Source organism: Prunus mume, linkage group LG5 (assembly GCF_029339155.1).
Source record: "Prunus mume cultivar Tortuosa linkage group LG5, ASM2933915v1, whole genome shotgun sequence".
Classification (NCBI taxonomy): Eukaryota; Viridiplantae; Streptophyta; class Magnoliopsida; order Rosales; family Rosaceae; genus Prunus; species Prunus mume.
The window spans coordinates 147,615-271,629 of NC_142702.1; the positions used below are offsets into that span (position 1 = coordinate 147,615).

General features: G+C 37.8%; 3 protein-coding genes, 1 long non-coding RNA gene and 2 pseudogenes across 7 annotated transcripts; 4 read left to right on the forward strand and 2 right to left on the reverse strand.

The window, feature by feature from the left end:
* The first annotated feature begins 5,421 nt into the window (after positions 1 to 5,421).
* Positions 5,422 to 6,914, forward strand: LOC148916545 (uncharacterized). Of its 2 annotated transcripts, none has more exons than XR_016126797.1 (4): positions 5,422 to 5,643; positions 5,731 to 5,799; positions 5,877 to 5,969; positions 6,727 to 6,914. It is a non-coding gene; the product is annotated as an uncharacterized LOC148916545 (long non-coding RNA). The 2 variants fall into 2 exon arrangements; XR_016126796.1 differs by having other exon boundaries at positions 5,427 to 5,643; positions 5,907 to 5,969.
* A 16,645-nt stretch (positions 6,915 to 23,559) lies between these two features.
* LOC103343137 (TMV resistance protein N-like) lies at positions 23,560 to 30,951 on the forward strand. Of its 2 annotated transcripts, XM_089051864.1 has the most exons (5): positions 23,561 to 25,374; positions 26,829 to 27,924; positions 28,067 to 28,345; positions 28,496 to 30,087; positions 30,294 to 30,951. In XM_089051864.1, exons 1-5 carry the CDS (start codon positions 24,887 to 24,889, stop codon positions 30,298 to 30,300), a joined length of 3,462 nt encoding a protein of 1,153 aa, XP_088907990.1. In that variant the 5' UTR covers positions 23,561 to 24,886; the 3' UTR covers positions 30,301 to 30,951. The 2 variants fall into 2 exon arrangements, with proteins under 2 accessions (XP_088907989.1, XP_088907990.1); XM_089051863.1 differs by lacking the exon at positions 30,294 to 30,951 and having other exon boundaries at positions 23,560 to 25,374; positions 28,496 to 30,268.
* A 34,662-nt stretch (positions 30,952 to 65,613) lies between these two features.
* Positions 65,614 to 71,185, forward strand: LOC103330941 (TMV resistance protein N-like; annotated as a pseudogene). Its single transcript, XR_016126693.1, has 5 exons — positions 65,614 to 66,357; positions 67,715 to 68,305; positions 68,494 to 68,930; positions 69,033 to 69,323; positions 69,428 to 71,185. The product of XR_016126693.1 is annotated as a TMV resistance protein N-like (transcript).
* A 6-nt stretch (positions 71,186 to 71,191) lies between these two features.
* On the forward strand, positions 71,192 to 77,687 carry LOC103330944 (TMV resistance protein N-like). Its single transcript, XM_089051678.1, has 8 exons — positions 71,192 to 71,798; positions 72,324 to 73,383; positions 73,524 to 73,796; positions 73,948 to 75,704; positions 75,823 to 75,922; positions 76,020 to 76,096; positions 76,676 to 76,680; positions 77,139 to 77,687. Exons 1-8 carry the CDS (start codon positions 71,209 to 71,211, stop codon positions 77,489 to 77,491), a joined length of 4,215 nt encoding a protein of 1,404 aa, XP_088907804.1. The 5' UTR covers positions 71,192 to 71,208; the 3' UTR covers positions 77,492 to 77,687.
* A 22,200-nt stretch (positions 77,688 to 99,887) lies between these two features.
* Positions 99,888 to 100,743, reverse strand: LOC148916546 (uncharacterized; annotated as a pseudogene).
* Positions 100,744 to 104,761: 4,018 nt separating this feature from the next.
* LOC103330928 (SUN domain-containing protein 1-like) lies at positions 104,762 to 109,544 on the reverse strand. Its single transcript, XM_008233529.2, has 2 exons — positions 108,253 to 109,544; positions 104,762 to 105,350 (listed from the first exon to the last, which is right to left on the reverse strand). Exons 1-2 carry the CDS (start codon positions 109,318 to 109,320, stop codon positions 105,045 to 105,047), a joined length of 1,374 nt encoding a protein of 457 aa, XP_008231751.2. The 5' UTR covers positions 109,321 to 109,544; the 3' UTR covers positions 104,762 to 105,044.
* Between the last annotated feature and the right edge of the window lie 14,471 nt (positions 109,545 to 124,015).

Sequence of the window (124,015 nt, forward strand, 5' to 3'; positions counted from 1 at the left end):
GCACGGTGAGATGAGTCCGTAGACACGTAGTGGGCTCGAATCGGAGTTGTAACGAGAGAGATATGGTCAAATGAAGCTCAGTGGCATAATCGTAAATATTTGGAAAATGGATTTTTGGTTAAAAGACGGAAATGCCCCCGTCTCTCTCTCTCTCTCCGCGCGTCCCTCTCTCCCTCCGCTGGTTCGCGACAAGAATGGAGGCCGACCATGTTTTGGCGGCCGTGCTCTCGCCCGCCACCAAAGTCGACGGGCGGTACAAAATGACCGGCCGTCCTCTTCCTACCCAGTAGGGTCTCACCGCCGTGTTTCGCCGGAAAACGAGGAGAAAGCGCCGGTTTGATGAAACTTCGCGGCTTCATTCTCCGTCGTCCGGCCGCCATTTTTGGCAATCAAGGTATGGAAATTCATCCCTTCTGCATGATCTAGCTGATGGTTGGGTAGGATTTCATAAATTTTGAGGCTAAGTAGCTCGATCTACGGATTGAAATTCGGCCGATTTTGCGATCGCGATTCCGGCCACTTCCGGTCAGTTTTTGGGGTATGTCCAAGAACAAAAGTGACTCCAAATTAGGTGTATTACCTAGGGTAGGAGTCTTGGCTCACGATTTGGAGGATTTCCGCGATGCGATATCGCGACACCCACGCTGCCGGCGCGTGTGGCGGCGCGTGGGCCTGAGGGCATTTTTGTCCCATTGCGATCCTCTCGATGTCACGAGCGCGTAGGTGTGCTCGGATCTCATTTTGGATGCCGTTAGAGTTCCGAACGGATATCGCATATCGCGTAATCTCCGGGTTCGCTAGGATTGGACCGTTGGATGGTCCTGAAATTGCAATATGTGGATCTAGGTATTACCAGGATCGTGTAGGATTCGACGGATCGTAAAATGGAGTCCCGGATACTCCGAAAATGCCAACCCTAGGGTGAGGGTTTTAGCGACCGTCCGATCGTGCGATCGTGAGCGATCCGGCCGTCCGATCTGGACCAAACTTGCAGGACATGTGTCCTAGAGCCTGTAGAACCTATAGGATCTTTCGGATCGGAATTTGGAGGTCGTGGGCCCCGCGGGCCTGTTTAACCAAGTTTGGGTAGTTTGACCCTGGGTTGACCGCTAGACTTCCCTTGTAGTTCTACCATCCCAGGAGGGCTAGAATGACCTTAGTGACAGGTCTTGAGCGTTGTCGAGTGAAACGGAGACCGTGAGCTTAAGATATAAATTAGTGAATTTAAATGGGGGAGTTTATGGAATGCTTTATTTGTTGAGATTTATTTAAGATTAGAAATTATATTTTCTATAATTAATTGTGTGGATGTATAAAGGTAAATAAAACGCTTGAATGTTAGCTTACAGCCCCACCCCATATTGTGATCATGTTGAGGGGTGAGAATGTAGCTGTGCCCGGTGGTGAGGTCGCACGCGTCTTTGGATTAGCCGGCGTGTTGATGCACCCATACGTCGGGTGCGTCCCGACGTATGAAGGAGATATGGTTGTGTGAGGGGTGAGAATGTAGTCGGCCCGCAGGTGGTCGCACGCGCCTTTGGATTAGCCGGCGATGTGCCCCATACGTGGCCGGTGCGTCCGACGTATGAGGAGATATGGTTGTGTGAGGGTGGTGAGAATGTAGCAGCCCAGTGAGGTCGCACGCGCCTTTGGATTAGCCGGCGAGTTGATGCACCTACACGTGGCGGGTGCGTCCGGCGATGAGGGGAGATATGGTTGTGTGAGGTGGTGAGAATGTAGCGTGCCCAGGAGGTCGCACGCGCCTTTGGATTAGCGGCGTGTTGCCCCATACGTGGTTGGGTGCGTCCCGACGTATGAGGAGATATGGTTGTGTGAGGGCTGGTGAGAATGTAGCGAGCCCAGGAGGTCGCACGCGCGTCTTTGGATTAGCCGCGCGTTGATGCGGACTCCCATACGTGGCGGGTGCGTCCGACGTATGAGGAGATATGGTTGTGTGAGGGCTGGTGAGAATGTAGCCAGCCCGGTGGTGAGGTCGCACGCGCCTTTGGATTAGCCGGCGTGTTGATGCGGACTCCCACGTGGCGGTGCCCCGGACGATGAGGAGATATGGTTGTGTGAGGGCTGGTGAGAATGTAGCCAGCCTGGGCAGGAGGTCTCACGCGTCTTTGGATTAGCCGGCGTGTTGCAGGCCCCATACGTGGCGGGTGCGTCCCGACGTATGAGGGGAGATATGGTTGTGTGAGGGCTAGTGAGAATGTAGGCCCATGGTGAGGTCGCACGCGTCTTTGGATTAGCCGTGTTGACAGGCCCCATACGAGGCCGGGTGCGTCCCGTCGTATGAAGGGTGATATTGTGATTGTGTTTGGTGGATTGTGATGGATAAATATTAGAATATATGAAATGGGTATGGCTGTAAAGGTTTATTTGATATTAGGAGCCAGGATAGATACGAAAGAGCTACGTGTGGCTTGATCCCTTAGCAGGTACGTAGGCAGCCTGAAGTTACTAGGTGCAGCCACAGATTAGACCCCACTTAGGTGGTCTTATTGAGATTGGTTTGGACCTCGTTGTTGGTCCCAAAACTTGGTTGAATTGAGGCTTGTCCTGGGGACTAAGTGAGTGAAGGTGCGCGTGAGTAGATTTTGAAATTGTTATATGCATGTTTGATGCATTAAGTTAGTTTAGAACTTTGTGGGCAGTTTTGCTAGAATCATTTGAAGGCCGGAGGCCATTTATTTAAATTGCATGAGATTATATTGTGCATGCTGCCGGTTGGGTTATAAAATGCGTTCTTTGCAGGTGGAAATTTTGGGGAATGTTCAATTTATAGGGAGACTCACAAATTCCGCAGAAAGTCTCGTGCTCTTAATCCTCTCTGTAAACGAGGACGTAGATTTAAGGAGTGAACCCGACATGGGTGTGATGTCGGGTCTCCGCAGGTTCGCCTCTCGGGAAATTCGGGACGGGTCCTGTCATGCTCCCAACCGCTCCCTGCCCATACATGCCAATCGCTCCAGCTGCCTATACTTGCCAACTGCTCCAGCTGCTAAATACATGCTTTGGTATGGTTTCTTTATGTAAAGCTTGACTTTTGTTTATCCTTCTGAGTTCCTGAGCTGATTTGACTCTCATGTGTGGCTGCCCATGCTTAGCACATGGCTCTAGGGATGTAGCAACATTAAATGTGATGGCAGCCAACATGACATTTCTGTGAACTTGGTTCAGTCTTTGACGTACTGAGGGCTCCAGATTTATCCAATTGGGCTGAAATGTGGATATGTTATAATAGACACCCATTGGAACAACTTCTATCAAGGATGTCTCCTTATCCGACTTGCGTAAGTTGCTGAAATGAGGCATGGAAGATGACCTACGAAACTGAACTGACAAGGAGTGTGGCCCAAATTGGGTTTGTCTTTAAGCTCATATTCCTCTTATCCCAATCAGCCCTTAACAAGCATGGATTGCATCAAATGTGATATCTTGCTGTCTTAACCTACAAAACACACAAACATAGGTAAGAGACTAAAAATAAAGAGAAGCTAAACAAAATTACTAAGTAAAGAAGGCATGTAAAATGTGTGAAATTATGACCTTATCATATTCTTCAACATGCCCCAACACATATGGCAAACTTTCATGTCTAACACGTGGACAACACACATTGAGTGACGTGGAAGCACGTGTGACCGTTGGGCCCAACACTTGAAACCTATCTCTAATACCCACCATGTTAAATTCAGAGAGACGGGCCAACAACCCACTACTAACAACATCGATATTTTCTCCAACTTAACCACCTATAAAGCCCAGTAGGTGTGATATTTTGTATTTTATTTAGTCAAGTTTTCGATGTGAGATTCATATTCTTCAACATACCTCTTCAAATAGGACCACCACATAATAGGTCATATGTGAGCACCACATATTGGGTAAGAGTAAACATTTAAGCCCAACATGTGAAAACCACATGTTCGGTAAGGGGTAAGGGTAAAGGCCAAGTAATTTAGGCCTAATCAACCTTGCTCTAATACCATGTTAAATTCAGAGAGACGGCCTAGTGACCCACTACTAACAACACTGAAATTTTCTCCAACTTAATCACCTATAAAGCCTAGCAGGTGTGGGGTTTTATCACAAAAGGTCTCGGTATTTTTAGTAGTTGTTAATGGATCACACCATTATTATGAGCCGAGCCTATTACAGGACCCTAGGTGGCCATAGGTTGGGTCACTCATGTACCGACCCGATCATGTGTGATACCCTAGGTATCGACAAGGAGCTTCCCAGCCAAAACTCGATAGAACAAATGCAGAACAATACCCGACCCGACCACTGGGATGCCGTACACAAACAGAGGCGCATTGATGATATACAAGCGGTATCGACCCCTGTCAAGTTAATCACTCTAGTGGTCTGGTCATACAGCCTGACGATGAGAAGAGATTAGTTAATGTACTTCCTATCCAAAGCCACGTGTCACGTCGTCACCTGATCCCTGTCAAAAAACAAAGTGATCAGGACAGGTCATTAAATGTAACCTAGTTCCCCCAGGGGGGAAGGAAAATAAATATCTCCTCCCTAAATATCTTTGTCTCTCCCTCTCCCCCTATAAATACTCCTCACTTATCTCCAGATAAAAGTAATAAATATTTTCACCTGGTAAACCCTACATCCATTTCGCTACCTCAAAATAGCTTCTGACTTAGCAATCGGAGGGGGCTTAACTGGGATCAACCCTAGTTCAGTCTTACTATGATAAATTATTCTAAGTGTGTGCAGTCTTCTCCGAAGCGACATCACCACGAGATCAGATAGAAGCCTAGGCTTCCATCCAGGTTCGAGTCACGCTACATACAAGAAGGATACGCAATTTACAATAGTAGAACTATTCATTATATTTTTTATTTTATTTAATCAAGTTTCCGATGTGGGGGTGTTGATCTCTTCTTTACCCATGTATGTGTTAGCGGTTCCAAAGAGAAAAAAAATGGGGGAAAACATGGTTTTTAGTAAGGTGGGCATCGGGATTGGAAAACTGGAACACCGAATTGGATCGGATGAAAAAAACTGAAAAAAAAAACGGTTGACCAAAAAGCCAACAAACCGGCACTAAATCGATGGATCGTTTTGATTTCAATTCCACACGCACCAAATCCGATTAGACTGAACTGAACTAATTTTATATAATTTTTTTTTTACAAAATGATTTAAATCCAATGCTACATTTTTAATTTTATAACTAATATTTTTCCAAGTCCAATATCAAAGCATCTCTCTTTGTATGAATTGGATCATTTGTTAATTTTCAAGTCGAAAAAATAAATGGTTTGTAAGAATAAAAAAATAAATAATTCGGTTCAAAACTAGAACCAATGAGAACCGAACCAGCTGGTTAAAAAAATAATAATAAAACCAAACCAGACCAATTAAATAGTACCGATTCTGATTTCAGCTTGAGATGATTACTAAACCGAACCAAACTGTTCCCAACCCTAGTTTTTAGCTAGAAACGTGAGAACCTATTCCTTCACCTCCTACTTCACGAGTTTCTCTTTCCAGAAACCCATTCTATCTTTTCTTCCTCCTTCAAACTTCTTTCTACCATAACTTTCATTCTACAACTCCAATTCTTGCACCGTTTTCGCCATTAGGATCGTAGGAACGAGCTCTACAAGAAAGGTAAACCATTCTTGGAGTTGGTTAAGTTTCGAAAATCTCCTCTTTTTGAGTTAGTGACTGATTAGGCTTTAATATCTTGTTTCCAAGTGTGGTTTGGGAGAATGGGGGTCGCTGGACAGCTCATTGAAGGTTGATGATTACTTTGGAGCTGTTAAGGTAAGATTTGTTTACCACACTTGCTGCTGGAATTCTAAAGTACATTGATTTAAGTGAGATTGTATAAGTGATTTTAGATGTTATTTAATGACATGCAAGTACACTAGGTGAAGAATCTACGTTGGGCTGAACCTACAGAGAACTCAGAGTAATTTTTGGGTTGAAGTTGGGTAAGTTTCTACTTTCAAGTTTGTGGCCTTGGTAGTTGGGTGTGTTGGTTAATTCTGAGTTTTATGAGGATAATAGTCATTTTTTATCTTGAATTTGGGACTGTTCTGGTGTTTAAAGCTGCTTAGAACTGAATGTCAAAGAATGAGATGGATGTTGATGGAATCTGCATTTATACAGAAATCTGAGTATGTGTTCTGTTCTGGACGGAATGACCTAGTTCGCACTTATGTTTTAAACTGGGTTTTCTATATGTGAAAAATAGACATTTCGATGAGTATTTCAAAACTGATTTCATTCAAATTGGAGTTAAATTGGATTTTTGGCAAATTTTTGAAGTTGGCATTATTCTGCAGAAAACAGAAAACTCTGCAGCCTAGTCTATTTTGGATTTAGTCTTTGACTGGCTTCCTTAACTCGGAATTCGATGAACTTTTGAGATGTTGAAGTTTTATATGTCTACGTGTGATCTGGAAATGTTCACACCATTTTGAATCAAAATGGATTTTTAATGATTTTCCAAAGGCAAAGTGTTCCTGCCTAAATTGTTTAACAAAACTGAAGTTTCTGTTTTTAATGGAAGTCTTTGATTTCTTTTATAAGTCCAGAGCAGAATCACATGATCAGAGGCTTTCCTAAGAGATAGAATTGTCCTAAGAAATGGATATATTGGTTTAACAAACCCAACAAGTGGAAGTGGGTTGTAAATCATAGTGTTAATGTGAGTTGGGGTTTGATGTTGATCCTTGTTGTTTATAGGGATTTCTGACTCTCTTGGAGCTCTACTGTGACGTTTGGTTTTACGGTTGTGTGGACACCAGGTAGGGGGTCTTCACGCCTTGGTTAGAGGTTTTCCTGTATATGTATGTGAATATTGATGCGTGAGAACTCTGCATCGTGTTTGGTTGCTAGTATGCATGTTAGGGAAATGGATTTGATTTTTTACAGCATGCCCTTCTTGTGACAATTTATACTTAATTTGTGACCTGAGAGTCGTGTGATTACCTTGGGTTTCGATCCCCTAAACCTCCGGAGGGGCTTGTACGGATGAACTTGTACTGATGTAAAAGGTATGAGTTTATGTAAAAAGGACACTCGCTAACCCTTACTGTTGTGTTGAGTTCTTAATCAGGTCCAACAGACCACGGAGTTTGTGGTTATTGAGGCCTCGTATGCTATCATCTTGCTTGAGCATGAAAGCGAATTTGACTCAGCCAGTTGTTTTTGTTGTGCATGCTTTCCTCTTATAGTGTTAACTATATTTAAGGGCCAACTGGTGATTTGCCCCTAAAATTAAAATAAAATAATAAAATCTCACTTTCAATTGTGTGATTTAGTTCATTGCAATACATGCAAATGCAATAGAGGGTGTTATATGATGAACCCTCTATTGAATTGCAAGAGACTAACCATGAGATCCACATGCCAATAAACTGAAGCTATTAAACTGTACCATTGCAAGTAAAATTGTAGTTTAATTTAATAGATGCCAAAATAGTTCAATTTATTGAATATAGATCATTGACAAATACACTATATAGTCAAGAAGATACTAAAAAAAAAAACTCAAACTAAGTTTTGTTTTTGAAAGAAGTAAAAGTTTCAATCAAGATCCATCTGAAAATTTGTCTGGATGGCATTTCGAGGAGGGAGCGTATGTTTCTATCTTTATCATTTTCAAGTTTAATTTTTTTTCTCTCTTCTTTCTCATCAGTATTTGTTACACATTTAATTGTGACTCATTATTAAAGAAAAGTATCCTTTTGTAAAAATATTAAATTGTAGGGGAGAAGATCCTTTTTTTTAATTTTTTTTATAAATATTTTAAGGCCAAACTTATATATTTTAATAAGCATATAAAATACACTAACAATATATAATTTAAAAAATTTAGAAAAAGTAAAAAGACATCAAGTCTTGTGTGCTTCCGCACGTGGGTGGGTACAGGATTGCCATAGCAACTGCAGAATATTTGAAATAGAGAGTATTGTATGAGTCACTACATGATTAGCTAAAGTAACATTTCCAGAAATATTACTTAAATTTATCTATAAAACATGTTTTGATGAAGATGCCCTCCACTTTTCTCAATAGAGTAATGTAATTATGTAACTCATATATAAAATGATTTCAAAAACTAGAACCAAGTCTGCATCTAAGATGCAGATATTCTATTTTTACATGACTAGCATGATTGGTTCTTGAGGAATATATAGAATATTTGAACAAGACATGATTCAAAGGATAAGAAATGAGATGCAGTACCGTTTCAAAATCAAGTCCTCTCTTTCTCCAGCCAAGAGAGATAGAATATATAGAATATTTGAACAAGACATGATTCAAAGAGAACAACCGTTTCAAAGAGGATAAGAAATGAGATGCAGTACCGTTTCAAAATCAAAGTGATCTCTCGGTGGGATGTTTCAAGAAGAATGAAAGAAATAAGATAAGTTTTATTGTTTTGAAGAGTTTTTGGGACAAGGAGCCGCATGCTTCTTAGAAGTAGAGAAAGCTTATCTACATGCTTTTAATAAAATAAGTCATCAAAGCTGATGAGTTTGGAATCAAGGACCCGCATGCTTTGACGAGATGAAACCAACAAGAGGGATGTAAAGAATTATTAAATTCTTTTGGGGACCAAAACACTATAAAAAGGAGCCGCACATGGTCCAAGTCTGAAAAGTAGACTTAATAAAAAACCCATAACCCATCTCTTCTAAAGGTGGGAGACAATCAGAATTTTTGTGAGGGACATGCTCCCTTCAAGGCAATGAGCCATTTGAGAGTGAAAAAAATACTCTTAAGCATTTGTCAGTTTTTAGGAAAGGGAGAATAAAGAAACATGGATGTTTTTCTTGGAACCAAGGGTAGCCGCAAGTGGCTATTGAAAACAAGAATAAAAGCCAAGGTCCATAATCTGAAAAGAAGAATTAATAACTCATAACCCATCTCTTAGAAAGGTGGGAGACAACAGACTTTGGTTTTGTCAAATCCACATGCACATGTTTTGCACAAAAGTATAGTTGAGATGTGTGCAAAAGACTTTAGAAAGCAATTCTTTTTCAAGAAAGAATATAATAATTCAGAAGTCTTTAGAAAGATGGGGTTTAATATTTTGTAAAGATAGTCATTAATAAAGGATTACTACTTTCATATAAAGTATTAATACAACTGAAAACAGACGAGAAAAGTGTTGCAGCATGCAAGAATGTACGTTGGATCAATCCAATTGAAGTATGGATTAATCCATGTGAACAATGCAAATGATTTTACCTTTTAACCTGCAACGAGGAGACTTGGAAGCCCTTCAACCCACACTGATTCTAACCTAGAATCTAATTAATATTACAAAGGTTTTGTTGGTTTAAGAGAAGAGCCAAAATACAATAAAGGTCCAAATATAAACCTTACAGTTTTCCACTTCCCAAGAAACTGTTGGCATCCTAATCTTAACAAAAATAACTTAATCTTCACAGCCAAAATTGCTTGTTGATTTTGGTTTTTATGGAAGTTTATTCAGATTTTTAAAAAAGGACAAGAATTGTTAAATTCGAATTTGGTTTGATACTCAAAAAACTAAATAATGCAGAGCAATCACCAAAATATAAAAAATAATCAAGCAGTACAGAGTACTAAAAAAAGAAGAAAAAAAAAGTAGCATAGAGGTTACCTATCTTTCACTTGAACAAATGGAGGAAGCCTACAATTGAAGAGCAGTATAACTTTTGGGTGTGGATAAAAGGAGCTAACTAAAGCCAATTGAGATTCAAAGTATTTGGGCGTGTTCTTCAAAGTATTGAAGCCTGTGAATTGAGATTCATTTTAGACATAAGGCCAATTGCCAATTATTTATTTGGGTTATTGTTAATTAATTTAGAAAAGTGGAAAGTTTGCTAGGTTAGAATAAGGGTAAATCAAGAACAATCTTATTAAAGTATTGTTTATCTCTCATAATAATGTCATCAAATAAATAAAAAATAAAGAATTAACTATAATTAAACCCATAGAGATGTGCCAACTTTTGGAACGGGTGGTCAAGGTACACCTAAGATTAAGGTGGTGAGCAAAAATACACCCCAAAAGAAAAAGCAAGGCATCTTGAAAAGTAGAGTAAATATCACTGTTTGATCACTTGCAGTTGCAATGAAATTTCTTCATCACCAAACCTCATGTAAACTATCCAAATGCAAAGCTAATTTTCTGTCATTTTTTAAATCATAAGGGCCCTTGCAAAGAATTCTTTCAACATTTTTCCGTTGTGTGGATTCAGTGTATATATTGTCAGGTGAATTCTCCCATCATTTCTTGGCATGGTGGTTTTTGTTTTCTTTTTTTTCTGAAAAAAAGGGATACATGAAAAGAAAAGCAGTTGAATTGTGTCTTGAAAACGAAGTTATAATATAGAATAATGTACCTACTTGTGTCTTGAAAGCAGTTGACTTGTGTCTCTCTTACAAAGACACTTCCCTATATATATATACTCACAAAGGGTTTTCACAACAGCAACTAAGGCAACTCTCGAATACAAACTCTCAGTGTTTACAAAGATGATTCTTCTAAGATTGTTTAGAGAGAATCTTTAAAAAACTGAAAGTGTAAATTGTATCCTGTCTACAACTCAGGCCGAAGCCAGCTTATATAGAAAAAGGCAACTAAGGTTACATAGAAAGTAACTATGGTAACCGAAAGTAATTCTGATGGTGGAGACAATCATGAGAGCATGGGGACAACCCGATTCAGCTTTCAATTTTGTATTCAGGCGACTTTTGCTTTTACTTGACAACTTTTACTTGTGGTGATATGTCGGGGCAACTTTTGCTTTTACTTTTACTCTGGCAACTTTTGCTTTAACTCTTGGGTGAATTGTCGGGGAATAAAGACTGGAGCGTCACGGGAAAGCAGGGTGGCTGCTTTACAAGATGCTTCAATCAATTCCACCAGGGCAACTATTGTGTCGGCAACTGGATGCTTAGTCAGACCCTAAGTCATAGGCATCATAGGGATCCTGACTGTCTTCATACCAAGACTTCTTGGGCTTATCTAGTTCTTGTAGAGGTTGGCAACTAGATGACGAGGGAGAATCATTGTCCTCATCATCATCCATTTGAGAGGCTTGGTTCAGCAACTGGAGGGCAATTTCTCTAATCTCAGACTTAGACTTTCCATCAACTGAGTAGGTGGCGGATGTAGTAGATCCAGTGGGAGAAACTGGATTGAGCGGGATGTGGGACTGGATCAATGGCAGATCATTGTAGACATATCGCAAGTCAACTTCAAATTTGTCCCACCATTTGACGGAGAATCGGCGGGCAAGAACTCTGGTATCAATGGTGACCCTGTAAGACCATTTGAGAATCCAGGGAACCTTATACCGGGCAAGAAAAAGCATTTGTTTAGGAAAAAATAGATCAACTCTGGCAAATTTGGCTTTTTTGGTAAAGTGGCGGATTAACTCAAGAACGGTAACTGGAAGGATTTCATCAACTGGACCTGCTTTTCCCACCAATGAAGAAACTAGTAGGGAAAAGGGCTTTTAAACTTATTGTCAAAATTAATAAACCAGGAGTGACTAAAATTCTCGGATTGGTGGAGGAAAATAGAATACCAGGCTCCAATATAATCAGAATAATTATATTGTAATTTTGACGACTGGAGGGTTTTCAACTGGTAGGGATGACCAATGATTAAAATATCGGCCGTGCAGATAATATCGGGCCTCCAATTTACAGATATTTCGAGGGATATATCGTTATCGTTTTGGGTATTGGGAAAAAATCAACAACAATGACAGATATAGGCATTGAAACACATAATTTTGGTGTAAAACTAGATATTATGTACATTGTCAATGAATGTATTGAACAAATAAAACTCAAAATTTACTAATAATAAGATATATATATATATATGATGAAATATAAGTGATATGTAATACGCATTAATGAAAAGTTTGAAAATAAAAAGTTGATTAGAACGAATAAACCATGCATAAATCCATAGTTTATTTGAACATTGGATTACAATTTAGATGAGTGTCCAACTACATAAATGAAGAGCTCCTATGAGGTTCAAACAATGTGGAACAACCATCTAGATTCGTACAATAATCATACCAAGTCATGTAACCTGAGTAGTTTGTAAGCCATGTTTGAACATGGTGCACATATGTCTCTCTTGAGCTCCCTACTGTCATCCCATATATGGGATAGTTAGGATTAACTCAACTAGGAGGTCCATAATCTGTTTCATCATCTTGAGCTCCATATCTAGTTCCACTATAATCAGACATGACATAACCATAGCCATCATAAGATTCATTTGAGTTAGTACTAGGTCTATATTCTTTTGATGCATAGTCTATATTCTTTTGATGCATACTCTAAAACATGCATACTCCAAAACATCTTTTGAATTGAATATTGCCAAAAGCCTTCACACATATATCTAATCACTGCACATATACCTCCAAAAAATCTTTTCAGCTTCAATTTGCTTCAAAACTTTTGAATTTTTTTGGGTTTTGTTATGGGTATCGGAAAATATCGGGAATATCGACAAAATATCGGGGATATCGCACTTATCGGGGATATATCGTCGATATCGGGGAAGATATGACCTTACCCCCCAATATCGGTGTCGACAGTTCAAAATATCGATATATCGGTGTATCGGCCGATATTTCAATCCTTGGGGATGACTACTAAAAGACTCTTGGCTTATAACTCTATGAATATAGAGAGAATGATAAAGGATGATTTCAGGATGATCTCGATCCCTTATCGGCTTGATTTCAACTGATTGGGTCTCAAGCAATATATCTCTACAGTACTTGAGGGACTTATATGGACTGGGTGGCATATAATGGAAACCAGGAGGGAAATAGTGCTTAGCAATGGCAACTGGGTCAGAATTGATATCATAATTAGGCTCAATAATGAATAAATGGGAAATACTCTTAGGCAACTAAGGGGATGACTTCTTGAAAGCAACTGAAGGACCTGCAAAAGGGTCATAACTGGAAACTAGTGTCGACTGGTAACTAGGACGAACTTGACCAACTGTTGAACCTAAAGCAGAAAACTTATTGGCAATTGAAATTGGTGAGGCAACTTGGATTGGGGTGCAACCAGGAAAAGGAACTATTTGCTTGGGAGACTCAGGCTTATTTTGACTCATGGAAGGGGGAAGGATTCTGAGCGACTGGGATGACTGGGATGATTTTGGATGGGCAACTGACTGAGACGACTTTTTGGCTGACTCTTTGTGCTTGTCTTTCTTGGGTGCCATTGTGCATCCTGCAAGAATTCTCTAGTAAGAAAATCATGAATGGAATTCTCACTCCCTCTCAAGTGTTCAATATCAAAATCAAATATGCTCAAAATACTTTGCCATCGTGCAAAAATCTGTTTAGATGCAATGTTCTGGACATCTTTTTCTAAAACATGTTTTGCAGATTTACAATCAACTCGTAACAAAAACTTTTGATTAAGCAAATCATCTTGAAATTTACTTATGCATAATACAATAGCTAATATTTCTTTTTTAATAGTACTGTAATTATATTGCGACTGAGTCCAAACACTGAATGGAAACGAACAATCATTGTTCTGGGGAATTTGGACAGGCTCTTTGCTTAAGAATGCCACCATAACCTATGTCAAAGGCATCAGTTTCAACTATTTTGAAGAAATCAACTGAAGGTATACCAAGACAGGGAAGTGTCTTGACATGGGCTTTGATTTGTTTGACAACTTCTGTATGGATGTTTGACCATGGTGGAGGGTTACTCTGCAACCTATCAAACAAGGGCTTACATTGTTTTCTCAAATTCTGATAGAAGTCAGAAACATAGTTGAGAGATCCAAGAAACCTCTGGAGTTGACTCTTATCAAGAATCTGATCAGGAAACTTATCAGCAAATCGGATAACTCGATCAATTGGAGAAATTTGCGACTGATTTTCTTGGCAGAGACAACTAAACCATTTTGTTTGACTATTTGGAGGAACTTATCCAAGTGTTTCCAATGTTGTTCTATAGACTCAGAAAAGATAAGAACATCATCAATATAGACAATTGAAAAATGGCTATAAGGATTGAAGATTTCATTCATGATGTTCTGGAATTCACTAGGAGCATTTTTCAAACCAAACGGCATAACATTCCATTCATAATGACCGAAAGGGGTGACAAATGCAGTCTTATATCTATCTGACTCATCTATTTGGATTTTCCAGAAACCACTTTTCATATCAAACTTAGAATAGACAACTGCTTTTTCTAATCTATTAATCAGGTCTCGTTTATTAGGTATGGGGTACCTAATCCATTCTAAGACCGAATTAAGAGGCTTGTAATTGATGACTAATCTTGGAACTCCTCTTTCTAGTTCAGCGTTCTTCTGGACATAAAAAGCAGGACACGACCAAGGGGACTTGCTCTTACGAATTATTTTCTTTTGAAGCAACTCATGGATTTCTTTTTTACAGAATTCCATTATCTCTTGACTCATTTGGATCGGCCTAGCTTTAGTGGGAATATTTTTCTCACTAAAGGTTTTGATATAGGGGAGGCTAACAACGTGCTATTTCCTATACCAGAAAGCATTAGGCAAATCAGAACAAATTTCATTTTTCAACTTATTTTCGAACTGCTGAATTTGCAACTGTAAAGACTGATCACTAAGTTGTTGTTCAACTCTTTTAAACTTAATTTCTTCTTTTAGAAAGTTCAACTGGTTGGTTTTTCTAATAACCTGGACAGACCTAGATACTGACTGTTTCTGCAAGGCTTTCAGGTTATGCCACTCAGGTTTAGAAAGGAACTCAAACTTAACCTTTTCTCCTAGGTAAGTAGATATGACGCCATCATAATCTACCTGAAAGGGATAAAATAAGGAGATGAAGGGTAAACCTAAGATGACTTCGTCAGTAATGTTCTTGACTAAGACAAATGAGGTTTTAAAACAAATCTTATTCTGGCATACATGGGCTTTTGGTATTTCATAATTCAACTGAAGGGATTTTCCTGAAGTACTTAGGATTCCCTAGACTTGTAGAACTTAGTAGGAATCAGACCTTCCGAATACAGTTAAGATCGGCTCCTGAATCAAATAATGCAACTGTGGTGTACTCAAAATTCTGGACAAAAATGGTTACTTTAGAATACCATTTTCTAAATTTGTCTTGGCGGATTAGATTTACGGCTTTTCTACTGTTAGAAGGTTCCTCATCAGAATTGTGAGGACTTTCTGACTGGCTTTTAGACTCAAAAGATTCCTTTTCTAGGAGACGAATTAAATCCTGTTTGATCGTATAGTTCTCACTTTGCAACTTATGACTTATCTGTTTTAACTCAACTATCTCTTTCTTTATCATTTTTACTTCTATCTGCAGGTCTTGTAAGGTAACTTCTTTCTTTTTGGCAAACTTTTCTAAGGTAGTATTCAAACTAATCGGCTGGGGGGTAGAAGGACTCGGGCTTTCCTGACTGATGACTTTTCTCAATTTTTTCAAATACTCGGACTTTAACTCAGGATTCTCAACCTTGCTTATCAAGTCTATTAATAACTCTTCATGTTCTTCCTGTTTAGTAAGAACAGAAATAGCCTTCAACCTGTTACAACACTTATCTTTGCAACCAAATTGAAAGTGGGTGAACTCAACTGTGAATCTGAAAACTGAGCAGACTCGGCTTAATCGGCTACTAGGGACTCAGTGTTGCTTGCTTCAGAGTCTCGCAACTCTAAAACTTTTATCAACTTTTCTTTTTCCTCATCAGTGATTTTCAACTGTTTAATGGTATCTTTAACTTTACACTCAAAGGCATAATGACCGAACTTTTGACATTTCAAGCATTTAACCTTACTTTTATCATGACTTTTCCTGGAACGACTATTCTTTTGACCTTTTGGATTTTTCGACCAACTTTTCCTAGGAGAAAACTTCTTTCTCCTATAGAATTCACGGGAATCATCATTAGGATGAGAAAATTGTTTTCTACGGTAATAATGACTCTTTTTCCGGAGATGACTAGGCTTATTCTTTCCGGATGGGGGAATGCTGGTAAGACCGTCTGTTCGCAGAAATTTCCTAATTCATACTTAGCGGATTTTCTGTCAGACTGTATCTGTCTTTCAATTTTAAAATCTATACACATTTTCATTCCAACTTGGTTAATTGTGCTTATAATTTTACCATACGTCAAACTATCCCAATCTATGTGACCCTGCTCATTACTGAGGGTCGTTCGGATCTTATGAGCAAATAGGTTTGGGAGGCCATTAACGAACTTTTCTTTCCAGAATGGTTGATTACTATCATCCCTAAGCATGACTCTAGAGATGAAAACATCTTTATACCATCTGAAATCAGACAACTTGGGGTATCTAAGATTACTCAACTGGTCATGGATCCTAGCAGTGGTGTTACTAGGGGTTCCAATGAAGTGCTCAATTATCGTGTAAAACAAAGTGTTGACTCCGTCTTCTATACCTTGACCTATTTATTCGTCAAATATAGGGAGACCGTCTTCATTAAGTTTTACGGCGTGTATGATCAGGTTTTTGGACTCAGGGGTAAGATGCTTATCCCACCAATACCGAGAGTACCAAGTAAATCCGTAACTAATCGGGTACAATTTCAAACTGTCTGAAACTGTGATTGGTGATATAACTATTGGCAACCATGGACATATGTTGCAACTTGTTAAAAATTTCCTGTTCAGACAGACCATCAATATTCCATTCATATAATTTGTCGGAAGAAACTGAAAACTGGGTTTGAAAGTTTCTTTCTTCAAATTGAATATCTGGAGGAGTTGGTCTGGGATACCAGTTCTTGGTTAGGCTGGTAGGGCTTATATGTCGGTCTATTTTCTTAATTTTGGGTTCAATTTGGACTTCTAGGTTCCTGAAGGCATGTTCTATTTTTGAAATGTTACTGGTTTCAGAATTTGTTGACTCGAGGCTCAGACTCAGAGGGATTTGTGGTGACGAAAGAATCTAGTGTTTTAAGACCAGATTTTTCAGCTTTTGGGGTCAACTGTTCTAACATTTCTTCTATTTTCTTCATTGTGGGTTTGATCTTAAGAGTGGGGCTTGACTTAAGATCTTGGAACTGAACTATAGGTTTTTCAATTTTTGGTTTGAAGGACTTGATTTCTGGGGAGCTGCTTATTTTGTGTATTTTCGTCTCAATTGTGTCTAACTGTTTTCCTATGACAACTAGACTCTGGTTAGTGTAATTGTTCTGCTCAATCAGTCTTCTATGCTCATCGTTGCTTTCGAAGGCTTTAAAGGGACTAGCAGGTATGAGGGAATTCTTATGGCTAATGATTATGGTGTCAACTGGTGGGTGGCTAGACTCAACTACCGTTCTATCTACCATTTTCCACTTTTCTTTTGTTAAAGTTTTCAACTCACTAGACATATAACGGCTTTCAATAAAATCAAGGTAAAAAATTTCAACTTTGGCTGACCGCATGTAATCTTTCCATTCACTAAAGATTTTCTGGCGGCTATCACTATCAGGGTAGGCTTGGTGATAACTGTCTCTTCTATGTTGGTTTTCTGGGGACTTAAGGTGCTGATTAAGGCGTTTCCAATCAATTACAAATTTTCTATTAAGGGTTCTAAGTTGGTTATCAACTATGAAATCGGACTGTGTTGGTGACTCAGGTGAGTCGGACCTATCATTTTGATCAACTGGTACTTTGCCGTAACAAGGTTGGTTTACCTGAGAGGATTTTCTCAATGACTCAAGCTTAAAATCAATCATGGCCTTTTCTAACTCTAGGTCTCGTTCTAGAGTAGAAGACGAGGCAGTAAAGGAATGCCGAGCTGGGGCATGCCTTTGAGATTGACCTGGGGTTGGCAACTGTTGCAACTGAACATTAGACTTTCTTAAGGGCTGATTTTCAAATCGGATTTTAACTGTGCCATCTAGGTATTGTTGGATGTAGTCTAAATTGTTTAGACTACGTTGGATCGGAGCTGGTTGGCTTTCGGTAACTAGGGTCCAATCTTTTAGAAGGGCAATTTCTGACCACTTAATGGTTTGAGGAACTTGGATATGGGCATCTGCAGTATGACTCTGGATCAAAACTGTTTGGTCTTTTGGGCTTTTATTTAGGGCTTGAAAGTTCATATTCGTACCCGTAACTTTGTAATAGATTCTGTATACTAAGGCTAAAGGTTGGGTTCCTGGGAGGACATTGTAACCTTCGGTCTTAATATTCAGAGTTAGGGCTTTTAGTATGTGTGGATCACTAAGGCTTACAGTGAAATCTGGGTAACAATCAAAGTGAACCGGACCATTACACACACTAGACTCAATAACTCCTAAAGTACTGTCACTAAACTCAGTGAATCTGGCATCACGCAAACAAAGGAGGATAGAGGCTTGCAATCCTAATCTTGTTAGTGGCTTGACAGCGACTTGAACTAAACCAATATGCAAAAAATTATTACCATCAGACTTATGTTTCTTAACGGACTCAAGATTAAGCAACTGACATGTTTCATGTTCTTTACTTAAGGCGTACACTTGTTGAACTGTTTTGACGTGTGTTGTACTATTGAAACTGGAAGGCAACCGATGCTTCTTATAGATTTTCTGACTTGGGACTTTAGGGATATTCCAATCTCTAAAATCTAATTGTTCTTTGCTACTGGAATCATACTCAAACTGTTCTTCATTAACTATTTCAGGGAGTCGGCTTATACTGGTTTTAGAACTGTTTGAACTACATGAATTTGTTCTAAATAAACGACTCATGGCTACTCAAGTATAAATAAGAGGCTTCTAATTGATGACTAATCTTGGAACTCCTCTTTCTAGTTCAGCGTTCTTTTGGACATAAAAAGCAGGACACGACCAAGGGGACTTGCTTTTACGAATTATTTTCTTTTGAAGCAATCATGGATTTCTTTTTTTTTACAGAATTCCATTATCTCTTGACTCATTTGGATCGGCCTAGCTTTAGTGGGAATATTTTTCTCACTAAAAGGTTTTGATATAGGGAAGGCTAACAACGTCTTTGTTTCCTATACGAAAGCATTAGGCAAATCGAACAAATTTCATTTTTCAACTTATTTTCGAACTGCTGAATTTGCAACTATAAAGACTGATCACTAAGTTGTTGTTCAACTCTTTTAAACTTAATTTCTTCTTTCAGAAAGTTCAACTGGTTGGTTTTTCTAATAACCTGGACAGACCTAGACGTATCCCTTCCAGGTAGATTAGGATGATGTCATATCTACTTACCTAGGAGAAAAGGTTAAGTTTGAGTTCCTTTCTAAACCTGAGTTGCATAACCTGAAAGCCTTGCAGAAACAGTCTCTAGGTCTGTCTAGGTTATTAGAAAAACCAACCAGTTGAACTTTCTAAAAGAAGAAATTAAGTTTAAAAGAGTTGAACAACAACTTAGTGATCAGTTTTTACAGTTGCAAATTCAGCAGTTCGAAAATAAGTTGAAAAATGAAATTTGTTCTGATTTGCCTAATGCTTTCCGGTATAGGAAACAGCACGTTGTTAGCCTCCCCTATATCAAAACCTTTAGTGAGAAAAATATTCCCACTAAAGCTAGGCCGATCCAAATGAGTCAAGAGATAATGGAATTCTGTAAAAAAGAAATCCATGAGTTGCTTCAAAAGAAAATAATTCGTAAAAGCAAGTCCCCTTGGTCGTGTCCTGCTTTTTATGTCCAGAAGAACGCTGAACTAGAAAGAGGAGTTCCAAGATTAGTCATCAATTACAAGCCTCTTAATTCGGTCTTAGAATGGATTAGGTACCCCATACCTAATAAACGAGACCTGATTAATAGATTAGAAAAAGCAGTTGTCTATTCTAAGTTTGATATGAAAAGTGGTTTCTGGCAAATCCAAATAGATGAGTCAGACAGATATAAGACTGCATTTTTCACCCCTTTCGGTCATTATGAATGGAATGTTATGCCGTTTGGTTTCAAAAATGCTCCTAGTGAATTCCAGAACATCATGAATGAAATCTTCAAACCTTATAGCCATTTTTCAATTGTTTATATTGATGATGTTCTTATCGTTTCTGAGTCTATAGAACAACATTGGAAACACTTGTATAAGTTCCTCCAAATTGTCAAACAAAATGGTCTAGTTGTCGTTGCCAAGAAAATCTAGTTGTTCCAAACCAATATCCGATTTCTTGGTTTCAATATATGTCAGTCGCAAATTTCTCCAATTGATCGAGTTATCCAATTTGCTGATAAGTTCCCTGATCAGATTCTTGATAAGAGTCAACTCCAGAGGTTTCTTGGATCTCTCAACTATGTTTCTGACTTCTATCAGAATTTGAGAAAACAATGTAAGCCCTTGTTTGATAGGTTGCAGAGTAACCCTCCACCATGGTCAAACATCCATACAGAAGTTGTCAAACAAATCAAAGCCCATGTCAAGACACTTCCCTGTCTTGGTATACCTTCAGTTGATTTCTTCAAAATAGTTGAAACTGATGCCTCTGACATAGGTTATGGTGGCATTCTTAAGCAAAGAGCCTGTCCAAATTCACCAGAACAGATTGTTCGTTTCCATTCTGGTGTTTGGACTCAGTCGCAATATAATTACAGTACTATTAAAAAAGAAATATTAGCTATTGTATTATGCATAAGTAAATTTCAAGATGATTTGCTTAATCAAAAGTTTTTGTTACGAGTTGATTGTAAATCTGCAAAACATGTTTTAGAAAAAGATGTCCAGAACATTGCATCTAAACAGATTTTTGCACGATGGCAAAGTATTTTTAGCATATTTGATTTTGATATTGAATACTTGAGAGGGAGTGAGAATTCCATTCCTGATTTTCTTACTAGAGAATTCTTACAGGATGCACAATGGCACCCAAGAAAGACAAGCACAAAGAGTCAGCCAAAAAGTCGTCTCGACTCGGTTGCCCACCAAAATCATCCCGATTATCCCGATCGCTCGAATCCTTCCCCTTCCATGAGTCAAAATAAGCCTGAGTCTCCCAAGCAAATAGTTCCTTTTCCTGGTTGCACCCCAATCCAAGTTGCCTCACCAATTTCAGTTGCCAATAAGTTTTCGCTTTAGGTTCAACAGATTGGTCAAGTTCGTCGATTACGATCGACACTAGTTTCCAGTTACGACCCTTTTGCAGGTCCTTCAGTTGCTTTCAAGAAGTCATCCCCTTAGTTGCCTAAGAGTAATTCCCATTTATTCATTATTGAGCCTAATTATGATATCAATTCTGACCCAGTTGCCATTGCTAAGCACTATTTCCCTCCTGGTTTCCATTATATGCCACCCAGTCCATATAAGTCCCTCAAGTACTATAGAGATATATTGCTTGAGACCCAATCAGTTGAAATCAAGCCGATAAGGGATCGAGATCATCCTGAAATCATCCTTTATCATTCTCTCTATATTCATAGAGTTATAAGCCAAGAGTCTTTTAGTAGTCATCCCTACCAGTTGAAAACCCTCCAGTCGTCAAAATTACAATATAATTATCTGATTATATTGGAGCCTGGTATTCTATTTTCCTCCACCAATCCGAGGATTTTAGTCACTCCTGGTTTATTAATTTTGACAATAAGTTTAAAAGCCCTTTTCCCTATTGGTTTCTTCATTGGTGGGAAAAGCACGGTCCAGTTGATGAAATCCTTCCAGTTACCGTTCTTGAGTTAATCCGCCACTTTACCAAAAAAGCCAAATTTGCCAGAGTTGATCTATTTTTTCCTAAACAAATGCTTTTTCTTGCCCGGTATAAGGTTCCCTGGATTCTCAAATGGTCTTACAGGGTCACCATTGATACCAGAGTTCTTGCCCGCCAATTCTCCGTCAAATGGTGGGACAAATTTGAAGTTGACAGAATTGCCAGATATGTCTACAATGATCTGCCAGTTGATCCAGTCCCACATCCTGCTCAACATCCAGTTTCTCCCACTGGATCTACTACATTCGCCACCTACTCAGTTGATGGAAAGTCTAAGTCTGAGATTAGAGAAATTGCCCTCTAGTTGCTGAACCAAGCCTCTCAAATGGATGATAATGAGGACAATGATTCTCCCTCGTCATCTAGTTGCCAACCTCTACAAGAACCAGATAAGCCCAAGAAGTCTTGGCATGAAGACAGTCAGGATCCCTATGATGCCTATGACTTAGGGTCTGACTAAGCATCCAGTTGCCGACCCAATAGTTGCCCTGGTGGAATTGATTGAAGCATCTTGTAAAGCAGCCGCCCTGCTTTCCCGTGACGCTCCAGTCTTTATTCCCCGACAATTCACCCAAGAGTTAAAGCAAAAGTTGCCAGAGTAAAAGTAAAAGCAAAAGTTGCCTCGACATTTCACCACAAGTAAAAGTTGTCAAGTAAAAGCAAAAGTCGCCTGAAGACAAAATTGAAAGCTGAATCGGGTTGTCCCCATGCTCTCATGATTGTCTCCACCATCAGAGTTACTTTCGGTTACCATAGTTACTTTCTATGTAACCTTAGTTGCCTTTTTCTATATAAGCTGGCTTCGGCCTCAGTTGTAGATAGGATACAATTTACACTTCCAGTTTTTTAAAGATTCTCTCTAAACAATCTTAGAAGAATCATCTTTGTAAACACTGAGAGTTTGTATTCGAGAGTTGCGTTAGTTGCTGTTGTGAAAACCCTTTGTGAGTATATTTATATATATATATATATATATATATATTATTTTATGTTTTCTGAGTACCTACCTTTTCATAATGTACCTATTTATCATGTAGCAAAAAGCGTGTTACCGTCAAAGACAAAGAGTTACAGACTCAAGGTGCAAACGAAATTTCTCTTGATGAGGTGAATTCAGTCAATGAAGGCTAAACAATTGTGAAGAGATGTTAGTCAAAAAGAAAAAGGCATCATCGTGAACTGATGAAAGAAAGCTTTTGCGCGTCAGGAAGGAAGTATCACTATCAAAACAACGTTGAAGGTTCTTTTCCTTACCCTTTACTATTATGGCTCTCACACGCACTTAGAAGACTTTCATCACAGTAATCAGGCCCTACTTAAAGACATTGATATGCCTTTGCTTTGAATGTGTTTCTTGTTATAGCAATATTGTAGCAAAGGCACTAAAATTTCTACTTGATTTCGTACTTATGGCCCTTTTGGTTTTGATTTTATGAAAATACTCCACAGGGTGATCTACCATGTGAAGATGCTTTAGACAAACATGGTGCGGCAAAGGACAGTCTAGTTTGTATTTGGCCTGTTTTGTAAGTAAAAGAAAAGTGTCAATGGGGGGCAATTGACACCAACTGTCCGAGTAGGTATCACCGTCCAAGAGGAGAAGTTTCCTTGAATGTTCCTTACCATTTACTTCCAACACATTCACACTGTAGTGTAGGTACGTAGCATAAGACAGAAACTGCGTTGACGCATAAAAAAATCCAATTCAAATCAATGGGAAAAAAGGATAGGGAGACATAGAAGACCCCATTGAGATTACAATATCTATATAGAAAATTTTAACTTCACAAATCTTTATAATATTAATATATATATATATATATATATGGTGAGGGCTGGTAAACAAAAGAAAGAGTTTTAACTCAAAAAACACATATGAAGGTCCAAATGAAGCACATGCACCCTCTCATCATGGGTGACATGAAAGCAACTCTGTAATTATTATTTTTTATATAGCAGTTTATATCAATTGCAAATAATAGTAAAAGGTGGGACTAAAAATCCGGAAAAAAAAAAAATTTAAACATACCAAACCCACACGGCCCACCCTAGGACTTGCACTTGGAGGAGACTTGTCTGCCTCGTGGTCTTCTTTGAATTTTTATGCCACTTACAAAACCGTAATGGCTCAATTTTAGTAATACAGATTAAGGGTTAATTTTGACAAAAGCACTTGCAGAATTAGTGCCTTCCCACTCAAATTTGCAAAAAAATGTGTTCTAAAAGTTATAGTTTTTTTTTTTTTCTTTCACAAAAGTACTTGCGGAAGACACCAATTGATCGAAAATACCCTTCAATTGACATTGAAAGCAGCGAAAAGGTGACACCCATGCGTGCCACGTAGACAATTAAGGGAAATTTTGAAGGTCGAAAATAGATTGCAAAAAATTTAAAAAGATTAGGATACATGATTGTTAAAAATGAGAGTGCGAGGATAAACATGCTTTAAGGGTGAGAGTTCATGGTACTAAATTGAAATTAACCCAAAAATTAATAAAAAAGAGTTTTGTGAAAAAAAATTTAAAATATTGAGGGGTGTTGGTGTAATTTCTAAAACTCCAGGGAGTTTTGTGAAATGGCCAAAAAACTCAATGAGTGTTAGTTTAAATAACTCAATAAAAGAATAAAAAAGAACATTAACACGTAAACTAAATTACAACATAAAAAATTTAGAGCCTCAAATATAAAGTCGCGGACATAGAGCCCCATTGTGAGAGAGAATACATTTTCCATCGAAGATACCATGTATTGAAAGAAAAGAAATACAAACTAGCCTTAATAATAGTGAAGAGGTACCTTAGCCAAAAAGTAGGTACCTTCGCATCTAGGAAAATAACACGAGAAGTTGCCTTGAAGGTTTCTTACCCTTTACTTCAACAAATTGTAGTTTAAGAAAAAAAAACAAACCATAAAACTTGTTTCAGTATTCTTTGAATTTTTTATTTTCAGACCTAAAAACAAAATCTTTGAAAGAAAGCGTCAATATCAGCAAAGAAAAGGTAATGAAAGGTAGTGCCTCTCACACAAATTAAAGACCGCGTCAGTATGAAAAAGAAAATCTAGCGTTTGATGACTTGAAGTTGACACGAAAGCTCCCCCACATGGAAGGTGGTAGGAAACTGCTTCCTCAAGCCCTCATAAATCTAACCAGAGCGCCACTGCCATACCCAATTCTTTGAGCTTCTCCATACTTTTAATTATCTGCCTCCTATCTATGACCACTCAACCAGTCTCTTCTTCTCCTTCTTCTTCTTCTCCATATGATGTCTTTCTGAGTTTTAGAGGCGAGGATACACGCACCAATTTTACAGATCATTTGCACGAGGCTTTAGTCCGTAAGGGAATCCGGACCTTCATTGATGGAGAGCTTGTAAGAGGAGAAGAAATATCGCCAGCCCTTGTCAAAGCAATTGAAGAATCAAGAATTTCTCTCATTGTATTCTCTGAAAACTATGCATCTTCGAGGTGGTGCTTGGATGAACTTGTCAAGATCCTTCAATGTAAACAATCAAAGCAACAAATAGTTTTGCCCTTTTTTTACAAGGTGGATCCCTCAGATGTACGACACCAAAGAAGTAGTTATGGTGATGCATTTGTTCACCATGAACGCATATTCAAGGATGACAAGGAGAAAGTGCTCAAATGGAGGAGAGCTCTTACGGAAGCAGCAAATTTGTCTGGATGGCATTTCAAGGAGGGAGAGTATGTTTCTATCATTTTCAAGTTTAATTTTTTTTCTCTCTTCTTTCTCATTACTATTTGCTACCCATTTAATTGTTACTCATTATTAAAGAAAAGTATCCTTTTGTAAAAATATTAAATTGTAGGGAGAAGATCTTTTTTGTTAAATTTTTTTTTTATAAATATTTTAATAAGCATATAAAATACACTAACAATATATAATTTAAAAAATTTAGAAAAAGAAAAACATCAAGTCTTGTGTGCTGCCACACGTGGGTGGGTACAGCAACTGCAGAATATTGGAAATAGAGAGTATTGTATGAGTCACCACTTTTCTCAATAGAGTAATGTTACTTAAATTTATCTATAAAAAATGTTTTGATGAAGATGCCCTCCACTTTTCTCAATAGAGTAATGTAATTATGTAACTCATAATATTGGAAATTGAATAAATATAAAATTACGAGTACTTTTGCATTGGAATTTCCTTTTAATTTTTCCAGCTAAAATTATAGACACAATTGCAATTGATCATTGGAACTTGAACTAGCGAGGATATGTTTGTAATGTGTTATACGATTTTGTGAATCCAACTCTTATGCCAGTGATGACGAAAATCTACCAAATTCGTTTGGGAGTTATTCTGTCACTTATTGGGTACACTTTCTACGTGCTTCTTTATATAATCATTATTAATAATTTTAAGTGATTATGGAGAGAAACACTTCATAAAAGTGATTATTGACCTATCCAGAATCAATCCCAAATGAGCTATCATAAAACTTCATCATTTGAAGTAGAACAAGGTAAGCCAAAATCAACTCAGCTAGCTAACAAATAATTTCTCTGTAAGAAATCATTTTGCATATCGACTATGAAAACCAATGATATCTACTTTTTTATGTTTGCTTTAGATTGCTTTGTAGGATCTTACGTTGCTTGCTAAGTATTATATGATAATTTCGTACTTCTTGACAAAAAAATGTGAAACCAAATAGCGGGAAGTTGAGCTATATTTTTTTAAATGATATATTATTAGTGTATTTGTATGCTTATTAAAATATATTTTCGACGTCTTGATTCCATATTTCAGGGTTATCTATCTTTATCAAGTTAACTTAATTTCCCCTTTTTTTTATATTTAATTTTTTTTTATTTTGGTTTTATTAAAGAAAAGTATTCTTTTATAAAAATATACAACTGTAGTGAGAAAATTTATTTTCTTGGGTACTTTTGGTACTTTTGTATTTTCGATAGCTGTAAGGAGAAAGTTCAAAATCCGTATATTAATCTCTTCAAAAGGCATACAAATATGAATGATACATAACATTGGTTTGTCGTTAAATAACTATTACATCTTTTTTCTTTTTTGGTCAGACGAACTATTACGTACTTGAGTATGTTGTGTTCTTTTGCGTGGTTGGATTTGTTTAAATCTGATTCATTGAATGTGTCTAATTTGGTTAAACTGGCAGGTATGAAACTACATTTATCAACAACATCGTTGATGAAATCTTAAGCCAAGTACTGAGCCGCACATATTGGAATGTGGCAAAGTACCCAGTTGGAATTCAATCTCGTGTACAAGATGTGGAAAGGCATTTAGATGTTGGTGGGAATGATCGTCGCATGGTTGGGATATGGGGGACATCTGGAATAGGCAAGACAACAATTGCAAAAGCTATATGGAATGCAATTGCACATAAATTTGAAGGAAGTTGTTTCTTGTCAAATGTTAGAGAAAATTCAATGTCAGATGGAGACTTAATCAAACTACAGGAGGCTCTTCTTCATAAAATTCTTGGCGGAGAATGGAAAATTCGTAGTGTTGATGAAGGAATTGGTGTCATAAAAGAACGGTTGAGCCATAAAAAAATTCTCTTAATTCTTGATGATGTGAATCAATTGAAGCAATTAGACAATTTGGCTGGTGTTGGTTGGTTTGGTGAGGGAAGTAGAGTCATTACAACTACACAAGATAGCGGATTGCTAAAATGTCATGGAATTGATTTGATATACGAGGTCCAAAAGTTATATTTCAACCGAGCTCTTGAGCTTTTTAGTTTCAGTGCCTTCGGAACCAACAAACCTCCAAAGGATTATTGGGAACTCGCACATCGTGCACTAGTGTATGCTCAAGGCATTCCACTAGCTCTAACACTTTTAGGTTCTCATCTTCGTAATAAAGACAAAGATCGTTGGCAAGATATTTTAGATAGTTATGAAGGAGAACCATATACAGGTATTCAAAAAATACTTCAAAAAAGTTATGATGCCTTGGAAAATTCCATGCAACAATTTTTTCTAGACATCGCATGTTTCTTCAAGGGTGAAAAGAAGGACTATGTTCTACAAATAGTAAGCAATTCTAAGAACAAGGTCTCCCGAGATTGTATTGAAGTACTCATTGAGAAGTCAATGATAACTATTGACTATGGTAGGATTCAGATGCACGACTCACTAGAAAAACTGGGCAAGGATATAGTTCACGAAGAATCCCCCAATGATCCTGGCAAGCGTAGTAGATTGTGGTTTTACGAGGATGTTGAACAAGTTCTAATGGAAAGTATAGTAAGTATCACATATGTTATTTTATTCAATTTGACAATAAAGAATACTTTATGTAACCTATATAATTTTGTTAACAAAATGTGCTTGCATTTTGGTTTGTAAAATGACTTCGTTTTTTAATGTTAATGCTTTTCTATCTTAGGGAACAAGAAATATTAAATTCATCATGGTGAAGCTTCCAGACCCAGCTGAGATAACCTTAAATCCAGAATGCTTCCGTAATATGGTAAATCTTGAAATTTTCATAAACCGTAATGCATCTCTATATGGGCACATTAACTATCTGCCCAACGCCTTAAGATTGATTGATTGGGATAGATGTCAGTTACAATCTTTGCCACCCAATTTTCAAGCAAATCATCTTGTTGAGTTCAATATGCCTCACAGTCATATCAAACAATTGGATGGATTTAACTTTAAGGTATGCATTTGTAATTATTTTCATCCATTATATATAATTTCAAATAGAGTTGTTAATTTCAGAAGGAAAAAAACAAAAAATTATTTTCTAAGTTTTGTCTTTTGAAGTGTGTAATTAATTATTTCCTGTTTTTGTGTTCTTGTCTCACAGCATTCGCCAAATCTGACAATTATGAATTTGAAGGGTTGTCAATTCTTAGAAAAAATCCCTGACTTATCTGGAATCCCAAACATAAAGTACTTGAATCTAAGCATGTGCACACGTTTGGTTGAGGTCGATGGTTCTGTTGGATTTCTTGATAAACTTGTTGAATTGGATCTTTCTGGATGCTTTAAGCTTATGAGGTTTGGAACAACGCTTAGATTGAAATCGTTGGAACAACTTAATCTATTTGGATGTGAAAGGCTTGAGAGTATCCCAGAAATAGAAGTCGAGATGGAATCACTACGGACTTTGGACATATCAGGAAGTGGCGTAAGAGAATTGCCTTCACCAATTGCATATCTTACTGGTCTTGAAAAATTACACGCTGATTATTGTGAGAACCTTACAATTACGGTGAACTCCGAATTGCTTCCCAACCTATATCAATTTAGTCTCATGGGATGCAATGTATCAAAAATTAATTTCCTCCTGCTCCTTGATTGCTGGTCCACAGTAACAGAACTTTATCTATCGGGAAACAATTTCGTCAGTCTTCCGATATCCTTTAGCAAATTTGTCAACTTGCTAAATCTTTACTTGAGTGATTGCAAGAGTCTTCTGGAAATTCCAGAACAAGTGCTCCCACGAAGAATAGAATTAGTATCGCTGGATAACTGCACATCATTGGAAAAAATTCCAAAACTGGCTTGGGTATTGCTGGATAACTGCACATCATTGGAGAAAATTCCAGAAATCTCACCGGTGAATTACAAATTTAATCTGAGTTTGGCCAATTGCGTTAGACTACGTGGCTACGACATCACAGAAAATATTTTTCTGAATCAGGCTTCTGTTTCTTCTCCGCATTCTCATTTCGACATTAATCTTCCAGGCGATGAAGTTCCAAAGTGGTTCAGCTGTTGTAAAGATGCAACAACGGTTACACATTATTGTTCTAGATGTGCAGTTAGTTTTGAAATTCCTCCAAATTTAAAATGGGAGACGTTAAGATTGATTCTGTGTGTTGTTACTCGGGGTAGTGCCAAGATTCTTCTCAATGGAAAACTCGTCAACGAGAGAGGGATTGGATCATATGAGAGATGGGATCGTATTGGATTACTGGAAAGTCATGTGTGCCTTGCGTCTATTCCATTATTGGATAGGCGAAACGCGTACAAGTTTGAAGAACCACTGACGAAGCAGGGTAATACGTGTCAAGTTATATTTAACTTTTTAGGCAAGTTCGCACCCGTTAAAATTCCCTGCGGGGTCCACCTATTAGGCCACCAGGTTGCTGATGTCAGTGAGACTGATGTTGTTGATCATGGGCCAACGCAGTTGTTGTTACCTGATGCGATGGCAGTGGACGATGATATTTACGATGATCAACACCAAGACTGCGAATTGCTTTCCTTGTCTTTAGGATCAAAGACTAGTCTTGGCAAGAGGCCTCGCCAATCATATTACATGGCACTTCATGATGATCATCGTGCTAACGTCGTCGACATTGGTGATCATGAAGCTCAATGGCTTACCTTGTTTACGGGACCAGCGGATCACCAAAAGAGGAGGCACATTGATCCTAATGAGGAGCCAAAGTATGTAAATCCATTAAATTTTGAATGATATCTTTGCATTTTCTGGTCATATATCTGCGTTTTGTGTTCAATTCAAATTTAGCAATATTTTGTTGTGCATCTCTGGGGTATATGTTGTAGTTTTCAGGGTGTGAGTATTTTTTTTTCTTTTTGTTTTGGGTTAAATCTTTTTTCTTAGCGCCCTATATTCGATATTAAATTTTCAGGCAATGAGGTTCCAAAGTGGTTTATGTGAGCCCCCGGTTCAGTTGTCGAAAGGAACCCAATTTCTGGCAATGGTCTGGTAATCAAGAGGTGTGTTGAGGCACCATCAATTTCTGAGATTCCATTTTAAGTTGCATAAGGCAATACATTTCTTCTCAATTGATGCATCCAGCATTTATCCGCGGATGAACAAAGCCGGATTTATCTAATGCTTTCATTCCACACATATATTTTGTCTATGATTCTTCTATCTCATTCACTGGAATTGATGTATGTTGGGGACAAAATGTAACAGATTTATCTATTTCATAATTTCCAATCAAGATTTATTGAAAATCAGACATTAATTGTAAACGGGCATCCAAATATGCCCAACATATTTTTGTTGAAAGATTATGTCTCATTATACTAGTGATGCTGCTGGAATTGGCAAGGTACAAGAATCCCAGCATGTCTAAATCATGTGAAGTTGCTGCAACTCAACTGCAGCAGTTTTGATAATCCTGCAAAAGACACGAAATGGGATTTGGAACAATTGAAACTGCAAGATGAAAAGTTTGATGGGCAGCAATAGTATCATCCATATTTTGTAGTTTTTTGAACTCCCGTCTACATTGTGAATGGATTTTGGTTCTTTGAATACCAGTTGCTGTTTGAACAGCCCTAGTAGAGCTAACGTCTCGAATGGCTCCATTTACCCAAAAAGAATATGGCTTTAGAAACTAGGAAAAAGTCGCCAGGAATTACAACTTTATTCTTTGTTAACGAAAGCACATTATTATTGTCATTGAAATCACACAAAATTTAGAGGGGCTTCGTATAACATTTCTTTACCATATAATAACTAAAATAGCACCTTTTTAATGACATTGAATAAACCATTTATAAACATAAGGTGCAAAATTAAAGTTACATACTGCAGATGATCTCAACTGACTATCTGCAGAATCATCATCCTCTACTCCAAATCCCTCAGCAATCAACTTCATCAAGTTATGTGCCACCTTGACATTTACCAAATCTCCCGCATGTTCAAACACTTTATTCAATGTCAGGCATGGATGACATTGGCTGTTTAATAAGCAATAACAAAATACTCCATGTATATGTATTACTCTTACCTGGATAAACCATTGATTACTTGGTGCAAATTGCTCTGCATGCTCCACACATCGTGAAGCTATATATGTTTTGTAATCAATATCAATCATACAATCCACAATCACTTCCACATTGGAGGACTTGGTCATCCTGCATCAAGCACATCAAACATCTAAATTAAAAGTTTAAAGCTTGATTTGAAACCAATCCATCAAACCCAACAGAATTCTCTCACCTCTAAGCAATCAGTGCCCATATATTTATTGCTCTGCTATCTCTAGACTAATCTTTATTAGTCAACCAAGGGCATCGATGCCCATATATTTCAAATTATGACTGTCACTCTATCCATCAAATATACAACAAGGAATTGGTGTTTAACTCTCCAAATAATCTACATGCATACTATAATTTGCAGGAAATTACACTGAAAAATACAAAAACTTCAAACCTTCAAAAATCTTAAGATGCCTTGAGCAGCCTGTTCTAACAACTTAGGATTTGGATATATGGCAGAAACGCAACAAATACACTCATAAAGTACAACATTTCCCATATTACTAGTAGAATCGTACTTCCTAAAAATATCGCTGACTACCGTATACATCTTCTCACTCGATTGCTTATCACCACTCCCCAACAATGCCAAGATCTTCAACAATAAAAAACCTTAGCAGACTTCTTAAAAATAGATAACTTGCGCCCTAAGTTATTGATCTCTAAACAATCGATTGTGAACTTGGGTGAGGAATATCTCCCAAGTAAATTCTTTTCTTGCCTCAGATTGGTGTGGACTTCACAATTTTTCACAGTACAAAATTAGTGGTTCTGGCCAGAATAGATGAAAAGAAAGTAAACTATTTTCGGAAGAACTACCTATTACAGGACTTAAAAATGAAATGACAACTCCGAAACAAGACAACAGAATGTTGGACTTTGATTTCTGCCAGGATAATTGCTTCAACCGGCTGGACTGGGTATGTCTGTCTTTGGATTGGACCTTCTACACCTTCAACTGTCAAGTTTCAACTGTAAATCGATACCAATGTTCGAATTTGGCAGAGCTTTAATCTATTTCAAGCCCTGGAAGGCTATTTGAACGGGTAGAATTGGAGCCTCTCAAGTCTAGAAGGGGTAGAAGTGGCTGGATTTGATGATTACTGAGCTGGAACTGCACTATTGTACTTGTTCTGCTTGATCAGGGCTTTCCATAAATTTGTTGAGGTTTTCATATTTGTAAAAACCCGAACTCTGCTTGATTTGGCTTATGCTGAACCAAATTTGTAACGAGAGAAATCTCGCTTTGTAGAACTATTTCTTTGAACTGAACTGAAATCAGAGATTTTGGGTTGTAGTTGACTTGTTTCTTGTGGCTCAACGAGCTTTGGTTGCTTCAGTGTTTGATCAAGTGATCATTTTGAGTTTGTCAATTGTGACCTTGAGAGTTTTTGTCTTGATTGATTTTTTTGGCTTCCCTCTATCTGTCCACCCTCTCTCTTATTTTATAGGAAATGCTGGAGTGGGGTTTTTCTTAATCTTTGAATAATGGGCGGCAGATCTTTTCAAAATCTTTTCTCTTTTCAAAGCCATAAAAGAAGGAAGTTATTGTTTTGGCAGATAAGAACCATCAATAATCAGCTTTCATGGAGGTCTTTTCCTTCCTTTTCTGAAAGAAAGACCAACTCTCTTTGTTCTCTGTTTGTTCCTTATAAAGAGAAAGAACACAATCTGTCATGATGGTCAGTTTGCTTTTCCAGTTGAACAACTCCTTCGCTCCCTACTTATCTCTTGAGAACGTAGTCTGCTTATCTCTTGGAAAGGCCACCTGTTTTGGTGCAGAGTTTTTTTTGTATATATAAAAAGGGATTTTGATCTTTTGGCTGCAAAAATTTGGAGCCGTCTTCCTTTTATACCTGCCTTCATTAACTCTCTATCAACTCCTCTGTGATAGTTGGAATTTTTGACTTTTCAAAGTCAGGCAGTCACGTGGGGCTTTTTCTGGGAAAACATTTCTTTAGTGAGAAAAGATCTACTAATTTGCTTTTGAGATCAAGTGGCGAGAATTCTTCAGAAGCTGAGCTTAATCCAATTTCTTAGAGGTTTTCGACTTGCTTGGGGATGAATTACCATTTAACTGGCAATTTTGTTGGTTTATTTACTTATTATTTTTGAGTTTTTGAACCTCTACCACTTTTGCAAAAGACATGGGGCTCTAATGTTGTTTTGGGCTGCTTTCCTTTTCTTCAAAGCCCAAGACTATTTATTTATCATGGGCTTGACAAATTCTAGGTTGAGCTCGCGGAATTTTGAGAAATTAGTCTGGGCTTTCTCTATTTTGGGTTGCTCCTCAATTTCTTTTAAACATCAAGCCCAAGCTGTGCTCATGTTTGTGGGCTGCATAAAATGGGCTGGGTTCACAGTTTTTAGGCCCAAACAGTAGCACATCACTGCAATACATAATAAAACTAATCCCTTTGTCTATCTTTTCCTAGTAAAGGTTGAATACATATTAGACCCACCCCTTCCTAGAAAAATTGATTGTCTTCCCTTATTCTAAATTGAGCCATAGCATGAGCCATACTATTACCTTCATAAGGCTGATAAACCACCTTTGCATTACCCAATTGCACCAGCAGCATCCAAATATCATCAACTAGATTACCCACATTACTCAACCACCCATTAGCGCTATTAATCATATTCACAGCTTCTTGTGAATTAGAAGCGACAATCAAATAAACCATACCTTTAGAAATTGCCAAAAGTAGCCCGCTACAAATAGCCGCCAACTTAATTCCCAAAATATCGAAACCATTTGAGCCAACAACTGCAAAACCACAACAAAACTCACCATGGCAATCAAGAACCAAATCGTCAATCGAGGGAAAATCAAAAGCTGAGTTACAAGAAATTGCTCGCCAGTTAATCATCCAAGCCTCTCAGATGAATGATGATGAGGACAATGACAGTGATAACTCCCCTATGTCTCAGTCATCTGCCAGTTGTCTTCCCAACGAAAGTCCTAGTTAGAGTCCCTCTCAACCCTGTCGGTGGAGTGACTACCAAGATGTTCAAGACCCATATGCAGCTTATGATTTGAATTCTGACTAAAGTCAAAAGTTTCCCAGGTGGAAGTGAAAGTGAAAGCTAAAGCATTCAGTAAAAGCAGCCGCCTGCTTTTGCGTGCTTCTACATGCATTATTCTCCGACAAGTTACCCAAGTAAAAGTTAAATTTGCTCAAGTTAAAGCCACCGCTGAGTCCCCGTGTCTTCATAATCGAAGCATTCAATGTTACCATAGTTGTTGCAACCATAGTTTCTCCCCTTATTTAAGTTGGCTTTGGCCTCAGTTGTAGGAATTCGGTTTTTCATCCGGAAAAATTTCCAAAAATTTTAAGTTTCTTTTAGTTTCAAAGTTTTCTTTGAGACTCCCTCAAAGAAAACTATCAATGTAAATAGTGAGTGCAAGTTTTCAATATAATCACGAGCTTTGTAAGTATCAATCTACTTTCAAAGTATTTTCATATATGCATTAATTTGAAGTTGAATATTTTGAAGTATCATCATGTTCTTATTTTCCATGTTTATTTTTTCATTAATAAGATTCATGCATAAGTTGCGTCTCTTCTATTATGTCTGCTTCATCACTATCTCTGCTAATCCATCCTGGTTCTAGTCCCCTTCTGGTATATATATATATATGAACTGCAAAGGGAGGAAGTTTGGTTCGTATGGCATCCATGGAGGAGCATGTGTGGTACATATATTAGTAAAATTTTCAATAAAATATATTTCATATATTGTTTAGAATTTTTGATTGTCACAAAAATGAAGAGAAATATCAACGTATTTTAAGTTGTCTTTAAAGGTATCCAATGCCGTATACTTTTTTAAAAGTATTGAAGCAATGCCTTGCCCCATCGACGATACACAAAGCTACAATTATTTATGTCGTAGCTTGCCCCGTTGATGATACACAAAGCTACCCTACGCATATTTTTTTAATGATCTAAACCCTTTATTTTTTAGCTCTTCATTCATAAATCTTCCTTACAAAAAATTAGACAAATCGAAAACCGTTTCGACATCCAAAATGGTAATATACTATTCTAATTGTAGTGTACTATTCTAATTGTAGGTCACTACAAGAATAATGAGGTCAAAAGCATATATCTAATGAATGTAGTTTGCATGTTGTCTTAGATAGTTCATCAACACGCATTGATTCAAATGTCAATACTTATTAAGCACTGTTTGTTTTGGATAATGGATTGTTTGAAAATGTTTGATTCATGAGAATTAGAAAGGGTGATTTTGAAAACTGATAATGAAAAGTTTTATCAAATATGTTTTTGTTTGGGCCAAAAATTGACACATTCAGCCCAGTGAAAAGATGGAAGCCCAAAACTGTAAGAGTCCAAGGCTCATCAGAGCAAACAAGGTGATTTGGGCCTCACAGGCCCAACATAATAGGAAGAGGGAGTCCAGAAGAAGGAACAATCCCACGTGGCAACTTTTGGGATAAAAAGTCAGCAATGGCAACTTCTGGGATAAAAAGTCAGCAATGGCGGAAGTCAGCAATGGCAACTGCCATAGAAGAAGTGATTGAAGGGTTCATGACATCAAGTTGATTCTGAAGAACTGAAGATCAAATCCCTCTTATATATGTATATTCAGAGATTTTTCTTCTGTCTTCTCGGAGAAGGTAATTCTCCCAAGGAGACAAGCAAGTTACAATCTCGAGAGAGGATAAGCAGGAAAGCGAGGGAGCTGTCCGAAAAGGAATCAAACTAACCATCATGGGTAAAATATCACAAGGGGCTGAAAAAAGAAGTGATCGCCTATCGAGAGCCTATCTGCCAAAACTGAAGAAGAAGAGGAAAAGGGGGAAAATATCTTTGCCGCCCAATAAAAAACACAATCACCCTACTCCAGAGAAGAAACAGTTTTACTATAAATACAAGAAGGAGTGAACAGGGTAAAGGACACTTAAAAAACCAAAAAATCAATCAAAAACAAAAACTCAAAATGATCACTTGATCTCAAAAAACCTTCAAAACACTGAAGCAACCAAAGCTCATTGAGCCAAGACACCAACACAAACAACTCAAAATCAACCAGAAGCTCACTTGAATTCCAAGTGAAAACCAGCTTTAGATTAGAATTCCCAAGGTTCGGACTTAGAAAATAAGTCATTCAAAACGAAGTTTCTCTCGTTACAAATTTGGTTTAGCAAAAGACCAAGACAGGTAGAGCTTGAGCTTTTCCCAAACGTGAAAACCTCAACAAATTTCACAGTGCAGTCTCTAGCCCACAAGTCCTCGAGAACACCATACGCCTACAGATGAAGAAGCCGCAGATTACGCCCCTCGAAGCTTCACAAAAGCTTAAAGTACATTGAAGCTCTGCCAGAATCAACCTTTGGTATCGATTTATAGTTGAAGCTTAGCAATCAGAGTTGTCAACGGTCCAGTCCAGCCCAAACATCTCAGTCTAGCTCGACATCTCGATCCGGCCGGACATTTTCCGGCCGGACATTTCAAATCCCCGAGCGAGCCTCCCATCCAGGTAAATGGAGTTCCAATGTATCTTCATCTCTCTAGCATGAGTATTTATTGTTATTGTTTTGTAAAAGCGATTCAAAAGCTTTAAATTCCATCAACCATTCGGCCGAACAGCCTTTTATCTGAGATAAATTGTCAACGGTCCTCACCCAAATTCACAATCGTTTGTTTGCGAAATCAGTAACTTAGGCGCAAGTTATCCATTCCAAACTAAGTCTGCTAGAATTTTTATTACTAGCGGCACGCTCGCACACCAAAGAAAGCGACTTGTTGACGGTCTATGGTTCTCGAGGCGGTGGGAACTTTGCCCTTCCATCACAGGAGTAAACGCAAAAGCGGGCAAACAATTTGCACGCCAGAGGACTTCTCAAGTATACATTGTTCTTTACCACCCATGAATACTGGAAGCTCTAGCCGTAACCCACACCACGACATGGAAATAAACCAAGTGGCCCTCGGGAAGGATTGGAATTAGAAGAAAGTGATGCGGCATTCAAGACATGGCAAAGACAGAAGCGGGAGGTCCGGGGCCGGCTCGGAAGGATGAACGTCGAGGACTCGTGTTACGACAAGAGGTCACAACACAAAGGAGCCAAGAGACCTAAATAATATGACACCATGATGCAATGGCGGGTAAACAGTATTCAGAAGGATCGGAGGCTGCCATGGCGAATTCCCAATCTCGATGAGGTGGTCCAAAGAACTAGACCTTCCTATGGTCCCCACCGGGATTGGCATGGCCATGTCAAGAGAATCCTCTCGGTACACGGTGTAGCGGGATACGAGCGGGAGAAATCCAGTGGACACAGGGAAGTGGTTGTTCTGTCCAAGAACGTGTGGCCCCAATACGGCCGAGCTCTGCGCCGGGACAAGTCCCGCAGAATCGGCCGAACCTCGACTTGTTCCGCAGCAAGCGGCCCCACAAGATCTCCTATGGAAATTCTGCTGAACAGCAGCAATATTACCCTACAGGCCCGAAGGATGGACCCCAATCCATTCCCTCCACTTGCAAGAGGAAGGAGAGGCAGAGGGGGAAACTATCCTTATGCCAATAACGCAGAACAGGCAGGGGGCAAGCGGAGGAACCACCCAGGACTGGAAGAGCCGGAGGAGCACAGGGAAGAAGTTCGCCTAGACCATATAGGCGAGAACCACGATTTGCTCGGCGAGCAGGACAAAACCTCCTCCCGTTAATGCTCTAAATGACGTGGGGCATTGCAGAGGATGATCAGGGAAATGATGGAGCTGAAGCCGGGGGGAAAGGCCCACCTATAGGAAGCCATATCCACCTTACATCGATCAGATACCCTTGTCCCCAGGTTTTAAAGTACCAAACTTCACTTTATTCAACGGAGAGGATCCTCATGCTTCATCAGTTGAGCACGTAGGCAGATTTTCCACCCAATGCATAGCCATAGAGAGTAACCCACTGTTAAAGCTAAGACTTTTTGGGAACTCTCTCTCTGGACAAGCTTTCACTTGGTACACTAACCTGCCAGCAAATTCTATTCAGACTTGGGAGCAAATGGAGAGCGTCTTCCATGACTACTATTACAGGATTCAGCCAGAAGTCACCATCAGTGACCTTGCCGCTCTCAAAGCAGAGTGAAGATGAACCTGCCCAAGACTTTATAAACAGGTTCAGGAAGCTCAAAATGAAGTGTCGAATCCCCATCGAAGAAAGACACTTCATCCAAATGGCTCAGGCTGCCCTCAAAATTTCTTTAAGGAAAAGATTTGATGGGATGTTGTTTGGAGATCTGCAGAACTGGCGGATAAAGCGCAAGTACGAGGAATTGCTCGGGAGGAACAGCAGAAGAGAAACTCTTCCAAAGGCACGTATTACAAATCCCTTTCTTCCTCAATACATATGATTGAAGTGGAGTCAGAAGAAGATGCAGAGGAATCGGAGGAGAGAGAGGTTGCAGTTGCGGAAATGGCAAAATTAAAGCATCCCATCAGTTGTAAAACCCTTACAAAGCCTCCAAGGGATCAAAAGCCGCCACCATTCACAGGAGGGTTCGTTCCAAACAAACCCATGCAGAACAAAGTATATTCTTTCGATCTGACCAAAGTAGATGCTTTGTTTGATGAAATGTTGCTACAGAAAGCAATAGAGACGCCTCACAGAATGCCCAAACCAGAAGAACTCAAGGGCAGACAGTATTGCAGATGGCACAATTCTTGGAATCATTCTACCAATAGTTGTGTTGTTTTCAAAGATGTTATACAGGAAGGGATAACACAGGAAGGCTGAAGCTAGAAGAAAAGCCTCCATCCGTCACCACAGATCCTTTTCCCCGCCACAAGTTAATATGGTCAACCTAAATTGGCCGTAAGCGAAAGAGGGATGACAGAGGTGACTCGGTAGAAGCGAGAATAGTTTCAAAGGAGACTATGGAAAGACCAAAAGCAACCATTTCAGCTGGAATAGTGCTCTGCAGCAGGTGCAAGTGTGAGGTGGTGGAGGTAATCCCTGGAAAACAGGATCTGCCCACTCCAAGTGTTTTTGACCGGATTGGAACCACGCCCGAGATAAGGCCAGACAGAGAAACTACCCTAGGCCTGTCCAATCCAAAGAAGAATGACTAAGGACCAAGGAAGAAAAATCAATAAGAGTGCCCTGAAATGATAAACCTTTGGCAGCCATCATTGAAGTCGGTGGTATTCAGTCGGGAAAAGTGGCAGACCAACAATGGAGCCGACAAGAACCCAAAGGAGGAGGGTTCAAAGACAGATCGCACATTCCTCAAAACGAGAAAACGCAGTGCTTCAGAGGCCAATTCGCCCAAAAAGGGAAAGGGCGAAATATTTCCCCAGACAGAACAAGCAATCTCTCAACCACAGAAGTTGGAAAGAGCAGAATCCTCAAAGAAACCTTCTATCCATTCTACCTCCGCCTCAGAAAATCTACTTAAAACTCCCCGACCAGAGGAAAAAACCGATCCTATTCCGGAAGAAGGGCAAGTAGACTGGGTTGAGGAATATGAAGATGAGCGGTGGATTATGAACCATCTACAGATGACGACGCGCTCCTCGGAATGTAAGAACTAGGGGAATGGACGGAGGGGTATGATGGAGAACAGATGGATCATGACGGAGGAATTGGATGCGAAACCGAGGCCTTGGTGCATAATTGGAGGACTTGTTACGTGTCTGACCTAGGCATCAATATGGTGTTCATTCCGCCAGAAAAGTTCAGGCAGAGAAGGAGAAGAGCACTGCGGGCGAGACGTATTTTCCCAAGAAAGTTTTGAGTGCAGGTTGGCGAGCGGAAGAAATGCGAGCGACAAAGAGGCAGTCCCAGATGTATGAACAACCCACAAGTTGGCTACAGTCAGCTTTGCTTCTCCAAACCAACCAAAGAAATGGCAAACCACCTCAGACCCTTGTTTATAACAGCAAACTTTGGGGGTGTTCCTATTCCCAAAACTATGGTAGATGGAGGTGCAGCCATCAACCTTCTGCCTCACAGAATGCTGAGCAAAATGGGCAGAACAGAAAAGGACTTAATTCCAACCCGCCTGACCGTCACCAATTTCGCAGGAGGCATCACCAAAACCCTTGGGATCCTAGATGTGGATGTTTTAGTAGGAAGCAAGAAGCTGAAGGTTGCATTCTTTGTGGTAGAAACTACCTCTACCACTTACAATGCATTGCTTGGCAGAGACTGGATTCACCAGAGTCTATGTGTTCCTTCCACTCTTCATCAACAGTTAGCTTTATGGAATGAAGAAGGCTACATGGAGATAATAGAGGCCGATCCACGGCCATTTCTACCTTCTGCCATGTGTTGTGAGGCAAGGTATTATCATGATGACCTTGGTCCTTTCACCTTCTTTGGAGTCAACCAGAACGGCCGCCCCCATGGTGTCACGGCCCAGAGGCTCATTGAAGAAGGTCTAACCAATTCCTTGGAGGATTGGAACAGACCTTTTGTTCTAAATTTCCATAGCACTAATGTCTAGTCCCAATCAACAAGAAAAGGATCGAGCTGCAACAATCCGGTCCATTACAAAAAGATTGTTGATATACTGGAAGGAAAGAAAGTTTTTAGCAGAATTCAGCCATCAATATGGCAGAATTCACTCATGAAAGTACGGAAAGCCGAAGGAAGAGGAACTACAGGAGGAAGTGCTAGATTTTGCACCAGCCGCTGGATGACTCTCTGCCAGAGGTAGAAGATCCTTTGCAGGAAATAAACTTAGGAACAGGGGAGGATCCAAGGCCTACCTTTATCAGCGCACTATTGAAAGAGCCACTTAAGAATGAACTCGTTGCACTTCTACAAGAGTTCAAAGATTGTTTTGCTTGGCATTATCATGAGATGCCAGGATTAGACAGGGAATTGGTAGAACACAAGCTGCCAATCAAAGAGGGATACCTACCGGTCAAGCAGGCAGAAGAAGGATGTCCATGGACACAGGAACTGAAAGTCAAAGAAGAAATAGAAAGGCTGCTCAAGGCAGGATTCATCAGGCCTGCCATCTATGCTGATTGGCTAGCTAACATTGTACCAGTTCTAATAAGGAAAATCAGAATCTGCGTGGATTACGAAACCTGAATGAAGCCTCTCCCAAGGATGAGTACCCTATGCCAATGGCAGACATGCTAGTAGATGGAGCTGCCCACAACCAGATGCTATCTTTTATGGATGGCAACGCAGGTTACAATCAGATCATGATGGCAGAAGAAGATATCCACAAGACACCTTCATGTGTCCAGGGCATATAGGTGCTTTTGAATACAACTGTAATGCCTTTTGGCTTGAGAAATGCAGAGGGCTACCTATCAAAGGGCAATGAATTCTGTTTTCCACGATATGATTGGACATTCCTGGAAGTTTATATTGATGATGTTGTGATTAAATCACCAGAGGAGGGAAACCACATGACAGATCTAAGAAGAGCATTCCTAAGAATGAGGCAACATAAACTGAAAATGAACCCAAAGAAGTGCGTTTTTGGAGTTCAAGCGGGAAATTTCCTAGGATTCTTGGTCCACCAAAGAGGCATAGAGATCGACAAAAACAAAGCAAGATCCATCATAGAAGCTTTGCCACCTAGGAACAAGAAGGAATTGCAAAGTCTCTTAGGAAAAATTAATTTTTTGAGGAGATTTATATCCAATTCTGCAGGAAAGATCCAGCCTTTCTCTTCTTTGTTAAGATTAAAACAGGAACAAACCTTTAAGTGGGAAGAGCAGCACCAACAAGCTTTTGAGGAAATCAAACATTACCTCTCAAATCCACCAGTTCTGTCCCCACCAAGGAGAGGCAGACCACTCAAGCTCTATATATCTGCATCAGAAGTATCCATTGGAAGTTTATTGGTTCAGGATAACAAGGAAGGAAAGGAACAGGCGGTTTATTACCTAAGCAGAACTCTGAAGTGGAAAGAAAATATTCTGCAATTGAAAGACTTTGCCTAGCCTTGTACTTCACTGCTGTAAAGCTCAGACATTACATGCTGCCATACACCATCTATATCATTGCCAAAACAGATCTGATCAAATACATGCTAACAAGACCAATGCTAAGAGGCAGAATTGGAAAATGGACCTTGGCCTTGACAGAATTTGCCTTCAGATATGTTCCTCGAAAGCCGTCAAAGGACAAGCTGTGGCAGACTTCCTAGCAGATCATCCCGGAGAGGAGATTGAAAATATGGACTCTTTAGACATAGCAAATGCAGATCTATTGACCAGAGCTCACACCTGCCTCAACAATCCTATCTACTCAGTTCATCTTGCACCTTGGAAGTTATACTTTGATGGATCAAAAACTGATATAACTTCAGGGGCAGGAATTGTCTTGGAAGAACCACTTGGAATCAGACACTGCTACTCTTTCCAATTGGATTTCCAATGCACCAACAACAGGGCAGAATATGAGGCCTTAATCATTGGCTTAGAAATACTGGTAGAACTAGGAATCCAATCTGTGGAAATTCTGGGAGATTCCATGCTAGTTTTGAAACAAATTGCTGGGAATACAAGTGCCTAAGCCCTTCTTTGGCTGTCTACTTGGTGGCAGCCAGGAATCTTCTGACAGAATTCAGAGAAGCCACTTGGGAACATATCCCAAGGGAAGAAAATTTTGCAGCCAATGAATTGGCCCAGGTGGCAACAGGTGTACAAATGCCCGAAGACTGTGTACAAAGAATCATCAGGATAGGAAAGAAAAGCCTACCATCTGTTCTGGCCAGGGGGATGGAGATAGATGTCAACTCTGCCACAATCACTGAAGATGATTGGAGAAATCCTATCATGACCTATCTACGATATCCAACTTTGCCCTCTGAGAAGAGAGTCAGAATCATGGCTTTAAACTACCTTATGTGGAATGAAGATTTGGTCCGAAAGAGCAAGGATGAGGTGCTTTTAAGGTGCCTCGGAAAGAAAGAATACATGAAAGTTATGGGGGAAACCCATGAAGGAATCTGTGGAGCACATCAAGGTGGGAGAAAAATGTGCTGGTTAATTAGGAGATATGGCTACTTCTGGCCAACCATGATGAAAGATTGCATTAACTATTCCAAGGGGTGTGAATCTTGTCAAAGACACGGCCCAGTCCAGCAGGCTCCATCAGTTCCCATGAATCCAGTGGTAAAACCATGGCCCTTTAGAGGATGGGCAATGGATCTCATTGGTAAGATCTATCCACCCAGCCAGCAAAGACTGCTTTATCATTGTTGCCACAGACTATTTCACTAAGTGGGTGGAAGCCAAGGCTGTTAAATCTACTACATCTCAAGAGATCATCACTTTCATAGAAGAGCAGATTATCCAAAGATTTGGCATCCCAGAATCAATCACAACTGATAGAGGATCCTCCTTCATATCCGGAGAAATGCTGGACATGGCGAGGCATTCAAATTCAGACTGCTCCAATCCACTCCTTATTATGCCCAAGCCAATGGACAGGCGGAATCAAGCAACAAAGTGATCATCAACATTATCAGGAAAATGCTTGAGAAGAATCCGAAACAATGGCATGAGAAGCTGTCAGAAACTCTGTGGGCATATAGAACTTCAAAAGAGAAGCGACGCATGACTCCTATGCGTTAACCTACGGTCATGATGCAATTCTGCCTATGGAGATAGCTGTTGTCCCTCGAATTGCTCACCAACATGACTTAGTAGGAGAAAACTACTCCCTGTGCCATGCTGCTGGAACTGGAGGGATTAGATGCAGAATTGACACTCTCAACAAACTCCGGCAGAAAACAGGTGTATCAAGGGCCTACAACAAGAGAGTCAGGGACAAGAGTTTTGAAGAAGGGGAGATAGTCTGGAAGGCAGTTCTGCCCCTCGGAACCCATGTGGCTGGTTATGGAAAATGGTCGCCTACATGGGAAGGCCCTTTCATAATCAATCAGATCCTCGGAATGGGGGCATACAGGTTGCAGGATAGGGATGGAGAAGTTCATACGGCCCCAATCAATGGCAAATGGTTAAAAAAGTTTTATCCAACCATGTGGGATTCGCAGGCTGTACAAACAGACCCTGGGATAGACACAAGATTACACTAGAAATCTTTTGGTTCCTTTCAAAATTACCCTTGTTTTAGATTTGTCTTTAAGTTTGTCCCTTTGTTTCTACTTCTGTCTTTGAGTTTGTCCATTTGTTGTACTTCTACTGTTTTCCGTTAACGGGAATTTACCACGCGCCAATTTAATGGCCATGTCATTTAAGTCTGAAACCGTTCCAAAACGATTCAAACTTAAGGGCCATTGTTTGGGCCAAAAATTGACACATCCACCAAATAAAAGATGGAAGCCCAAAACTGTAAGAGTCCAGCCCAAGGCTCATCAGAGCAAACAAGGCTGATTTGGGCCTCACAGGCCCAACATAATAGGAAGAGGGAGTCCAGAAGAAGGAACAATCCCACGTGGCAACCTCTGGGATAAAAAGTCAGATAATGGCAACGGGATAAAAAGTCAGCAATGGCGAAGTCGACAATGACGGAAGTCGAGCAATGGCAATCTGCCATAGAAGAAGTGATTGAAGGGTTCATGACATCAAGTTGATTCTGAAGAACTGAAGATCAAATCCCTCTTATATATGTATATTCAAAGATTTTTCTTCTGTCTTCTCAGAGAAGGTAATTCTCCCAAGGAGATAAGCAAGTTACAATCTCAGAGAGGGATAAGCGAGGAAAGCGGAGCTGTCTAAAAGGAATCAAACTAACCATCACGGGTAAAATATCACAAGGCGGCTGAAAAGCAGAAGTGATCGCCTATCCGAGAGCCTATCTGCCAAAACTGAAGAAGAAGAGGAAAAGGGGGAAAGTATCTTTGCCGCCCAATAAAAAAACACAATCACCCTACTCCAGAGAAGAAACAGTTTTACTATAAATACAAGAAGGAGTGAACAGGGTAAAGGACACTCAAAAAACCAAAAAATCAATCAAAAACAAAAACTCAAAATGATCACTTGATCTCAAAAAACCTTCAAAACACTGAAGCAACCAAAGCTCATTGAGCCAAGACACCAACACAAACAACTCAAAATCAACTAGAAGCTCACTTGAATTCCAAGTGAAAACCAGCTTTAGATTAGAATTCCCAAGGTTCAGACTTAGAAAATAAGTCATTCAAAACGAAGTTTCTCTCGTTACAAATTTGGTTTAGCAAAAGACCAAGACAGGTAGAGCTTGAGCTTTTCCCAAACGTGAAAACCTCAACAAATTTCACAGTGCAGTCTCTAGCCCACTGAAGTCCTCGAGAACAGCCATACGCCCTTACAGATGAAGAAGCCGCATTCGCCCACTCGAAGCTTCACAAAAGCTTAAAGTACATTGAAGCTCTGCCAGAATCAACCTTTGGTATCGATTTATAGTTGAAGCTTAGCAATCAGAGTTGTCAACGGTCCAGTCCAGCCCAAACATCTCGATCCCCGGACATTTCCAGTCCAGCAGTAGCCTCCCATCCAGCGTAAATGGAGTTCCAACTCAGTATCTTCATCTCTCTAGCATGAGTATTTATTGTTATTGTTTTGTAAAGGTAGTTCTAAACAGTTTAAATTCCATCAACCATTCTGGCCGAACAGCCTTTTATACTTAGATAAATTGTTAAAGTCCTCACTAGTCTGAGGCAAGAAAAGAACTTACTTGGGAGATATTCCTCACCCAAATTCACAATCGTTTGTTTGCAGAAATCAGTAACTTAGGCGCAAGTTATCCATTCCAAACTAAGTCTGCTAGAATTTTTATTACTAGCAGTGGCACGCTCGCACACCAAAGAAAGCGACTTGTTGACAGTCTATGGTTCTCAAGGCGTTGGGGAACTTTGCCCTTCCATCACAGAGTAAACGCAAAAGCGGGCAAAGCAGTTTTGAGTCTTGTTTATGATAAAAACGAGAAAATCAAAAAGAAAATGAAATGGTTACAAAACGGGCCCTAAAATTGATAACCAAAGAAGTTTTTCAATTTCTTTGAATTGAAAACTAGAAACTAAAAACAAAATACCGAAATGGTTATCAAACGGGTCCTAATCTTTTTTTGAGCTTTTTCGTACCATCCTATTATTCACAAATTTACAACCAAATTATTTTCTTTTTTCAGACTCAACATAAAAAATAAATAAAGGTAAGCATCAAGTTTCGAAATCATAATCCCTTAACTGGAAAAGGCGAAATCATAATCATTATCCCTAAACCCCATGACAAAGAATTACAAAACAAACCAATAAAATATGTAAAGGTATCTCGCTTAGAAAAAGACGAAACAAAAATATTTAGGGTCCGTTTGATAACTTTCAATTTTTCATTTATATTTTTTAAAATTAATAACTGACAAAAGTTGTTTGATAACTGATTTCAGTTTTCAGTTTTATATGAAACATGGAAATGGAATTTTTTGGGGTCAAATTAGACAGACCCACTTACTCTATTTACAAGGTAAACAAAAGAACTCTTCTAGTTTTTACCACATGAATATCCTGATTCTGTATATGCTTAATTATTATTTTTTATATTTAAAAAACAAACAAACAAAAAGAAGGGAAAGGAGAGAAAAGGACTAGTAAAGCTTGCACGAGATTTATATTTCCAGCAAATGAGAAGAAAAAAAAAGGGGCCAATATAAAGCTAGCATTTCCACTGAATTATATCCAGCAAAACTATACAGAGAAGAGAAAGAAGTATTTGAGAAATAGCCACAGGAGCAAATGGAGCCCGTACGGTACCTTAATCTCTGGACAACAAACCCACTTACTCTTTTTCAAGTGGAAAAAAAGAAGAAGAAAAAAACTAACCAGGCCGCGCAATTTTGTCCCACATCGACAAATTATACTTCGGTGGTGCTATCAATAATGTGTCATTTGCTCTGCTATCAATAATGCGTCATTTGCTCTGCTATCAATAATGCGTCATTTCCTTATGAATATTCAATATACTTAGTTGATTATTTTTTTTTGGAGGGGGGTTGGAAAATTATGAAATGTAGGTAAAAGATCCTAAACTTAGGCTTAATGGCATTAAGAGTAAGCATTTGGAGAGGATATTGGGTGAAGTTCTGTAATTGCTGGTTTGAATTACATTTGAGTTCTTAGTTGAACATGTTGGTTCTAATGTTATTTTTTCCAAATTATTTCACAAGAGATGACGTAACTATTATTAAATTTTGCTTGTGTTTTGTGTAATCAGAATCCAACAAGCTAAGCTATGCGTGTATTGTGTCAATTTGGGCAATGTTTTGTGTAAGTGGAATGCATTGATAAGTTGTGATGCAGTAATGATTGATTAATGAATTAACATTTGCTATGCAGTAATATAGAAGTAGATCAATAATATACGTGGATAAAATGTCTGGGGGCTCAAGAGTGATGACTCTGTAACAGCTAATGGGAGGGTTTACATTCCTGAAGTAAGAAATGAGGAAACACCAGCAGTTGGGATGAAGTTCGACTCGCTTGACCTCGTTTATAATTTCTATAATAGATATGCATTCTTGGCTGGCTTTGGTATTCGACTTCATTCCAGCTTTTGGGGGAAAAATAAGAAAGAGATTCTGAGAAAAGAATTTGTATGTTGCAAACAAGGTGCATACCGGAATGATGAAACTCGGGAGAGAAAAAGACAGCGGGGAATAAGTAGATGCAATTGCAAAGCTAAGATTGTGGTTGTGAAGACACATGGGAGCAAGAAGTATACCATCTCTCTTTTTGCAGAGGGACACAATCATAAGATGACACCCTCAGGAAGAATGCATTTACTGAGATCACACCGTCGTATTTCAGATTCTACAAAAGTACTCACAAAACAGTTGGGTTCGGTTAATATTCCCATTAATCAGAAGGTAAGTATTTTCGAGGTGCAATCCGGAGGAATTGATAAAATCGGTTTTATCAAAAAGGATATCTACAATCTTGAATGTAGTGTGAATGGGAAGCTGAGGAACCACGATGTTGAACTAGTGACCGAGTATTTTATGGCTGAACAGAAAAAAAATGAGGCTTTTTATTTCAAGATTGAGGGAGATGGCGATAACAGGTTTAGTCGATGTTTTTGGGCAGATGCAACTTCTAGACGGGCGTACGGGTTTTATGGGGATGTTGTTGTATTCGATACCACATTCAACACGAATAGATACGACTTGACATTTGCACCAATGTTGGGAGTTAATAACCATGGTCAAACAATTGTCCTAGCATGCGCATTTTTGAGCAAGGAAACGACTGAGTCGTTTATTTGGATGTTTGAGGAGTTTAAGAAAGCCATGTCAGGTGGCGAACCTAAAACGATCATTACAGATCAAGATGCGACAATGAGCATAGCGATTTCAATAGCCTTCCCGACTACATTTCATCGACATTCTGCTTATAAGGAGTATTGAGGTGAATTCTAGAAAGTCATATAGGATACTGACAATAAGGATCAGTTTGATGCAAAATGGAATATTGTGGTTACAAAGGCTGATTTGACTGACTATCTATGGCTAAGTTCAATGTTTGATTTAAGGGAATCTTGGGTTCCAGCCTACACACGACACTTTTTTGCCGCTGGAATGTCAAACAGCCAAAGAGCGGAATGTTCTCATGGTTTCTTCACGCAATACATATCAAGGAGAAATTCATTGATGGATTTCATAATAAGATTTGAGAGGGCACTTTCTCATCAACGTCAAAAAGAGTTAATTGCTGATCACGTAGATGCATTTGAAGCGGCTCAATGTATTCTATCGATACCAATGAACAAACAAATGGCTACCTTGTACACAAGGACAATGTTTCAAAAGTTTGAGCAAGAACTAATACAAAGTACAGCATGTTTCCTAGAGCTGAAAACAGAGGATGCTTCTAAAGTTGTCTTTAATGTGAGCAAAAGGAAAAATTGGGAAACAAGAGTGGCAGAAGTTGTATATGTCAAAGATTCTGACCACGCATCGTGTAGCTGCAAAAGATTTGAATTTGTTGGAATTATTTGCAAGCACATCCTAGCATTGTTCAGAAGGGACCAGATTGAATATATGTCCGATAAATACATTTTGAAGAGGGGGAAGAAAATTGCGAAATCTGGATTGGTGTCAGATGCAAATGGCAACGAAATTAAAGACTCTGCATATCCTAGTCTTTTATTTGTCGTGAAAGGTGTATTTAATAGCATTGAGTTTTAGTTCTCGTCGTTGTATGTGTATCTTGCGGCCATGTTCTGTTAATATATGTCATATGTTGCCTTTTTAACGACGTTTTTTTGTTAGAGTTGGTCGTCTATTCTCATCCTCAACTGTCTTTTTTTATCTCTTTTTGCAGTACAAAGACGTCGGTTTTTATTTGTTGATGACGTTGTTTGTTTTAACAATGACGGGTATTTAGCGTCGTGGTTTGGTTAGGGAAAAGATGTCGGTAGATTCCACGACCATTTGAAAACGGAATACACGACGGTGAATTCCCGTCGTCTTTTTCCTTTTTTGTAGTAGTGCTTGCAAAAAATTAGACAAATCAAAAACTGTTTCGACATCCAAAATGGTAATATACTATTCTAATTGTAGTGTACTATTCTAATTGTAGGTCACTACAAGAATAATGAGGTCAAAAGCATATATCTCATGAACGTAGTTTGCATGTTGTCTTAGATAGTTCATCAACACGCATTGATTCATATGTCCGTACTTATTAAGCACTGTTTGTTTTGGAGAGTGGATTATTTGAAAATGTTTGATTCATGAGAATTAGAAAGGGCGATTTTGAAAACTGACAATGAAAAGTTTTATCGAATATGTTTTCAGTTTTTTTTTTATAATAAAAAAAGAGAAAAATGAAAAGAAAATGAAATGGTTACAAAACGGGCCTTAAAATTGATAACCAAAGAAGTTTTTCAATTTCTTTGAATTGAAAACTAGAAACTAAAACCAAAATACCGAAATGGTTATCAAACGGTCCTAATCTTTTTTAGAGCTTTTTCGTACCATCCTATTATTCACAAATTTACAACCAAATTATTTTCTTTTTTAAGATTCAACATAACAAATAAATAAAGGTAAGCATCAAGTTTCGAAATCATAATCCCTTAACTGGAAAAGGCGAAATCATAATCATTATCCCTAAACCCTATGACAAAGAATTACAAAACAAACCAATAAAGTATGTAAAGGTATCTCGCTCAGAAAAAGACGAAACAAAAATATTTAGGATCCGTTTGATAATTTTCAATTTTTCATTTATATATTTTTAAATTAATAACTGACAAAAGTTGTTTGATAACTGATTTCAATTTTCAATTTTATGTGAAACGTGGAAATGGAATTTTTTTGGTCAAATTGGACAAACCCACTTACTCTATTTACAAGGTAAACAAAATAACTCTTCTAGTTTTTACCACATGAATACCCTGATTCTGTATATGCTTAATTATTATTATTTTTATATTTAAAAAAACAAACAAACAAAAAGAAGGGAAAGGAGAGAAAAGGACCAGTAAAGCTTGCACGAGATTTATATTTCCAGCAAATGTGAAAGAAAAAAAAAGGGGGCCAATATAAAGCTAGCATTTCTACTGAATTATATCCAGCAAAACTATACGGAGAAGAGAACGAAGTCAGAAAGAAGTATTTGAGAAAAACTCATCACCTGTGCAACATGTTCCAGAGAAATAGCCACAGGAGCAAATGGAGCCCGTACCTTAATCTCTGGACAACAAACCCACTTACTCTTTTTCAAGTGGAAAAAGAAAAAGAAGAAAAAAACTAGCCAGGTCCCACATCGACAAATTATACTTCGGTGGTGCTATTTATATAATCAGTTCCACGAGACTCCATTGCCGAGTCAAGTCACGCTGACTTATGACCCGAAGTGGGGGCAATAAGGATGGCATGGAAGGGAAGAGTGTGTAACGTCGTCCGCATGAAGTTGGGTACGGAGATTGTGGCGAGATTGTGGCCAGAGATGCCTTGAGGTTGGGGCGAGATTGTGGGCTTTTAAACCCCCCGTCGCAGAATGGAGAGTGGGAGAGGTGGCTTTGCAAAATGCCGCTTTGCCTGTCATTAGGTAGAGATCTTCCGTCGCTGACAACGAAGTAGAAAGGATCAACCGTCTTTAATTAAGCTAAAGAACGCTGGCTTATTAGAGCAGCAGATGGCGCTCCGTTTGTCTGTGCTTGGGTTCCACGTGCCGGCACCCTCTGTTAGGCTCCAGGCCCACTCTCACCCCACCTCCATCCTTTTTGTGCATCTTCTTTTGCATATTTTATGGTTTCTGTTTTTGGTTGAATTTACTCTGTTATCTTATTTATTCTATCCATTTTTATTTGTTAAATAGTTTATTTTATCTTTTTCCTTTTAAAAAAAATTTATTTTGTACAACATTTTTTTTCACATATTTTTTGGTTTTTGTTTTTCGTTGAATTTACTCTGTAATCTTATTTATTCTATCCATTTTTATTTGTTAAATAGTTTATTTTATCTTTTTCCTTTAAAAAAAAAATTTATTTTTTACAACATTCTCCAATAAGTCGGATACTGGTCTTTCTCAATTGCGTCAGGTGTGTCACTACTATTATTTTTCTCTTCTAGTGGAAAGAGGTGAAGTATGGTGAAGTGAGGTAGTGAATGTGTCTTGTTTGATTTTAACCTCTAACCAAAGCCATTATGTTCCAAGTGAGGAATCTAGCTTGGATAGGTTCTTTTCTATGCATCAATTAAGAGAACTTCAAAATTTCAGTTGATATGAAATAAAACTTGGAAGAAATTGTGACTTTAAACTAATATCATACCAAAAGTACAATAGAAGTTTAAAGATAAAGAGTGTCTAATGGACACAATGCAGTTATAAGAAAGCAAATACAAGTCTAAGTGGGCCTAAAAACAGTTAACTAAAAATAATAAAAGGTATAACAAGACCCAGGGGAACCCTATCATACATTAAAAAAAAACTCTTCTCGGGCACCATTGTAATCTACTTGAGATAGTACAATGTGTCCGATAAGAGATTTTCAACAGTATCTGCAGTATACAGAAAATGCTGCATATACGAATTTGATTTTAAAGAAGATGGAATTGGTGACCAACTTATAAAATCATACCAAGCAATAAAGTTGGCATAGCGTTAAAATTACAAAAAATAGCAATTTAATTCCAATTAGGAGTTGTCATCTGGGAATTAGACAAAGTATGTGTTTGGGAGAAGAATAGATTTCCAATCAGAAGTTGTCAATTGAGAATTCAAAGAGTATAATTGATTCAAGTCTTGGTGTTTGGTCTACTGTGAGAAGCTTTGGAAAGTGATAAAGTATATCCACGTCACTCTAATTTGTTAGTCTGTTAGAATGTGGTTAGGCTGATAAGAAGTGGTTATGTTGTAGGTGCAGATATATAAGCACTATAATGATGTAATTACAAGTTAACAAGTTAACAAGAGAAATAAGAAAATCAGTTTCTATGAATTCTCTCTACAATTCTTCTAAAGTTTTCATGGTATCAAGAGCCTAACAAAAACTTCTGTTTCTCGATCGTTTCTTGCTTCCGCTCTTTCTCTCTCTTGGTTTCTCTTGTCCATTCTTGCTCTATCTTCTTCTCTCTTCATTCTCTCTTAATCGAATCTTGCAACTTCAATCATGGTAACAACGGGTCAGTTAGCCCTAACTTAATCCCCAATTTCTTCCTTGATTTCTAGTGTTGGTAACACTATTTCTGTTAAACTAGATGATACAAATTATGTCACTTGGAACTTTCAAATGGAGCTCTTGCTGCGTGGAAATGGAATTCTAGGGTTCGTCGATGGTTCATTCAAATGCCGTCCTTAATTCTTAGGCACGGAGGATGGCTCTGTACTTTCCGACGCATTCACAATTTGGACGATTCATAACACAGCACTCATGACTTTGATTACTACGACGTTGTCGCCCTCAGCTATTCGTGTGTTATTGGTTGCTCAACCTCTAATGCCATGTGGGTCAATCTTAGTGAACAATTGCAAGTGTTACTAGAGCAAGAATTTTCCAATTAAAGATCGATCTTCAGAATATCAAGAAAGGCTCGGAAACTATTGATCAATATCTTTAGAAAATCAAGGATGTTCGTGATCAGCTTTCTATTGTTGGCGTTGAAATTCCGGATGATGATACTGTCATTTTGGTTCTCAAAGGCTTACCTTCTGAGTATAATACAGTCAAGGCTGTGATTCCAGGTCATGATCATGGTATTTCTTTGAAAGATCTTCGATCTCAATTGAAGGCTGAGGAAGCCACAATTGAGGAATCCACTCACAATGTTCCAATCACGTCTGCTATGGCTGCCGCAACTCAGAATTCCTCTTTTGGGTCTGGTATGAACTCTGTTCCTTATTCCCCTATGCCTTATGGGTCTCATAATTCTTCCTCTGGATTTCAAGATAAAGGCAAAGGCAAGATGTTCTATACTCAACATGGCTACTCTAATGGTTCACGCTTTTATCCCAAGAATTAGTCTTATTCTAATCCTCCTCCACAATTCTCCAATTCTCCTCCTCAGTTTGATAATGGTGCTCGAGGTATTCTTGGTAAGCCTCATCAACCTTTTCGAAATAGTTATGGTTCTCACGGTTATGGTCCTCCTGTGCCCATTTGTCAAATTTGTCATAAAAAGGGTCATATCACTGCTACTTGTCGTTTTCGATTTACAATTCCATCTCACTCTGAGGTTGAACCTTGTCAAATTTGTTTGAAAACAAATCATACTGCCATGACATGTTTCTATCGAAACAGTGTTCCTTCTAGTTCCTCACACTCTACTCCAACGACTACCATGGCTGCTCAGGCTTGTTCCTCTTCGCCATCCACTGAGGTTTGGATTGCTGATCTGGTGCAACCAACTATATGATTTGTTGAATTTGGGAATCTGTCTGCTCCTACTCTATATATTGGTTCTAAACCATTTCTACTGCAAATGGATATATTGGTTATGAAACCATTACTACTGCAAATGGATCAGGTTTAGCTATTGCTCATATTGGTTCTTCTTCAATTTCTACTCCTACAAGTTCTCTCCAACTTACCAATGTTCTGCATGTGCCCTAGTTATCACAGAGTTTATTATATGTTCATCAATTATGTGCTGATAACAAATGCCAATGTATTTTTGATGAGTTTCGTTTAACCATACATGACAAGCGGACATGGCATATTCTTTTCACGGGCCTGAGTCATAATGGTCTCTATCCTATGCCTCTTCCTTCTTCTGTACATACTGCCTTCCTAGGCCAAAAGATTGCATCTGAGCGTTGGCGTTGTAGACTTGGACATCCTACCAACTCTATTGTTCAGCTAGCTTTGGAAAAATTTGGTATATCCAGGTCTTTTTCTTCTGCTCCTCATATGTGTCAACCTTGCTTGAAGGGCAAGTTTACAAAGCTCCCTTTTGTTTTAGCTAAGTCTAAATCTCGAATTCCTTTTGAGACCATTCATAGTGATGTATAGGGCCCGACTCTTAGTTCCTCTCTTGAAGGTTTCCGATATTATGTTACTTTCATTAATGAGTGTACCAGATATACATGACTTTATGCATAGTGAAATAAATCAGAAGTATTTTCCTATTTTCAATCTTTTTTTCACTATGTTTATACTCAATTCTCTACTTCTATTCGAATCCTACAAACTAGTGGGGCCGAATATCTTAGCACAGTTTTTCAGCATTTCTTACTGTCTAAAGGCATTTTGCATCAACGATCTTGTCCCCATACACCTGAACATAATGGTTTGGCAGAACGTAAGAATACACATTTGATTGAAACCACTATCACTTTACTTCAAACAGCCTCATGATCTGCCCAGTTTTGGACTCATGCTTGTACTATAGCCGTATATCTCATTAATCGCCTTCCTTGTCAGACCTTGGATAATAAATCTCCCTTTGAATTATTATATAGCAAATGTCATGTTTTCGATCATCTAAAAGTGTTTGGTTGTGCTTGCTATCCCTCACTCAAGCCTTATGTTCACAACAAGTTGCAGCCTAAGACAACTCAGTGTCTATTTCTTGGTTATGCTTTGCAATACAAAGGCTACATTTGTTACAATCTGAGTTCTCACAAGCTGATTGTATCTAGGCATGTTATTTTTGATGAAAGTTGTTTTCCTTCAGCACTTGGGGTCTCCGTTAGTCCTTCACCACTTCAAGAACCACTCAGGCCTCCTAATGTCTATTATTCGGCAATTAGTCCTTTGACACACCTACCTTCTCTGCCCGTGAGTCCCATGGCCTCAGAATCTTCTTCTATCTCCTCTTCCCTACTGTTCTCTAATGTTCCTTAGCCAATCCCAGTAGATTTATCACATTCCTCTTGTCCTTCTTTAGATTTGGCAAAAATTCTCCCAGTTGCTCCTCCCAATGTTCATCCTATGCAGACTAGAAGCAAATCTGGCATTGTCAAGAAAAAGGTGTTCCTATCAGCTGTTCAAGCCTCTACAAATCTCTCTGTTACAGAACCTTCCACTTTCGCTTCCGCAGTAAGAAATTCTAAGTGGCAGCAAGCTATGCAAGATGAATTTGATGCTTTAAAAAAGCAACGCACTTGGCATTTGGTACCTTCGCCTCCTAATAGAAATCTAGTAGGTTGCAAGTGGGTCTATAGGCTAAAGTGAAATCCAGATGGTTCAGTGGCTAGATACAAGGCCAAACTTGTTGCCAAAGGTTTTTCTCAAGAGGCTGGCTTGGGTTATGCAGAGACTTTTAGTCCTGTGGTGAAACATACCACTATCCGTTTGGTATTACCCTTAGCTGCAACTTTTGGCTGGAAACTTCACCAATTAGATGTCAAAAATGCCTTTCTTCATGGCATTCTCAAAGAGGAAGTCTATATGTCTCAACCACAAGGTTTTTTTGATCCTCTCTATCCTCATCATGTTTGCCGATTGGATAAATCTCTATATGGTCTCAAGCAAGCTCCTCGAGCTTGGAATGAGGGGTTTACTAGTTATCTTCCTTGTATTGGATTTCGTACCTCTCAAGCTGATCCCTCTCTCTTTGTTAAGCAAGATGCCATCTCTTTGGTTTTATTGCTTTTGTATGTCGATGATATTATCTTGATTGGTCTTCCCCTGCTGCAATTTCTTCTGTTGACAGGACCCGCCCCAAATTCCTCGAAACCCGAGACGAATCCTGTGGAAATTTCGACATCACACCAATGCCAGGCCCACTTACTAAAAACCTAGACTTTCTACCAAAATTTTGGCAGAGTCTCCCCTATAAATTGAACAATCCCAAAAATTTCAACCTGCATAAAACACATTTAATATCACCAACCGGCAGCATGCACAAGATAATTTCATGTAATTCACATAATCGGCCTCTGGCCTTCAAATAATCCGAACAAAACTATCAACTAAGCTCTTAAGTCAAATAATACCTTAAACAAGGCAAATAATAAACTCAAGCATAATTATGAATGCCAAAAGCAATTTACATCATTTAACTTTCCCAAATATCCAACATGCTAGGTTTTAACCTCCTAAAACAATCGCAAGTAGTTTAAAGCCTCAGCCTAAATCGTACAACAATCCAAAACGAGTTTTATACCTGTTTTGACAGAACACATTTACACAATCCTCCCTCGGCCAAAACGAGTATGAACAATTATTTAGTCGCATATCGTTTTCAACCAAATTTCAAGACCAACGACAAGGTCAGAACCAATCTCAACAAAACAACATAAATTAAATTTAGTCCGCGGCTGCACTGGGTGGGACCCGGGATACCTACGTACCCTTACTGAGGGATCAAGCTAGACGTAGTTCTTACAACAGAAAATCCCGGTTCCAATAACATACAATTCATTATAGCAATACAAAATAATAAATTCTAGAATTATTCCATTCTCTCTTCCTTAAATCACATCCTACCAAATATAATCTTTTTCAACTTTTGACTTTTCCAATATAGTGTAACAATCCTTAATTCCTCTCCCTGTTCTTTTACCACACGCTGGAATTCTCCAACGCCACGTGTGATAATACATAACAAATTGTAGGGTCTCACACGCTGGAATATTCCAATGCCACGTGTGAGACCATATAATCACAAAATCTTCCCACATGCCGGAAATTCCAACGCCACGTGTGAGACCTAATAATCACATAATCTTCCTATATGCCAGAAAATCCAACGCCACATATGGGAAGTGTCTCACACGCTGGAAATTCCAACGCCACGTGTAAGACCAGATAATCATATATTCTTCCCATACGCTGGAAAATCCAACGCCATGTATGGGAAGTGTCTCACACACCGGAAATTCCAACGTCACGTGTGAGACCAGATAATCATATATTCTCCCCATAGGCCAGAAAATCCAACTCAACGTATGGGAAGTGTCTCACACGCTGGAAATTCCAATGCCACGTGTGAGACCAGATAATCATATATTCTTCTCATACACCGGAAAATCCAACGCCACGTATGAGAAATAATAATAACATAATCTCCCCATACGCCGGAAAATCCAACGCCACGTATAGGAAGTGTCTCACACGCTGGAAATTCCAACGCCACGTGTGAGACCTTATAATCACATATTCTTCCTATACGCCGGAAAATCCAACGCCACATATGGGAAGTGTCTCACACGCCGAAAATTCCAACGCCACGTGTGAGACCTAATAATTACATAATCTTCCTATACACCTGAAAATCCAACGCCACGTATGGAAAGTGTAGGAATTTGAGGATGGTACTGAACATAGTGTAATCATACCTCTATCACAATATATACTCAATTCCCCACTCCCCCGAATTCAACCAAGCCTTAAATCATAAATAACTTGCCCTTTTTTATGAAACTCACCATCAACTAAGTCAAACCTTTAAATCTCCATTTCAAAATCAAATTCTCAATTTAATAATAATACTAATATCGAAATCTCATAGATTTCCCAATTTTCAATCCAAATACATATATATATATATGCCAACTTCATGCTTATTCTTTCAATCAATTGAAAATAGTGCATATTAAAATAAATGTCCACTCACTTCCTAATAATCATAGCCAAGCCCACGACTCCCTTTCACAACTCACCAAAACAATTTACCCATACTCAACTAACCCATAATTTCAATTATTAAAATAATATCCAAGAGTTTTCATACACTAATATAAAACACTCAAACTCCTCCCATAGCTAACATAACTCAAATAGCGGTCGAGACTCGTTAATAAGGTCCTCCTAGTACTCCTTGAAGAGGGAAACTACCTCTGAAGACTCACGGTCAACCGAGGGTCGAACTGCCCAAAATTGGTCAATCGGGCCAACGTGGCCCCCCCGACCTCCGTTTTACGATAAAGTTCCTATGGGTTCCACAAGGTGTGGGATACACGTCATGCAAGTTTGGTCTGGATCGGACGATTGGATCGCTTGTGATCGAACGGTTATTGTCAAACATAAACTTTAGTTATTGAGTCGGAACATCCGGGGCTCTGATTCACGATCCGCGAATTCCTACACGATTCTAAGGATGTCTAGATTAACATATATTAAATTCAAAATGATCCAACAGTTCAAACCTATCGAACCCGGATAATGCACAATAGGCAAAATCCGTTCGGGGTTCAAACGTCAACCAAATTGGATTCCGAAAGTACCTACGAGCTCGTGAAGATCAGGAGATCACATCGGGCACAATGCCCACGTGCTGCCACACGCGCCGACAGCGCGTGGGTGTCCAAAGCTATTACACTTCGCTGGAAAAACTCAAACTCACGGCTCAAAACTCCTACCCTAGGTGTAACACCCGATTTGGAGTCACTTTTGTTCTTGTGCCTACCCGTAAAAGTGATTGGAAGTGGCTGAAATCACGATCCTAAAACCGGCTGAAATCCAAATTGAAAATCAAACTACATAGACTCAAAATTGATGAAATCCTACCCAACCATCGGCTAGATCATGAAGAAGGGATTTATTTCCATACCTTGATCACCAAAAATGGCGGCCGGAGGAGAGAGATTGGAGCCGGCGAAGTTTCGAGCTGAAATCGGCCTAAAATCACGTTTCCGGACTACCGGAGTGGCGGCCGATGTCGGCGAAGGGCCGGGTCTTGACGGTGGGGCTGAGCCGGTCCCTTAGGCACCGGTCCGTTCGTTGCCATGGCCGGATTTTCGAAGAGAGAGAGAGATAGGGCTGCCGTCGGGGAGAGAAAGAGAGATAGAGAGAAAAATCAGATTTTTATCAAACCTTTTTCGCCAAAAATTATGGTTATGCCATTGAGGGTATTTTGATCGTATCTTTTTCGTTACAACTACGATTCGAGCCCACTATGTGTGTACGGATTTATCTTGTCATGCTCTACCCAACGGTACAGTTGAAATTCCCAAATTCATTTTGGGTCAAAAAAGTCCACTTTAAACCTAATAAAATATTCTAGGGGTGAAATGGTCTTTTATCTTAATAAATTAATAAATAAAAATTTATGTAGGACCGGGTCATTACATCTGTGATCACTTTATTATCCAAGGAGTTTGATATGACTGATCCTGAACATCTTCATTATTTCCTTGGCCTGCACATTCAGTATACATATTCTGGTATTTCTGTGACTCAGTCTAAATACATCAAGGATGTTTTGTTTAAAGCCAACCTTTCTGAATGCAGGCCTTGTGTCACTCATTCTCATCCTAATCACAAGCTTCTTGGAGATGGCAATCTCCCATTTTCTGATCTTGCTCATTATCGAAGTCTAGTTGGTGCTTTGCAATATTTGACTTTCACAAGGCCTGACATTGCCTATTCCGTTAATCAGGTTTGCCAATTTATGCACTCTCCTTTTGAGACTCATTACCTTGTTATGAAACGAATTCTTAGGTATCTTAAGGGTACCATGCATCATGGATTGACATTGCGCAAGGGTTCTCTGGATCTTCATGCTTTCACTGATGCCGATTGGGCTGGTGATCCCAATGATAAGTGCTCTACAACTGGTTATGTTATTTTCTTAGGCTCCAATCTCGTTTCTTGGAGTTTTAAGAAACAGCAATCTATTTCCAGATCTTCCACCGTAGCAGAATATCATGTCATAGCTGCCACTACTGCTGAAATTGTGTGGTTACAGCAGTTGTTGACATATCTCTCCTTTCCTCTTGTCAAATCTCCTCTTCTTTACTGTGACAATCTGTCTGCTATGGCCCTATCTACTAATCCTAATATGCATTCTTGTGCTAAGCATATTGAAGTTGACTGTCACTTTGTTCATGAGAAGGTCACACACGGTGAAATCCAGCTTCAACATGTTTCCTCTTCTCAGCAAGTTGCTGACATCCTAACCAAGGTTTGTGCTAACCTCAATTCGATTATCATTGCTCCAATTTCATGCTCAAGCCTCTCTCCCATGAGCTTGCGGGGGGCTAATAGAGTATATCCACGTGTCACTCTAATTTTTTAGTATATTAGAATGTGGTTAGGCTGATAAGAAGTAGTTATGCTGTAAGTGCAGATATATAAACATTGTAATGATGTAATTACAAGTTAACAAGAGAAATAAGAAAATCAGTTTCTATGAATTCTCTCTACAATTCTTGTAAAGTTTTCAGAAAGGTGTTGAGTCTAGAGTATTTAAATATTGTTCAAATTGGTTGTTTGTTCGAGAGACTGGTTGTTCTTTGGACCATAATTTCTACTTCCATTTATAGACTCATTGGTTCTTGAAATTGCATGTTTGGTAAAGAGATACAACCACCTTGTACAAGTTTCTTCTTTGCAAATAAAACTAATGGACTTTGTTTTCACTTTGATCCATGTGATTAGTTGTATTTTAACAAGTTGATATTGATGAGTCTCACGATTCAAATCACATTTAATGCGGTTGTCCAACCCTCTCTTTGCTGCTTGACTCTTCCTCAGTTGTCGAAATCAACTTTGAGTTCAAATCAAGGTGCTAGCGCTTCTAACCAAGTAAAAGTTGCTTCGCAACCGTTTTCTGGGAAAGTCAAAGCTTTTGGAGAAAGCCGTGCTTGGGCTTCGATCTTTGGGCACTTACTTTTCTAATTATGAACGAATCAAAGCCCATTTGGCCGAAAAGTCCTTTTATTGGGCCTCTTTTATTACTACAAACATTGTATTTCTTGGAACAAATCAAAGTTTTGGCCTTTTCTATAGTGGTTCGATCTGGTTAATGTCAAGTATGGTGTTCTATGACCCGCTAGTCAAGTTGGGCATGCGAAACTTCTTTGTGCCGACTTGAGGGGGAGTATTAGCAAGTTCTTATTTACTTACGATTTTGGTTCCTTACTATGTTAGGTTTTTTGGTTATTACTTATCTATTTATTTAGTACTATTGTAATTGATATATTATTTCCTATTGTATTTAGGGTTAACTAATCTTTGTACCCTTCTTATAAATATCTCCATATTGGAGAAGAATATATATCTGAAAATTCGCCATTTTTATTTATTTATTTATGTTGACTCTATCTTAATATGGACAAAGGTTTTCTTTTCCTAGAGAGTTTCTTGATGGGCAAGAGTCTTAGACAGATGCATATAAATACAGGTGCCACGACTTACCCGATCAATGTAACCTGCACTAAAGTATTCACCCCATCTATAATGAGTGTGTGAGGGGTCGGATTGAGGAGAAGAGATCTTGTATGTTCTTGATATTCTGACAACTCTAATGGAATACTAAAATACATGTGTTCTACTTATGTTATGTGCAGTCAATACAGTTTACATGTGGTGTCAGATCATAGTCTGCATGTTTTAGAATAAAAAGAAATCACATGTTTCTTCATAACAAAGAAATTAGATGCCATGGTATCCTCATGATTGATCAAGTTTTCTGTTTAAAGTTTCCATGTTTAAAATTTAACATAATTATATTCTGATATTGTGGCTATAACATTAGTTTCATTATTTTCGCTTATGCAAAGTGCATCTGGTGGCCATAGATATTACTCATTATGTGTAGTCTAACCTTGAAACTCTGATATAATTCAGAATTTTTGTAATCTTGAGATACATTCTAATTCTAATCCTTTTTTTTTTCCAAAAAAAAAAAAATTCTAGAATTTTCTTTACTTTGGGATGTTGGAATTGATTTGAACTCACTAAAAGTTAAAAATTTCGAATAAAAATGAGTCGAAATTAGAATTTCCAATCCAACTTTCACACCTACCTGAGATGCTAAGTACTTTTTTCCACAAAAGAAATGAAATCACAATTTCAATTATTCATATGAGTTTTATGCTTTATCCATTATTTTTTTTTCCCCAAAAAAAGAGAGAGAAAATAGTTCTTATCTTTTTTAGCGTTTGTAAAGATTGATTGCTCTGTAGGTGGGATGGGTAAAAGGGGAAAGGAGAAAGTGCTCGAGAGAGAAAAGAGAGAGCTTTGTCGTGAAATGGAACTAAAACTAGTTTCTCTAGTTTTTTTAATATATTATTTCTTTCTTATATGAGCATGAGTGATAATAAGTTATTAACCCCAGGTGAGCAATTTTATGTAGGAGGACAAAAATACGAAGTTTATTGACTATATTTGTTGCAATTTGATATAGGCCATGAATATAGAAGTGGTGGGTCTTTCACCTCTTTCTAGTGACTTGGGGAGCTAATTGATAAATTTATTACCTCAATAACACAAGTTGTCCGATTTATTATGAATTTGTGTTTGTTTAATACAATAATATATAATTATAATTCAAATTTCTGCCTGCATGGGTGAAAGTGAAAGAGCTGAACCAACTGAGTTACACTGAACTGGCTAAATTTAAAGCTTTCAACACATATAAAATGTACACCAACTAGTTTTTATTACTTCCGTATAAAAAAAACTAGTTTTTATTACTTATGTATAAAAAACTAGTTTTCATTTTAATGTTATTTCTTGTTGAATACTTGCAAAAGGAAGGAAAGTGGAGGAATTGAGAGAATTAGGGCTCGTTTGGGAGTGCTTTTGGAGCAGCGAAAACTGGGTGAAAGAGCTTTTGTCTTTTAAAAATGATGTTTAGCAAAAATTGCAAAAGCGCTTTGGATGAGATCCAAAAGCACTTGGAGTGGTTTTGGAAGAAGCACCTGAGAGGTGCTTCTTAAGAGCGCTACAGGACAAAAACACGAGAAGCACTTGGTTCCCTTTAATGAAACTTTTAAAATGCTGAAAATACCCATATTAAATTATAAAAAAAAGGCCAAAATACCATTTCTTTCTTTTTTCTCTATCTTTTTCTCTCCTATTAAAACTTTATAATTTTAGATACATTAGAGTGTGGAAATTTGAATTTAATGCACTACGTTGGAACTCTGCTTGATGGGAGTCTAGAGGTGTAAAACGGGCCGTGCCGTACCGGCCCATCCCATTTAAACTCATGCTTTTAACGTTTTCGTGTCGGGCCGGCCCATCATGGGATGAAGAAACCTCCATATATATATATATATATTTTTTTTTTTTTTCTGAGTATCTACTTTTTCATAAGGTACCTATTTATCATATAGCAAAAAGTGTGTCACCATCAAAGACAAGAAGTTACGGACTCCTTACGCTTGAAGGTGCAAATGAAATTTGTCTTGATGAGGTGAATCCAGTCAACGAAGGCTAAACAATTGTGAAGAGATGTTAGTCAAAAAGAAAAAAGCATCATCATGAACCGATGAAAGAAAGCTGTTGCGCGTCAGAAAGGAAGTATCACCATCAAAGACAACGTTGAAGGTTCTTTTCCTTACCCTTTACCATTATGGCTTTCACTTGCACTTAGAAGACTTTCATTTCAAGACTAGGAGTGTGCCTCTTCTTTTTATTTTTGTGGCTGTTCAATTTCTAACATGTTAAATCATGTTACACAGTAATTAGCCACTGCTTAAAGACATTGATATGCCTTTGCTTTGAATGTGTTTCTTCTTCTAGCAATTTTATATTGTAGCGAAGGCACTAAAATTTCTACTTGATTTGGTATGGTATTGGTACTTATGGCCCTTTTGGTTTTGATTGTATGAAATTACTCCAAGCTGTGATCAAATTTATTTTAACATTTTATAATTAGTTTATATCACATACTTCACAGGGTGATCTACCGTGTGAACATGCTTTAGACAAACATATGGTGCGGCAAAGGTGCAGTCTAGTTTGTATTTGGCCTATTTTGTAGGTAAAAGAAGGTATCACCGTCCAAGAGAAGTTTCCTTGAAGGTTCCTTACCATTTACTTCAACACATTCACACTGTAGTGTAGGTATGTAGCATAAGACAGAAACTGCGTTGACGTATAAAAAAAAAAATACCATTCAAGTCAATGGGAAAAAGGGATAGGGAGACATATATAGAAGACCTCATTAAGATTACAACATCTATATAGAAAATTTTAACCTCACAAATCTTGATAATATTAACATATATGGTGAGGGCTGGTAAACAAAAGAAAAGAGTCCCAACGAGTCTATGACAAGGGAAGGTTCGTACCCTTGAAGGTGGAAGCAGCCTAGGAAAAGTGAGTTCCCACTTGGGGTTTGAAAATGAAGATGAAAAAGACCGTGTTAATGTTGCTGAGATAATATGGTTCCTTCTGTTGTTGAGATAAACAACTCAGAAAACACATATGAAGGTCCAAATAAAGCACATGCACCCTCTCATGGGTCAGAACCCACATGACATGAAAGTAACTTTGTAATTATTATTTTTTATATAGCAGTTTATATCAATTGCAAATAATAGTAAAAGGTGGGATTAAATTCCGGAATTTTTTTTTTTTAAACATTCCAAATCCAAACCCACACAGCCCACCCTAGGACATGCACTTGGAAGAGACTTGTCTGCCTTGGGGTCTTCTTTGAATTTTTGTGCCACTTACAAAACCACAATGACTCAATTTTAGTAATGCAGATTAAAGGTTAATTTTGACAAAAGCACTTGCAGAATTAGTGCCTTCAGGAAAAAAATGTGTCATAGTATTTTTTTCACAAAAGTACTTGCAGAAGACACTAATTGATCGAAAATACCCATGCGTGCCACGTAGACAATTAAGGGAAATTTTGACGGTCAAAAACATATTGCAAAAAATAAAAAAGATTAGGGTACATGATTGTTAAAAATGAGAGTGCAAGGATAAACATGCTTTGAGGGTGAGAGTTCATTGAAATTAACCCAAAAATTAATAAAAATGAGTTTTATGAAAATAATTTAAAATTTTGAAGGGTATTTGTGTAATTTCAAAAACTCCAAGGAGTTTTGTGAAATGGCCAAAAAGCTCAATGAGTGTTAGTGAGAAGGTGGTAGGAAACTGCTTCGTCAAGCTTAGGTGGATATATTTAATATTATGGTTACAACCATATATGCTTCAGTAATTAAAGACCGTGTCATTAAGATAAGAAAATTCAGCGTTTGATGACTTGAAGTTGAAACGAAAGCTCCCCCACATGGAAGGTGGTAGGAAACTGCTTCGTCAAGCCCTCATAAATCTAACCAGAGCGCCACTGCCATACCCAATTCTTTGAGCTTCTCTTTACTTTTAATTATCTGCCTCCTATTTATGACCACTCAACCAGTCTCTTCTTCTCCTTCTTCTTCTTCTCCATATGATGTCTTTCTGAGTTTTAGAGGCTAGGATACACGCACCAATTTTATAGATCATTGCATGAGGCTTTAGTCCGTAAGGGAATCCGGACCTTCATTGATGGAGAGCTTGTAAGAGGAGAAGAAATATCGCCAGCCCTTGTCAAAGCAATTGAAGAATCAAGAATTTCTCTCATTGTATTCTCTGAAAACTATGCATCTTCGAGGTGGTGCTTGGATGAACTTGTCAAGATCCTTCAATGTAAACAATCAAAGCAACAAATAGTTTTGCGCTTTTTTTACAAGGTGGATCCGTCAGATGTACGACACCAAAGAAGTAGTTATGGTGATGCATTTGTTCACCATGAACCCAAATTCAAGGATGACAAGGAGAAAGAGCTCAAATGGAGGAGAGCTCTTACGGAAGCAGCAAATTTGTCTGGATGGCATTTCAAGGAGGGAGAGTATGTTTCTATCTTTATCATTTTCAAGTTTAATTTTTTTCTCTCTTCTTTCTCATTACTATTTGTTACACATTTAATTTTTTATATACTTATTTTAAGGCCAAATTTATATATTTTAATAAGCATATAAAATACACTAACAATATATAATTTAAAAAATTTAGAAAAAGTAAAAAGACATCAAGTCTCGTGTGCTGCCACACGAGGGTGGGTACAGGATTGGAAATAAGCAACCGCAGAATATTGGAAATAGAGAGTATTGTATGAGTCACCACATGATTAGCTAAAGTAACATTTCCAGAAATATTACTTAAATTTATCTAATAGAGTAATGTAATTATGTAACTCATAATATTGGAAATTGAATAAATATAAAATTACGAGTACTTTTGCATTGGAATTTCCTTTTAATTTTTCCGGCTAAAATTATAGACACAATTGCAATTGATCATTGGAACTTGATCTAGCGAGGATATGTTTGTACTGTGTTATACGATTTTGTTAATCCAACTCTTATGCCAATGATGACGAAAATCTACCAAATTCGTTTGGGAGTTATTCTGTCACTTATTGGGTACACCTTCTATGTGCTTTTTATATAATCATTTTTAGTAATTTTAAGTAATTTTGGAGAGAAACACTTCCCATGTACTTCTTCATAAAAGTGATTATTGACCTGTCCAGAATCACTCCCAAACGAGCCATCATAAAACTTCATCATTTGAAGTAGAACAAGGTAAGCCATAGTCAACTCAGTTAGCTAACAAATAATTTCTCTTTAAGAAATCATTTTGCATATCGACTTTGAAAACCGATGATAACTACTTTTTAATGTTTTCTTTAGATTGCTTTGTAGGATCTTGTGTTGCTTGCTAAGTATTATATGATAATTTCGTCTTGACAAAAAAAACGTGAAACCGAATAGCAGGAAGTTGAGCTATATTTTTTTAAATGATATATTATTAGTGTATTTGTATGCTTATTAAAATATATTTTCGACGTCTTGATTCCATATTTCAGGTTATCTATCTTTTTTAAGTTAACTTAGTTTCCCTTTTTTTTTTTTTTTATAAAATTTAAATTTTTTACTTTGGTTTTATTAAAGAAAAGTATTCTTTTATAAAAATATACAACTGTAGTGAGAAGATTTATTTTCTTGGGTACTTTTGTATTTTCGATAGCTGTAAGGAGAAAGTTCAAAATCCATATATATTAATCTGTTCAAAAGGCATACATTAGGTTTGTGATTAAACAACTATTGCATCTTTTTTTTCTTTTTTGGTCAGAAGAACTATTACGGACTTCAGGATGTTTAAATCTGATTCATTAAATGTGTCTAATTTGGTTAAATTGGCAGTTATGAAGCTACATTTATCAACAACATTGTTGATAGAATCTTAAGCCAACTACTGAGACGCACATATTGGAATGTGGCCAAGCACCCAGTTGGAATTCACTCTCATGTACAAGATGTGAAAAAGCTTTTAGATGTTGGTGGGAATGGTCGTCACATGGTTGGGATATGGGGGACATCTCGAATAGGCAAGACAACAATTGCAAAAGCTATATGGAATGCAATTGCACATAAATTTGAAGGAAGTTGTTTCTTGTCAAATGTTAGAGAAAATTCAATGTCAGATGGAGACTTAATCAAGCTACAGGGGAGGCTCTTCTCCATAAAATTCTTGGCGGAGAATGGAAAATTCGTAGTGTTGATGAAGGAATTGGTGTCATAAAAGAACGGTTGAGCCATAAAAAAATTCTCTTAATTCTTGATGATGTGAATCAATTGAAGCAATTAGACAATTTGGCTGGTGTTGGTTGGTTTGGTGAGGGTAGTAGAATCATCATAACTACACAAGATAGAGGATTGCTAAAACGTCATGGAGTTAATTCGATATACGAGGTCCAAAGTTATATGGCAACCGAGCTCGTGAGCTTTTCAGTTTGAATGCCTTCGAAACCAAAAAACCTCCAAAGGATTATTTGGGACTCGCACAACGTGCAGTAGAGTATGCTCAAAGCATTCCACTAGCTCTAACACTTTTAGGTTCTCATCTTCGTTATGAAGACAAAGATTGTTGGCAAAATATATTAGATAGTTATGAAGGAGAACCATATACAGGTATTTGAAAAACACTTCAAATAAGTTATGATGCCTTTGAAAATTTCATGCAACAAGTTTTTCTAGACATCGCATGTTTCTTCAAAGGTGAAAAGAAGGACTATGTTCTACAAATAGTAAGCAATTCTAAGAACAACGTCTCCCGAGATTGTATTGAAGTACTCATTGAGAAGGCAATGATAAATATTGACTATGGTAGGATTCAAATGCATGACTTACTAGAAAAACTAGGCAAGGATATAGTTCACGAAGAATCCTCCAATGATCCCGGCAAGCGTAGTAGATTGTGGTTTTACAAGGATATGTTGAACAAGTTCTAACGGAAAGTTCAGTAAGTATCACATATGTTATTATATTCAATTTGACAAGAAAGAATACCTTATGTAACCTATACAATTTTCTTAACAAAATCAAAATGTGCTTGCATTTTGGTTTGCGCAATGAGTTTGTTTCCTAATTAATGCTTTTCCATCTTAGGGAACAAGAAAGATTATAGGCATTTTGGTTTGCGCAATGAGTTTGTTTCCTAATTAATGCTTTTCCATCTTAGGGAACAAGAAAGATTATAGGCATTATGGTGAAGCTTCCAAAACCAGCTAAGATAACTTTGAATCCAAAATGCTTCCGTAATATGGTGAATCTTCAAATTTTCATAAACCATAATGCATCTCTATGCTTCCGTAATATGGACATTAACTATCTGCCCAACGCGTTAAGATTTATTGATTGGCCTAGTTGTCAGTTACAATCTTTGCCATCCGAGTTTCATCCACTGCGTCTTGCTGTGTTCAATATGCCTGGCTGTAGTATCAGACGATTGGAGAAATTGAAGGTAACAATTTAAATTAATTACTTATTTATTATTATTTCAAATAGAGTTCTTATTTTCAGGGAAAAAAAAAGTCTCAAGTTGTTTTCATAAGGGTGTGATTTGATAATTTCCTATTTTATGTTTTTGTGTCACAAACTATGTTAGACCTGACATCAATGAATTTAAGTGGTTGTCAATTCTTAAAAAAGATTCCTGACTTATCCGGAATCCCAAACATAAGGGACTTGAATCTTAGTGACTGTACAAGTTTGGTTGAGGTTGATGATTCTGTTGGACTCCTTGATAAACTTGTTGAATTGGATCTTGGTGGATGCTTCAATCTTACAAGGTTTGCAACAAGACTTAGATTGAAATCTCTTGAAGCACTTGATCTTAGGGATTGCACAAGACTTGAGAGTTTCCCAGAAATAGAAGTCAAGATGGAATCTCTAGAGACTTTGGACATATCAAGAAGTGGCGTAAGAGAATTACCTTCATCAATTGCATATCTTACTAGGCTTTATCACTTTAGCGCTGACTATTGTAAGAACCTTACAGTGAACTCTCAAGTTTCATCCAGCAACTCCACATTAAGAGAACTTGATCTATCGGGAATCAATTTTGTCAGTCTTCCGAGATGCTTTAGCACATTTGTCGACTTGCGGTGGCTTTACTTGAGTGATTGCAAGAATCTTCTGGAAATTCCAGAACAAGTGCTTCCACCAAGAGTAACTTTGGTATTACTGGATAACTGCACATCATTGGAGAAAATTCCAGAATTCCCACCGGTGGATGACAGTTGGTCTGCGAGTTTGACCAATTGCGTTAGACTACGCGGCTACGACATCACAGAAAATATTTTTCTGAATCACGTTTCTGTTTCTTCTCCGCATTCTAGTTTTGACATTAGTCTCCCAGGCGATGAAGTTCCAACGTGGTTCAGCTGTTGTAAAGATGCAACAATAGTTAGACAATTTTTGGGTTGGGGTATTCCTGAATGTGAAGTTAGTTTTGAAATTCCTCCAAATTTAAAATGGGAGATGTTAAGATTGGTTCTATGTGTTGTTAGTATGGCTCATGCCAGGATTCTTCTCAATGGAAAACTCGTCAATGCGATAGATATTGGAATGCTTGAGAGCCATGAGGGATTATTGGAAGGTCATGTTATATTTCACTTGTCTGGCAACGTGCCCACACATGTTAAAATTCCCTGCGGGGTCCACCTACTAGGCCACCAGGTTGCTGATATCAGTGAGACTGATGTTGTTGATCATGGGCCAACGCAGTTGTTGTTACCTGATGCGATGGCAGTAGACAATGATATTAGACCAGTTTAAGAAAAAACAAACCATAAAACTTGTTTCAGTATTCTTTCAATTTTTTATTTGAAAGAAAGCGCATCAAAGAAAAAAGAAAAAGAAATAATAATATCACCGTTTGACCATGTGCACTATCTTAAAGCAATGTCGGCCCATATCTGCTATTTATCTATACTGGCCATGTGATGTGCACTATCTTAAAGCAATTTATTCAGCAAAGAAAAGGTAAAGAAAGGTAGTGCCTTTCACCTATAGATGCTGCACCAAATTAAAGAGCTCGTCAGTATGAAAAACAAAATCTAGCGTTTGATGACTTGAAGTTGAAATGAAAGCTCCCCCACATGAAAGGTGGTAGGAAACTGCTTCGTCAAGCCCTCATAAATCTAACTAACCAGAGCGCCACTGCCATACCCAATTCTTTGAGCTTCTCTTTAGTTGATCTTGATGGAGAGCACGTGAGTTTGTTGAGTTTGTTGAAGCCTTAAGCTATTTGTCATGTATATAAGCTTAATTAGTTCTTACTGTATCGTTTTATTAAGAAAGAAAATCAATACAAAATCAGATTAGATTCTCTCTGCTTCTTCTTCAATTCTTCAATGTTCTTCAAATCCTTATTCAGGTTTATGGGGAGTTGGGTTACTCCCCCATTGCCAACTGATTTTGGGGTGGAACCTCAACTTCCTTCAAATCTGCCCCCTATGACAACTCAACCAGACTCTTCTTCTCCTTCTTCTTCTCCATATGATGTCTTTCTGAGTTTTAGAGGAGCGGATACACGCACCAATTTTACAGATCATTTGCGCAATGCTCTGGTTGGTAAAGGGATCCACACCTTCATTGATGATGATGAGCTTCGGAGAGGAGAAGAAATATCGCCAGCCCTTGTCAAAGCAATTGAAGAATCAAGAATTTCTGTCATTGTATTCTCGGAAAACTATGCATCTTCAAGGTGGTGCTTGGATGAACTTGTCAAGATCCTTCAATGTAAACAATCAAAGCAACAAGTAGTTTTGCCCATTTTTTACAAGGTGGATCCGTCGGATGTACGAAAGCAAACAAATAGTTTTGGAGATGCATTTAAAGGCCTTATTCGAAGCGAATTCAAGGATGACAAGCAAATTCAAGGATGGAGGAAAGCTCTTACGGAAGCAGCAAATTTGTCTGGATGGCATTTCGAGGAGGGAGCGTATGTTTCTATCTTAATCATTTTCAAGTTTTTTTTTTTCTCTCTTCTTTCTCTAGTTACACATTTAATTGTTACTCATTATTAAAGAAAAGTATCCTTTTGTAAAAATATTAAATTGTAGGGAGAATAACTTTATTTTAATTTTTTTTGTATTTTTATATTTTTGATAGCGGTAGGGCATTATGTTTAATTTTGTGTCTTGATTCTATATTTCAGGGTTATCTATCTTTTTCAAGTTAAGTTAATTTCCTTTTCTTTTTTACTTTGGTTACATTTAAGTGTTACTCATTAAAGAAAAGTATTCTTTTGTAAAAATATACAATTGTAGGGACAAGATTTATTTTCTTGGGTCCTTTTGTATTTTCGATAGCTGTAAGAAAATTTATTTTCTTGGGTACTTTTATATTAATCTCTTCAAAAGGCATACAAGCATAAATGATACGTACTTCAGTATGAAGCTACATCTGCATGGTTGGATGTTTAAATCTGATTCATTGCATGTGTCTAATTTGGTTAAACAAGCAGGTATGAAGCTACATTTATCAACAACATCGTTGATGGAATCTTCAGCAAATTACCTCCCACATATTTGTATGTGGCCAAGTACCCAGTTGGAATTCAGTCTCATGTACAAGATGTGGAAATGCTTTTGGATGTTGGTGGGAATGGTCGTCGCATGGTTGGGATATGGGGGACATCTGGAATAGGCAAGACAACAATTGCAAAAGCTATTTTTAATGCAGTTTCTCGTAAGTTTGGAGGTAGTTGTTTCTTGGAAAATGTTAGAGAAGGAAGCTTAGTCCAACTACAGAAGACTCTTCTTCAAGAGATTCTTGGTGGTAAAAAGTTGGAAATTGCTAGTGCTGATAAAGGTATCTCTATTATCCACAAACTATTGAGGCATAAAAAGATTCTATTAATTCTTGACGATGTGGACCAATTGGAGCAGTTAGAAAAATTGGCTGGAGATGATTGGTTTGGTGAGGGTAGTAGAGTAATCATTACTACAAAAAATAGGAGATTGCTAAACAATCGTGAAATTGAGTTGATATACGAGGTGAAGAAGTTAGACTACAACCAAGCTCTTGAGCTCTTCAGTTGGCATGCATTCCGAAGAAGTGAACCTCGACAAGATTATTTGGGACTCGCACGATGTGCAATAGCTTTTGCTGATGGCCTTCCACTAGCTCTAACAATTTTAGGTTCTCATCTTTGTGGTATAGATATACCACGTTGGCAAGTTATATTAGATAGTTACGAAGGAGAACCTTATACACATATTGAAAGAATACTTCAAAAAAGTTATGATGCCTTGGAAGATCCCGCAAAAGCATATTTTCTCGACATTGCATGTTTCTTCAAGGGTGAATATAAGAACTATGTGCAACAAATAGTACCCCAAAAATACATTGAAGAATTCGTTGATAAGGCATTGATAACTATTGAATGTAACAAGATTTTAATGCACGACTTGCTAGCAAACCTGGGCAAGGATATAGTTCACAAAGAATCCCCTTATGATCCTGGCCAGCGTAGTAGATTGTGGTTTTATGAGGATGTCATACAAGTTCTAATGGGAACTACTGTAAGTATCACATGTCTTATTATATTCAATTTGACATGAAAGAATCCCTTATGTTACCTTAATTTTCTTAACAAAATGTGCTTGCATTTTGGTTTGTAAAATGACTCCGTTTTTTTAATCTTAATGCTTTTCTATCTTAGGGAACAAGAAATATTAAAGGCATCATTGTGAAGCTTCCAAAACCAGCAGAGATAACCTTGAATCCAGAATGCTTCCATAATATGGTGAATCTTCAAATTTTCATAAACCATAATGCATCTCTATGTGGGGACATTAACGATCTGCCCAACGCGTTAAGATTGATTGATTGGGATAGATGTCAGTTACAATCTTTGCCACCCAATTTTCAAGGAAAACGTCTTGTTGAGTTCAATATCCCTCGCAGTCATATCAGACAATTGGATGGATTTAAGGTATGCATTTGAAATTATTTTCATCCATTATATATAATTTGAAATACAGTTGTTAATTTCAGAAGGAAAAAAATAAAAAATTGTTTTCTAAGTTTTTGTCTTTTGAAGCGTGTGATTAATTATTTCCTGTTTTTGTGTTCTTCTCTCATAGCATTTGCCAAACCTGACATCTATGGATTTGAGGGGTTGTCAATTCTTAGAAAAAATCCCAGACCTATCCGGAATCCCAAACATAGAGTACTTGAATCTACGCGAGTGCACACGTTTGGTTGAGGTCGATGGTTCTATTGGACTCCTTGATAAACTTGTTGTATTGAATCTTAGTAGATGCGTTAAGCTTACGAGGTTTGCAACAAGACTTAGATTGAAATCTCTTTTAGCACTTAATCTTAGTGATTGCAAAAGGCTTGAGAGTTTCCCAGAAATAGAGGAGAAGATGGAATCACTATATACTTTGATCATATCAGGAAGTGGTATAAGAGAATTGCCTGCATCAATTACATCTCTTACTGGGCTTCAAGTATTAGAACTTCGTGGATGCTTCAATCTTACAAGGTTTGCAACAAGACTTAGATTGAAATCTCTTTTAGCACTTGATCTTAGTGATTGCAAAAGGCTTGAGAGTTTCCCAGAAATAGAGGTGAAGATGGAATCACTATGGAGTTTGGACATATCAGGAAGTGGCATAAGAGAATTGCCTTCATCAATTGCATATCTTACTGGGCTTTCTCACTTTAGAGCTGATTATTGTGAGAACCTTACCTATCAAAAAGTGAACTCTCAAGTTTCATCCAGCAACTCCGAATTACCGCTGCTTCCCAACCTATCAAAAAGTGATTTCCTCCTGCCCCTTGATTGCTGGTCCACATTAACAGATCTTAATCTATCGGGAAACGATTTTGTCATCCTTCCGAGATGGTTTAGCAAATTGGTCAACTTGCAGCATCTTGACTTGCGTGATTGCAAGAGTCTTCTGGAAATTCCAGAACAAGTGTTTCCACCAGGAGTAGGATCCGTATCGCTGGATAACTGCACATCATTGGAAAAAATTCCAAAAATGTCTTGGGTATTGTTGGATAACTGCACATCATTGGAGAAAATTCCAGAATTCTCGCCGGTGCATAACAATATGGATCTGGATTTGAACAATTGTGTTAGACTACGCAGCTACGACATCACAGAAAATATTTTTCTGAATCAGGTTTCTGTTTCCCATCCGCATTCTGAATTTAGCATCAATCTTTCAGGCGGTGAAGTTCCAAAGTGGTTCAGCTGTCGTAAAGATGCAACAATAGTTAGACAATATTTGAGTTCAGGTATTGGAACAAAGAGATGCGAATACGATGCTGGATGTGCAGTTAGTTTTGAAATTCCTCCAAATTTAAAATGGGAGACGTTAAGATTGGTTCTATTTCTGTATGTTGTTACTGGTTGTTCTGTTTATATTCTTCTCGATGGAAAACTCGTCAATGCGTTATCTTTTGGATTTATGGGTCATGTGCACCTCAGGTCTATTCCATTATTGAATTTGGATAGGTACGAGTACGAGTTTGAAGAACCCCTGACGAAGCAGGGTAATACATGTCAAGTTATATTTGACTTCTTTGTCGAAGTGCCCACACCCGTTAAAATTCCCTGCGGGGTCCACCTATTAGGCCACCAGGTTGTCATTGAGACTGTTGTTGTTGATCATGATCAACACCAAGACTGCGAATTGCTTTCCTTGTCTTTAGCATCAAAGACTAGTCTTGGCAAGAGGCCTCGCCAATCAGATTACATGGCACTTGACGATGATCATCGTGCTAACGTTGTCGACATTGGTGATCATGAAGCTCAAGGGCTTACCTTGTTTACAGGACCAGCGGATCACCAAAAGAGGAGGCACATTTATCCTAAAGTGGAGCCAAAGTATATCTAGTCATATATCTGCGTTTTGTGTTCAATTCAAATTTAGCAATATTTTGCTGTGCATCTCTGGGTTTTTTTTTTTTTTTTTTTTTGGGTCAATAAGAACTTTCATTAACAGGGGAGCAATGGAAAAAAGATTACAACTCGAAGGAAAGGAGAAGCAGAGACAGAGAGTCTTGGCCATCTTGAACAACGCATGCTATACAAGCATCTCTGGGGTATATGTTGTTGTTTTCAGGGTGTGAGTTTTTTTTTCTTTTTTTTTTGGGTTAAATTCTTTTTCTTAGCGCTCTATATTCGACATTAAATTTTCAGGCAATGAAGTTCCAAAGTGGTTTATGTGAGCCCCGGGTTCAGATGTCAAAACGAACCAAATTTCCGGCAATGGTCTAGTAATCAAGAGGTGTGTTGAGGCGCTAGCAATTTCTGAGATTCCATTTTAAGTTGCATAAGGCAATATCGTTCTTCTCAATTGATGCATCCAGCATTTATCTGCGGATGAACAAAGCCGGATTTATCTAATGCTTTCATTCCACACATATTTTGTCTATGATTCTTCTATCTCATTCACTGGAATTGATGTATGTTGGGGGCAAAATGTAACAGATTTATCTATTTCATAATTTCCAATCAAGGTTTATTGAAAATCAGACATTAATTGTAAACAGGCATCCAAATATGTCCAACATATTTCTGTTGAAAGATTATGTCTCATTATACTAGTGATGTTGTTGGTATTGGCAAGGTACAAGAATCCCAGCATGTCTAAATAATGTGAAGTTGCAGCAACTCAACTGCAGGATTTTTGATAATCCTGCAAAAGACACGAAATGGGATTTGGAACAATTGAAACTGCAAGATGAAAAGTTTGATGGGCAGCGATAGTATCATCCATATTGTGTAGTTTTCGAACTCCTGTCTAGATTGCAAATGGATTTTGGTTATTTGAATACCAGTTGTTGTTTGAACAGCCCTGGTAGAGCTAACATCTCCAATGACTCCATTTACCCAAAAAGAATTTGGCTTTAGAAACTAGGAAAAAAAGGCCAGGAATTATAACTGTTGGCGTGACTTGTGGATATTGACTTACTTTCCTTACACACCAAGGATTCCTATTTTATTTGTAATTGATTTACTTTAATTCCTGATTTCCTACTGTAAATAGATTTAGGAATTTATTATTTACTTGCCCATTCAGGTTTTGTTGTATTATAAATATGACCTCCTACAAGGAGAAGAATACATAGAAAATTCCCACAAACAAATATTCTCTTATAGTTTTCATATTTTAGCATGGTATCAGAGCGGCGATCTTGGAATTGCTGACTCTAGTTTCAAACCCCCGCTGCCGCTATGGGGGTTGATGATTTTTTCAACCCTCATGGAGGTAGCACCGCCGACTCCTTTTCTCCTTTTCAACCAACCATACCTGAGTTGAGTGCCCAAATGGCTCAGCTCCTACAGATGCAGACTTTGGCCCCGAATTTGATCCTGAATCAGGATCCTATTTTGACGACCCCAACCCCGACCTCGACTATGACGACGACGACCCCGACCCCGACTCCGAAGACGATCTCGACCCCAACTCCGATGATGACCACAACCCCGAATTTGTCTATGATTCAGACCTCGATCCCGATTTCGACTTCGACTCTAGCCCCGACTCAGGCTCAGATCCCGATCCGAATTCCTACTCTACCTATATCCTATGCATCTTCCGCTGCACAGATTATGACTTCTCGACTAACGACACCGACACATGGACTAGATTGCGCATATTGTGGTGATCCGAGACACACTCGTGAGACTTGTTTTAAATTGCATGGCTACCCCGATTGGTGGGCTACTCTTAAAGATCGAGGACAATGCAATACGACCAGTAATGGTACTGGTTATGGATTCCATACTTCCGATAAGATTGATTCCAGGAGTTGGATAATTGATTCCGGTGCAACTGATCATATGACGTTTGATCCTGATGATTTTATGAATACTACACAACCTCGACGAACCTGTATTGCAAATGCCAATGGCGTTACTTATCCTGTGATGGCTGGCACTGTTGCACTCTCATCCTCTCTCACACTATCTAATACTTTACTTGTTCCATCTTTATCTACTAAATTGTTGTCCGTTAGTCAGCTTACTGAACAATTGAATTGTTGTGTACTCATTTACCCGAGTTTTTGTTTGCTTCAGGATATTCACACTAAGGAGATTCTTGGTCGTGGTACTAAGAGAGGGGGGCTATATTATGTCGATGACTTCAGTCCTGGCATAGCTAACAGTGTGACGCATCCCTTTGATAGCAAACAAAAGCAAATTTGGTTGTGGCACCGTCGATTGGGACATCCGTCTTTTAGTTATATGAAGCATCTTATACCAGATTTATTCTCAGGTTTCAAGGACTCCGACTTCACATGTGATACTTGTATTTTGGCTAAGAGTCACCGTGTGCCCTACCCGTTGAGTACGAACAAGTGTACTACTCCATTTACGTTAATTCACTCTGATGTCTGGGGACCTTCACCTATCACTGCTCCCTCTGGTGTTAGATGGTTTGTCACATTCATAGATGATTGTACACGGATGACATGGCTTTATTTGCTGAAGAATAAAAACGAAGTGTTTTCCCGTTTTCAATCATTCCACAAACAGATGAAAACTCAGTTTAATGCTCAAATCCAGATTCTTCGCTCCGACAATGGTGGAGAATTTGTCAATCATGACTTTCAGACTTACTTCCAACAACATGGAATTATCCATGAGACGACTTGTCCTCAGACACCGCAACAAAATGGTGTTGCTGAACGAAAGAATCGACATCTTCTTGAAACCGCCCGAGCACTTCTGATTGGCGCTCATGTTCCTCGCCATCACTGGGATGATGCTATTGTCACTGCAGTTCACCTAATCAACCGCATGCCTTCTGGTGTATTGACTTTTAAAACTCCCTTACAGGTGCTTGCGCAACACAGACCTCTGCCCTCTGTTTTGGTACTCACACCCCGAATCTTTGGATGTGTGGCTTTCGTTCATCTCCACAAAAATCAACGTAGCAAACTTGATCCATGTGCGCTTCGTTGTGTTTTTGTGGGTTATGCCACTCATCAGAAAGGCTACCGTTGTTATCACCCTCCTACCCGACGTACCTATGTCACTTTGGATGTGACCTTTCTAGAATCTGAGCTGTTCTTCCATGACCCATCATCCAATTCTACGCTTCAGGGGGAGATACGAAATGAAGAGCAGAATTTGAGCAACTTGGAAAACGAAGAAATTCTCCTATGTACAGAAATAATTGATCATCCCGAGTCTGGAGCACAAGATTACTCTCTGCCGAAAAGCGACCAATCGCCCATTCATAACGATCAATTACCTGACCCACCTGATCCATACGAAGATATTTCTGATCCGAGTCTCACACCTACAGACAATACAGAACAACAAGATGAAGACCCCCCCTCTAACTCAACAGTACCAACAGACCAATCTCCTGAGAATATCCTTGAGGTAAGTACTCCTACTAGACTTGTGCATTTAGAGGATAAAACTATTGGATATCAATTACCTTTCAGGCAAAATCGTGGGAAGCCACCAAATCGCTATTCACCTGATATTAGCAAGACATCCAAGTATCCAATTGCAAATCATGTATCTACTGAGAAGCTGTCTGAACCACTCAAGGCTTTTGTGCATCAGTTGTCTGCTATCCATATTCCAACCAAGGTCTCTGAAGCATTGAAAGATCCTAAGTGGGTCCAAGCTATAAAAGAGGAGATGAAAGCTCTTGAGAAAAATCAGACTTGGACATTGGAGACTATACCACGAGAAAAAAGACTATCGGATGTAGATGGGTGTTTACTATAAAACACAATGCAGATGGATCTATCGAGCGATACAAGGCAAGACTTGTGGCAAAAGGGTACACACAGACCTATGGTATAGACTATGAAGAAACCTTTGCTCCAGTTGCAAAGTTAAACACCGTCAGAGTCTTATTGTCCCTTGCAGCTAATTTGGATTGGCCACTACACCAGTTTGATGTAAAGAATGCTTTTCTACATGGCGAACTCACGGAGGAGGTGTACATGGACATTCCTCCTGGTTATAATACTACTCAGACTGGAACAGTTTGCAGGCTACGAAAAGCATTGTATGGGTTGAAACAGTCACCACGTGCATGGTTTGGACGGTTCACCATGGCAATGAAGAACAATGGTTTCAAACAGTGCAACCTCAGATCATACTTTGTTCTTGAAACATCGGAAAGGGAAGGTAACAGCATTAATAATTTATGTTGATGATATGATTATTACTGGGAATGATAAACAGGAAATATCACAGCTACAAGACTATCAGCTACAGAGTTTGAGATGAAGGATCTAGGTGGACTCAAGTATTTCTTGGGAATTGAGGTGGCTCGATCGCAGCGAGGCATATTTCTCTCTCAAAGGAAATATGTCTTGGACTTGTTGATGACACAGGAATGCTAGATTGCAAACCTGCGGACACTCCTATTGTTCAGAATCATCATCTTGGAGAATATCCGAATCAAGTTCCAACTAACAAAGAAAGATACCAAAGGTTAGTGGGAAGATTGATCTATTTGTCACATACTCGACCAGACATTGCTTATGCAGTGAGCGTTGTCAGTCAATTTATGCACTCTCCAAGTGAAGACCACATGAATGCAGTTCTTGATACTTAGATATTTGAAGTCTGCGCCTGGAAAAGGACTTATGTTCTCAAAGCATGGTCATCTAAATATTGATGGTTATTCAGATGCAGATTGGGCAGGTAATGTAAGATAGAAAATCCACATCGGGTTACTTCACATTTGTGGGAGGTAATTTGGTGACATGGAGGAGCAAGAAACAGAATGTAGTAGCTTTATCCAAAGCGTTTAGTTCGTGAGGCATGACTAAAGGGATATGTGAACTTCTTTGGTTAAGAAAGTTGCTTATCTGAACTTGGGTATAAACCTACATCAACAATGAATCTCTTTTGTGACAACAAGGCTGCTATAGCCATTGTACGTAATCCGGTTCAGCATGATCGTACTAAACATGTTGAGGTGGATCGACACTTCATCAAACAGAAGCTTGAGGCTAAAGTGTTTCAGTTTCCTTTTGTGAAATCCGAGGATCAATTGGCGGATATTTTGACAAAGGCGATTTCAGTAAAGCATTCCACAATTCACTGGATCAGTTGGGCATTGGCGACATCTATGCACCAACGTGAGGGGGAGTGTTAGCGTGACTTGTGGATATTGACATACTTTCCTTACACACCAAGTATTCCTATTTTATTTGTAATTGATTTACTTTAATTCCTGATTTCCTACTGTAAATAGATTTAGGAATTTATTATTTACTTGCCCATTCAGGTTTTGTTGTATTATAAATATGACCTCCTACAAGGAGAAGAATACATAGAAAATTCCCACAAACAAATATTCTCTTATAGTTTTCATATTTTAGCAATAACTATATTCTTTGTTCACGAAAGCATATTATTATTGTCATTGCATGACCGGATAGCTACTACAACTGTCGAATGTTCAATTTTATGCACCAAAAATTACAAGGGGCTTCTCATGGTAAAAAAGATAACTAGAACTTACAATGTGAACTGACGCCAAGTAAAACTTATGACAGGAATAAATGTCCCTACAATAAAAACGAAAATTCACTTCATACAGAATTATTATAACAAGGGAGCGGTACACAGCAGTGTAAATGCAGACAAATATGCACGGCATCCATGGAGCGCTTCAAAACCGCCCACATTGCTGCAAATAAAAAGCTCCTTATTGAATTGGCTCAAAACAACATATTCAAGCATCACTAACTTGGTTATATTCCTACATAAACCACACTGTGCAACAAATACAAGCCTATACCTCAAATTTTTCAGCAGGAAACTAAAAGAAAATAAAACCAACCGTAGAAAAACAACTGATTCAATTATGCAAAAATTAGGTTATACTGAACAAATATGGAGCAATTTCTTATCACCCAAGACCAAAGTGAGGGTAAAACAGTAACTTCCATGACTTTATCAACCCTTACAGAAGCAAAGTTCCAGAAGATGGCACCTTGATAGCCAACTAATGCAGCAAACTTCCATGTTCATTATATGCACCTCAGGTAGGATATCAAATTCTCTCTGAGCTGAAATTTCAAAGGCATATATTTTCAAAAGAAGAACAGACACACTTCAGTTTGAACAAGTAAGATACAAATCTACACACAAATACAAATGGTGCTTTTTTTTATGAATAGATAACCGAAAATAAAAATGAGAGAAGAAAAGTTCAAACCGATGAAATACACTTAAAATACGGAATTTATGGTTGTTTGCTTCTTAAGCAAATGGAAAAAGAAAAAAAATTATTGTGCCCAACCCCTCTCATGTTTCTATAACTGACAGGACCCGACCCAAATTCCACATTGGAATCAGAGCCGGACCACTGTGTATGATCGACACCTGGCGGTGCCGAGCACAGATGACCATGTTGCCCTTCTTGTTAAAAACTTAACTTCCTTCCAGGTTTGACTTCTACCGAAAATTCGGCAGATATAAAGAAATCGTGCAGCTTAAATGGACATGGAAATTAAGGTTTATAAGATTCACAGATGCCACAGGTTTCAAATTACTTTTTTTAAATTATATCATGCTTTGTCCATGATATAAATAACTGTAGAAACTGATTTTCCCTTATCTTATCCATATGATCATTATACAATATATATATATATATATATATAAAGTCTGTAGAGAATAATCTATAGTTACAACAATTCATTATCACAAATATAAATATGGAGTTATGGCGTAATAACAACGTAACTGACAACTAACAATTTTCTATCATTAGTAGGATTAACTATTGTAACTGAAATACTATTGTAGTAGTCTAGTAAGGGAAACAAAAAAAGAAGAACTCCAGTGGTCAACAACGGCTTGAGAGAAACAAAGTAACATAAAAATAAAAATAACGCCCATTGAAAGGCAGCAAGTGAAGGAGCGCATGGGCTCATTGAAGGAAGGAATAAAATGACAAGCTGACATACAAGTCAAATGTACCTAGGAAACAACTCTAGGCACCTGAGAAACATAACTCTATGTAGGAATCACCTCTAGGTAGGATAAAGAGCATGCGATAAGCGGGAAAATAAAGGGATGGGGAAGTGAAACCCATCATCAAGTGGGAAAGGCCAGAAAGTCGTGCACAAAGAGAGAGACACAATTTTAAAAGTAAAGGGATGGGGAAGAGAAAAAAAACACAAAAAAGAAGAAGAAACACTTGCCAAGTGAGACAGAGAAAGGAAAAGAGAGTGTGGGCAAAACACATAGAGTTAAAATCCTTTCAAAATAAAGATGGAAAAAAAAAAGAGAAAGAAAGAGATGAGAAAAGGTAACACCCATCAAAAGGAGAAAGTAGGCAAGAGAGGGAGAGAGAACAAGAGGCAAGAGACAACCCATGAAAAGGAAAGGAAACTCAAGATGGCAGAGACAACCCATGACAGGGAGAGAGACAACACAATTGAAAAGAAGAGAAGAGAATATCCCAGTAACATAAAAGAATTATAAAGAAAAGAAAACAATACCCTTGTAATAGAGAAGAAGAAAGGCAGTGCAAGACAACAATGAAGAAGACAGAGACCAACAGTAAAATCAAAGAAAGAGATTGGGCTTAAGAGGGGAGAAGAACACAGGTTGAGCATAGATAGAGCGTGAGAGGCCGATACCACAGAGAGAGAGAGAGAGAGTTCAAAGGGACTAACGACAGTGAAGCACAGCAGGACAGAGACAAAGGCCGACTAGGATAAGGCTTGGCGAGCGAGGCTCAATCTTCAATAGAGAGCATAAGAAGGAGAAATGGCTCAATCATCAACAGAGAGCTAGACATGGAGAGAGTGAAAGATAAAGGCTCAACAATGAGCAGAGAGCTTGACAAGGAGTGTTGAAAAATAAAAGGAAATGGCAGCGGCAGAGAGAAAGAAAAAAAAAATTACTGATTATAGAAGGGAGGAGAAGATGGAGAACTATACATAAGCAAACACTCTTTCGGGCAAGGAGAGCCAACGACTCTCAATGTTGGCAAATGAAGGATCGCTAATTGGCGTTAGCCATTAGCTCTAATACCATGTAGAAACTGATTTTCCCTTATCTTATCCATATGATCATTATACAATATATATATATATATAAAGTCTGTAAAGAATAATCTACAGTTACAACAATTCATTATCACAAATATAAATATGGAGTTATGGCGTAATAACAACGTAACTGACAACTAACAATTTTCTATCATTAGTAGGATTAACTATTATAACTGAAATACTATTGTAACTCCCTAATAATAACAAATGCCAAGTACATATTATAAAAAAGCCTAGCTAGAAGACGAAACTAAGTACAGATTAATTATGGAACTCCAAAGCACCTTCCTCTTAGGCCTCCTACTTGTTCTTGGGTGTGCAGTTACGAGTATTGGAGCTACTAATTCAAAGCATTCTGTTGCTACATGTAGCGCTGCTTTGCTAAACCGGAGCAGTTTCCCGGAAGGTTTCTTATTCGGGGCAGCTGGATCGGCGTACAGGTACCTCTCTCTCTGATGATCTCTTTACATAATTTAGGCTTTTCCTAGATGTGCTCGAGCATGGTTTGGATGGTTATGCGTCTGTTGTGTGTGTATGGATTTTAGTATGAAGGTGCTGCAAATGAAGGGGGTAGAGGACCAAGTATATGGGATACATTCACTCACATATATCCAGGTTTCTTTCTCTTATTTAGACTTTTTCTTTTTTGTGAAACTTAATTTGATTGTTAGACACATGTTTTAATGGAAATAAAATAAAATACTCAGAGAGGATAAAGGACCGCAGCAATGGAGATGTGGCTATTGATCAATATCATCGCTACAAGGTACAACAAATCCCACATTATAAGAAATGAAGTATATATAAGGACAGCAGGTTCTTTCCGATATTCATGATTTCTTCTAATTATACTATTTGGTTATGTATTTGCTACAGGAAGATGTTCAGGATTTGAAGGATACGGGTTTTGATGCTTACAGATTTTCAATCTCATGGTCTAGAGTTTTAGATGAGTATAGTTATATCATCTGCTAATCACGGAAATCGTATAGCCGTGCGGCTATACTAAGTTGTTTCAATTTTTTAATAGAGAAATCGTATAGCCGACCGGCTATACTGGGTTTCCAGAATTTTTTAAAAATCGCAACGCCGCGCGGCCATACACTGTTTTGGGAGAGAATTTTTACCCAAAGTAGACCGGCGATTTAAATGAATTAGTATAGCCGCACGGCTATTCCGGGTTTTTTCAAAAAATAGTATAGCCGCTGGGCTATACATGGTTTTAATTTTTTTCCAAAGAAGTCGTATAACCAAAAGGCTACATAGGGTTGCTGGAATTTTTTTCACATAATATAGCCGTCCGGCTATACCCTGTTTTTGGAATTTTTTTCAAAATAAATAGTACACCAACTGCCCTGAACCCTACATCAAACTAAGGAAGAGCAGGAAGCGAAAACGCCCTGTGGTGGCTCTCATATGCACGTCTACGGCCTGGGGTGCAAAACATTAAAAAGGTGAGTGGATCCAAAAACAAAGTTTAGAAAATAGATAAGAATATATTAACCCCACTGTAAAAACAATTGTTCAAAACTAGATGTACCCCTTTATTTCCATCAATTCTCGATATGCCGTTAATTCCGGATAATCCGTCAATTCGGGCAGGTCTCGCGACACAAAGTCAATCCGAAGTCGCAAATCGCAGGATTCGGGGACCGTAGTCAACCCGATCTGCACTCGCTTCGCACTAGTCCGGTACCATAGAACTCGTGGGGCAATCAAGCATGCTAACTAAATCAAGGCAACCAATATAATCCGAAGCCAACCTAGATATCCGTGGACATCGTCATATCTGAAGGCAACATCTGTATATCTGAGTACCTAAGGTGGCTTAGAAAATAATATATAAAGTTTCAAAGGTCCGATAAATAATCAATTTCATTAAACTGGAACTCTGCTGTCATTTATCTGATCTTTAGCTAAAATTCTCTTTCCCTATATCCGTAAAGGATATTCCACTTGGCAGCATGCAAATCAAAATATATAAAAGCATATATGAACTTATAAAACACTAATCTTTGAATAAAACTTATTCAAGATCAAATACTGTAACTGAATAGCATAAATTCATTTATGAAAACAAAGAGTCCACTCATTGTTGGTCCGAGCTTCTGGACCTTTGGAAGGTCCTCTCGGGTCAATCGGTGCCCGGTGCCTTGATCGTCCGACGGTGGCGGACGACGGAGAACGAAATCGCGGTTTCTGTCAAAACCGTGACTTCCTTCAAGTTTTTCGAAAACCAGTTCAAGGGCAAAGACCGTCGGGAAAGGAAGAGGAGGCGGTGTGGTTCGATTAGGTCCGGTCTCGTCGGAGTGGAGTGTGGCGGTGGTTATGGAGGAGAGAAGGTGACGGTTTGAAACAGGGCTGTGGTCGCGAGGAAGAAGAGTGAGGAAAGAGAGAGAAAGTCAGTTTTTAAAAATCCTGATTTCCAATATTACCATTTTGCCTTGAAGTATTTTGACCGTATTTTTTTCATTAAAGCTTCGATTCGAGTACACTATGTGTCTACAGACTCGTTTCGTCGCGCTCTACGCAATGGTCAAGTGGAATTGCCATATTCTTCTCCGGTTAAAAAGTCAACTTTTCCTTTACTAAAATAGTCTAAGGGCAAAAGTGTCCTTTTTTCTTAATAAACTAATAGTTAAATATTAATTAAGGTTTGGGTTATTACAATAACTACACCAATACCCTGCTCATTCAAATCAAAGAAAATTTGTACTTAAAATTATCTTTTAATCCCAATTCTTAAAAAACGAATTTTTAAAATTATGATTTGCACTGAGCTAATATGCCCCTGTAAGGGGCTCCCTTTGGGGGCCCACATGCATATGGGTCACATCTGGATGATTCCCCAGCACAATTTCTTTACATGTGTGGAAGTGTGTTTGATGTGCATAAGCTTTATGTGTAGTTTAGACAGGCTAAAGAGTTTTGTTCATTACTACAAAAATTGAAATAGATGACGGGGGAAAACCATCGCCTTTTTGCATTGAAAATTGACTTTGTATCGATCGACATCTTTTGAAAGACAAACTACGACGATGTACCGTCGTCTATTAAATGTAAAAACGACGCTTTTACTACAAACCGTTGTCTATTAACTATAAAGACAACGGTTTTTTGAAAAGAATTGCCGTCTATTATTTCTAAAGAATGACAAGTTCAACGAGATCCACAAGACAAAGAGCACAAAGGGCCAAGAATTTCTAAAGAAAGGTGGTTAGGGTTTGGAGCTTCATAATTGTCAGAAGCTTTAGGACAGAGATTGAAAAGATACGAACTTGAGGGGTTCGCGAAGGGCCGCAAATTCACTTAAGCAAAATTTTTATTAGCCCATCTTGGAAAGACGACCGCGACTTCTTTCAGCCGTCGTGCTATTAAAATCAACTAATTTGAAAGACGACAGTGACTTCTTTCAACCGTCGAACTACTATTCACCGGTTTTGATTTAGTCCTGTGTTGTAGAGTAAAGTTCCCCATTGGCTTGAGAACCATTCGTGATCAACAATTCAACTTTCTTTGATGTGCTTGCATGCCACTATTAGCAGTTAAAAACCCTAACAGACTTATGAAAAATGGATAATTTGCACCCCAAGTGACTAACTTTAAACAAATGATTGTCAATTTGGGTGATGAATATCACCTAAGTAAGTTCTTGTCTTACCTCATATTGGTGAGAACTTCACAATGTCTCACAGTAAACTAGTAGTTCTGGCCAAAATAAATATTAAAAATAAATCAAACTGTTTTAAAAAGAAACTTCCTACTATATAATTTAAAACAAAGGGAATTGCCACGTCTGAAAGGACAACAGAAAATTTGGCCTTCGGTTTCTGCTTGGATTGGAGCCTATAACTTGGGCAGGATTTGATGTGTTTATGTTGGATTCAAACGTCAGCACCTTCAACTGATGAGGTTCAGTTGGAAATCGATACCAATGTTGAAATTAGCAGAGCTTTAATCTATTCTAGCCATGGGGAGACTTGCTAGATGGGCAGAATTGAGATTTCTTCAGTCTAGACGAGGCTGGAAGTGGCTGGATTGATGATTGTCATTCGGGGTTCAAACGTTATCCGAATTAAGATCCACGAAATCCTACATGCTCGTGAAGACCAAGGGATCATTCTAGAACTGAATGTGGTTCCCACCCTACTGCCCACGCGGCGCCACACGCGCTGGCGGCTCATGGGTGGCTTGATCGATTCCGATGACTGAAAAAACTCTAAACTGTCGGCCCAGACTCCTACCCTAGAGGTAACACCCTATTTGGAATCACTTTTGTTCTTGGACCTACCCCAAAAACAGGCCGGAAGTGGCCGGAATAGCGATCCCAAAATCGGCTGAACCCAAACTCAAAAATCAACCTGTCAAACCTAGAAATTTCTCAGATCCTACCCAACCATCAGCTAGAGCACGGAAAATAGCTAAAAATACATACCTTATTCATCCAATTTGGCAGCCGGAGGCGAGAGAACGAACGATGGGAAGTTTTGATAGAAACCGGGCTGTTTTGGCCATTTTCCAGCGTGGTGGAGGAGGGTGGGATAGGAGGAGGGTGTCGAGCCAATTCGTTTGGGACCGGTGCCACCCCAAACGGTGGCCAGATCGCGCATGGTGGCCCAAAACCAAGCTGATGAATAGTAACAGAGGGAATGGGAGGTGCTGCTCCGAACCCGAGTATCAGAGCGGCATTGCTACTGATAACAAATTTTAAAATTCCTATTACATCCTTTTAGTTTCTAGACATTTCCTCCTTCGTTACAACTCATAATCGAGCGTGTTGTATGTCTACGAACTCGTATCTATGTGCTCTACGCAACGATACAATTAAAATTCCCAAATTCCTGGTCAAAAAGTCAACTTTTAAACCATATAAAATATTCCAAGGGTATTCTAGTCATTTCCTTGAATAAAATAATAATTAAGGATTGGGTTGTTACAGTAGATCTTTGAAAGGATTTTTTTTCTTTTTTCATCGCAGGATAAGGGGGAAGTTATTAGTTTGACAAAAAACCAACCAACAAACAACCCTTCAACAGTCAGTTTCTATGATGGTCCATTTGCATTTCTGACGAACAACTTTCCTGTCTCTATGTTTATTTCTTGTAAGCACAACCTGCTCTGATGTAGAGCCCACACGAGCATAGAAAGGAAACATGGTCTTCCTTTTATGGCATTTAAATGGTTATGGGGAGTGTTCTTCTGATTATCCCCTTTTACTAACTCCCCATCACTTCCTTTGCACAGTTGAAAACTTTGACTTTCAGAGTCACGTGGGCTTTTTGAGAGAAAAGATCTTCCTAAAAAATCTACTAAATTCAACTCTAGAATTGAGATCGACGATGACTATCAAATTTTTGAGCTTTTGGAGAGATTTGAAGCTGGGCCTATTCTTTAAACCAATTAAAAAACTGATTTGTTCATATTAAATCACCATTAATGACAATTAATATTTAGGGCCAGTTTGGCATTGATGTGCTGTGAAAATAATCATCGATTCTTTGTGAGAGAAATCACTGTAAGAGAAAGCAGTTTGGCGTTTGGTAAAATTTTCATTACAAGTGTTGTTGGTATTTATTTTACGCATAATTAGAAAATGATTGCCGCATAATCATTAAACCCAAGACCTCTTCAAACCGATTCTGCATAATCAAAAATGAAAGCACCTCATTAGCTGCTTTCCTTATACCTTTCTCTCACAAGTAATTTTTAGCAATAAGTGATTTTCTCACAGTTTACCAAACGGGTTGGGCTTCTCAAATTTTTTTAAAAATCACTTATCACCCCAAATAAGCAATGCCAAACGGGCACTTAATCTGTGAATTTAATCCTTGGAAATTGTTTTACAACAGTCTTGGGCCTTAAAAACCATCTGGGCTGATCTCTTATTTTAACAAACAAAGCTCAAACTCCTGTTTTTTACATGGGCCAATAATCAATTGGGCTGGCACGTGTATTTTATGCCCAAACTACTACAAAAGAATCTTCTTTGTCAGGTCCTAGGAGACAAAAACTTCAACTTGATTACTCTTGATCAAGGAATAAATGTTATCAAGCAACGACTGAGACATAAAAGGATTCTCTTAACTCTTGATGATGTGAATCAGTTGGACCAGTTAAACAATTTAGCAGGAGACGTTGATTGGTTTGGTGAGGGCAATAGAGTTATTGTAACGACAAAGACAGAGGATTGCTAACACGTCATGGAATTGAGTTAATATATGAGGTGAAGAAATTAGATTACCACGATGCACTTGAGCTTTTCAGTATGATATCCTTTAAAAGAAAGGAGCCTCCAAATGATTATTTGGTACTCGCAAGGCGTGCTATAGCCTGTGCCCAATAACTTCCATTGGTTCTCTTAATGCTAGGTTCACATCTACGTAATCAGTAGTTAAGAGTATTAACCGAAGCGCCATCTACTGCTCTAATAAGCCAGCGTTCTCTGCAACAACAAAGACGTGATCTTCACACTCATTGTCAGCGAGCTGAAGACCTACCTAATTACAGGCAAAGCGGCCTTGCAAACTTTGCAAAGCCACCCCTCCCACTCTCCTCATTCTGCTGTTACAAGGGTTGAAAGACCCACACACAATCTCACCCAAACCCGAAAGCTTCCCGGGCCAAATTTGCGCTCACATATGACAACAGTCATGCGACGACCTTTCACTCTACCCTTCCGGTGCCATCCTTATGCCCCCACGTTGGGTCACAAGCCACCGTGACTTAGCTCGGCAATTGAGTCTCTTGGTACTGATCAAGGTCTAAAATATCACGAGTTTCGGAAATATCGGTGGTCCAAAAACACGGATATATCGATGGAAATATCGAGGAAATATTGATAAAAATTGAATAAAAATAACGGAAATTATGAGAAAAACTTGGAAATTTTTATTGAAACTTTAGAGGATGTTTACTTAGTCAATTGTCTATTATTTTATCACAAAAAATTGGAAGGAAATGCATGGCATGGTGGGTTTGAGTGATTTAAGTTGATTATGCAGCGAGCTGACAAACATTGTGACTTTAGAAAATATGTAATAATTAGTGAAAGAAAATTAAACACACCATAATTTTTTAGATATAATAATTTACTTCAATATATTACACTTGATACATATGATAAAATATATGAGCTTAACCAAAAAAACAAAGATAAAATGTATGAGTAACTTAGTACCACATAGAAAGAATTCCTATTAAAATTCAAACTTAGTATCACATATAATGAACAATATTAAAACTCGAAGTGAATAATAATAAAACTCCATAATATATAACAACAACAAAATACTACTCCATTATAAAATAATAAAAAAACATTAAATATATGCTTAAATTTATTCTTAGGGAATTTTTTTAATATGGAAATTTATCTTAGATAATATTAGCTTGTAGACATTTTTAAAGACCTTATAAATATTACAAGCTTATGAGAAAGGGAGGGGTTCGAATCCCTCTGTGCGCAAGATGGAGACTTTTCAACATTTTTCTTGTATTTTTCGGTTTCATATTGCAATATTAGCGATATTATCGATAATATCTCGATATATTGCCCAAATAAAGCATGAAAAATGTTGAAATTATCGTCCATGACATTATCGCGATAATATCGACAAAAATATCGATATATTGACGATAATTAAGTGGATATGTACGAAAATATCTCACACTCAAAAAAACGATATTATCAACGTCGATATTTAATATTGTGGTACTGATAATATAAAGACCACCACATAAGCGTAATTTGTCGATGTGGGACAAAATGTGAGAATTCTACAAATGCTCCGGTGAGCTTTCACCCCCCCACCGAAAGAGAGAGTGGGTTTGTAGTCCAGATTAAGGTGGGGGCCCCAATTGCTCCTTTGCCTATTGCTCTGGAACATGTTGTTGGTGATGATGTTTTTCTTTAATATTTTTGGCTTCGTTTTATTGCATTATATTTTTCATCTTTGGTTTTTGCTGGATATAATATTTTCCAGTAAAAATGATAAGCTTTTTTCTTTTTTTCTCATTTGCTGGAATTGGAATTGGAAGACCACTATAAGGCCCAGTTTGGGATTGCTATAATTTTTTTAAAAAGTTGTTTCTGCTATACTTTGAAAATAATTAGCTGTAAAGTAAAGTAACTCCATGTTTGGTAAATAATATTTTTAAAGTGTTGTTAGTACAAAAAGCAGTGTCAAAACTGTTTGTTAAATTTTAATATAAAATTGTTGTAACTGTGAATAATAACTAAAAAAATATACATGATGTTGAGAGTGTTATGTGCTAATCATGTGGTGGTCGTGGGGTGGGGGTGAAATAGATAGAGGTGAAGGTGATGGTGGTGTTGAAGGTAGAGCTAGTGGTTGTGGTAGTGGTGGTGGTAGGGATGGCGGTTGTGGAGCTGGAGGTGGTGGTGGCGATGGCAGCATGGTGGAGGTGGTGGAGGAGGTAGTGGTTGTAGTGGTGGTAGCAGAGGATGAGGAGGAGGAGGATGTGGTGGTGGCGGTGGCAGTGGCAATGGCGGTGGTGAATGTGGTGGTGGAGGTGGTGGAGTTGTATGTGGAAGTGGACGTGATGTCATTTTTTAAAATGAATTATGGTATTTTGGGAATTAAAAAAATTCATTAAAGGCTCATCTCTGCTTTTTTTTTAAAGCAACTTTGAAAGGCAACCCAAGCCTGTTCAATTTAAAAAAGTTGCAGGCTCAAATTTTGAGTCTGAAGGGTTGAAAGGAAAAAAAGTTTGAGTCTGATCAATACATAAATAGTTGTATTTTGGAGGGTGGAAATTAAGTTCAGCCCCTTTATAGTTGGAGATGGCCTTATGTAATGTTGTGAAGTAATATATGACTCTAAAGTATGAGTCTGTATTAACATTGTGAGTTTGGATTGGTTGTGTAAGCACTCAGAGTGAAGTAAAGAAGTTTTTGTATATTTTGTGAATTACGAGCTTCACGTATTGGATTGTATATTTTGTTAATTAGGCAGGTTATCCTGATGTTGAAAATTCAGGGTGTTACAGGATGTTTCATGGAGACTAAGGACGATTGTGAACAACATTCATTATCTTAGTCCAACGTTTGAAGCCATCAACTTTTTGCATGTGTTTTGTGAGGCTAATATTCTGACGGATGCAGTCACCTCTTGTGGTCACAATCTTAGGATAGACACATTTGGATCCGCTCTATCCGCCCAGCTGCATCTTCGGTGTTGACTTAGCATTTGTTGAACTCTGCCCCTAGGAGCTTTTCTTTGTATTCCTTATTTTCCCATTTTAAAAATTAATAATAATAATAACAACAGAATACATTCTTAGATTTACATTCCTATTATACACAAATTTACAGCCAAATTCTTATTATTATTATTATTATTATTATTATTATTATTATTATTAGACAGCTCTACGATACGAAAATATAAATAGAGATAGTGAAATAATTTGATATTGTATTGAAATGAATATCTGTATTGCTTACAGACTCAGATCTTTATACACGGTTGATACTTCTATTCTAGGTAAATACATGCTAATTCTAAGCTAATTACAATCTATTCCTACAATCTCTCAATATAGAATCATTGACATATTTCTCACTCAATATAGAATCATTGGCATATTTCTTTCCTTAACACTCCCCCTCAAGTTGGAGAGTGGATATCTCTAACGTTCAACTTGCCAAGAAGCAAACTGAAGACGGGTGCCTTTAGTGGCTTGGTAAATATATCTATTATCTATTCCCCTGTTTGCACGTATCCTGTCTTGATCTCTCCTTTCTCTATTCTTTCACGAACAGTATGACAATCGAGCTCAATATGTTTAGTTCGTTCATGATACACTGGATTTGTTGCAATATACAAGGCGGCTTGATTATCGCAAAATAACTTTGCAGGTTCAGAATGATTCAGACGCAGATCTTGCAACAGATATCTTAGCCAAGTTAGTTCACATGTGGTTGGAGCCATTGAACTATATTCCGCTTTCGCTGATGATCGTGCAACTGTAACTTGTTTCTTGCTTTTCCAGGACACAAGCGCATTACCAAGAAATATGCAATAATCTATGAGTGATCTGCTTGTGATTAGGCATCGCCCAATCTACATCACAGTAACCAATCAGCTTTAACTGATTTTGTGAAGGAAAAAGTAACCCTTGACCTGGAGCTTCCTTTAGGTAGTGGAGAAGACGGTATGCTGCATCAAGATGTTGGCGTCTAGGTTCTTTCATGAACTAACTGAGGGTGTTGACTACATAAGTGATTTCTGGTCTTGTAATTGTGAGATAAATTAGCTTTCCAACTAACAGACGATATCGAGTAGGATCTTTGAGTAACTCCTCTGTAGATAACAACACGAGATCATGGTCCATAGGAACTTTGGCTGGTTTGGCTCCAAGTAATCCAACTTCTGCCAAAATGTCAAGGGTGTACTTTCGTTGGCAAATAGAAATTCCAGATTTTGATCGTGCCACCTCAACACCAAGAAAGTATCTCCAGGGTCCGAGATCTTTGATTCGAAATTGACTGCCAAGGAAGTGCTTCAGTTTATAGATGGCCTCTTCATCATTTCCTGTCAATATCATGTCATCTACATAAAGCAATATAATGATTAGAGAGCTTCCATGATCCTGTGTGAACAGAGAGTAATCAGCACGTGATTGCTTAACACTAATCCCACAAATAGCAGATGAAAACTTTCGAAACTAGCTTCGTGGAGCCTGTTTGAGTCCGTACCAGGACTTGTGAAGTCGACACACAACATGCTCTCCCTGTCGACTAGAACTAGCGGGGGTAACATGTAAACCTCCTCTTGAAGATCGCCATGACGAAAAGCGTTCTGGACATCCATTTGATGCAGATGCCGGTGTGACGAACAATGGACAGCAAGCAACGAACAATGATTAATTTCACAACAGGGGCAAAAGTGTTGTGGAAATCAATACCCTCGCGTTGGTTGTAAGGACCCGGTTCTAAATAAATTGGTGAATATTAATTTATTCAGATAAAAGGACCATTTTGCCCTTATAATATGTTATTAGATTTAAGATTGACTTTTGACTGGGAAGGAAATTGGGAATTTCGATTGTACCGTTGTGTATAGCACGGTGAGATGAGTCCGTAGACACGTAGTGGGCTCGAATCGGAGTTGTAACGAGAGAGATACGATCAAAATACCCTCAGTGGCAGAATTGTAAATATTTTGAAATGGGTTTTTAATAAAATCTGAAAACCTCTCTCTCTTGGCTGGTCGTGAGCAGCCCGCCTCCCATTTTTTCTACACCGGTGGCTCTAAGGAGCCACCATCATGTTACAGCCACTGGCCTCGAGATCGACTCCAAAAGAACCGGCTGCCTCCTTTTCCCATCCCGACCAATTTCAGCCACTGGAAGCAGATCGGCCGGAAATTGAAGAAATCCGAGCTGTTTTCGGACAAATTTTGACAGATTTTCCAAGTCTTCGTTTTCTCTCATTTCTCCACCAAAACGGACGAATGAGGTTTCGGCCGGTTTTCAAATTGAATTTCTGGCCACTTCCGTCGATAATTTGGGGTATGTCCAAGAACAAAAGTGACTCCAGATTAGGTGTATTACCTAGGGTATGAGTCTTGGCACGAGATTCTAAGATTTTTTGGCGATGCGATATCGCTTTGGACACCCACGCGCTGCCGACGCGTGTGGCGGCACATGGGCACTGTAGCTGAGGCGCATTTTTGTCCCAATGCGATCCTCTCGATGTCACGAGCACGTAGGTGTGCTCGGATTTCAATTTGGATACCGTTAGGGTTCCGAACGGATATCGCATATCGTGTATTTTTTGGGTTCGCTAGGTTTGGACCGTTGGATGGTCCTGAGGTTATAATATGTTGATCTAGGCATTACTAAGATCATATAGGATTCGACAGATCATAAAACGGAGTCCCGGATACTCCGGATAAGCCAACCCTAGGGTTAGGGTTTTAGTAACCGTCCGATCGTGAGCGATTTGACCGTCCGATCCGGATCAAACTTGCAGGACGTGTGTCTTAGACCTTGTAGGACCTATGGAAACTGTCGGATCGGAATTTGAAGGTCGTGGACCCAGGGGCCCGTTTGACCGAGGCTGGGTAGTTTGACCCTGGGTTGATCGTGAGACTTCCCAGGTAGTGTTACCTTCCTAGGAAGATTATAATGACCCTAGTGATAGGCCTTGAGAGTTGTTGAGTGATATTGATTATGTGGGATTAGGATATCAATTTATGGTGATAAATTGGGGGTTTATCGGATGTTATATCTTGGGGTTGAGGTTGATGCAATAGTGGATTATATTTAAATATATATTATTATTTTATAAAGATGCTTGAGGGCACTATAAGTGCCACCCTGTGAATTTTCATTGAGGTGCTTACAATATTAGAAATTAATATACATTTGTATGTATTTATAAAGGTATGAAAAGAGTATAGATTGTCAGTTTGAAGTGCTAAACGCACTACCTTAAATACCTCCCCGGTTATGGGTTTTATGTTTAAGATTTATTTTTGCCCAGGCTCGTCGGAGATTGATTTATTTTTGCCCAGGCCCGTCGGAGTTTGTCCAGGCCCTTCGGATGTCTTCTTGATACGATGCCTTGAGAAGGAAGTGATAATGTTTCAATGTGTTATTATCGAATTTAGAATTGTGATAGATCCGAAAGGTATAGAGGTTTGGAACAATTGAATTAAGGAAGAAAATATCATTTTATAATGTTGTGATAAGGGTTACAAACTCCACCATCATACGTACCTTCCCTGGTTACTATTCACACACGTGCCGTGTTTCGGGCGTGTGGGCTTTCTTGGTTACGGATCCTGGAATTGCGGGATGCCGGGAATATTATGATATGGTTTGGATATATTGAAATACGGGGCATCCTTGACGAGATGTTGCCGTGGACCCTGAGGAGTGGTAGTCTGCGCGTGTAGGATTGGTTTTCAGACGTACAAGCTTTGATTTTATCGGCTGTACGTGCTGGTGAGAGTTAGTCCCCAGTTGGACGGCTCGTTCCCTAGCCACATGGACGCTTGAGGGCCGGATAATTGTGAGCTAGTCAACAATCCCCTGTTGGATTGTTTCCCCCAGTACATGATGTGCAGCATCACATGTACCTCCCTTTGGATACTGATACATGAAAATGGATATGGATCTGTGGATGTGTTGATACCCGGGCATACCTTAACGGGGTGTTACCGTAGACCCTTGACTAGGTAGTCGGCGCGCGTAGGACTGTTTACAGGCGTACGGGTCTTAATTCTTCGTCCGTATGTGCTGGGTGAGAGTTAGTCCCCAGTTGGACGGCTCGTTCCTTAGACGCATGGTGAATTGAGGGATTGCTCTGCCATGTGGACTAGTCAAACGATCCCCTGTTGGATTGTTTCCTTTGGTACATGATGATGATGAGAGGTGGGTGTTATTATATATATATACATATATATGTATATGTGGTTTTTGATTCGGGATTGAGATTCGTGAGATTGTCCTTTGAGAAGACCTTGTACATGTATAAATGTTTACGCCCCGGTTTGGGAGGTGTTGTTCGGCAACATACGCCTTGGATAGGGTATGGTTGCAGGTTGATTTGATATAAAGGAAGAGTTTGAGAATGTGTTCATTGTGTTTAGTGGGAAATTGATTGGTGATAAATTTGAAATGTATTTATTGGTTCTGCTTTAATTAATTGTATATTATCGGAAATGTGATTGTCGATATGGAAGAACTACGTGTGGCTTGATCCTTGGTTGAGGGTACGTAGGCAGCTTAGGGTGATGCCTGGGTGCAGCCGCGAGTTAAATCTCACTTACGTTGTGTTAGTGAGGTTGGTTCGGACCTTGTCTTTGGTCCTGAAATTCGGATGAAACCGAGATGTGATTAGATAATGGTTCATACTCCCATTTGACTACGGGACGGTGGTATTAGAGTGTTGTGGTTGAATTAGGGGCAAGACCCGTTTGGGGTGTTGTATGTTTAGGCTGAGGCCCCGAGCTATTTGTGATAGGAGGTTGAAACCTTGCGTGTTGGATGCTTGGGGGAAGTTATTTTTTTTATTTATCGCGTGGTTGGTAGTTTGCTTTGAATTATTGGAGGGCCGGAGGCCATTATTATGAATTGCATGTTATTACATTGTGCGTGCTGCCTGTTGTGGTTATTAAATGCATTTTATGCAGGTGAAAATTTTGGAAAATGTTCAAATTACAGGGGAGATTCTGCCGAATTTTTGGTAGAAAGTCTCGTGCCCTTACTCCTCTTGAAGAAGGAGGTTACCTTTTTAAGGAGTGAAACCAGCATGGGTGTGATGTTGGGGTCTCCGCAGGATTCGTCTCGGGTTTTGTGAAAAATTCAGGGCGGGTCCTGTCATTGGTTGAAGCCTTTGGCAACGAGGCGGGCCTTGTAACGATCAACGATGCCATCAGAGTGATATTTAAGCCGAAATATCCATTTGCAACCAATTGGGAGATGGCCAGGAGGAAGGGGGACCAAAGACCAGGTGTGATTGGCATCAAGAGCTTGTAGTTCAGATTGCATAGCAGCAACCCATTTGGGATCACGACATGCATGTTCATAATTAGTGGGCTCGACCAAGCAAGAGACATTGCACACAAAATTTTGATAATTGGAAGATAAGCCAGAGTAAGAGATGTGCTTATGAAGAGGGTACCTGGTGCCATACGTGGATGAAGAGATGACGTCGAGTGCGAGCAAGACGGTGTGATGAGCTTGATACTCCTGAAAATGAGATAGAGGTCGTTTGATACGCTCGGATCTGCGAGGGATTGGGCCGCTATCAAGGAGAGTGAGAGGGACCGGGGGAGGGAAAAGGAGATCAGATGGCAAGCCATCGGGAGGTGAAGAGGGGGCTGGGGAAACAGAGACTCTAGCAAGAGATGGATGAGTCGTGGGTGAGATAGCAGGGGAATGAGGGTCTGGGAGCGGGTTTGAAGAGAGAAAGGGTAAGGTGGTGTGGGCCGGGTCTGTGGAAGCGAAGAGTGAGGGGATGTGGGTCGGGCCTGGAGATATATGGGATGGGGAAGGCAGGTCAGCTTGGGGAATAGGGAGATTAGGTGAGTCAGTTTGATTTTCTGCTGGAAGATTAGAAAAAGGAAAGGTGTGTTCGTGAAAAATGACACCCCAAGAAACAAAAAATTTCTTTGTGTCAAGATCATAGACGCGATAACCCTTTTGGTTGAGAGTATACCCAAGAAAAAGACAACGATGAGCACGAGTGTCAAATTTGTGATTGGGGTTAAGATTAGTGGCATAACAAAGACACCCAAAAACTCTTAGGTGAGTATAAGTAGGCGAATGCCCATGTAAAATTTCATAAGGTGTTTTATGAGACAGTGATGGAGTGGGAAGGAAATTTATAAGATAACATGTCGTTTGAAGGCTTTTCCCCCAAAATTGTAAAGGTAGATTGGCTTGAAAACGTAGTGCCCAACCAATATTCAAAAGATGACGATGTTTGCATTCAACTACCCCATTTTGTTGAGGGGTATATGTGCAAGAATGTTGAAAATTGGTGCCAAGATTGGTGAAGAAGGAGCGCATGGATAAGAATTCGCTACCATTATCGGAACGAAAAGTTTTAATGGTGCGATTAAATTGTGTTTTAACCCATGAGAAAAAGGATTGCAAGATGTGTTGTGTATCGGATTTAAAAGTCATAAGATGAACCCAAGTAAAACGAGTAAAATCATCAAAAATAGTCAAGAAATAATGTGCCCCAGAGTGTGTATGTGTTTTGTGAGGTCCCCAAATGTCACAATGAATAAGATCAAAAGGTGCAACTGTTTGAATTGAACTAGCAGGAAAAGGTAATCTTGTTTGTTTCGCCAAAGGGCAAATATCACAAATATGCTGGGAATTAAACATTATTTCAGGAATATTCTTTGACAGAGAGTGAAGAGGAACAGGTGACGGGTGTCCTCGACGTTGATGCCAAAGATCTGAGGTGTGGCGAACATGACTAATGAGGTGAGGATTTTGGGCAGGTGTGAGGTAGTAAAGCCCATCAAAATGCTTGCCCAGGCCAATCGTCTTCTTCGTATTCACGTCCTGCACAGCACAAAAATTCAGATAGAAAGTTACTATACAACACAGAGCTCGAGTTAGCTTACTCACAGATAGCAAGTTGACATGAAATTTGGGAACATGAAGAACTTCATCAAGAGACAAGTCTTTTGTTAATTTAATAGACCCAATGTTGTGGATTTCTGCATGTTCTCCATTGGGCAAGCCCACAAATTCATGATGAGGCGTAGTGTGATTATGTGTAGGAGGTGAATGAGAAATGTGATCAGTGGCCCCGCTATCCACAATCCAATATAGCTTGGAATGTGATTCACGTTGTGCAATGTGACAAGTAGGTGTAATGATACCTGTTGCATGTGCCAACGACTGACCATTACCCTTCTTATTGCGAATCATAGCAATAAGTTCTTTGTACTCCTCGTTGGTGAAGGTTGGACCATCAGTGATTGGCTTGACCGTATTAGCATGTTTGGTTGGTGGTGCGTTGTGAGCAGTGGGTCCTGAACTCTGGTTTGTGGGTTTGTCATTTTTACCATGCCATTTGTAGCCCACGGGAAAGACAATGATGAAGTAGCATCGATCTTTCAGATGTCCGTCTCCATCGCAGTATGTGCACTTCAAAGACTTGCGTGGTTGTGAAGGTCCTGCAGTTGAGGATCGGCTGATTTGCATTGCATGTGAAGTAAGTGGGTTGTCATTTCGGCTAGTCACCTCCATTTGACGCTCATGTTAAAGAATTAGTCCATGAACTTTGCGTGTATCCGGTAAAGGATTCATCACAGAATTGATCCTCGAACAGTGGAGTATGAATCGTTCAAGCCCATTAGAAATTGCATGACTCTTTCTTTTTCCTCTCTCTCTGCAAGTTTCTTCAGCCCTTCATCCCAAAGTGCTTTCAATTTTGTATAATAGATGGAGATAGGCTTTGATCCTTGTCAACACTCGACAATTTCTTGTCGAATCTGATAGATCCTGGAATCGTTGCTTTGTGAAAAGAGATCTTGGAGATCTGTCCATACGGCTGCCGCCGTTTTGGCATAGAGGACACCACTGGCTATGTCTGGATGGAGAGCATGAAGAATCCATGACAGAACCATATCATTGCAGCGCTACCACTGTGGGAATTTTGATTCATTTGGTGAAGGGCATTTGATTGATCCATTAATCAATCCAAGCTTGTTCTTGGCACTGAGGCTAAAGTGCATAGATCGACTCCATTGGCCATATGGCCTTCAAGTTTGAAGTTAACCAAGGAGAGTCCTACTGTGTCTGAGTTGTGTAAATCGAGTAGGTCGTGGACGGTGGTCTTCGGCTCTGTGAGAGTTTATTCACCCATGATGCTGCGTCGATGGTGGCTGTGGCGGAAGATATTTTGGCAGGAGGTGTTTGGGAAAAATATGGTAGTGGCGGAAGGTGCTTGGGCAAAGTCACCAAGAGTGGTGCTCTAATACCATTAAATAATTTGATATTGTATTGAAATGAATATCTGTATTGCTTACAGACTCAGATCTTTATACACGGTTGATACTTCTATTCTAGGTAAATACATGCTAATTCTAAGCTAATTACAATCTATTCCTACAATCTCTCAATACAGAATCATTGACATATTTCTCACTCAATATAGAATCATTGACATATTTCTTTCCTTAACAGATAGAACATTGCTTGCCTTATTCCCTAGAAAAAGATACTTCTTCTTCTAATAAATCACAGTTTGACACATGTGCAAAAATAATGCATAAAAGACACAAAAAGAAAAACTTATGCATATACATCACATTGTCATTGGCAGGAATGTAAAAGTTCCTAAGGAGAAATTTTGTTTACATAAAGATAAGCATCAAATTTGGAAATCATAATCCCCTTCAAATTAATAAAATATGTAAAAGGTATGTCAATCAAGGCCATAAAAAAATTACCTAATTGTGCATGTCTCAACTAGTTTTTAGTGTTATATAAAGAGTGGTGATTTTTCCACTCCCCTTTTGTCCATTTATACTCCCTTTTGTTTTTTAATAGTTTTTACTATAACAAAAAAAAAGAGTGTAAGTAGACAAAAAATGAGTGTGAACATACAATTTCTAACAAAGGGAATATACGTGGATAAAAAAGGAGTGGGAAAATCAGCTCCCATTATATTTTTTCCTTTTCCTGTAAAAGTCAAAAGAAAAATTATTTATAATATAAATAATATATACAATATATTAGAAAGTCTTTGAAAGTAAATTAAAACTAAGAAAACAAATAATAGGTAAATAAAAGTAAAATAAATTAAGATTAAGAAAGCAAGCCTGGTATGGTGAGGCACGTCAGATACGCTATTATAAAGCATGTAGTCTCCCTACTAGCAGGTACTGACGGTCTACAAGACTTCAAGATAGGCCCCCCAATACACAAGTTCAAGGTCCATTATGAGTACGTTCACAATCGGATATAGGTCTCCAAGTCACAAAACTGTTGCCCAAAAATAATAATATAAGTCGAGAAAGTATGAAAGGTAGAAGATGAGATAATCAGATTGTATAAAATGTGAAGGAGGACTGGCCTTTTATAGGCATCCAAGAATATATAACCTCCACCATATTAAACCTAAAAATTAAGGCATTTAATATAGAAATAAAACTTGAAAATTAAATATTTATAACCCCCACTGTGAATAAAATAAAACAACCAAAATAATTAAACAAATCAAAAGGTAAAAAAAATTAAAACCTTTTAAAAATTCCAACATTTAGTACCACATCAATATCTTGAATATCTATAATTTTTTTAATTAATAAAAACATTAAAAATAATAATAAAAGGATTTTTTTTTTTTTTTTTTTTTAAGTGACCAATAAAGCTAGCATCCTATTTTTCATTTTCCCCTTCCGCTTTTTTATTTTGGAGGCAGAGTTTAAAAACAAACTCCAGTTTTAATTATATCATCCTCATGCTCATCACCCAACTACTCATAATTAAGCTACAGTCTACAGAGACTTCTAAACCAAATAAGCAGGAAGTGAAACACATCACCAGCCGTACAAGCAAACATGTTCCAGAGTTCAATAGCCACAGGAGCAACTTGGAGATGCCTTGCTGGCTTATCAGAGCAGCAGATGGGCCCCGTTTCCCTGGGACTACCGTTGGGGTGGGGTTCCACATGACGTCACCTCTAGGCCCCACTCTTTTAATCTCCCACCTCCCATCTTTTCTTTATTCACCACTTGAATTACAAATTTTTTCCATTTTTATTAATTCCCCACTTAAATTACAAATTCTTTCAGTATTATATACAAATTTAATTTAATAGATTGTGTTAGATTTTTATAAATGTACAATATTATATTATTATTATCATTCTATCAATTTTTATTTGTTGTATGTCCATATATAATTTAGGTACTGTACTATAATGTTAATCGAGATTCGAACTTAACCTCTAGAATTATTTTATCCGCCAATTTAGTCCTCAAATTCATTATAAATATCCAATTTCAATCTTACTGTTGAATTTTTTGAATTTCACCCAATCTTTTGTTACCACCTCATATTTTTGGCATGTGATCAATTTTTAAAATATTTAAATTAAAAATTAAATTAAAATACTGAAAAATTTATAAATGAAATTTGCAAATAAATCAAGAAGATAGCTAAGCAGCCATTGTTGGCATTGCTGGAGGTTCTTTGTGCGAGGGAGAGGGAAGGAGTGGGTCAGAGGGGGATGCGGATTGAGTGGGCTGATTTATTTTTTATTTTTTTAACAGTGTTATTTTATTTTTTATGATTTTTTTCTTTTGGTTTTATGTATTTTACTTTTATTTTACTTGAAATTACCCTTATTATTAACGGAAACCATTGGATCAAATTTTAAAAAAAACTTAAACGACAAGGGCTAGTGCTAAATTGATTGATTTTAAGTTCGATTAGCATGACAATTGAGGTGGAGAACGGCACTTTACCCCCCCGAAGTTTTTGTATCGTACAGCTTGAGTGGCAATTCGTAATTACAACCAGAAAAGCAAAATAGAAATATGATCCATTATCTGATTTTTGTTTTAATTTTAATTTTTTTAATATGAAAAAGTGTGAATTTAACATATTATCCTCATTTAATTAAGGCTTTTTATCACAAATGGTCCTTGACGTTTACAAAATTGTCACGAATGGTCCTTGAGTTTTTTTTGTGACATTAATAGTCTTTAACGCCATCGCTTTTTGTCATAAATAGTCTCTACCGTTATAAATTATGTTAAGCCCTAACGTTAAGGACTATTAATATCACAAAAAACGATCATTTGTGATAATTTTGTAAACGTTGAGGACTATTTGTGATAAAAAGCCTTTAATTAATAATTTCAATTCTTAATGTTTGCATTAATCAAGGGCATTTTATAGTATTTTGAATGTTTTACAATTATCTACCTTTTGCTTTATATATATATATATATATATATATATTATATATGCTGATGGGTTAGTGTCTCACGACCAGAAAAATATAGTTCAACTCTAGGTCGTTAATTCATTCATGACTAATTTGCGCAGGCATGAATCTCATGGAATTCTCAATTATCGCAATGAGTTTTTTTTTTTTTTTCTTTTTTTGGTCGAAACACACTTTCATTGAAAGGGAAAGGACAAACCATACACAGCAGCCAAACAAACGACCCGAAGAACAACAGCAAAGCAAAACCACAACAGGAGCAGAAGCTACAAACCCTCGAAAAACTACTAAACAAAGCAGTACCAGGCCAAACCAGCCAACCCAGAAAAAGAGACACTAAGTTCCAGCTAGGATCTAGATTGTGTTTGTGCCATATAAGAAAGTTATTGTTTATCTTGATTTCATTTTTGAGAGCAAAGTAGGAATGAAAAAGGAAATTTTTCTTTTTGTCTCTCCTTGGTACAGAAACAAAATTTCAAACCTAACCATACATTAATACACAATTACTAGATAACACTAACATCAAGAACAATACAGGACATGGACAGCTCTAAAAACATAACCAGAAATCTCTACCAACTAAATGGACAGCTCTAAAAACATAACCAGAAATCTCTACCAACTAAGTTAGAAAGGAACAAAGGAGAAAAAAAGGAATCAGTCTTGACATTGACTACAGACGTGGCCCAAGAATGCTGCATGAGTCCATTAAGACAGTTGCATGGTCATCATAGAAACAGCATCAGGTTCATGGCCATGCACTCTTAATCGATATATGCATGTATGAGAAGCGCTTCCATGGTTGGATGTGAAGTCCAACCTCACTGTGTCAACTAGGCCGGACACCGCTGAGTCCAAGATATCGAATGTCTGAGCATTGCTCTTCTCAAGGTCGTAAGTGAATTCAGCAAGACTGAACATTTTCTCTGTATCAACTTCTAGATCATCATGTGCTCGCAGCCACCCAGAGACCCTGCAGTCCTTAGGAGCACTCCGTCTGTCATAAGCGACACTCTGTAAAAAATAAAAATAAAAAATGTCTTAGCAAATGGGGGATGTGTTCAAGGACACTATCAATAAATACAATCATAATAAACACGAGCACAAAGATCTGTTAAAAATACAAAGAGAGAGAACAATGGTGCTGAACTCAAGTCAGAATAAATATCCAGAGAAGAAATTGCCTTTCCATGTTATTTTGGCTCACATGCTACGATACTTGAGCACTGCATCAGATGCTATTGGTGCAATTAAAGCAACAAACTAGTGAAGCCATAAAAGGAACTCAAACTAATCCTAAATTACTTGCTTTGTAAAGGAAGTCTACATCGTGCAAACAGGTCCAGTAATTATTTTTTCTATTTAGATTGGACTCTCAACTTCTCAGCACTAATTATTTATCGTACAGAATGTTAAATACTGTGCAGTTATAAGACAAGCAAGAACTATTTAGTTTCTTTTCTCACTTAACAAAGGTCAAATATGAGTAATAAAGATATTCAGAAATATATAACGAAAGGGATGGAGTTGCGTCTGATGTAGATATAGACTAGGCTAAGGTATACGGTGATTTTTGTGTATATGCAAATAATCGAAAATGGAATGGTTGATTAATTATATGGTCTAGTAAACAATGAACTTTGAGAAAGACATAAAATAAACAAAATATAGATTCAGAACTCATCCTAATGCTGGCTAAAAGAAAAAACCAGAAAAATGCTCACAAAGAGTGACATTTGCACATAATCATATTGAATTTTTAACATATAAAAACATAATATTTTTTCCTTTGTAACTTTTTCACATTATATGGTACTACCCCTCAACTAATTTTCATTACTAAGACATTATTTATTCAGAGTGAAAAAAACTTTTCAATAATTATCCTCAGTTCAACATCTTTTATACACTAGTACTTGTTGAAATTTCCAGTTCAGTCTCCTAATGTCACATGAAGCCTATCGTAAGCACCTATTGAAACCAACATATGACATCCATTAATTGTTCAGAATTTTACAGCCAAATCAAACATGCTTCCTTCAGATGTAGAGCTTGAGACCGATAAATTTATACCAATTTGCAAATAACAAGTCCTTCACCTGCTATGACAAGTCTTTCTACAAAATGACTTAGTTATACAACAGAGGTACCCCAGTTCGCCCATCAAACAAATTAGTAAACTAGGCCAAAACAAAGCAACCTAATGGATAATAGCAAATAAAGGAAGCATCAATGGTTATTATTGTCAGAAACGTGCACATACAACTCTGGTAATTTTTTACCACATGAATATCCTAAATCCTCCACACTAATAATACCAACCTTACTCTTGATCCAAAAATAAAAAATAAATACCAACCTTACTCTTGATCCAAAAATAAAAAATAAATACCAACCTCACTAAAGATTCTCTATGTAAGCTGCAGCCCATAATCATATTCAGAAGAAAATGAAAGAGGGAAGGGTTCGGTGGCAACCAAGCTATCGTCCCCTTCTTTAACTAAATAAATTCCAGTTCAAGTATATCATCCGTGTTGACAACTACACAAAAACTACATCAACTTCTTGCATCGAATAAGGAGACTTTCCTATAATTATTCTACAAAAATAAGTATAATTAAGAGGACACCAGCAAAACCTTTTTTAAAAATGAGAAAAAAGACAAATCTGAAGCAAGCCCCTTCTGTTGGGCTAAAAAAGAAGTCAGGTATAGACTTATCTGTATATCTATACATATCTGTTAAGTCAAAAATTGGCGGTTGAAGCAACATTACAAATCCCAAAACCTTCTATTGCAATGTAGTAAAAATAAAATTAACTATATCTTGAGAGCAAAATAGTTATATAAAAAAATAATTATTAAAAAAAAAAAGAAAAAAAGAGGAATTGAACTTTTATACTTTTTTTTGGAAGTTCATATGTGGAGTGCAATCTCCAACTTCGTGTGGGATTCTCAGTGTGTGTATGCGTGTATGTCTGCAATGTGAAATCATGATTTTGCTGGCTCCTTACTAGTTCCACAACCAAAACCTTTGAGCCAAACTAAAGGGGCTCTGGTTATGTCCGTTCCTTCCTTTTCAACATTGTGACAGCATGACCACATTGATTAAAGCTAAGGCAGTAAAAGCTGAGTAAGAGTAACCTAACAAGAAGAGGTAGCAAGAGAACTCAAATGAACACAACAGCACTGTAATGAAACTTGTCACAACTGGTGAGAGGTACATGAGTGCAAAAACCTTCTCTGCCTCTTGTATATCTGTCTCTTGAGTCTTAATAAAGCTTTCGCTACATGCTTATTTCAATTTTAGACATAAAACCAGCTTTTGACACAATGAAGGCTAGTAAAGTCTTCTACATGAAATCAGACAGCTCTACTTAATAAATAGTCCATTTAAAATCTCTTCACCCATGTTACCTAAAAAAAGGCCCAGAATTTCTGCAAATTTAAGTTATTTGCAGTAATAATCCAAAAATTAACTATCTAACATGATCTACATACTCAAGAATTCTATCTCTATCTATTCTGGAATCCTGTAGCATCCACATTACTTTAACATGACAAATAACCCAAATAACCTGGTCAGAAAAGTAAACCCTTAGAAATTCAATCGACAGTTACTGAAATAAATGTACTCGAGCCTGAAGGTTCTCTACTTTCAATCCCACATTCCTAGACCACTATGAGTTAAAATCAGCAGACCTTTGAACAATCTTCAACAATCTCCATATAAGTTAACTACCATGGTACCTGATCATTAGATTCAGCAACTTGAAGGTTCAAAATTCATTCTAAATATCAAGATTGATAGATTTCGAACCTTTAATTTTAAACCAAGATTAATTTTTTTTTTTGTTTTAAAACACAATCGAGCAATGCATCAAGAAATAAAGACAGAATAGTGAACAAGAACATCACCTTTGCAACATGTTCCAGAGTGATAGCCTCAGGAATAATTGGGGTCCGCAGCTTAATCTGGACAAACCCACTACTCCCTTTCAAGGGAAAACACTGCCCAGGCTCTCCAAAACTCGGTCTTAGCATCTTCTCGGCATCACCGTGTACCCCATTTTTGGTACTCTTCAAGAACACCCAATTACTCGCTTTCCCTACCAAATATGGCTCTGAGTGCTTCACAACGAAAGCCCCACTACTGGCCAAAGCATAATCCACCCTACCAAGCCCATCTGCCGCATGCTTCTCTATCTCCTTCTCGACAACATTCCTCGCATACGCCCTTATATCATCCAATCGAGCACCGAATTCTCCATCCTCGCCGCTCTTCGCCGTCTTCTTCAACTCCTCGTACACCCTTTCGAACTCTTGCTTAGACAACCACTCCACGCTCCTTAAATCGTCCACCGACCTTTCCAAACCTTCATTTCTCGCCTCCAATTTCCTCAAATCCCTCTCCAACGCAACACCCTTGTCCTCAATCTTCTTCTCGACTTCTCTCCTCAACCCTCCAACCTCACTCTCGATCTTCCGGTCCACAACCTCCACTTGAACCTGAACCATCTTCGTAGTCTTCTTCATAAACGATTCAACCTCCGCAATGCGACCTTCCAACTCCGAAAACGCCATAGGAACCCCATCCCCGGACCGCAGAGCGAGTCTTCTGACAATCTGAAACAAACCCACAACCAACAGAAGAAGAATGAAGTTCTTGGCAAAGATTCGGAGAACGGTGACCCATCGAGGATTGGGATCAACGGCTACGCTTCTTCGAGAGCGACGATTGGAGGGTGGTGAAATGGTGGAATTGGGAGCGGTCTTCTTGCCATGGGCCGACCGGTCGAGACCCGGTTCGCCCCGGATCGAGTGGTGGCTCAGATCCTTAGAATTAGCGCCGGTTTCGGCTTTGCCGTCGGCCTTTTCGGCGGAGACAAGTTCGATGTTTGTCGACTTTTTCTCGACGGCCACCACGGTACGCCGCCGAGTCGTTGTGGCCGGGTTCGCCGTTATAGATACGGTCGAAGCCGACATTTGATTGAATTTTGGGATTCGAGAAATGTTTGAATTGTAGGGTTCAGGAGACTGAAAACGAGGGAAAATGGGGAAAAAGCGGAAATGAGAAGAAAGGAAAATTTGGGATTTCGTTTGAATTTGATTGAATAAATTGGAGATCAAGTCATTTGGAAAAAGAGGGATTTACGCGAACCGACGCGACGGTATTTGGGCGCTTCGGTGTTTTGAATCTTCTTGAAATCTCTGTACTTTTGGCAAGTTTGGATCATGAGTTTATGGATCAGTCTCTACTCATGGGCGGCCCAGTTCCAACCTTGACAAATTTTAACCACCACATCCACAACATGGGTTTGGGCCCAATTAATTTTCTTTCATGTTACCGGGTTTATTTGGGTCGTACTTTTTTTAAAGGGCAAAAACATTTTTGATAATTAGGGTTAGGGTTGAAAATGATTTCGATCATTACAATTTTAATTTTCAGAATTTGGTCACCACATTTGTAACAGTTAGCAAATCAGGTCAAATGTCTCAATTCCGTCAATTCCATTAATTTAAAAATATTTAATATTACATTAAAAATAATTACTTCAATATAAAATAGGCTGATGAATCCAATCAAGAAAAGAGCGATATTAAAGAGTCTATGATGAGAGCATATCAGCTTGAATTAGAGTGTACTAACCTAAAGAAAGAAATGGCAACTTTGATTTTGCAGAAACAAACAGCAGGATTGGAGCGTTGTCGGGTGCAAGCTTTGGCTGAGGACTTGGTGAAAAGATTTGCTCAAATGAATTCAAAGACAATGACTCTCTCTGAAGGTGACTGAGAGAAAATTCAGGAGATGAGGATTGACTAGGTTAGGGTTGCTGAGTAGGGAAGATGGTGGTTCATAGTGTGTGATTTCTCTTATTCTTGGTTTCTTGGAAGTTGTGGGATTTGGAATTTGATTTGCAAATTGCAAAGGGGGCTGATGGAGGAACAAGGAGAACATGGGGGTAAGTATTAAATTTTATATTGAAGTAATTATTTTTTAATTAATGAAACTCATAGAATTGAGTCATTTGACCTGATTTGCTAACTGCTGCAAATGCGGTGATGAATTTCAGAAAATTAAAATTACAAATTTATAAATAAACCCAATTCTAGACATGTATTTATAAAAAAACTCAAATACTATTTAAACATAGAAAACACACCCAAAATCAACCCTAAAGTCAACAATTGTATATTTTTTGGGTGTGTTTATAAATGGGTTTTGAGTGTGTGTAATGATGGGTTTTGGGTGTGTTTATAAAGTGTTTTGGGTGTTGGGTTTTTTTATAATTTCAGCTCCCATTTTGGGTGTTTTAGTGAAACTCCCAATTAAAATTATAGTGACCAAAATCATTTTTTACCCTAACTCCAATGATAAAAAATGTTTTTTTTTTTTACCCTTTTAAATACAAACAATAGTTTAAACTATAATGAAAGGGTTTCTCATACACACACACACACAAACTACCGAGGGGGTTCGAACCCGATACCTGACCTGCAAGTTCGAGTCATTTTCCATTGGGTTAGACATCGTTGGCTATTTGGGTTGTATTAAAATAGAAAAATTGGTTGAAATAGACCTCCACACAAAACTTTATTCCAATATAGACTTCATGACAAATTGTATTAAAAAAAAGTCGACACATAGTAGTAGTGCCTCATTAGTGATCCTATTCATTTCATCTCTCTAAACGACTATTGAATTGAGATGATGCACCATAAACGGAAAAGATGGGTTGAAACTTATTGCTCAGGGCATTTCTTTTATAGTAACATCACCACGTGACGTACTCACGATATGCATAAGAATTTGAAGAATGGATTTGGTATAGGGATGAAGTTAGTCAAGTGTATTCAGCGGATTGATACATCTATGTTGAAGTTGAGAAATGAGAATGTGAAGTAGGGGTGGGCACAGTACGGTATGGTACGGTATTGAGCCTGTACCGCTATCGATACTGGAAATTTAAATCGGTATGGTACGGTATGAGATTATGGTTTGCCAAAATTCGTACTGTACTATACTATGCCAAATCGGTATTGGTACGGTATCGGTACCATTTTGGTACCAAAATGATACAACCAAAAAATGAATCAATTCAATATTCAACACCAAAATAAGTGATACCTAAGTTACAAATTCAAAGATTCAACATATTCAATATTCAACACCAAAATAAGTGATACCTAAGTTACAAATTCAAAGATTCAACATATTCAATATCCAAATCCTAATCAAATATTCAATATCCATCAACATATTCAATATCTAAATCCTAATCAACATATTCAATATCCATCAACATATTCAATATCCAAATCAACCAAGTCAATATTTATTCATCAACAGATTCATCAAATTCAAATGGTTAAAATTCATGCCTTATGACTTACAAACCAAAATAGTTAAAATTATGTCTTATGACTTACAAAAATACAAACACAATCCAAACATAAATGACAAAAACATAAAGTTATACTATTCGGTACGGTACAGTATTGACCGATACCAAAATCTTGATACCGCTACCATACCATATTCTATTGGTACGGTACGGTACGGTATCGAATATCTCCTCATACCAAATAAAACAGTATGAAATCGGTATGGTACGGTGCGGTTAGGGTACGGTTTCGGTATTTCGGTTTAAGATGCCCACCCCTAATGTGAAGGATGACTATGATTCAAAGAATTTAAACCCCCTCTCTCTTATACACTTATGAAGTTTAGTCATCTTCTCAATATATGTATGTATTGCATCGACGGTTTAGTTTGTTGTGTAAGTTCTTGCTTATCTTTGATCTTAAACACTAACCTTGGTCAGACATGGCTTTGGTGAAGGTAGAGAAATCTTCTTCTCCTATGCAATCCTTTAACTCACTCTAGATGGGGTGAGATATCAATATGAGTGTGTTTGACCGCTGGGGAAAGGATCTCTATATATATGCTTTGTCTAAATATTTTGCCCATCGAAGAACACTTAAACAAATCCTGATTGCACTAGGATAGAATGTTTTAATCCATTTAGGACTAGGAATCCTCAAAGCTCTAGTTTTCTAATTAAACTGCACTTTAAACTAGAATTGCAAATATGCTCGAAGTCTGTTTCTTGATTAATACTAAATTGCAACTCCTTATGTGATTAGAAGACGATTCCAATATGGTTTAAAACAATGTAATGAGCATTCTCCCACTTGGTCAAATAATCACAACAATTAATAATATTACTCACTTTAAGGCCTTGTGAAACATAACTGAGCAAAAATCCCTTCTAAGCCACTATCAATTATGAAGAACAACAACAAACTATCGAAACTACTTGAACATCTGTTATTTCAAGGTTCCTATAATTACCTTTGAGATTCTTTAAAACCACATAAGGCTTCGATCAAGATTAAAACTGTAAAATGTTCATGACTAAACTGTCTGTTTTAATAGATATGTCATGCTCATTCATAGTCCCCTAAATGACTGCCAAGGTCTAGTTAAAATTGAAAAATGCCATGAATATACTGTACCATCACAACTGTAGTAAGAGGATCTGCAATAATCTCTGTAGTACTGATGTGTTCCAAAGTAGTGCAACCATCTCTTATCTTTTCTTTAACTATAAGAAACTTAACATCTATAATTCTTGAAGCCTTTGTCCTTTTGTTTCCCTTTGCAAACAAAACTGTTGCACTGTTGTTTCCCTTTGCAAACAAAACTGTTGCACTGTTGTCATTCCATAGTCATAATCCAATAGTCATAGAGAAATAGCCAAATCTTGTTTCCACTTTGAATAGTTTGTTCCAGTCAATGTTTCGACGGAGTGATAGTTTGAACAATAATCAGATAAATAAAACTGTCCTTATGAAAAAATGTATTTAAACATTATTAATTCATGTCTTTGGATCATGAGTTAAACATGTTTCAGAACACTGAATTATTGTAGTTTAACATAACTTCCTACATAAGAAAACTCTCATCTTTGGATTAAAAAGCTTTCTCGTTAGTTTATATAAACTTTTTCTTCATGTTACTCCACCACAGTCATCATCAATCCATACATTTCCCATCTTTAGATTGAGAAATGTTTAGAAGGCTATTAATTGTGGTGTTTTTTGATCAATATGTCGATTCAAAACTATATTTGCAATAGTTAAGTTGCTTTGGCTCGTCTAACTTATGCAACTGCAATTTTTATTCTTTGATCAATAGACTTTCAAGCATGATCGAGTCTGGATTCCTTATACCCTGGATCATACATTATCATATAAGATATGCAACTGTTTAATCTACATGCTAATATGACTAGTGATCAAAATTACATGAGAATGGTAAACTTTTATGCAGAGTTTGAAAATTGACAAAATTTAGCTTTAAAGAACAAAATATGGCTTTGATACCACATGTAAATTCTTGCTTATCTTTGATCTTAAACACTAACCTTCGTCAGACATGGCTTTGGTGAAGGTAGAGAAATCTTCTTCTCCTATGCAGTCCTTTAACTTTCTCTCTCTCTCTAGATGGGGTGAGATATCAATATAAATTTGTTTGACTGCTAGGGAAGGGATCTATATGTATATATATATATATGCATTGTCTAAGTATTTTGCCTATCGAATAACACTTAAACAAATCATGATTGCACTAGGATAAAATTTTTTAATCCATGTAGGACTAGAAATCCTTAAAGCTCTAGTTTTCTAATTAAACAACACTTTAAACTAGAACTAATGATATGCTTGAAGTTTGTTTCTTGATTAATACTAATTACTGCAACTCCTTATGTGATAATTCATAAAGGAATGGCACAACTCCCTAAAACCCAAAACTCTAGCGGATAATTCGTTGTTTGACTTAAAAGGATACAAATACAAAAAAGTGAAATCCATCGAATCTTATTGTACTTGTTGAGGTCACTCAATATCTATCCTGCAAGGTATATAACTAGTGATATTTAGTCCACATATGGATGTTTATAGGTTGTTTGTGAGATGTATAGATGTGGATGTATTACAATTTTATCCTTTTATGCATTCTAAATAATTCTATTTCATTGGTGTCATTGTTTAGCTATTGCACTTTGAGTGATGCATAAAGTTTGTTCTTTCTTTGTGGATAATTTTGTTTTTAACACTTGCATAATATTGTGAAGCACCTCAATGGATACAAAAATCACAAGCTATGTGGTGTATGATATAATCAGTTTTTGCCGGATGCATTAAGGCAAAATTCACACCAACAAAATTTGGGGACTGAGTGAAGCAACCTACAAGAAAAGGAAGATGAGCCAAACACTTATCACATTAGCGAAATGATGGTGGGTCATACATAAGCTTGATAAGGTCATGACGCTTACAATGAACCCTAAGGACTTTGGAGTGATTACATGGTTGTCGATTTTAGGGAAGCCAATAGAGTATGACATGGAGGTACAGTAAAAAACCGTGGAGGTTACAAAGCTTTTCCGAAAATCTATTGCCAGCATTAAGAAAGCAAAAATAAAGTATTATTGATATAATGGACATGTATTTTAATTCAAAACTAAAGACCCCTATAGAGAAAGATGTGTTGACATAGATCTTCACACTTACATTACTCGGCTCCACATTATGCACCAATAATACTGACAATGTGCATCTTTACTACATGTCATGGATAACATGAGATTGAGACTTCAATTGGGTCGGGGTTAGATTGGCATGCTTCTATTGGTTGATGAACATTATTTTCATGAACAAGGTCAATTGGATAATCAAAATAAATATCATGTTGGGTATAGCTCTATGTATAATTATAAAGTGTCATTGTTTCCATGACTATCATCACACCACTAATTTTGAATCATCAAAATTTTTAGGTTTTTATATTTCAATCATGATAATAATTGATTATCAAATGATGTGGCAGAAAGAGATGAATATATAATGCATTCACTTGTTCAAGCCCAAATTCCTCATTGAGTTTAAGCCCAAATTTTGTGAAGTTAAACCCAAACTAAGGTAGATGATATCTCGAGCAACAAAATTCAATTTTAAATTTCAAATGACATAAAAGAAGAAAGAAAAAAAAAACATTGTGGGCTTCAATTTTAGCGCATACTGACCAAACTAACAAAAGCATGAAAGTCATTAACAAAAATGTTAAAAACACCCCTTGTGGGTTCCGAAACCATCATGTTCCTAGCAGGTGCAAGATTCTCCTTTGCCATACATGGGATACATAAACTTTTTCCTCAAGTAGTAATTGTAGCTACCCTTACGAAATGGTAGATTATGGGTTTTCAACCCTTTGTGCATGTCAAATGTAGATTGATAAGCTGCACAACCCACTTTAGAATGACTATCGATGTGTCACAAGTATGAGTATGTATCCAGGGTAACCTCAAATGTATAAAAGTTACATTTCATTTTGTAGGAGAATCAAATTTGTAATCTATTATCAAATGAATTTTTTTAAAATTTGCATGATTAAGGAAACGGGTACAAACTAAAATTGTTAAATTTTATGCTTTAAGAGTTTTTGTTATGTAGGGTGGGACACACACATACACAGAGAGAGAGAGAGAGAGAGAGAGAGAGAGAGAGAGAGAGAGAGAGAGAGAGATCAAATGGATAAGAATTAGAAATTGTGGCATTGTAAGTGGAAGAAGCATAAAAATAGCAACTACGACCAGCTATCTATGAGATAATAAGCAAAACAGTGAAAAGTTAAATGAAAGATTCTTCATGTATTTGACTACAAATTAGAAGTCTTATCATGAAAAAAGGGAAGTCTTAATTAAATGTTGTTTTATGTTTACATATTACATAACCCATTTTCCTTTTTGTGTAAAAGTACGGGAAAATAAAGGTACATGATTTATGCATAAGAAATGACAACTTATTAGTTACACTACGATCAAACCCTTGACCAACCGTGAGAAATGTGGACAAATTGATTGAGCAATGAATAACTAGTAATTAAATATATGAGAAAAATTCCAAATAGAACATAAGCCAAAGTGTTAAATTAAACTTCTACATAGAAATCAAATTAGAATGATCTACATATTGAGCTGATGAAACAAGAGCTGTTATCTAGTACAATGGCTTATATCCAGAACTTTGGTCTAATAACTATTTGATTAAATCTAACATGTGAAATAAAGTTGGGCTTAAATTACAAATCGAATCAAACAACAACCCACAACTCATTTTGATCACCTAACTAGCGCGCCACTGTTAATTTACACTAAAATTTTGAAATTGAAATGAAAATTCAGGCAAAATAGAAAACCAACCTCTAAGGACAAAATAGAGCATTCATGCAACAAAATAGAAAACCAACCTCTAAGGACTAGCCGGTTATGCTTGGTATTTAGGGGAAAGAGCCTCCATGCAAAGCTTGGTGACAATGGAATTGCATGTCCCAAAAAAGAGTACCTAAAACCAAGCTCGGAGACTACAAACTTACTGATGATGAGGAAATTCAAGAAGCACTTAATGGTTTTTCTACACTAAACTGCCTTCCCTAATCAACCAATTACCAAAAATTCCAGAATTAGTACGTGAGGTGTAAGCGTTACTAAACTGTGTGCTTGAAGGTACATTTAACAAGAGATAATTTTGCTTCATTATGTCCTGACAATCAAACTTTGTTTCACTGGAATTTTACCACACAAAACATGGAAGATGTAGCGACTTTAGTGGCCTTTGGTGTTTAACATGAAGGTCTTGTTGGAAAAATTGTAGGTGTCATTGGTAGTGTTGAACATATAGTAACAATAAAATTGATGATGGGAATGATTAGGGCTCGTCAAATGGGACCGAAAACTAGCCAAACCTGACCAATCGATCTGGTTTGGTTTGGTTTTTTATTTTTGTTTAATTTTATCAGTTATAAACCGAACCAACCAGGCCAATTTGATCTGATTCATCGGAATCGAAGCAGGTTGCATTAATGCTTAAATATCCAAATATGTGTAGGCTAGGGAGTTCAAACCTTAAACCTCTGTATGAAATTACAAGCAACAAAAAGTCAGTTTGTGATATTATTTCATAACAAATACATATAAACGTTTTCAAGCATAACAAAATTTTAAATAAAAAAACCATAACTAATAGGGCTTTAACCCTAATGCCCGTATATCTTCACCTCTCTTTATTTGTGCCGTTTCTCTCCTTCCTCCTCTTATTCTCTTCATCTTTTTATCTATCTCTCAATCTTTCATGCCCAACTTCATCATTGCCTCTCTCTGTCTCTTTATACCTCTGTATGCCTATCTTGACTCTCCTTTATATGCTCCTCCCTCATTTTACTCTTAAGTGCATCTCATTTTGTCTCCCTCTCTTCTCTCGATCTGCATATCTGTGACATCCTCGCAACTCACTGATGCACCACTCAATCTCGTGCCATTCACCACCACACCATTCACCGACTCTATCTCCATAGGAAACTGAAACCGAACCTAACCAACCCAAACAGTTTGTTTGGTTAACCGAGATGGTCGATTTTCCAGTGTGGTGATTGCGCGTCAGTTCTGAGATGTGCTTTATCCAAGCTTTCGGTTCAGTGCTGGGTTTGGGCTCAAAACTAAACAAACCCAAACCGAGCCCAGCCCTAGGAATGATGAAATTGGTGATGACAATGATATAATGGTTTTGATTACTCAAGTGACTAAGATGACAAGGAAGCTGCGAAATAGGATAAGGATAACGCGGAGGAGGACGACGATAAGTAGGTTGCTAATGCTGATGATGATGATGATGAAGGTGATGATAAAGAAGCTACGCAGGTAATGTCCAATCTCCACCAATCAACCACTCAAACCTCAAATTTAATATATTTTATTATCATTACATTTGTCACATAACATAAAAATTTGTTACTTATTGGCAAATGAGATGAATTTTGGGTGTCATACCATTCGTCACATATACTCTGTCACTTGTAGGTTTTGTGACGAATTTACTGTTCCTCGTTTATTTTTTGATTAGGTGACGCATGGCTCATCACTTTATGTACTCCTAAAATCTAAAACTTGGGTAAATAAGTGAGCTTACTATGTGGTTTTTAGGCGTCACTTATTGTTATACATGACAACCGTTTTCTCACATATTATACCAATTATTCCAAGCTCTGGTTTATATGTGACGAGTATGGTATCACTTATTCCTCTTTTATGTGACAATATAGGCATCATAAATGTTTATCAAAAGTGACGAGTAACGTGTCTTATTTGGTACAAATTATTTCTTAATATTTAATTACTTAGTATCATTTTATAATACAAAATTCAATTTTAGCTAACCACTAGTACAAACTGTTTATAACGAGACTAAAAATAATGTAATAATATGCAACTTTTTATTGAAGTTTAATAGCTTTATAGTCTATAATATCAATATAAGTAGATAAGTTTCAAACATAAACAAAAATCACATAGTAGAATAATAATAGAGTCAGGAGACATCGTAATACTTAGTCTGAATCACACTATCCCAGCTCATTATCTCAATAGAATAAATATTCGATCTTTAGAATACTAGGCCTAAAATAGAAGAAATAATTACTTCACTATTTTTCTACAACATTTTACTTCACATACTTACTATTTTAACCAATATGACAAATAACTTTAGTATGTATCAGTTAGTATGTTAGTTTTCTGCTATTTGTTTAGCGCTAGATTTTTCATTGTTTTCTTTTTTACCTTCATTCGATGACTCTGCCTAGGTTGACATCATGAAAGGAAGGTTTCTTCTTGTCAAACTCAGAATCTCTGAACTAGGGGTGGTCTTTCCACCTAGCTCGGGGACTGAAGGTGAAATATACTATTTATTTATGTTTATTTCCTCATTATCTGCTACTTAAGTAATTTTAACACAAGGATAGAGGTACGATTTTGTACGACATATCTAATTGAAATAGAATCGTTTTATCTAATAAAAAAGAAAATAATATACAACAAATGTAAAAGAACAATATTTCAGAAATTGAAATGGAGCATATGCAGGCTGAAAAGAACAAAATTTATTTGTTGCTTCTTTAGTCCTACAGTTTTGGGAATAAATATCTAGTTGAACACCAACATTGCTCCTAGAGATATTAATTGGATGCTGCTGATGATGGTGGTTTTGAGAGGATCGTGTGCTTGCATGTTCATAATATCTACCCAAGATAGCCTCTAACATAGTCTTCAAGTATTCATTCTCTTGCTTCACTTGGAGAATATTGGTCTTAAGTTCCCTGCACATATCATGAATCTCGATGACCTCATTATAGCAATACAAGTCAGTAATCATCATGATTCACATAATCTTCAATACGATACAATTGAAATACAATGTTGTTAACATAACCATCTTTAGGAATACAATACATTTATCAACAATATATTTGAATTAATACAAAAATAAAAATTCATCAATTCTTAAGGTAAACGCTAAATACCTTTGACTCTAAATAGAGCATCATATGAAATTTTTCAATTTTTACCAATTATTTGTAGAACAAAACATGATAAAGAAAAAATATTTGATCATATTTAGTAATGATCACTTCAACTGTTAAAAGGAATTCATTCATAACATAACTTATGTTAAAAAGGAAAAGACATGAATGGGTCTAAAACCTACAATTTGAAACAAGCAGTCGGAAACCACAAAAACAAAAACAAATGGAAAATATAGTCATCCAAAATTTGATGCATCTTGTCCTACATAAATGTATAATCCCTACAGGTTGTCCTATAGATTAAGGTGAAGTGATCGATGCATAATTACATATCATTTTGTACTCTTCTAACTTATGATTTCATTATGTTTTTGAGTTAAACTTGTGATTTTAATCTCTTTTATCTTTGTTTCAGTGTATTAAGCATTGAGACTCATTTAATGCATTTTGGAGTCAAGTTAGCTCAACAATTATGTCTGCGAATCAGTCAACTTCACGGATTAGACTGTACTTGCTCAGGAAGAACCCGATAATGAGCCATATATCATTGGAAAGATGCTGAAGTCTAGTTTCTGGAGCATTTTACGGTTTATGATTCCAAGTCTTCTAGAGGAAGTTATGCAAGTTTTGGTAACTTAAGGTCAAAATCGGCAGCATCTGCGTTACTGGGCCAAAAATGACATTTGAAGGTCTTTCCGATTTTTTCTTGAACTAGGCTGCATATTCTTGGAAAGATAAGACAAAGAGCTTCATATTTTTCCAGATTTTTCAGATTGAAGGAACAAGCCCAAAACAAGCACAAGACTTCAATGCATTGTCATGCATGACATAAGCGTGAGCTAATTATTTTTGGTGGGGAAGTTAGATAAAGTTGGTGAAGTGAGTGTGGTTAGTGAACTCAATTGTATAATCAGATTTCTACTTTCCCTAGGCCTATAAGTAGCGAGGTTTCCCAAGCTTGTAAACACACCCCAAGGGGGGAAGCTCTCAAACACTTCTCTGAGCTCCCCTCCCTCTTCTCTCCCTCAAATTCTCTTAGTTTTCCTTTCTAGTTCTCAATTGTTGTAACAAAACCCTTTTTACTAAATTTTCCTTCAAGTTTTTGAGTTCTAATTTAATTTTCATTTTAATGTAATTTCTTAGTTTTCAAGTTTGATTAGTTTTCAAGATTCAATTATGGTTTTTGTTCTTATTCATTATGCTTATAAGTTAATATGCTAGTTTGAATGATTGATCACCGTTAAGGCTTGCATGTTAGCTATCTTGGTTTGAATTAAGAGTAGACACCATGCTTTAATTCGAATTGAACTATGAATAGGAAGAGTATGTATGAGAATTCGACAACCGGGATTAGATACATACTTGGTTGTTTAAAATGTTCTTCTATGCTTAATGGATTCCTAATGCTTAATTTTAGGTTAGACAACAGATTATCAAATTAGGGAATTAGGAATACAAAGTTAGGATCAGACACCATGGCTTAATCATACTTTAGCTAGAATCAATCCGTGAATCTAAATTGAATTGGGAACTTATTTGCTTGAATTAGTTAATTTCTTTTCTTTCTTTCTTGTTTTATTTATTTCCTTTCTTTTTCATTTCTGTTTTGTGTAGGGAAAATGAATTGAATCAATCTATCATCAATCCTTGTGGCATCGATCTCGCACTTACATATGCTATACTACCGAACGGCTTGTGTACTTGCGAGTATCACAAGTTAAGGATGTAGCTAAATCAATTATGAAGTAGCTGATCTGACGACAACATTAAGGTATAGCTCTTCCAATCCTGATATTATGAGACTAAATGTGATGATACTTTTCCTCACATATACTTATTATTGTGACTTTTTGCGCATCCAATATATAATGGTAACAAAAACTCTTCTTTCTTGTAGTGATTGCAAGTCTCTTGGCACCAAACATGTAGTCTAATGAAGGGACTTTCAACTTATCTCCTAATTTGCTTCAATTTGAGTTTTTTTTTCTTTAGTCAAATGTACTTGTTTAAAAGTGAAAGACAAAAACTTCACAATTTGTTAAGCTAAGGTCAGGGAAGAATTTGTTTCACGTAAGATGTATGGACCTCTCAATGTACTAATGGGTACACTTGTAAGAGCTGAACCTGTAGATTCTGCTTTATGGTGGATCGTTTTATTGAGATCATACACCGAAGGCACCGGTGACCATACACTCAAAGAGCATCTTGAGGTGCATAAGGCATTGAAACTAATTCTCCATTGTTACCTGACAGTTAGCTTTGACACATTCCCGACACTTTTCTATAGAGACGGATGTTGCATGATTGACAGCAGGATGATGAGTCTTTTCTTTTTTTGACAGTTTCTAGGATTTTTGACACTTTCAACAAGTATATATAAAATTAGGCCTCATCACCAAATTTAATATGCTTGGGCCAAGCCGGGTTGGGCTTGAAAGAGGAGAGAGAAAATAACTGGCTGGGCCGAGCCCAATTTTTTTAGAAAATTCAAAGCCCAAGCCCATCCCATGAGATTGAAAAAGCCAATTGGGTCGGGCCTAAATGGGCCTACTTTATTTTGTCTTGTTTTTTATATGAATTTTTTTTTTGTCAATTCTTTATTTTTTTTTTCTATGTTGTGGTGTGTTTCAATGTTCCATTTTTTTTTTTCATAGTTCTCTATTTACATTTGTCTATATGTTTATGTCTCCATTTTTTTCTTTGTTCATAACTTCATTTTTTTTTCTTTCATAAATATAAAGATATAGTTATACAACCGGCATATTAATAAACTCATATTTTTTCCCATACTTTTTATTTATTTATTTATTTATAGTTTTTATCATGATAATAGATATTGATTTTCTCCATCTTTCATTTAACTTGGGTTTTTTATTATATACTTATTTATAAGTATGTGAGCCCGTGGGTCGAGTTTTTATGGGTGGGTCAGGTCGGGCTTTCTGAGGTCCAAACGGGTTGGGTCGGGCCAGGCTTTAGACACCTAAGTCCAAACCCAGCCCACTCAACAAGAAGCCGGGCTGGGCTTTTTCTCAATGGGCCAGGTCGGCCCCATCTGCCCATGAGCTCGCAGGCCTAATGATGACCCCTATATAAAATTACTCGATACCCGACTTCAAGGGACAACATAACTAGAGGCTCCATTAAACTAAATTTCACCACCTTCGCTTGCTTTTTTGAATAAGGGATTTATGGTTATTCAATTGAGATTCAAGCTTTTTTCTATTTTGCATTGAGGCATGCACAGGGACTATTGGAGCAAGAGCTAGATGCTAAGGAACTCCTTAAGCAAATAGATAAGCGCCTCATAGATCTACGCTTTCACATCCAGAAATATTACTGGATTGATGTTGCATAGCTAAACAACATATACTGCTACAAAACCAAGGAGTATTGGCATATTGCTGCCATCAAGTTTAATGTCATTCCAGATTACTCTTACAGCTCACTTTGTTGACCAAGATTGGAGTTTCCACAAAAAATTATAATTTTTTTTTTTCATATGCCTCCTCTACATTCTTGTTTTGCATTTTCTGAAAAAAAAATCAATACATTATTAACTGAGTTTGGGATTGAGAAGAAGTTGTTTTCTATTACGTTGGACAACATTTCTGCAAATACTTCTTTTGTTGATGTTTTGACAAATTGATTGAACTTTAGAGGTCTTCTATTGATGAGTGGCAAGTTTTTTTCATGTGCGTTAACTTGATAGTCTACAATGGACTTAAAGAAATTGATTCGTCAGTGACAAGATTCGTGAATGCATCAAATAAATAACAGTTAGTGGAGGAAATAAAAGTTCTATGATTGTGTTGCACAAGTAGAGATAGTGTGTAGTAAGAGAGGATTGAGACAAGATGTCCCAAGTAGATGGAACTCAACTTTTACCATGCTTGAGAATGCACTTTTCTATCATTGTGCTTTTATTAATTTAGGGTTGATTGATTCCAATTTTAGTAGTTATCCTTATCCCCAAGAGTGGATCAAAGAAGATAAGATTTTCAAGTTTTGTGGGTACTTTTATGAAGTTACATGCTTAATTTTCGAGACAAAGTACCTTATATTCTTCCCTAAGGAGTTCATAATTCAATACCATATCAAGGCAATCATGGAACATAATGGTAGTTTCATGAACAAAATGGGAACTAATATAAACATAAAATTTGAGAATTATTGGTCATAGTACAGTTTAATTCTTATAATTGCAATTTTTGGATCCTCGTTATAAGTTGCATTTTGTAGAGTGGGCTTATAGCA

Coding starts and splice junctions, on each gene's coding strand:
- LOC103330928 (XM_008233529.2), bottom strand. CDS start 109,320: ATGTCGGCTTCGACCGTATCTATAACGGCGAACCCGGCCACAACGACT. Junction 105,351..108,252: donor CTCTGGAACATGTTGCAAAG/GTGATGTTCTTG, acceptor TATTTTTTACAG/AGTGTCGCTTATGACAGACG.
- LOC103343137 (XM_089051863.1), top strand. CDS start 24,887: ATGACCACTCAACCAGTCTCTTCTTCTCCTTCTTCTTCTTCTCCATAT. Junction 27,925..28,066: donor AAGTTCTAATGGAAAGTATA/GTAAGTATCACA, acceptor TTTCTATCTTAG/GGAACAAGAAATATTAAATT. Junction 28,346..28,495: donor TGGATGGATTTAACTTTAAG/GTATGCATTTGT, acceptor CTTGTCTCACAG/CATTCGCCAAATCTGACAAT.
- LOC103330944 (XM_089051678.1), top strand. CDS start 71,209: ATGTTCTTCAAATCCTTATTCAGGTTTATGGGGAGTTGGGTTACTCCC. Junction 73,384..73,523: donor AAGTTCTAATGGGAACTACT/GTAAGTATCACA, acceptor TTTCTATCTTAG/GGAACAAGAAATATTAAAGG. Junction 75,923..76,019: donor GCTATACAAGCATCTCTGGG/GTATATGTTGTT, acceptor TTAAATTTTCAG/GCAATGAAGTTCCAAAGTGG.